Genomic DNA, 144,179 nt, shown 5'->3' on the forward strand with positions numbered 1-144,179 from the left:
GCATTAAAATTTAGTCTGTGCTGAAAAATATGGGAAGGAAATTAATGTATCATCAACCACTGTTTTCTGTATGTAAGGGTTGAACATCCCCAGAGAATTTCAACTTCCATGATGAGATTTTTTCCTCTTTTTTTACTCTCTAAAAAGCAACTCTTCCTTTTTTCCCTTGCCCAACTATGACAGAAACATTTAGCAAAAGTGGAGGATTTCTAGGTTTATTTAAAGGAATTAGGTTGTAAATTTATCTATCAATTTCAGCCAAATATGTGATTGGAAATCTACTACTTCCTAGGCCATTTATTACAGAAAATATAGAAATTTTACATCATAAATTCTTTTATTTAAATTTAGTTTCTTTTTTTTTTTTAAAGTAGCCTTTTTCTGTAAGATAAATCTCATTTTCTTAAGTGACAAAATAGAAAAAAATAACACTCCTTCTCTTGTTACTGTAAGTTAAATTTGTATTGGATGTAGTTGAACTTCTAAGAGGGAGGCTGTTCTCTTGATTAAGAGAGTCAATCAGTTTAACCAGGTTTTGAAAACCCGAAACAATTAATGGATCTTAATATTGATGGAGGGAAACATCTAGTCTGGCCTTGATCCATCACTGGAATAAAGAAGAAAAATGACTTGAATTGTCAGTGCATGTGAGCTGGGAACTACCTGAAGCCCTGAAATACTAGGTGATGTACTCCTCTTAACCTATTACCCCAAGAGTCTCAGGACCCTAGTTCTGGATAATGCACATTCTTGTTGCATCCACCAGTCTTCTGAAACAGATTCCTGCAACACACCCAGTTTTGGGACTGAAAAAATCAACATATCATTGTGAAAATGATATGAGACCTTACAGCACTATACCCAACATGTGAGTATTTCCTAGCTGTCTTTTCAGTAATTACGACCCAGTGTTTTGAAGAAGACAACTCTGGCTACTCCTTTTTGAAGAAAAACTGACATAAGGAGATAAATCCTATTTATAGTAGGTGTTCAATAAGGTTTGAAATAATTTTAGACTGTCAGCTCTCAGGTAGTTCTCATGTGCACTTATAATTTCTGAAGTTTCTGGTTTTAACATTGTCTTTCCTGAATTTTCTTGGTTTTGTTTTCCTGGCCTAGCACAGATAAAATGTTGAAATGAGAGAAGAAAAAGGAGACCTGCAGAGATTCTAGAATCCAGGTAAGCTTCCCTAGATATTTTAGTGAAATATCTAGGCTTTTATTCTTCTTTTGTGAACTTTTTGCTGCCTGCATCTGGAATAATTTTCCAGGAAAGAGATTTCCTTTTCCTACTCAGTTCTTTTTCTTCTAACATTTTTTTTTCTTTGTGCTATTTTGGAAAAGTAATAAGATGCAAGTAGGCTACTCTTATCTGAAGTGGCTTTATAAGTAGGACAAAGTCTGAACCTCTAAACACAAACTTGCACCAAAAAAAAAGTATAGAACCTCTTTTTTTTTTCTTTTTTTTTTTTGCAAAGTTTTACTGGTATTGGTTTTATGTAACACACAATGCATAGCTAAATTTAAAAAAAACTTCAAATAAAGGTAGCATTAATTCTTTTACACCTCACCTGATTTTAAAATAAACAATTGAGAAGTTTATTTTTTTTTTAATAGATGTTTCTTCTTTTTTTTTTTTTAATAGATGTTTCTTTCTGCAAAGGATTTTGCAGTGCACTTGGAAATATCATTGGAACAGACTTGATTACTATGACAGCTAAAGTGTCTTATTGAAAACTGACTGTCTTATGGTGTCATTTCTACTCTGCTTTTGTTCAGAAATAGCAGATGCACAGATCAGATGCACAGCTATAGAGGTACACAGGAGTGGAGACAGCAAATTTTAACTCCAGAGAAAGTTTGGGCTGTAGTTTCTAGATATAGTCAACCTTGTCAGATTGGGTGCCTTGCCCATCTTCCCTAGACAGCTTTTCCTGCTCAGTTTGATGTCTCGCTAGAGATATCAAGCCCTTCTGTAAGAGAGAAACCCTCTTATTTTCCTTATGCTTTCGTTGCAGCTCTAGGCTACAATAGAGTAGAGCTCTCGACTCCAGTTTGTCCCATTTTTTTCCACAACCTTGTGCTAGTGATTCACAACATCTTTGCTGTCAAAAAGCCACAGTTTAGTGGGAAAGCATGTGACGCAACAGGGTCAAAAGGAGGAGAGGTGATTTAAACAGAACACTATGACAGATCTCCATCTGTGCAGTTCAGCTGTCACATGAGGCCTCCTGGATGGGAACTTAAAGTGTGCTAATAGGCTGCAACATTTCCAAGGTGTATAAACAGCAAATGCTTCTTTTGATGTATGACTTACAGAATATTGTAACAGTCTTAAAAATTTCACAAAATGACAAACAAAGAGAAGTTTTATGTAAATTGTGGGGGCAAAGTTTTGAAGAGAAATGGATAGAATCTTAAAGGAAAAAAATTAGGTGCTAAATTTATCGTCCATTGAAGTGGCAGATGACTGGGAAAAAAAGGAAATCAAATCAGATATAGTCTCTTCTTGTTAAGTATCATCTAGAATTTCAGTTGATTGTCTTATTTTTCTCTTTTGCAATCTTGTCCTCAGGAACTTTGTACTTTGCTAAAGGAAGGCACATTTAAGCCTGTCAGGTTTCACATGAAGCCAAATGAAAATGGATCTACTAGAGGTATTTGCTACCTCAGGGCTTCAAAGTCAAGTAAAAGTTTTGTGTTTGGATATTTCTGGGTCCCGAGACGTTCTTAGGGAACTCTGGAACTGCTGTACAAACCCTGCCTAGCCCAAAGGACTATGATAAATTTTGTACCACTGGATATTAGGTCATTGTAAACTTTCCCTGGTGGGCATGAAACACAACTTTTTTACTGTAGGAACATAGTAAAAGAAAATTGCTTTATAAGAATTGTTTTTAAAAGTAAGTTGAACATTTCTCCAGCTAAACAAAAGCAGCTTTTGTATGGCTAGTGGTTTAGGCAGAGAAAGCTTGCATATATCCACAGCATACTGTCAAGAGAGCCAGTGAACTCTCTCATAGCTTCTGCCAGGCATCAAAACTGAAATTCTAATCTTTGAAGGGAGCTGAAAGATCATATTTGTCCATGCTCCTACATGAGGTTTTCATGAGGACTGCCAGAACAAATGGGGCTCACTAGAATGTGATACACACTCTTTTGCTTTTGAGGTATAATGATATATTAAAACTTCAGAGAGAAAAGTTCTCATTGTTTCAAAAGACACCTAAACAGTGCTTTATTTGTTTAACTTTCAAGAGACAAATTATATTGTATTATATTTGCTCAACCACAAGAACACTACTCAGAATTGCTTGAGAAATAGCATGTATAGTTCACTCTTAGAAGAAGGAAACTGAAGTTGATTTAGCAAGATTGGTGTCTGAATCTGAGATGTAAAGTTCCTCCTCATGAGGCACACGATCTACCTTGGATATGCATCACCAACAGTACAGCTGCAGGCAGAATGGGCTTCAAAAGGCAATAGGAAATGGTTCGTGTTTTTCTAGTGACATTTTTGACAGCTGTTAAGGCATCTAAACTGCATTTTTAGAAGAGATCACATATGTATTTAGATTTTATTTAGCTATTTTCTTTTGCAAGCAAGCAAGTATTGTATTGCCAGAGTTGCTTAAACGTTCCTTTTATGATAGAATAACTTATGAATATCTATGAGCCGGGCAAGATCTTACAAAGGCTTGCAACAGTTCTTAGCACTTATATCTCATGCTTACTAACAAGGGGTGACTGATATATTTTTCAGCACTGTTGAAACTTGGACAAAAATATGTTTTCATGCACTGCTACTGAAAAGCCCTGTAATGGCCACATCACAATGTGCCTGTAATGGCATGGTCATCAGAATGGTGTGACCCATGCTGTATAACTGTGGACAAGGAAATTGCTTATCTGAGGCAATGGGTTTTTGCCTCAGCCTATTCCAGAAGAAAGAGGGGAAAAAAATCCCTACATTCATGAAATTCATTCTGATATAGAAAGCAATATTTATAAGTGGATAACTAAATATTATATAAAAGCTCTGTACATGGGTATAGGTAATGATAGCAAGTTATCCTAATCAAAAGTTGGATAGACTGCAAGTTGTATAGTATAACACAAAATGCAGATCCAAAATTTTGGGCAGCCTGACAACACTTCTTTGCACTCTTCATGTTTCATAAAATTATTCAATCATACAGCAGTAACTTAGTGGGCTGAATTTGTTATGCATGGTTAAAATGTCTTCCCTCTCTAGTCCAAGAGAATGGTGTAACATTCTAATAATTGCATAAGCTTTAAAACAGATTAGTAATTTAAAAACGATTACTGTTAATGGGGTGCTACTCCATGAATAGTAATCAGCTCCTTTATTTTTTTCTTCAGAAAATTACATTAAAAGGAAGTGAAAGTTGTAAATAGCTATAAATTCTTTCTGACAGAAAGAGAGCTGAAAGACTGCTACATTTCCAACTATATTTATATATATTCAGAGAAAAATAGAGAAAAGTACACTGAAAGTGAAGTAAAATTCTTTGTATGACAAAGCAAACAGCAAAGAATAAAATTAGATTGTGCAATAAACCAGCAGAAAAATTACAATAAGGCCTGTGGATTCTTTCTGCAGAAAGACAGGTACAGGTAGCCCTTCTTGCTGATCCTAATCTTTGCCTCTCTCTCTCTCCCTGTCTTTTCACACTGAACTCTAGAAATTAGGAACTTTCTCCCACAGTAAGGGACAGCTGCTCTCTTAGCTTAGATACAGCCCTGAAGGAGTGCAGCGACCATTCAGTGCACAGCAACAAACGTTTCCAGTCTGCAGCACAGAAGGAAATTGTCACTAGCTTCCAGAAAAACATCACGATCTGTTTCTCTGCAGCATGACCTGGTTGCAATTGTGAAATGTGACCAATATGAAGAAATGCAGAGTTTATTTCTTCTCCAACTGAGCAAAGTGTGCAAAAATAGACTTGGCAGTAGAGTATGTCAAGAGATGTAGTATTACTTTATTTTGTATCCTTTCATGCCATATTTTTGATCAGCAATCTTCACTGCTTCTAGGATCTTTCTCCCAGCCAACTTTTCTATATTTTGTCTTTAACTGTCATTACCCCACTAAAGCTTTAGAAGCTTTTACAAAAGACGCTTGTGCAAGTTGCTGGTGCCTGTGCCAGCATGGAAGTCCTGTGCTGAAGTGGGTTGCCTGCCTGGATTACGCAGGATGATGCACAATTGCCCAAATGTTCTTCACCTTTCTTGAGAGAAGTAGGGCTTTATCAAAAGTAAAAGTAGGTTGTCAGTGGTGGATAAGCTGTGCTCTGAGCTGGCCTGAAGTTTTTCTGAGTCAAGCTATGTTCATGAAGCACTGTGTTCTCTTACACTTCGTCTGTCATTTAAAATCTTTGGAGAATTGAAAAATGATAGTATAAATAAAATTCCTGAACCTGGTTTCAGTGAAATACAATGGCCTATGAACTACATGTCAAATAAGATGGATTATTTTTTTTTTTCTGACCTTAAAAGTTGTGAAACTGTGGAGCAAATAACATATGCAGTCTGACATCGCTGTGTGCATCATGAGAACTGCTGGACCTGTGTTTCCCCATGTGGCACCCTTCATACTTTAGTCACTAAAACCAGTTATCTCAAATCTAACTTTTATTAAAAATTCGCTATATATATTTTTGAGCCTGAAACTTGTCTACCATACAGATAATGCAAAAAGAAGGCTTGCATCACTCTGCTTGAAATGCAGCTACTACATGGGTCAGGGAAATATATGTTTAAAACTTCTAATTAATTTTCTTCTTTTCTTCTTTTCAAATAGTCTCAGTTTCAAGACCTACAGCTAAAAGGATCACCACGACCCAAGTGTCTCAAATGTAATACTACTATGAAAACTATGTTTGCAAGTGTTCACAAGTAGACGCTTGCAGAAGTTCACAGTTTCTAAAGGCTTAAAATAGGTTGGGAATATTGGCTGGTTCCATGTGTTCTTCCCACACTAACCTATAGGCTTGTGTGAAGAATTTTTGCCAACTAGAAGAAATCTACTTTTGGGGCCTGGTAGACTCACTAGATTTTTAAAAAACTGCCTGAATTTCTGTTCCAGTTTGACTGAAATTGGAAACTATTTGCACTATTTCATGTGTTAAGTAACTATTTCAGTGATGCCTTATTCTGTCCCAGCTGTAGTTGGCTTCAACTAAATACGTCAAGATTGGAAGGTTGATCTAACAATTTAAAGCGGTTCACACTTTGATCTAGCACATATAATGCTCCTCTGTTGGTGTGACCTCCAGTTTATTCATTAACAAAGGTTAACAAAGCAAATTGTTAAAATAAGGGCAAGGATGTTTTGCTGGTTTGAAAGATCTACTTGACTCCAGTTTGTTGATTTCTTTTTTCCATTTGACATTTTGTATTTAATACTGCATCTTACTTTTGAATTTCCCTTCTAGTAAACATACTATTGATTAATGCTGAAACATTACCAGAAAAGCTTGCAGTAGAAGGGCTGTGCAATGCTTAAACACTGCATAAATATTCCTGACATGGGACCTACTTCTCTCCAGCATGTCTTCCACTGAAGATGCTGAGCAAGGGAAGCACTGGCTGGCTGTGATGATAATGTCAGAGGTGTATTGCTATGTCTGCTAACAATTATAATTATCTTTTTAAAGAATTGGGCCTGATACAACTTGGGATTTTTTTATAAGAAACTGCACAAGAGATATCAGTGTGATATTTTTCCAGTGTACAGAATTTATGGTTTTAATTCACCATGACTGTTAAAAGGATGATAATTGCTAAATGTCTTCTATTACTTCCTTCCTTTTCTCTTCTTAGCCTGCTTTGATTTAAAGACAGTCCCCATGATCCTTTGGCTTAAAATCATGTAAAGTATCATAAATGGGTAATCTGAATCAAATGGGTTTATTTTGCTCAAGATTGTTAATGTATTTGCTGGCACATTCAAGGATTAGCTAACCCCATTAAAAGAACTGACATACTTTTATAACATTTTGGTTGAAAATACATTTACCCAGTGCAAAGATCAGGAGACACAGGAAGCTATGGAAAGTACTAAATTAATACATCCATCTGGTCTGTAATTCCTGTGTGACCATTATTTTCAAGCCAATCTTGGACGTTTTGTCCTTTAATTTAAACAAAGTCAGTCTGAATCGGGAACACTAGCTGATGGACCTGTATAAGTCCTTGTAAGGGCAGCATGACTGAAATTAAAACATTTCTATGGATGTTTCTGTTCTTTTCAGCTCATTTCACAAAACCAGGAGCTGCTTCCAGAGAAAAATAATTAACACAGTGTAATTCAGAACCTAATGTGACTGCATAAATACTGTATTTCAAACCTCCAGATTTTGCGTTCTTGCCATCTGATGTCTGCAGAGTCTTAACCGATTGTCTTGAGTGGGAAGTGAGAAAACAACAGTTAAAATACTAATGGCCAATAATGCTTTTCAGCAATAAGGCCCTAGCCTGTGGTTTCATTTGTGAAAACAGCATAGTTGATAATAATCATATGAATTTTGGTAAAAAATCTAAGGTAGACAAAGTCCTCTATTGCTATTTCCTGTGAAAAACTCTACAGCTGTCTTACTCGTTCCTTACACTCTCTACTTCTGTCTTTTACTCTGTCTTAAACACTCTACTTCTATCATCTTTTATGGATAGGCTTAACCTATAAGTGATTTGTACAAGGGCGCAGTAAGGCATGAAGAAATAACATGGCAGGAATTGCACAGGTGAAGTCTCAGATTGAAGAGGGTGATCCCGTCCCTCTACTCTGCTCTCATGTACAAGTACGAATACTACTTGGAGTACTGTGTACAGTTCTGGTGTCCTCAACATAAAAAGGACATGGAGCTGTTGGAGCAAGCCCAGAGAAGGGCTACGAGGATGATAAGGGGGCTGGAGCACCTCCCATATGAAGACAGGCTGAGAAAATTGGGGCTGTTCAGCCTGGAGAAGAGAAGGCTGCGTGGAGACCTCACAGCAGCCTTCCAGTATCTGAAGGGGGCCTACAGGGATGCTGGAGAGGGGCTCATCATTAGGGATGGTAGCGATAGGACAAGGGGTAATGGGTTCAAACTCAAACGGGGAAAGTCCGGGTTAGATATAAGGAAGAAGTTCTTTACTGTGAGGGTGGTGAGGCACTGGAACAGGTTGCTCAAAGAAGTGGTAAATGCTCCATCCCTGGTAGTGCTCAAGGCCAGGCTGGACAGGGCTTTGAGCAACCTGGTTTAATGTGAGGAGTCTTATGATGATCTTAAGGTCCTTTTCTACCCTAACCATTCTGTGATTCTACCATTCTATGATTTCTGTCTTCTGCACAAGCAGTAGAAACCTCTGTAACAGCTACAGTAGTATCTGGCATCTATCACTTTTAAAGCTTTGACAAAAATCAAAAGGCCCTTTTTTAAAAATGAAAAGGTGGAAAGAGAGTTCAATATAAGGTCCTTGAACTATGTTTGAATGTATGTCAAGAGGAAGAATTACTGTGGTACGTAACATTACATAATCTACAGCTAAGATAAATTAGTGGTAGTCCAAGATTGCAAAATTACTGAAGAAGCAGCAGCAGTTTAACAAAAATTGCTTTACAGCAGCACATATTTAGTGCCTGTGAGTCTGGCTCAGATCCAAAATCAAGAGACTGCTCACTGGAAGGTTGAATTTAAATCACATTTTGGGGCAGTGTCTTATGAAAATTCCTCACTAGAAGGTGTTTGCACTTGTTTAAAGTACTAAGTTAAAGCAACATTTACTAGACCTTAATTTCTATCCATTCTGAATTACCCTTTCCATGCTATACATTTTGTAGGAGTAACGGTCTGACACAGCTTCTACTGTTTGATTACATGTGTAAGCAAAATTAGCAAAGAGAAAAAGAATGGATTATTACGAATGTGAGCTGGAGAGGCATGAAGTATCTCTGATATGTGCTGAGCACCCCAAAATAACCCTGAGTAGAAAAGCTGCTGAAGCTGAAGTGGTTTCAAGTGGCTGCGGTATCAAGCCTTCTTAAGCATGATTTAAACTACTCTCATGGGAAAACTTTAATTGTGCTGTTCAGGCAGTTTGCCCCATGACATCTATTAATATTGACAGAAGATATGCTCTTGCACGCCTAACGCTGAGCATATCCTATCACTCCTTACTACTACTAAGAACTGGTACCTATTGTTATGTTAACAAACAGTGGCTTCTGACACATTCTGTTAGTGGAAAAATTTGTGCTGCTACCACATTTGGAGAGTCATTGTAGTGTTTTTGCTGTAACAATAAGGCAGCAAAGTGCTGTTCAAATGATAGAGAACAACTGAATTCAGACTTCACTTGTCTTTATAAGGGCAAGTGGACAGACTTTAGCCATTAATACCAGGTAGTGGAACACTAGGACATTTCAGTGTAAGAGGTAAAAAAGCAGTGATTTCATTGGAAATGCAATAAGAATCATGAAAGATGTCTAATGCCTTCTGAAAATTATAATTATCATGTCCAAGCAGGAACTTACACAAGCTGTTCTGGAATGAGTCTTGGTTTTAGGAGTTCTGCAAGTAGTTGGTTGAAGAGCCAATTGCAAGATACTCTACGGAATCAATCACATTTTCAAGTGAGGGCTGGAAACATCAGTTCTTAACACAAAGTGGCAGCACTTTTTGGGGGGTTTTGGGTTTTTTTTCAAGGAAAAATGATTTTAAAGCTCTTAAAAAATTTCATTGAGGAAATTTCCAAATAGAAGTGAGTTTGGGAACTCAGCCCTGTGAAGCTGGACACCTGCCTGCCTTCAGAGAGAGGGGAAGGGAGGAGGAAGAAAGTGCACCTTGTCTCTTTAAAGAGGGAAGAATTATTGTCACCTTTATCTCAGTTTGGGGCCTTTAAAAATGAGTTGTAAAAATATGTGAAAATCTGTATTAATAAAAGATGTAAGACAAAACAAGTTAATCTGACTAGAATATAGAAAAAATAGTCTTTCTCTTTGGAAAGCTTTATTTGCCAGAGAAAGTAGCTCTTTGAGGATGCTACTTACATATTATAGCGTATGCTCCATACCTCTAAAAAGGGTGTCTATATCTGATCTAAGCTTTTATTTCATTATCTTTCTGGGTTAATTCAGATGAACCATACTTAACTCTGTATTTAGGTTATTTAATATAATGCAAGGCTGGTTGACTATGTGTGTGACACATAATCAGTTCCTAATAAACAGGCAGCCTGCTTTTACTGGAGAGATTCCCAGGATGCAGATCAGTGTCATGCATTTCACTGCCTCTAAAGTCTATTTAGGATGAAATAAAATTCATCCTTGCATAAAGGTCCTGCACAGATACTTTTGTGACAGCTATGTCTCTTTAGACCCCAGAGCAATAACAAAAATATAGGCAAACTAGCTATGCTTTTAACATCCTTCACCTTCTGTGCACCTGCTGTTCCAGGCTGAGTGTGTGGTTTTAATAAGTTGCTTGGAAAAGGAACTCCAGGGTGTGCATTCTTCTGGAGAAGAAAAAAATGTCTTAAAGTATACAGTGGATGGATTATAAGAAACAGTAATGAAGACTTTCAAACAGCTAAAACAATTGTGCCTCCCTGTTAAGTTTTCCTCAGAAATTTTCAGAACCTGTTCTTTGAGCTAAAGCAACTTTGAATCACTGTGGATGGTTGTCAGTGTATGAGAGAAATGACATGCAAGAAGGTATACACATTTTAAGAGAACGGTTGACATTCAGATTTCCTGTGCACAGTGTCTGGCTATAGAAGCCTTCTCACTCTTTATCAGTTTTTATGGAATATTCTTTATTTGAAAACAGTTTTTTAAAATGATAAATCAGTATGAAGGCCTTAGCCCTCAAGATTTCAAAGCTCCACTTTCTTCCTACCTTGTAACTGTGATGTGTGAATTCCATAATATCAAGTATCCCTGCTGTTGTAGCAATGTGTCTAATACTGCTAACGATTTAGACATGAGTATCTACTTTGCATATTTGGAAAATGACTTTGAAATGCCTCCAGCAAGTATTCAGAAACACTTGCTTCCTCTGAAAAAAATCCACATGTACTGACATTTTTCTGACTGACATTTTTCATTTTTGCTAGAAGACAAAGTTCTTTTTCTTTTTTTGTTTGCTTGCGTGTTGTAAGCTTTAAAATCTGTTTCTATAAAGAAGTCTGTCACTAAAATAGCCAAAGATTTTATGTCAAAAGTTTCAGAAATTAAATTGCTGTTGGGCATAGTCCATTAGAGAAAGTTTCCACTTAGACAGCTGAAGAAGATTTAGGATTTTTCCTTCTTGGTTTAATTCAGATACTAATAGTGGACCATAACGAATATTTCTATAATAAATACAACAAAAATATTGTATCTTCCACAAATTTGCCAAAGTACTTTAAAATCTGATTGTCCTCAGTTTTCTGGTGTGTTTGAAAAAAGAAGATGAGATTGTGTAAAAGCAGATGTTAGCCTTCTCTGTCTGTCTTCACCTAAAGTTTCTGGGGCTAACCTGGTCACTTTGTCCTTTTCCACTTTCATATTCCAGACATCATATATCCAGTCTATTCTGGATACTACCAGCCCTGCTGTTCTTTGGGAAAATCACTGCTGAAAAATCTTAAACCAACTTGCTGATGATCTCTTTGAAAATGCTGAAGCCAGCATGTAATATACCTTGTAATATGGCAAAAATCCTATTAAGAAAAAGGTGGAGAAAGTTGCAATGGTGGCTAAAAATGAAGAGGGTGACCTGAGTAGCTGTAGGATGCTTAGTTTGATATCAAGGTCAAGCAAAATAATTAGAAATGCTGCTGTGGGATGTGAAGATTATTAGCTGAAGAACGTAAGCACAATTAATGCCAGTCAACGTGCTTATTTCTTTTAATTGAAAACCACTCGTGTCAAATAAACCAGTCTATCAAATAATCATGAGTCCATAAGGAGACTGAGTAACCCCGTTAGTCTAAAAAAAGGTCTTGTTCTGTCTACTGTAATTACAAATAGGTGAATCTTCATTTCATGAAGTCATTAAAAAGTATTACACCTCAGCTTCACAGTGATCTATTACCCCATGTGGTGATTATCTTGCAGGTAGATGGTGTGTTAGTGTTGCAGCTAAAAAATGTCAATGTCACTTTCTGAATACCTTATTTGCAAAAATAAAGTTATCTCCTTGTCATCTCTTGCCAGCTAGCTTATGGGTACACAGAGATCTATGGCGCTTGTGTGGTCTCTTGATTTTGCACCCTCTCCAATTTCTCTGCTTCCATTACCAATATAATCATCTCTAACCATTGCTCCAAAACACTGATTTGAAGGTGATTTCCTTCCCTTCATCTGTGAGGTTGTGTTATTCCAGTAACACTGAAATGGAGATTTTGTAATTCTAAGCAAAGAATTGAGAGAATCCTGCAAGTAACTGCAAGTCAAGATGCATCTACCATTAGTGTCCAGAAGAGAGAGAGAAGGGAATATCCTGTTCATCCACATTTACTGATTTTTGGTTCACACTGTGGAATGATTTTGGAGTCTATAAGATAGATTACTTCCTGATGAAAAGAACCTGAAAGGATGCGCTTTTAGGACCACTTATATGCTTACTTGAACATACATACACACCTTAGGACTACTAATATGCATTCAGTCCAGAGTTACAGTTACAGCATGGCTGTCAGATTGTCAGCATCAGCTACTTTGCTCTGCAGGCCTACTGCACTGATGCAGTCTTCACCCCCAAATTTTCTCAAAATCATGTTTTATGTTATCAAAAATGAGTTCACACACAGATCATCATGGCTGCATTTTAATATCTTACCTCATTTTAGAGTGTAAGGTCTATGTGGTTGCTTCAATGCAACAAATTAATTTAGCTGATAAGGGAACTGGGTATGAAGTTATTGCATTATCTGGAAAGGAGAGTTAGATTAATAGTTTTGTTAATAAGAGAGACTGTACTGAGGATAACAAATTAACCAATAATAGTAAGGAAAGCTAGGTGACCTTGTTGGCAATTAAAGGCAAATATCAGAAAAATTAGATCTATGAACAGTTCATAGGATTATTTATGTATGCTTGTCTAAGAAGATGGTCTATCAATGAACAGGAGAAAAAAAGTCACATAAATCCTCTGAAATAATGGTGAGTGCATATCCCTGACTAGGTGTGACTCTGGTTGTCAGCCTGAGAGTATTTATTTCTTAGAAGGCAAACTTCACATAAGGGAATATGAGCATTAAAAGAAAATAATTGGTGCAACTGGTTTCTAGTTTTGAGTCAGGGTCTCATCTTGAATATCTCAGGAACGAGACATTCAATGAAGAAACAAAGTCGCTAGGGGATTTCTGGAGTAATTTTTTTCTTTTCCAGATGAATTTTGAAAATCTAATTTGAGGGATACTGGTACACTTTTTGAAAAGTGTTTAGTAATTTTTCTTCTTGTTCTGTACATTTTTGTGCTTATGCCAAGAAAAGTAGTATTTTGAATTGGAGATTTTGAACCGAGGAAGTTGGCACAGAGCCTTCAGTGATGAAGAGACTTGGCTCATTTTACTGAAGCAATATTTGCATCAGCTGTAGGCCTGGCCATTTATCTTTCCTATGAAATCCATAAGAACCTTCAGATTCTGGAGTGTTCATCTCTGCCTTGTCAAGATGCCAAGGAGTTTTCCTGGTTATCAAGAGCCCACTGCTTCCTGAACTTCTGACTATTAGCTCTCAAATCAGCTTGTGCAATTTGAGTGGAGATTTACCCTGAAACTCTTTGGAAACTCTGGAAAAAAATTATTGCTGTTGCAGTAATAATCTTTTAGGTATCTCATTCTTTTATAAATGCCTTTGTTGAATTAGATCATCAAGAGTTCAAGTCTAAGCTAGATTTAAATGAGAATGGTGTTTAAAAATATAGATTTGCAGTAATAGAAAAACACTGAAAGAAGATAAAAAACTAAGTCAACTATTAACATTATACTTACTAGAGAAGATTTCTTTTAGCTGCCTGAGCATCCTAGCTGTTTCTGAGGCTGCCTAATGGATACTACAATTTTTAAATCAGTTCCTGCCTACACCTCTACTAGTTATCTTTTTAGTGAGAGGAATACTGCTTTACCTAATAAAGCTCTTGGGGTCTATTGTGCAATATATATTTTCAGTTTTATCCTATAAAAATTCATAGTAATACATTCTAAACAGATTAAGAGTCTACAGAATTAATACAAGAATAATCAAAAGTTTTCCCTGAGTTCCACAAAGAATTTTATTCTCTCTAAAAAGCATGCAATATAATCATTTTCAGATTTCAAATGCTGCTAGTTACACAGGTGTTTAAAGGATTTCTGATCTGCATTACTACACTACTACAATAAGCTGTGTAATACAGATGACTACAGAAAACAGTGGCAGTGCCATTAAAGCATCTTCCTGCTATCTTCAGCCTTTATACTTCTATTTTTGTTTTTGGTTTATCATCTCCTCCTTTCCCAATCAGCATATAAAAATTCAAACATTTTAGCAAAAGCTATATGATTAGAAGAAAAGTAAGCTTAAAGCTCCATTAACTAAGGTACTACAAGTCCAAAAGCTTAATAAACAGGCTAGCTAAGCATAATAAATAGTCTAGCTAATTAAAGGATCTTCAGAGAAGATCTTAAGAGCAAGTTCTTGTAAGAATTCATACATTTAATTCTCCTCTTCCCAGAGGCTGAGTTTTGTGTTCAAGAATTTGACATTAAAAGTCTGTGTGTGTGACTCTCAGCACGTTTCCTCTTTGATTGTGTCCTATAGCATATTTTGTGTCCTTTGGGATACAACCTCATTTTCAGTCAAGTTAAAAAAACACAAAAATTTAAGCTTACGGCCTTCTTCAAGGTTACTTTTGTTCGTCTGGATGTTACATGTAGAGTTGGGTTAACCTTAGCCTCTGGAGATCGCATTTATCAAGGACAAAGTTACTATTGCCTATGGTAAAAATCATTCCTTCTTAATTGTCCAAGTGCCAACTGGAGCAGACAGGTATTGTATCATAGTAACTATTCCTCTCTTTGCATAATTTGCTCTTGTTTCTCTCTGTGCTATTCTTTACCTGACATCGTATATAGTGTAAGTAGGTATTCATTTACATAAATTGATTGTATCTACATAAAAAGAATGCCCTCCCAAAGCACCAGATGCCCTTGACAAATAAAATGCAAGCAAACAAAATGGGATTCTGTCATCCACCCAACAACATTACCATAGCAGCAACGGCATACAATAAAAATGTAATGATCATAACAAGTATTTTAAAGTACAACGCACACAGTATGGAAAAAGCCTATTAGTGCTGTATATATAATAAGTGATCATGCCATGATATTAGCTGAGCTGAAACACTCCCCTTTAGGGATATAAATTCCATAGCTGCCTAAGATAGACATGAGAAATACTCTGATAATTAGCTGATCTTTTTTTTCCACCAGAGAGGGGAAAGGGTGGTTGCAGCAGAGGTTTAAAGATTCCTTTTTCTTACCAGATGCTAAAAAATCGCTGAGTCTCTGTGCACTAACAGAGAATGTCATTGGCATTGGACCCTGGAAAAGTTCGACAGAACACACTAGAACACCAAAGAAAAAATTTAGTAATCATGTATTCTAATACCACTTGACTACGGCTGAATAGTCTATGTGTTTTTAGCAGTTGTGTCCTTCATCCTGCCAGATCAAATGTACCTGATATGTTACAAATATGTACCACTGATTTCAGGCAATTCTTTACCCTAAAATAGCAGTGAAGGACTTACGGAATAAGTTGGAGACAGTTACCAACTCTTCATGCATTTAATTTTCCTGGTGTCAAATCCAACGATTTAAAAGGCTCTCTGGAATACAGAAACGCCTCTGCTGGACCTTGAAGTGGTCAGATCATTAATTCTGCATCTCTCTTTGAGCCTTGACAGGTTTCACACCAGTTATAGAATGATGTATTTCACTGTAGTGGCAACTTGTTCTGGCCAGAATAGGCAAAGTTAAAACATGACTTTTTTGCATGTGGCATTACATGCCCTCGCAAAAAATTAAGCAAACCAGTCCTGGGGGTTCTGTTCCCACTAAGTAATAGTATCAGCAGCTCAGCTGTTGCATTTCAGGTTTAAAAGCAGTTTCTATATTTACCTTCCAGCTTCATGGAAGCAGCTCTTGCCAATACTTGTGCAGAAGCAGAACTTGGCAAAGAGGCAGCACAAGTTCGGACTGACATGTTGTCTGTATTACCAAGGAAGTCAGAGGTCTGCCAATGCAGGTTTCTGGGGTCTACTGAGTGATTAAGGCTCTGGGGTGCCCTCCATCCCATTCCTCAGCATGTCACCTTCAGTTGGTGCTCTGTGCTATTATGTAGCATGGCAGTGCTCTCGTCTGTCACAGATAAATTCTGGTGACCAGTCCAGTCTGGCTTATCTTCAGGATCTCCGAGGGGCTTAGCTCAAACCTGGTTTGGATACGCTGAAAGCTGTTGTATTTGACCTTTGACTTTTTGTATTCTGCTCATTAGGAGGCTCTTATTCTCTCTGCACTAACTTTACTTCCTACTCATGTGGTCAACACAATGAAATCCTCTAAATTTAGAAGTATGCATTTATTTTGCCACATAAAATAATAATGTTTAGAACTGCAGATTTTCGCCGTATAAAGGCAGCTCAGCAAACTTCTTCTTGGCTATTAGAAACTCTTGGCTTCTTTCCATGTTTAACATTATCGCTTGTCGTAAAAATGCTGCAAGTGAAAAGATGCCCTTCTGTAAGGTCCATGATGCAATTACCTTAGTGTATTTGGCACTGACATGCTCAAAAAGATTAGACACCTCTATTGGTATAGGATAGGGAATGGTGCTGCAGCTCATTCGTACTTAACGGTGTTGGTTTTGCAAGGCTATAGAGTATAAAACTTTACATCAACATGAACTGACATGATTCACAGCATACATCAGGAGCGGTTTTAGTGCACTGGCACAGTCACTTTGCAAAGCAGAGCTGTATGTTAGAGTCTGTTTCTTGCATCTGTTAGATCATATTTATTTAGAAATGGATTTTGAAAGAATATAGATCTCTGTCCTTATGACATCTGCTGAACCTCTTGGCTCTTTATCCTTGCCAGATCTGTCACTCCATGTAGCTTCTTCTAAAGGGTCAGCAGGATTTTTGTTCTCAATCGCATAAAGTGAATGTCAAGAACCTCATCACACTCTAACAAACACTGCATGTAATTCACAATACAGAGCTTAGGCACAAATTAGAAGTCTTTTTTTTTCAAAATCCAAATGCTGGTATACCAAAAAATTCATCAAAGTAGATGGAAAGAGCAAGATTTTTCTATTCCTCCCCCTCAATGTGCTGAGCAGTGCACCTTCTCCACGCTCAGGATGAGAACAGCTTGTTCCTGCTCCTCACAGCCCCAGGCCACAAACTGGCTCTCAGAAGATCTGTCTGGGGATTCAAAGAATGAGAGAAAAATGTCAAGCAGGTTCCCTCCTCTAGTTGCTGTCAGCAGATTAACACCAGGCTGCTGGCATTTGACCTGCCAATGTTCCCATCCTTTTATCTCAAAAGACACACTAGTTGGTTTAGGATGGGGAATACAGGTCAAACACAGTCAAGCTCAGATTGTGTATGGATTTTTTTTTTTCTTGTATCACAGTTTTACTCCACACTATCTTTAAGATTCCATTACACTGCCAGAAATTGTTCTGACACTGTGTGGTTTTTGACTATTCTGTCCAGTCTGAATTTAAAATGAGTGGTAGAATGGAGATTTCATTTGAGAGGAATCTAAATTCTTTAGGAGACTCCCCTTTCCACTGAAAATAAAAGCCCACTCCTCCATGATCTACTTGAAATTTGTTATTTTTGATAAAATAACACCCTTTCTGATCATCTTTGAGTAGAGAAAAAAGGAAGTATTTTACTTGATTATGTCTATCCACCACTGGCTAGAAAGTTAGAGCAACAATAATCTATTTTAATGTGTGCTAATCATGTTTGCATACAATCCAGTGAAATAGTGGCAGTGTATCCTACGAGTCAAAAGTTCATAGTTAAATTAACCATTCTTTGGGCATCACAGTGATATATCCATTAGGACTAAATATTGAGAAAAATACTGGGGTGTAATCTGAATCTTTAGTTAATTATAATGCAGTCAGAAGACTGCATTATTGTGGCTAAACATACTTTAGATTTAAAAATGTGCCTTCAATTTAAGTGAAGGAGGGTAGAATTTTCTGTAATTAGACAGTTCACACATTGAGTTAATAGAAGAGGAGGAGGCAATGTTTTTAAACTAATTTTCTAGGCAATGTCACAACTTTATCACAACAAAATTAGAAATAAGATTTATTTGCAAGATGGATGGAGGTTTATTTGATCATAAAAAAGTAAAAGGAACAGCACAGGATTTGTTTATTTCACTTATGTCAATGGCCATGGGAGGCTACCTTACCCATTTGTAATATCTTTCTAACTGTAATTACAGCTGTGGTTGTTCTTTGCTGAGTTACCTAGAAGCTCTTTGTTGCAAGACTTTCTTTAGCTTGGTTATCGAACTTCTGACACTACAGCTATGACAATTGCTCTTGATTGAGATGGATGTAGCTGAAGACTACTGTAAAGGATGTTAGTTGCCTGAGGTTCAAACAGGAAGCTAGACTGAAACACAAAAATCCAGAGGAATTTGGACTAGCAGATAAATCTTGCTGTGGAATAAAAGACAGAAAACTCTGTGAATTCTTTTGAAGATCATATTTTGGCAAAGGGACCTTCAAAAGAGTCTGAATATGAAAATCCCCACATTTTCTTCCCATCAGACATGACACTCATTAGGGATTACTGTCCTACATTAATCCAGGGTAGATTATATGATGTACAGTCCAGGCAAAGACAGCTATGATCAGATAATACTATAACACTGTGTTAATTAAAGATGGACTATGGTAGAATTCTTGAAGAAGGAAACACACTTGGATATCCATGTTACTGTTAAGTGAATTAGCTATGATTAACACTGTACAGGCAGTCTGAGAAAAAAGGCATGCTTATACTCTTTGGAAATATTTAAAGCAAAAAATTCAGTGTACAGTGTACAGTTGTTTCCAAGGAGATGAGGATGAATTAAACCTACCTTTAAAAAAAGAAAAATAAAATGCATCACTGACACATGGCATTGATGGAGACTAGTGAAAAGATGAAATGCAGTCTATTAGAAATAGGTTTTGAAAAAAAATATTGTTTTAAATAAGTACTTTTATCTATGGCTGGAAGAGATCTAAGTAAATGGGCAGTATGGGAGCAAGAGGAATGATAAGAAGATAAAAGGGTAGATGGGGTCTGAGTCATTTTATGAAACTGGTAAGAGACAGAAGTAGACATTCAGATGATTATGGTTGTGGAGCATCTATAAGGTGGGTTAGAATTACAAGCTTATGTGAGATGTGAAATTATTTTGCCTGCTGTATTCTAGAAAGATGAGAGAGAAGCAAGAAGGAAATTACATCCAGAAAGGAAGAATAGTGTGGTAGAGTTGAAGACAGTGAAATCAGGGGCTACTGATCCCATTGTTAAAACTGAGAAAAGTGAAATTACTAGGATTTAATGAATGAGAGGATTAAAAAATGGTCCCAAGAGCAATGAGCCAACAATATGATACTGCTGGAATTCATACTCTATTACAGTGTTTCCAAAAAAAGGATGAACAGTGCACCATGAAAAATGAGAGCTCAGACATGATGCAGGAGAAGTTGCTGGAACATAAGTCTGCAAAGCACCACCTCTTTGCTTCCACAGGCTTATGGCCAGTCCTGTAGATAGTAGCCTTATAACCAATGTTCTGCATGCCTGTTCACAAGACAAAATTGGAATGAGCTATAAAACTAGAAATGATCCTTGAAACAAGTGTGTAGAGGTCATGCTAAATTTAAAGCTTCCCTCCTTCTTCTCCAGTCAATTTAATCCTCTTTTCCACTTCATTCTACAAAAAAACCCAATGAACACCAAGACCTATTCTCCCCTCCCTCCCAAAAAATGAACAGAAAGCAAAATTCTAGTGCTAAATAAATTAAAACCACAAAGGAAGTCAGAAAATCTTGATCCAGATCATAAGTGAAAATATGAGAAACATACCTTTCCGCTCAAAATTTTGTCTGAGAATTACCTCACAATCAGATAAAGTTGACTGCATTTTAGAGCCATTAGACTCTTTTTTCTGTTTGTGGGAATTATTTGTTAAAAGAGTAAGCCAGCTTTATAAGCTACAATACTTTCACTGGTTGGAATTTCTAAATGACCCCTTGCTGCAGAACGTTAGGTGTCTTCCTGCGAATTAAGCTTTTGAAAAATCCAGTTTCAGTAAAAGATGGTAGGATATGAACACATTAGATTAGGATCTTTGCTCATTCCAGTCACTGACATATGCAATTTTAATAAAGCTATTGTCATGTAAACAGATGTCATAAGTGTGCAGATGTATTTGAAATCTGAGACCTTATCTGGTCAAAAAAATGCCAAAAATTCCTTGAGAAAAAGAAATCTAAAATATATTTGAAAAGTACACTATAAAAAATCCTCATGGTTGGGTTTTTTAAGCTATTATAAATGAATGTTTTAACTTGAGTTGAAATGATAAAAGTTTTTGCAATATTTTTTCTTATTGTCACACCACGTTATTCGTTCCCAAACCCTTTTTGTACTCTGAAATTATATACAGAATTTATAGGCACAAGGTCATGTGAAATAAAGACAGCAAAGAAACTCAAGTACCTGAAATATTTGTTCTGTTTACTTTATACTCTGCCTAGGATAAATCGCATATTTGATTCAGTGATCAAGCTTCCTTATCTTTACACTGTTACGGTTATGGGAAAAATGTATTTTTAATTCTGTGATTTTTTTTTTTTTCCAAAAGAACTAATTGAGCCAGGTCAGCTTTGGAGAGCTGATATACATAAACTATCTCACTGAGTTAGTTAATAGACAGACAGAAAACTAGACATGTTGTAGCTGTGCTTCCATTGTTTCTGAAAACAATATGAATAAATTTCAATTCATTTGTATTCATATACCCTAAATGCTGAAACGTGGAAGACAACGAGATATCCATAATCCACTCTGACTAATGGTCTGTCCAATTGCAACTCTCAGGAGCAGAGCATTTGCCTTGCTCTGCTCCGACTGGAAAAATTATGAATATTGCAAGAAAATGAAATGGGGAAAAAAGTAGGACAAAACTTAGAGATATTCCCATTGTGTGTTCTTAGCTCAGCTTCTGACTAATTCATTATTATGTTCAGTTTTACATTTGCTAAAAGAGATACCTCCACTGCTTGAAATCAATAACCACTTAAGAACCTTTTCCTACTGTGGTAGAATTCCAGGTATTTTCCACTCAAACTTGTGTCAAGCTTACTTTCTAAAATGTCTTTCATTTGTTTAAAAAAACTAGTGAGACAGCATTGGGGAAAAAAAACTATTTGCAGTATTTTTTTATCCTTTTAACGACATTTATTTGTTTCCCTAAGGCTGGAGACTAATCTGAAGAAACTAAGCATATATCCATATATCAGAGTCCTGTGCTATGGCTAGCATCCCTGGTGGCTTAAGTATCAGAAGCATTATAGCTATGTTACCTTAAAGTGAAACCTGGTGTAATTTGTCATATGTTAGTTCTCATATCTCTGCTAACTCATTCTGCAGTAATATATGTATCTTGAGATGGCACTGCACTGTGTAATAAATAGGCCAGGGTTGCAAGGGAGAGAGATCTACCTAAAATTCTATCTTTAATTATCAAAAGTGAACATGGAAAAAGGTTTTAGCACAGTATAACTGCTGGAATGTCAAGGGTGATTTTGTTCATGTTTAAGGCAAAATAGGTTCAGTCACTTTATAATGCTGAAAAAAGAAAATATGAAATAAAAATAATACAGAGAAATGTTAATCTCCTATTTGAATGCATTTTCGGAAAACCTTAACTTGAGCAAGTTCAGCTTGCAATGAAAAAGAAAAAAATCAAACCTGAGACAGGACAGCCTGCCTGCTAAGTCAACAGGTTTCCCTTTTCCTGTACCCATGGAATTGGTCAATTGTTTATTTCTTGATAACACTTTGAATGTTAATATATCAAATTCTAAATAAGGAAACAACAATTTCATAATTATTTCCACCTTTTATTTTCCCCTTTCTGTACCACACCTATGTATTTTAACAAGGTAATTTTGTGTAACTCTGCATGTCGCAGAATTTCTGAACAATTATTTCCCCAGAAGAAAGGAGACCCTTATTTTCTTGCCTTTTTTTTGATGCTTTGGCCTCCCTTTGATTCTGTATGCACCCAGAATACTATGCGGTAACAGCTCTGCAACCTTTCCTACTACATCCTGCAGCCGACTCTGGAGCATGAAGGTAACTGTGAGAATGACTGAATAAAACTATGAGTATCCTTTGGAAGGTGTCAGGATGCTGTGCTAAGGGATGCTGTGAAGGAGGTGAGTAGAAAGCAAGGAGAAGAAACATTACACTGGTACCAGAGACACAGAAGTCAAGTGGCCCCAGGGAAGCATTCTGTTCTACACTATAGGGATGTATGAAGCTGCAGACACGTTGCACTGTTCCAAAGATTTCCGCATCAGATATAGCTGATGTTCCAGGTTTCTAGTGTAGTTAAAAGCTGTTCCTGCTTACTTCACTAGTTCTGGCCCACGTACTGTTTGCAAGCTGCACCCTCTATAATGCCCTGTTATCAAAAACATACTGTGCTCAATAAACAGGTAAAACTTTTATTGGAAATAGTTGTCTAGGCTGATCCCAGGTCTCACTGCTATTATTGTTAATTCAGAGTGGAGCAGTAATAGCAATGATGGCCACTGTCCTTGAAACAGAAACCTGACAGTTTGATGATTTTGTCAAATTTACTTTTCCATGCCCATACAATAAACTGCAAAAGTGAGATTTGAGACCAGGTTCCTATGGTTTCCACATATAGTTTACACAGGGCTGTTTCTTTTCCCTCCTTATGGAAATGATTCTTCATAAAGCAACTGCAAACTGCTGCTAGCTCCGTGTAATAATGTGTGCAGCAGCAAACCATCAAATGCTTATATCAAAGGAGGTAATGAGAACAAGCTGAGTAATTGGCCTAGCCTGAGTAGAAAGGATCTAGCAAAATTTTGAAATGCCATTTCAATTTACTGTAACTCTATATCACGCTCACCAGCATTCCTTCTGCAATTGAATTTTATTCAGTGTAATTGCTAGGGGACATCCAGACTTACTAGTGAGGTAAGCACTTGTGACAGTGTTAGAGAATGTGGTAAAGGTAATGATCATCTATAAATGGAAATTTGGATATCAGTTGCAGTGATCGAAAGATGTGGGCATAAATAAGTTGCAGAACTAAAGGATTTTCTTTACTGAGGAAAGCATCTTTGGTTGTTTTAGGTTTTTCTGCTTAGCTTGATCAAAGAGTTTGGCTGCTATTTGACTGCATGGCTGCCATGTAAAAGCTAAACTAGAAGAATTTTTGAGATACAAATTAAAATCTACTTATTTCGTCATAAAACTAATGGTTGTATAGAGAAATCATATGTGGGCTTGGCAAAGGTTGTTCTTGAATTCAGCAGAAATTAGCTGTTTACTGAACCAATGAGTAAAATGTGTTTATTCTCTGTTATCACTTGTTAATATTCCATTATTATCTTACTAAATGGCATTTTAATAATCTTATATGTGGAATGCTAAATTCTCAAATTTGTTGCTGAAAAACAAAAACCCAAAGAAGTGCAGAAAAGAAAGGTCATGACAAGAGAAAAGACTAAAAGAAAGAAATCAAAAAGAAAGCAGAAAGGCAGTGATAACAGTCAAGAGACATAAGTAATAAGCAAATTTAATTTCAGAAAGAACAGTCGTATTGCTGAAATATTTCAATTAGGATTACATGAGTCTGATATCCAAGTAGCTTAAAGGAATAATCTGAAATTTAGAAGCTGTTGTTTAATATCTTTAACAATAAGATGTATTTCTCAGATGTTCAATATAAACTGCATTCCCCTGTCTGCTCGCATGAATATTGGAAGGTGCTGCACGTCTGTAATTCAAACCAGCTTTTTAATGCTGAATTTTCACTGGTAGAAAGGTCAGAGTGTAGGGGTGACACTTAAAACTTCAGTTTTTGAAGAGCTTCTAGTCTAGGGTCTTGAGGGTGGGTAAAGCCCAGACAGCTACTGAGTGATAGTCCCACCCTTTGCTGTTGCTCCTCTGCATGGCCCTGGGCAAGTTGCTTAGATCAAGAGACTCAAAGGCATCTATGGAGGTGCCTCATACCTGAATCTGGGTTTCTTCTGTGTATTCGAACACAGGGGTAAACAGGAATTCTCTACTTCACAGGCCTGTAGTAAGAACTAACAGCTAATAATGGCAGAGTGCTTAAAAATATCAAATACTTAAAGCTGATAACTTGTATGAGCTGATCAGTGGTTTATTCTTTCATGTTCAAGTTTACTGTCAGCTCACAGATTTGCGTACCTCTAGGCAAAATGGAAAACATCTGCCTCTCACACATCAGCAGTCACCCATAAAATGACAGTCAAAAGACATTTAGCTGCCTCCACTACCTTTGTCATGGCCAGCCATATGTGTTTTTATCTTGTGAGCTACATCCAGCTTTATGCTGGACTGCTTCAGAGCAATTTTTCCCCCATCCTTTCTGTGGATATATAAAGTATAGGAAAAGGTTCCTGCAGTGTTTTATAATTCATGTTCCCTGCAATGAAAGCAGCAGTAGGATTTTCTTAAAAGAAGAGGAAGATCTGAAACCCTATCTGTCCTTATGTATCATGAGTAAGGTTAGAAAAAACTGAAAACAGAAATAAAGAGGCAGAATGCTGGAGGGATTTAAGCTTTCACAGGTACAAGCTCAGAAAGAAATTCACAGACACCACTGGAAAGGGGACAAGAGTGGGACTAAAAGTCGTTAAGCTTCTTGATAGTTACCAGAGGGGAAAAAAGACATAGAAGAGAGAGGACATATTAAAGCAAGGCAATAATAGTGTTTTAAAGAAATTAATTAGAAAACTCAAAGCAACTTTGATGCTATTACAAAGAAGAAGAGAGAGGCCTGGGGCACAACATTCAGGTTTGATCTAAAATCCCTCTTCTCATGCTTGATTCCCAAATAGCTATTTGGGAAGTGAATTCATCATGTGCATCATTTCTATGTATATTTTTAAATCTAGACTATTGTTTGTAAACATTTTTGGAGACATCACACCTATGAAAGTTGGTTTGCTTCTTTACAGACAAAATTATATATGAAAGGGGAATTTCAAAGTTAAGTTGATAAATGTCATATACTAGTAATTTATTTTTCATAACAAAAACTGAAATAGTGATAGGGATGTTGAGAACTGCCAGCAACTATCCCAGAACAAATATTGTAAATACTGAAAAATTCGTATATAGTATAATTTAAACCAGACTAAAAAAAAAAAAGACCTAACAAAACCCAACCAAAACCAAATCAACAAAATCATCAAAAAACATCATCATCAAAAAACCTCTTTAGTATTTCAGCCAGAATTTTCCAAACCAGCTAAAACCTAAATTTGTAAAAGGACATGGACTTAGGCAGCATTTAACTGCAAAATGTCCCATTTCCTTATAACGCATGTAGGGAGAATTAAGCGTTTTAAAAGGAGATGTATGTAAACTAGCTCAAAATCTCCAATAGAAAATGCTGAGAAGCTATGTCCTTACGTGTGTTGGACCTAAATTGAATCCAGAGGTTGTGACTACTGCACTGAATCATATCTTTTCTTACAGAGAAAGAACATTTTCTTAATATCAAATTTCAAATCCCTAGTTTGTAGCAGAAATGTAAACCATTATCTTCCAGAGAACTGAGAGTCATTTCAGGTGATTCCAGATGCAGTCTAGAATGGTGGGATATTTTTTATCTAGAGTAAATACTTTGTTGAGGCAACGGGTAGCTGAATGCTAGCAATAAATTTTGCAGAGAAGAAAGGATAAAATTCCTTTTTTATGAAAAAAAATCTTGAGCCATTCCTCTGTTGTATATGGGCCAATGTATATGTATAAGGACCCTGGTGTAGGAACATTGTGGGTGGAAGAAGGTGATGTGAATTCAGGTAGCTGGAAGAAAAGTCTGTGGCATGTTATTGAACAGACAAATTAAAACATTAGAACTGAAAAGCAACAAGTAATGGATGAGCATTAAGTCTTCTTTCCCTAACATTACTCTGCATTAAGTGTTTGCTTATGGTTGGTTTTGGGGACAGAATACTGAACTAGATGAACCATTCAGTTAAACCAATAAAGCTACTATAGTTTTGAAAGATTTGAAAAAGAACAATATGAATATGTTGCATATATTTAGATGAATCAAACTCCAGGATGGCACCCTTGCAGAAAGATTCAGTGGCAGATGATAAGAGAATTTGTCCTGCCTAGAATCTGCTAAGAATCTTATGATGACCCATTTTTCCTTGTAGAACTCTCAAATAGGTTTTTTCTAGAAGAAATTAAGTAGAAATAGGACTAATATATTTGGGTTATCTGCTTCAGAACTTGAGAGATTCCTAAGTGCAAGCTTCATTTCAAAAGTGTATGGCTACTTCACCAGAAAATTACTTTAGCTACAGCAGGTGGCTCCTGACTGAGTTTACTTAATCCAGAGCCCTCTTCTATTTTTTAGGACTGGATAACTGGATCAAAGTTTTTTCTTGTTTTTCTTTTATTTCCAGGTTCTGGATGGATGGATGTCCCTCAGATCTCTCCTCTACTCCCAGGACCATTCCAGCTCTTGCTTAAACATGAATTTTTCTGAAGATCAAAGTGTAGAGACTTATTCAATATGCCTGTAGCAAACGACATATAGATTTCATTCTTCTTTAAAATATTCAGGCTTCTGCATCATTACTTAGCTTGTAATGTGAATGTATGTCTAATTAGGGAGAAGACTGTATATTTAGGTTCTTAAACAATGTGGGGTTTTTTAGAAAAGGTTTATTTTAGGGCAGAATTCTGATCACTTACTGCTACTGTTTATGAGATTTTAATTAGAATATTCATCCTGCTTGTCGTGCTAAGAACTTCAGGTGATAATTTACATTGGTCCTTCTATGTCCATTTATTTAGATTTTCCTCCTGAAGAAATCTGCAAGACGGGAAGCAATGTTTCTTCATGAAAGCAGAAAAGAGTGGATTAAGAAGTGAAATTTCATCTGCTGCAAAATGCCTCTACAATCTACCTTTGCCTTTCAGTGGTATAAAATATAATCCTTTATCCTTATTTCTTCATGAACTCCAGTTCTTTCTTTCTCTGTTCCAGTCAAGTTTCATTTGTAAAATTTGAGAAAGTACAGCATTCCACAAGATATTAAAAAAGGCTAGGATTTTTAATTATTGATCTTATTTGAACTAGTGTTTTATTATCGGGGGGGGGGGGGGAGAGGGGGTGGGGAATAGTGGTGTTCCAAATTGCCATAACAACAGGCTGCACTCCTTAAAACAAGATACGCTGTGTGTCAAAGAAAAACTGTTGCTATGGTAACCAGTTGCGTATTTAAAGTGCAGCAGCCTGGTTTAATCAGTCAAATTGCTCCTTTTCAAGAAATCAACTGTAAAGACATTCTTACAGCAGAAACAGTGAAAAGAGGAAAATGTAAATGTTTAAAAAAAAAAAAAAATCTCCCCTTGATGTTCTTCTCCTGACTGGCAGCTTTTGATTCAGAAAGGTCACTTATTCTACTTCTTTTTCGCAAGAGTGCAATTACTGGATCCAGTCTTTTATCTTAGGTTTCTCAGAAAATCCTCTCAGCTGTTCATGATATGCTTCCCCTAAGCAGGTTAATAAGATATTAGCATCTAAGCATGTAGTTGCAAGTTCATAAAACCACCACCAATAAGACATGATTATAACCTGTTTTGGAAGACTTTAAAAATGGCCAGTGAACTTAAATCAATCCCTTAAATCAGTACCTGTCATTTTTATGAATCTCATGATTAGACGGTCAAAGCTAAAAGCTGTTTCATCCACTTTTTTTTTTTTTTTATTTAAATAAAATGTTTATGCACTATTAGTTTATTTTTCTTTGGGACTTTTTTAACGGGTTTTATGTAAAAAAAACCCAACAGCGTTGCAGCATAGATATCTGTTGCATCATACTTAGTCGTATTGTGCTATGTCAGATTCCTATCCTTTTGGCCTGAAAGTCAATGAACAATCAAGAAAGTGATATTTCAGCCTCAGAAGAATGCAGAAAAGCAAAAAATGTAGCTTTTTAAAGGCTACACATGCAACCCGCAATCACTGTATGGTTCGTTCGAGATTCTAGTTGATATGACAGAAGGTGAATAGGGTACATTACCTGTACACTGCTACTGCACAAATCCTAGCTCACCTCCTAATGTCTCTAGGAAGTGTTATTAGCCTACCTTTCCTAACAAGGATTTTGAGTCAGAGACCCTGACTCAGTCTCAGTGGGATAGTTGCTTGTCCTATTTGTTTTTTAGCTTAGAGAACATAGTGGTTGCATAGGGAAAGAGACAGATTCTGCAGATTTGGAATGGTTTCCTTCTCATGAACTGCCAGTCAGTGCTGAAATAGGAATCGCAGCAAAACTTCAAATGAAAATGGCCTTTTTTAAGAACAATATTAACAATTTTATTAGACTAAATAGACTATCACAGATGTCTTATTGCTTTTTTGTGAAAAGTTAAAAAAACCCTATGAAATTTAAAGCAATGCATTCTTTTTGCATTCCCCACAGAGAAAACATATTCTGTTTCTATTATTTATTGTTCTGCCTCCCAGTTCTGTTAAGCCTTACCGAAAAAAAGAAGCAGGATTTCAGAGAGGCTTTGCCATTTCCTGATGCAGTATCTCCTTATAAGATAGTACATACCCTGGTGGAAAATGAGGAAATACTCAAAAAAATGCTGAAAAGTTACTAATTTCTAACACAGAACAAAACCAGAAAACTAATAAGATTACAGAAAAGGTTTGATTTTACTTTATGCTTGCATATCTTGTTGCTACTGTGTTATGATTATTTGAGGGTGACATAAAAGTTGAGACTTTCAGAAATTAAATATAGCTATCTGCTCTATTTTCTCAGTGGCTACCAAAACATTTTTTTTCCTGATCATGGTAATAAGCTTCCCTTTCTGCAGGTTTTATAGTGCTACTGAGACATTGTTTTGTAATTGATATATGAGGGAAACTGCTAATGCTGGCTAGCCAAAAATAAATTCAAAATATCAGAGTTAATCATCAGTTTATGATCAGTCCTAAGGTCATTGATTCAGGCTTTGAAGGTGATGGCATAACATGGTCTGGAATTCTTTTCCCCCAGCTGCAGAGACCATTCTTCTATTCACTCAATTGAGAGACTGTCAGCTTTAGAGTTTGAATGAATCTCATCAACATCTGCCACACCACAGCAGATGTCAGGACCTGTGTGTTGGTCCCCTTGTTGAAGGAGAAATTGGACAAAAAGTCAGACTTTTTTTGGTAATATAGCAATATGGCAATATAACTACAGCAGTCTGTAAACTGAAGTAGTCGTCATGGCATGAAAATAGCTGCTCTCAAGAATCCTGGTCCCAAATACTATTTCTCTACTGCAGGAAGCAGATGGTTTCTGAAGGATGACTTAGAGAATATTTTTATATTGCAACCAAGCTACGAGTACAGCTTATGAAGATGACGAGCGAATCTGCAGCAATAGGGAGCTCAGTGAGGTCTGTGGGAGGAATCCTTGGTCAAGATGCACACAGATATTATATCTGAAACTCTCTGTCACAGATAATCTGCCTGAAGCTGAATGTGACTCCATGCCGTACTTGTGTTATGCCTGAAAGAGAAATCTAACACTAGTTGGGAAGTGTTGGAATGAGTAGAGGCATCCTTTAGGTGTGGTGTAAATTCTGTCTCATGATGGAAAACAAACTTGCCTGCCGATTGCAGTAGCATTCCCAGAGGACAAAGACCAACACCAGCATTTCTTCAAACTGAATGCTGCTTGAGTGCAACCATTTTGAAACTATGAATAAAAGACAAAGCTCATCAGCATGCTGCCTAAAAGCATGGATGTGGAAAGCTATCTGGGAATAGCATCCAGCTACTGCAGCTGGCAAGAAGCCAAGCACATTGCCTAAGCTACCAAGGCTTGCTCCATGGTGAGCAGCTAAGAGGTGTCCACAGATTCATGGGAAGACACATGTCCTCAGGAAGGGTGGCCTCTAGATGGTCCCACTGTTACCGAGTGAATAAATGGTTAGCTGGGGGATGGTGTCAGTTAAGGAAGACATCCTTCTGTATTTACATATTGTAATAACATTGCTGTACTGGTGTGATCAGAAATACATATTCAGGCTTAAACTTTTATATTTTCCCAGATTTATATTTCAACAAAATGAGCTCTTACACAATAGGACCTTCGGTACCCCTGTTCTGTCTAAGTCTCAATCAGCAGCCGAGCTTTGAAAAATAACAAGAAGTCCAGCCTTGGTAACAGTTTCATTTGTGCTAAGGACAGAAGTGGCTGTAAGGAGCACTGTATTTCCTGATCTCTTTGGTTTCTTTTACTGACACCAGTTTGGTCTGCTTTTCCTAAGGTGACTGCTGTACTAGTGACTGGCTCACAACTAAGCCTGCTAGTTTCATCTGGGGCTTCTTCTCTGCTGGTTTACCAAACAGCAGCCAAACTTGGGCAGGTAGGACTTAATTCTGTTCTTGTCCTGGTCTTGTGTTCTTCCAGCTGCAACTTCTAGTCCAAAGAAAGTTTGGCCTGGGACTGGCTTTGTGGCATGCCACAAGAATGTTAAGGGGGCTGGAGCACCTCCAGTATGAACACAGGCTGAGAAAGTTGAGGCTGTTCAGCCTGGGGAAGAGCAAGCTGTGTGGAGACCTCATAGCAGCCTTCCAGTACCTGAAGGGGGCCTACAAGGATGTCAGAGAGGGGCTCTTCATCAGGCACTGTAGCAATAGGACAAGGGGGAATGGGTTCAAACTCAAACAGGGGAATTCCAGGTTAGATATAAGGAAGAAGTTCTTTACTGTGAGGGTGGTGAGGCACTGGAACAGGTTGCCCAGAGAAGTGGTAAATGCTCCATCCCTGGTAGTGTCCAAGGCCAGGTTGGACGGAGTCTTAGGCTACAGGGTCTAGTGGGAGGTGTCCCTGCCCATGGCACTAGGTGATCTTGAGGTTCTTTCCAACCCTAACCATTCTATGATAAGGTGCTTTCTGCTGTACTAACACATAGTTGGTAGCATTTTGTTGGATTTGCTTTATTATTTTTTTTTTTTAAATCTCTTTAACATCTGTAATGATATTTAAATCTCTAGCTATAATACAAAGCCATTTGTTTGGGATAAGCACAAGATTTCAATCTTTCACGCTAATCTGTTGCAGCATTTGCTCTTTCTAAATGTAGCTGTTACATGTACCCTCTTCACACCACACATAATTTGTCTTCTCACATGTACTAGTAGCAGCTAGGAATAAAAAGCGAAGTGTCAGTCTCAACATAAATGATTGATATGACTTGTACAGATTGCTACTGCATGGTACCCTTCTCATCACAAGCCTAAAGACATTACTACAGGTAAAGAATAATTCTGTGTAGCCCATGCACAAGGTTGATCTGCATAAAAGGAGGAGCTTGGGTGTTTGTGGTGGTGGGCCTAGCATAAATCAGCAGAAAAAATAAAATAGAAATCTACAGTGCACTCCCAAATTTACTACAAACACCTGGTGTCCTGAAGGCAGACAGTACCATTTGTTCTGAGTAAGACACTCTGCTAGCTAGATGTGTAAATGCCATTAAACCTGGCATGCAATGTTTAACATCACTACAATTTCAGAATACAGCTGCAGTACTTTTCCTCCTCCTCCTCTTTTGCTCTTTCTCTTGGCCATTAATTAAATACAGCATTCACAAGCATGGCCACTTTAGAAACGATTGTTCTTTATACATTACAAATCTCAAGCTGTGAACGCATGGCACCATTATATTAATTTCTAATCACCATTTCTAACAGGGAGCAGCTGAGCAGCATCTAGCCAGCAATAAATGTCTGTAGGAATTTAAATACTTCCGTCTATTAGCTTGGAAATGCAGAACCAAATAGAATCTTCTTGCTAGAATAGTGGATTTTATTTTTTAGAAAGTATATGAGTCACCATAAAGAACTAAAAAATTAGGCTATGCTTCTCCTGGAGACAGTAATTTATCATTTATACTTAAAAACAAATGCCTTGGATATTTGTGCAAATGCATGTAGGAAGTTCGTATGGTATAAAAAGATACATCTAAATGTGCCTGAAAAACATATAAAAGGTGGGAAACCCATTAGAAATATCTAACGTCTCCGTCAGAATGTGACTAGATTACAAATCCCAAAGAAAGAAAACATTTTACTTCTGTAAAAAGAAACTATATATGCAATATAGTTAGCATTTTATGTTGTATATTTTTATTCTCAAACGGAATCGCCTTGTTTGTGCTTTCTTTATTATTTTGCTTTCATTTGTGCTTGAAAGCACATAATTTATTTAGGAAAAAGCACACTCCTTTATGTCAGTAAATTCTGCTACAACCAGTCCTTGACCTAGATTCCCACAGTTCTCAGAAATTATGTTTCTGAAGTTGTTCAGACTCCATTTCGTAAGAGAGTGAACTCTTAGAATGTGGTATTTAGTCAAAACTCAGTATGTGAATCAAAATAGGACAAAACTCATATTGTTCTACACTCAAAAGCCATTTTTAGGCTGTTCAATAATAATTTCACAGCTGGCTTTAATAAAATGTGTGCTGGAAGGGAGCCAGGTTCATGCAATATTTAAATATCTGTTTAGCTGGAAAATAAAACATTTTTGCAAACTAATTTTCAAACTGGTAGTCATGAGGCAGACAGACCATGATTATTAGTGCAGCAGTACAGAGTTCTAAGAAATACATATCCGTTATTGTGAACATCAAAATAACATAATGAAGTTTGAGTATTAAGAAAACTCCAATAAATGGAACTGAAATCTCAGAGCTAATTTGTAGTTGTGGCTCTTTTTCAGAACTTAAGAAAATGTGATATTAAGGATACTTAAGGAAAAGAGGAAAATAGGAGTATTGTTTACCAACATCTAGTCTCAATAGTTATGGGGGGAAATTACTTAGAATAATATTCTAGTGCAAGGTAATAATTTCTGTTCTTTTCCCAGTATTATCACCAAATCGGGAATGAGAGAGGTGCATGCTCAGGCTCAGAGGTTAGGTGTGCATGAGGTTCCACGTCAGGACAAAATCTGTTCCAGCAGTCTGCATGAGCTAAGATCAAAAACTAGGGTGAGTAGGAAACATGACAGTCCAAGGGAAGGCCAGATGACATCAAAAATTGGATGCATTTCAGTGCATCTGTATCTGCTATGTCTAGAGGTACTATTTTAAGCTAGAGAAAGAAAGAGCTAAAAGTAAGAGCATGTGGAGCAAGGAACAAATTCAGGTCTGCAAATCAGGAGCTACTTTCTATATGGAAATGGCAGAAGACAAGCTGTCGATTCACAGAAAGGAGAAATAAGAAAGCAGAAATCTTGCTCTCAAAGTATTGAGAGACTGACATGAATCGAATTAGTTCTTTTAGTCTACAGACACCTATTCTTTCCTCAGCACCATGCCTAACAGGAGCAAGTGAAAGAGTAAAGCACTCATATGTACCTGTGTCATGGTTCAGGAGAACATGTGAATTCCATCATGTTTTTAGTTAGCGTAAAAATTTGAATACATGGGTGTCATTTTGTGGATAAGACTTAAGAAGCTGTATTGGCTCAGGGAAAAAGATATGAATATCTTCAGTTGTGATATTGGGATTTCTTAATTGAGAGAACAGTGTTACTAACACTTGCCATCTGAAGATCACATTAGATTGTTATTAGTGTTTTGAAAGTTCAGGAAGTAGCTGTAGCCAAATATAACTTGATTTTTATTTGCAATTGGTCTGACAGATGCAATGTTCACATAGAGGAAGATCCAACTGCAGAGAGTTTACTACCATGTGCAGCATCTACAGATGTATTGGGAACGACTGCTGGCGTAAACACAGATGCTATTTTGCAAAAGTTTCTAGTTAGCTGCTGAATAATTAGATGTTATTTTTTCACTGAAGAGCTGTACAAGGTTCTATCTACATTACTGTGAAAGGCATTAGAACAAACATGTAATGATGTAGGATTCTTTACTCTGAAATGTTTGCCCCCCCCCCCTTTTTGCCATAGTGCTCTCTGCAGTAAGCTATAATGTCTTCTGCGAGATGACATGCATACCAATAAAAAGGGATAACTGACTTCCTTTTATTTAAATGAAATTTCCTTGAAACATGGTTTTTTTGAACGTGATACATCACAGACACAGTAGCTTCTCACTAAGAATATTTTTTTAAGGATATTTTTTTTTTTCATCCTGAGCCTTCTGGTAGCTTTCAATGTTGGAGAAAATGGGGAAAAAGTGTGAGAGCAAAGAAACAAAAAAAAAGGGGGAGGGGGGGGCAAATCTAGTAATAATTCTTCATAGATATTTCAGTATACCTTTGATACTATGTTAAGAGGTATTGCCTTGCACTCTAATACAGCTCAAAAGCAAAAAGAAAAACCCCAATACTTGCCACAAAAATGATTTTTTATCTTCCACAGAGCTTTAGCGTTAAGTAAACTTTAAATAGCTGGCTTATTCATCTTTCTATGGAAAGTTAGAGGAACAGATTGCTATCAGGGAATTTAAAGAAATAATCATATTTGGAATCAAATTACAAGTATAACTACAAAGGAAATACAGAATATCTTCTCTGAAATCAGAATCAGTTTATGAACTTTGATAGGAGACTGAGCATGAATTTTGTTCAAACAGGCACCTTGCTCTTAATTATTGAGTGTAATATTTTCAAGATGAAGGATGAAATATCTATTAAAAAGTTCAACTTCGTTGATAGTCATTGTGAAGACAGTGTGACAGCCAAGAATGGTTTCAAAGGAAAATCTCATAGTGGAAACACATGGCAATTAAAAATCTACACTAACTGATTCTATGAACTACAATTGAATTTTTAATGCTTCAAAATCTGAAAAAGCTATCAACTGTTGTATTTTGTCTAGAAATTTGTTAGCAGCATTTAGTTTACAGCAACTTAGAGCCCAGTTCTGCCAATAAGAAACAGCAAATAAGACCTTAGTGGTCGAGGGGGAGCTGCATAATTTTGGTGACAGTATAGATGTACTGAATCCAGAAGAGTTAGGCCATGAGATATGCCTGTTGTGGTGGTTAGGAAAGCAATTTAAAAGCACAGTAACTTGATCTGAAACACACAGATAAAGATTATAACAGCTTGAAATTCTTGATTGATGCTACTTTGATATTTTCAATAATCATTTAATTATTTTCACATGCACTATTTTTCTAGCAGAGGATGAACATTTGTTAGAGTTGAGAAAATTATAATATATCTCCTAGAGGGATGGCAGGATATTTTTGTCTCAGGTACATGCACTTTCTTACTTACACAACTGATTAAATTTTGATAGATAAGCACCTTAGGAATAGTCAAACACTTAGTTACAAGTTTCCTTAGTTCCATGTTCTAGAAGAATACATGTTAACACAAGTGAGTTCTTTAGTATGGTTATCTAGAATTTTCATCCTATTTCAGATCACTGGTTTTGCCAGCATTATTTATCTTTCACCATTATTTATTCGTCTATGTCTAAACTTCTTAATTATGTTGATAATTTTATATAGTATTTTGAAAGGCACTGCGTGTTTTCTTGAAGTATTTCCCATTTTCCCCCAATGCTTTTAATCTCAGCCCATTTCAGCTGGCTGATATTTTACTGACCCAGACAAACAAAACCTAACAGAAAATTACATATCTTAATGTAATTTTTGTGAAGTCAATTGAGTCAAAGTATGGAAGAATTCTTACCCAGGGCTTAGTAAGACTAACTTTTCAGTGCTCTGAGTCAGGGTATGTTAAATAGCACTTCATAGTTTCTGTTTCAGTTGGACTTGGCAAGATAATTTCTCCTTTCATGCTCAGAAAAAGGATATTGTTCCATGTGTAATTAGATCTGTCTCACATTCATCCATGTCACCTCTGCATGTAGAGATACCAACTGTACTGCTTTAGAAGGGGTAAGTAGTAGCAGATGTAAGACTCAAAAAAGCTTATTGCAATTGTTTTAGAAAAGGACACATGAACTTAAGAATGATTAGTCTCCTTGACAATGTAATTAATCCTAGTACTGCTGTTCAGTCTTTCAAAGTAACTAGTTTATTACAACTTCCAATTTATCCAGTGTATACTCTTGCAAATGATTAAATTGTAACTGATTGGAGTTCTTAATTCAGAAGCTGATAATAAGTCATTCTAATGAGACTCCTATTTGTCACAGAACATGACTATAAATGGAAAAAGAAAGTTACCCCACATTTATATTTTGTTAAGTAGATATTGGGTTTTTAAGTATTCATCTGACATCATAGGCGTGGTTTATATGCAAAAGGACTAGGTGCTTTGCTCCTAGTTTTTATCTGCCTCTCTGTCATTCCTTCAAATGTCACACATAATATGGGAAGATTAAAAAGCTTTTCAGTGTTCAGATGCACTGCTATGTTTTGCGAATGCTCAATCCAGTTAGGGCGCTTGAGGTCCTTGTACACTAATGCCAGCTATTTGACCAACTACTAGTCAAAGAAATACAGGTCATCTGTTGTTGAATAAAGATCTGGTGATATCATTTGAAACACTGTTCTGGGTATGCACAGGTATTCTTTTCAAGATGGTACAAGCAGCTTAAATTTCTGTGGCCACTTTCACCTTGTAGCTACATTGTCTAGCCATATTTTAGTAAATTATCATGGTACTGCATGATTAGACCATTAAGCAATTTATAATCAATATATGGAAGCTGAAAAAGATAACAAAGAAAATCTAACTGAAGATACATAATGATAACACAGTTATTTGGTTCATAATCACGTGAAAAAATTAGTCATTAGTGTAACTTCTGAAACTGCAATTGTCAGAACTTTATCCCAAGGTAGTCCATACTTCTTTCTAAATTTCACAAATGCTATCAAGTGACTAGAGTACCTGTGCAAAGAGTATACATAGAAAGTAAAGTAACAACTATGTTTCTGTTCAGAAATGAGAAAATTAAGAAAACACCAAATAATCAAATTATCTAATGACATCATAAATGGCCAAGCAAAATTTTCACATGCCAATAGGGACATCTAGGCAAATGCATGTTATGAAGAGCTAATCCTGCATGTTATTTATGTGGTAGATTAAAATGATCACTTGAGAGCCATTATGGTCTATTATGTAAATAAGCATCTAGGGACTTTCAAAAATTTTTAATTATGATAGTGCAGTAGCTCTAAATTGATTTTCCATAAATGTTTTAAGAGGCATTTGTTAATAGCACCATTAAGGTAAATCTTTTAATGTCACTAACAGATTTTTAAACACACCGGAAGGATAATCTGTTATAAAATATTTCTCAATTTAGTTTTGAATTCTGATACAGCACATTCTTTAACTGGTTATTCAGTGGAAAAAAGGTGTCAGAACATCATTCTAATATCAAGATTGAACGACTGTTACAACATGAGCTTTAAATGTCCAGCAGTTGCCTTGTTTCCCTGTTTCTCTAGGGGAACATGGAAACATATTTAATTTGTTTTGTGTTGAAATCTCAGGTGGTTTACTGGGGGGAGATAGGGGGGGAAGAGGAGAGAAAGGGGGATGACACAGGGAAGGAAGAGACATCTTTTGAATTTCACCTATGTCATCTTCACCTCAGGATAGTCCCCTTCAGGAATAGAGGTCTGAACTGGGGCGTCTCCTTGGAAAAGACATTGCTATAAGACACAGCCTGATCTGTAATGACTTACGTAGACCAGCTGCCTTGGAAGGTGGCACACAATGATTTGATTTCTGATGCAGCCAGTGAATAAAAACTAGATTGGGCTTTCTAAATTTTCTCCAAGAAAAATGAGCAAGGATACGTCATTCACATGCTAACACTGGGTAGTTCTCATTGAGAGGAAGTTAAAGTGAGGCCTGAGGGCATGAGATGTGGCATTCTGCAATATGGAGTAAAGGATTCCTCACCACAATTACATAAATGCCTGAACTGTTCGAGTCCAGTCTGATCTTACATCTCATTCCATCAGTATAAAGTAAAACTAAAATATTGACCAACTTCTTTAAATATATTGTTTACTTACTTCTTTTATCTCTGAACTAATTTTAAGATGATAGCCCTTATACCTCTGGTGATCATTTATGCATTATGTGAGGGCCATGATACCAGTTTCAATGCAGTCAGGAGATTTTTCTATTTCTCCAAGATATGGAAGTGTTTAAGTAGGGAGGAAATAATATTTTATTAATATATAGTATTTATTTATTCTAGAACTTATAAATTTAGGGTGGATCTGTTATGAAGCAAGCATGACATGACAAGTTACTTAGAATTCATCTCTTCAGAAATGCGTCTGAGTTCCAAAAGTAGAGAAAGAATGAATACAGGCATCACAAGAAATCATTAAATGGAACAACATATAAAAGTTCACAAAAGTTGAATCTGATCACATCAGAGACACACTATGTAAAATCCTTTCTGTAGTGGAAGTTTATGTTTTGTCCAAAGCTAGTAGATGGTTATTATCATGTTTTATGTGCTTTACTCATCTTCAACCCTAACATTTAGGTTTGGATATTTTCTGAACAAGGTGGCTCTTTATGCCTTTCTGTCATTCTCTTAAATCTTAAAGTACTAGAAAATCATTCTCCCCTTGACCACTAAGGGCTTATTTGCAGCATAAACAGTAAATAACTTCTCTGTCCATCATTTTTTCATGCTCTCATGTGCAGACAGGAAGGAGACAGAAGACATAAAAGAGCCAGCAGCTGACAGTCAGACCTCAGAAATAAACACAGTAGTCTCTGAATTTTATATTTAGAGAAGAATTGGGAAAATAAATTTAAGAGGAAGGGAGCAAAGGATGCGCACAAGAATACCAAAAGAAGGCTGAGTCACCTGTCTATTAATGGATGCTGTAGAACAATGAAACAAGCTTTAACCTGTAAAATTGATGTTAACTTATATGACTGTAATTTTCATTGCATGGGATTTGCATGAAGGCTTGTATTCACTGAATTCACTGAAAGTTCTCCCATTGATTATATTTTCTGAAAATAAGCTCTGGTTCCACATCGCTAATTTTTCTCCACCCTTTTTTAAAGCTAGTTGACTAAAGAAACAAGACTTCAGCAATTGTTCTGCCATGTCTTCCTGAGAAATTTTTTTTTTTTGTCACCTTCACTGGAAGTTGTCAGGTGCAGTAGATGCTTTAAAGAAATTGTCTTCCTACAAAATTTGAGAAAGTAGACAGCAAAGCTGAGGAAGGAGGTCTGTATCATAGTAATGGGAAGCAACAGTGTGAGGTCACCTGTGGTTTCAGACAGTAGAAAATCCTCACTGGAAAGACCCATTGCTCATGGAACCACCTTTAAATTTTTGCGTTATATTTTTGTCAGCATATTCTTGCTTTTAGAAGCCATATCCTCCTGAAAAACAAACACTTCCAGTCGTATATCAATATAAAAGACAATTGATAATTTTGCAGAGGAGATGTTGAAAAAAATGCAAAATAAGTCATACAGGATACTGTGCCCTCCAACAGGGATCCTATGGTTTTGGGTAAGAGACACAGACACTATACAGCATATATATACTATAGTAATGAAGAGAGGACTTTTTTTTTTTAAGCAAATACCATGCCAAAATGATAACTCTTCATGTGTTTTATCTTAAATTGCTGTAATTTAATTACACATTGCCTAAAATGGAGAGCTTATCTGTCATTCATTTTTACAGCTTACACACTTTCTGAAAGTAAGCAGAAAAATTGCTAGAATTCTAATGACTGCTTTGCTACCATGTGTCATGAGAACTGTAAACTGTGCTACATATTGAATCTGCTCTTTGATATTACTTAACTAACACACTGGAGACCCTGTATTGTACTCACTTCTAATTTCTTCAATTAATATATAAGGCTGCCATTCACACTTAGGGTTTTCAGAACAAACAGCTTCCAGGAAATGCAACAGAAACTAGTCAACAAAAGCAGATGGGTATCCTGAGAATCTGGAGTGATGAAAATAATATAACAGAACACATTAGCAACGCATATAGATGGTTTATGCAGGTCTGTGATCTTATTAATGTTACTTTCATCTCCTCTCTGCTTTTCCCTCTTCTCTTTAAAATCACATTTGGTGTGGAATTGGTATGTTACACTACACCCCTCCCCACAGGACATGGAAAGTAAAGAAATCTCAAGTGCATAAAGAGCAGAGGTGGTTTAAAATATTGGAGCTAAATCTAAGCAAAAAGTCAGTAGCTGCAAAACCCAGCAAGCACATCCCTTCCAGCATCTGAAGAACAGAATGTAATATGCAAGACTTCTACATGAGGCGAAATTTAGAGATTCGAGAATCCAAGAGATACAATCACACCTGTGCTTGTGATACAAGTTTGACTGCTTATATCACTTGTATTCTCAAACCACGTGTATCACTGATTTGAGAATATAAGTGATAAAATCGAACCCTGTAATCTGTGAACACATAGATCACAGGGTGTAGCAAACAGCAGATTCCAACCATGTTTGACACAGGGCTCTCTCTTCCTCCTGCTCAGCTTTGAACAGAATAATTAAGTTCATTGAACCAGAGAGAATCCATAGTTTAGTGGTTAGGGCACTCGTCTGAGATCAGACTTCATTTCCAGTATTTGCTTCAGTCAATACTGAAGAAATTTATCTTGCTTATTCCTTGTGGCAGAGACTGGAAGGGGGCTTACCCCTTTGTCTCAGCTCTCTAGCCACAAGATCTTGTAACTCCATCTAGTTGGCTGTTGTCAGCCAGAGCCTGCACACTCTTCTGACAAACATCCCAAATGACTGTGCTAATCATAAAGTGAAGGGAGATTTCTCTTCAGAATATATTAAAACACCTGATCAAATAGGTTCGCTGTGGATACATTTAGTGAATCAGGTCTTGGAAGCCAAAAAAAGATACAGAACCGAGTTACTCAATCCAGCTAAAGGAAGCCAAAAAGCCTATCTATTTAGACTTGAACAATACTAGGCATGACCTGAAACAGAATTTAGGTATAAAACAAGCATTTCTGGTGAAAATATAGATTCCTAGAGTCCTAAAAACTATGAACAAAGAGAGATGAAAGAATTTCTGGTTTTGCGATTTCAATTTGGATGCCTACTTTCCATTTTACTTTCTTAAAATCCAAGAAAGTGAAAAAAAAAGAAAAAAATTAAATATTTGTCTCAGGAAAAAAAATACACACAAATTTCTGCATACTTAGAGTTCATCAGCGAATAAATTAAATATATTAAGCAAAATTAAACATTAAATATTTATAATTTTTTAGTGTATGAATGATTTAGCATAGCATATTGTAAATAGTAATTTTAATAAAAACATTATTTTAAATATAGTTTATTATTTTGGAAACAATGATTGTGTAATTCTTTTGGATGAAAATGTTTTTGACCAATTTGAAGTCCTGTTATTAATTTTTCCTACAGTAGGTTAGCACAGTATTCCATGTGTATCTATAATACGTAATCTCTCTCTACATATAATACATAACAATCTTAAAATAATGAAGAATCTGTAATTTTATTAAAAAACAAGGTAAACACACTAAAATTTATCTTCCTTTATATCAAGGAAGGATATTTGAGAAAGATAAAAGGAAGCAATTCTGCACTATGCTATCAAATTATTGCAGTACATGTAATATCTCATCTACTCTTTGTCAAATGAGATGAGCTTTTGTTCATTTTCATCATAACAAAACAACAAATATGTTTCAGTTAGTATTACTTAGGCATTTGTTTCAGCAGTCAATTACTGTGGAACGGGAGAGAGAAAATATTTCAAAACTAAAGTGCTACATACTGAAATCTGTGACAAAAAATGAGTAGTGCACTCAAAAGTGGTTTATTTCCATATTTATATTAAATTTAAACACAGAATTTGAAGTACTAATGTCTCTTAAATTTTTCTTCCTATGTCTGTGTGTATATGTTTTTATATCTTGAAAAATTGTTAAAGACAATAAGGAAATTAAATTTTCTTAGGAAACTGTATTAGGAGTAGCCTTCAAGGCAAATTTTGATACAAGGTCCTGCCTAGATAATTACTCATCTGATTTTCATGTTGACTCTCCTGCAGTGCTAGTATAGCTAAAATTCCCCTTCAGATCACTACAGTCTAAATGCACAACAATAGCAAGAACACTCAGACAAAAATCAGATACCAATGTTAGTCTTAATTTGACTTACTAAAACAGTTTGGTGGATTTCTTTTTGTAGTTCATTATTACAAGCTTACAACTATGTCAGAAGTGTTCAGAGAAAAACAAGGATGAGAAACGAATTGGGGTGCTTAAAAAAGCATATATGTGTTAATGTTTATCTTCCTATTTCTTTGGGGTTTCATTTCTGCTTAAGGTTGAAATAAAAATGAAACACATGGAAGAAGGGGAGTTGTACACCATATTGCACTTTTTCATCATAGTCAATAATCCATTGATTTTTTTCTTCTTTTATTTGCTCTTTTTCCTACTGTTGGATCCCTGCCAGTGAGCAACTCTTGCAAATGCCATTATCTGTTAATTTTGAAGTGATTATATTCATCCATTAATTATCTGCATGTTTACCCAAATGACAACAGTTACCCCTTCACCCTTCTATATTGTTTATCCCCGGTACAATTCCTGAGCAGTGTTCGTACAGCTAGCAATTTAGTATTGGACACTCTTCACCACTAGAAAGTAACTGCAGTTTCACTCCATTACTGCAGTCAGATCTAAGTTTTCACTTAGATATTCAGGCTCAGATTAATCCAAGAAAGCAGGAGACAAAGGATAAGGATCAGGGAGTTTCTACTCTCATGTCAGTCACTTTTGTTGAGCACAAGTCACTGAACAGAAAGGGATTCAAGATAGTACCAGTGAGGTGGAGCAATAGGAGTCTCCATGACCTGACTAACACCGTCAGTCTGACAAAGAAATTCTACCTTCTAGGCCTGTTCCGAGAACTGTTCCTATGTATTTTCCCATATCTCCCACAGCAAAATATATCAGTTGCCCTCATAATAGAGGCTAGAATAGATGAAAGCAGCAGAGAAACCCGATTTCAGGATTCTGATTAAATTTTGACAAAAGGCAGATGTTAATCTAGTCAGTTTGGTCAATACTAAGGTGCTGTAGTATATACTGAAAAGGAAAACTGTAGATTTGAGGTGCTTGAATTAAGAAATAAAGAATTTAGGAATTGAACTTATATTTTCCTTTTCAGTGGGAGAGAAGCATATGATAATTTTTTTTAATGAGGGTAGAAATAATATTTTATTATTGTTTTATCTGTTAATTCTTTATGCCTTTGTGTTGCTCTCCATGTTGAACAGGGAAATAGGGGAGATGAAAATATAGATTGGATGCTATAATCACTGAAGTCAACGATATAGCTCTCTGATCTGAAGGGTTCAAACTGAAATCCTATAAACCTCTGGGGTATCATCAATAAAGGTATAATTTCCCATTGATCTAAGAGGATCAGGATGTCTGACAAAAAAAATGGTATATAGCACAAATTTTTGTCAGTCTTGGATGCTCAGATAAAACCTTATGGAGAGAATTCTAGAAAATTGAGAAGGGGAGGGGAAGTTAGTTGCTCAACAAAGTATGAATAGATATGCAATATTCTAGAATATGGTGTTACTTGAGAAGACTTCATGAAATCTTCCTTTAGAAAGTGTTAGACATACTGAATACTACCCTGGTGTGAAGTGAGATTTTGAATTTGCAGAGGAATAAGTCATAGAAGAGGTACCTGCAGAATTAAAATATTAGAATACCAGCTTAGAAGGGACCTCAAGGATCATCTGGTCCAACCTTTCCTGGCAAAAATCATGGTCCAGACAAGATGTACCAGCACCCTGTTCAGATGAACCTTAAAAGTGTCCAGTGTGGGAAGTCCACCACTTCTCTGTGCCCAGTTGGAATCTTCCCAGAAGTAACTTGTGCCCATTACCCCTCTATTTTTTCTACATGTGACTCCTTGTAAAAAGGGAGTCTGTCTTCTTTGTAGCCATCCTTTAAACACTGGAATATGGTGATAAGTTCTCCCCTGAGCCCTCTTTTCTCTAGGGTGAACAAACCAAGCTCGCTCAGCCTTTCTTCATATGGCAGGCTTTCCAGTCGTTTGATCATCTTAGTGGCTCTTCTCTGGACTCTCTCAGCCTGTCCACATCTTTTTTGAATAAAAACTGAACAAAGTATTCTGGGTGTGGCCTGACAAGCATCAAGCAGAGTGAGATAAAAATTTCTTTGTCTCTGCTGGTGACACCCTTGTTGGTGTAACCCAGTATCCTGTTGGCTTCCTTTGACACAGCTGCACATTATTCATTCATATTGAGCTTGTTGTCCATCAGAACCCCTACCTCTCTTTCCACAGAGCTGCTCCCCAGCTAGGTAGATCCCAGCCTGTGCTGCACTCTTGGATTATTTTCCCACGTGCAAGACCATACACTTGTCCTTGTTGAACTTCATCAGGTTCTTGCTAGCCCACTCTTCCCGCCTATACAGGTATTCCTGCAGGGTGCCTCTCCCTTCCAAAGCATCCACTTCCCCACTCAATTTGGTATCATCAACAAACTTGGTCAGGGTACGCTTGATCTCATATTTCAGATCACTTTTGAAGACATGGAACAGTGATATTCCCAATATCATACATAGACACAAGTCTATGTATGAAATTTGCTTTTGCAAGAAGAGTGCACAACATTTGCTAAGCAGATTTCTTAATTCTAGTTAATATGAGGTGTAGGAAAGAATGCTAGAAACAAAACTAATGTTCTGTGATAGCATTTCCTACTTCCTTCTTTAATTTTTTTTTAATTTCCCAGTTTTTCCCTGTCGGCTAGTCACTGCTAAGCCCATTTCTCTCAGCTCTATTTCTCAGTTTAAATCTATTTTTAGCTTATTGATGAGTCACTGGTCAGTCTGTAGTTTAACACATCCTGGATGGTCTCACATGCTTTTTATATAAAGGGAGAGGAGGACTGTGCAATTGCATCGTGACTGTTCTGTTTCACTCTAAAAGGAAAATAAGGCGGTATTTATTTATAGCCTGAAATATTCTTGATTATTTTTTCCTATCAAAATTTCCATCAGGTTCTTTTGAGTGTATTTACCCAAGTCTGCTACTATGTTTTTCCTCACTCATAGCCTGTATAAATGCTGATGTTTATTTGGTTATGCTGTTTGTCAGTTCAGCAGCAGCTGAAATCATTAAATTCTCATATAATTAAAGTGGTGCCATTCAAACAGCTAGAGTTAAGGCTGTGTCAGCAGTTCCACTATAAATCCTTAATTTAAATGGTCTGCAATAACTCAACCATAAAATATGTTTTGAACTGAACCTTAGCTTGTAAGGTTTCAGGCCAGGGGCAACTTCTTTTTCAAACAAAAAGAAAAAAAGAAAAAAAAAAACCCACAAGGAAATAGCTCTCTAATTATTTCAAGAATGAATTTAGTATTTGTGAAAGGCAAAGTTTACTGCCCTAAGAAAAAAGCTATGGTAAAAGTCTGCTGTGACACAAGAAGTGCATTACAGGTTTCCTCTGTTTTGCATCAGTTTGACTTACAAGATTCTGTAATTTTTTTCCTGGATTTCTCAGCTGTACCAAAGCGCACAACCAAAGCAGAGCCTCAGTCACTGTATTCTGAGATAACTAGTTAATAATATCTTCCTAGAAATGTAGCCAGCATTCTTGATCCCAGGAGCACAGGCTGACTCCAAAAAAACCACAAAACCAAAACCAAACAAAAACCCCCCAACAACCAACCAACCCTTGCCACTCTAACAGCTCACAGAGTAATCTCTGCCAGGTGATATCTCACAAAGTCCCACTTAACATATGAAAAACAAATTCCTTGTAAAGCTCTGTTGATATTTAGAGAATATAATCCAACTTTAGTTTGACATGAACTATAGCTGGCACAGCTCAAAATCCATCTATTTTTATAGATGGATTTATTTATTTTTATTTATTTATTTTTTTTATATTTATTTATTTTTATTTATTACAAGTTTTAAAAATGGATTGAGGATTTTCCTGGTGAAGTGCTCTTGTCTATACATTTCAGCAAGTGTCAGCTAATTGTCTTGGAACTTTGAACAGAAAGTTTTGACCTTAAAACTACTGTCCCTGTTACAGTCACTAACAAAATTTCTGTTATCAATGCATCAGGATCTTAGTGTCTGCATCTGAGGATGAAATGAGAGACATTTAGTCTTTATTATTTATGGCAATATTGCCTAGAGAGACAGTGCAAAGGTAAAGACTCTGCTATACTTAGTCTTAATTATCAGATTATGACTGTTTTATACAAATCTGTTCTCACAGCAAATCTCACAAAGATGTGATTTTTTTCTACTCTCTTTCCCCTCAACTCGATTGAGCAGCCTTCAAAACTAGTCTTACCTCATTTAAGTTTGTTACACCATATTTTTCTTTTCTTCATTTTGGTTTTACATAGTGCACCTGGATATTAGCAGTATAAGAAGAATCCATCATTCTAAACAAAAAACCATTAATATCAATTAATAATATTTTTAAAGTCCTTTAAAAAAAGTATTCCATAAAATGTCTACTTTCTGAAATATAGCTGAGTAAGCTCTCATTCTTCCTGGAAAAATGTTGTGCCATAAAGGAGTCCTTGTAGCAGTAACTGTAATAAAATATAGAACCAAACCTCATTAAAATCTAAAACTCATGATATTCCCTTCGTGTGTGTGTGTACTGTGCTACCTGGAAAAACATCCAAAGCTGTTTTATTTCATTAAGGGCTTTTGGTGAGTAATTTTACACACACTTTCATATTAGCTTGACTGTGTTTTCAGTGAGTATTTTATCTCCATCTATATTATCTAGAAAGCAATACAATCATATTTGGGATGCCATACAAAATGAGGACTGTTAAGTGGTACCATCTATTAAATGTACAAGATAAATAAACTAACAGTTCAGTGGTTATTGATTTCTTCCTTACAGTGATCTGGTACTATAACATAAAAAGGTTTTGACATCCCTACCTAGGATGGACAAACCACCACAGAGGCACCACAGCCACACAGATGACAAGCAGTGTCACTCTGAGACCAAAGTCAGCTTAGTTATGCCCGTGGAGTGCACTGCTTGTGCACAGCACTGCTGTAGTGAGGCTTTCATCTTTAGGCTCAGTACAGCAATTCATCTCAGCGTCAGGTTGTGCTGTGCCTTCTGAAGAAAGTTTACAACTCTCTAAAATTCAAGTGCCTTACAGACATGCCCAAAGGAAAACATGGGTGACTGCAGTCTAGGAAAAACATCCAAGCTTTCCAGCTTTAAAATTCTGCTACCATTTTACAGTAAGTTGGCCAAGTAAATGATAAAATCAATATAAAAACTGCGGAAGTTCTAACTCATATTTTCCCAGTTTCAAAATTGGTCTTTTGAATGCTTTCCTATGTCAGCAGCTATGATAGTAAAAGATGTGCAACAGCGAAGTCACTCACAAGATTCTCGTCTTGCAGCAACTTTTACATTCTTAACAGCTTTTTGCAGTGATGTAGTTACTGGCAATTGGCTGATTGCAGTGACTGCATAGTTTTGGTGCTCAACCTAATGATATGAAAATAATCAATGGCAGCTTATCGACATGGACAGTGCCAGTTGTATTTGTTCTGCAGACCCTGGGATCATTGATTTTGATGAGGGATTCTAAACCATAAGAGAGTCACTCCTTCCTTTCACAGGGGGTGAAGAGAGCCATCACATTATGACATGGTGCATGAATAACTTGAACTTTAACATATTAACTGTTGTGACTCACTGCTTCAGGGAACTGTTGTCTTTATAAAATCACGATGAAAACCCGAGTATAATCAAGTTCCTATTTTTTCCTGCTGGCAAGTAAAAACAAGGGAAAAAGTGACAGCACTTGAAAACAAACCAAATATAATATTCAGCTCGGACAGCCTTTGCGCTTAACAATTAATCAGTCGTTTAACATCGGCTACCTGCATATATGTGCAGGGTTTCCCAATGGAAAGTGTTCCCAAAGACTTTGCAATGCCTCATGAGCAGTTTCTATCACACAGAACTCTTAAGGTTATTTTTGATGGTGTGATAACCTTGATTTCAGTATAAATAAGTGCAAACAAAACTAGTTCTGTGTATAATCACAAATATCTGGCCACTTGTATAATTTCTTCAGTTCTACCTCCACTCTTCTTCAGTACTCTATCAGGTTGAGACATTGGCATATACAATATGATCTCAGGATGTGAGATTTCTTCCCTACCCATGCATAGAACAAAATTATCCTGACCAAGGTGACATTAGGCAATTTGTGTAATTTGTGTGAATGCTTTTTAAGACACTGATTTAAAACCACAAAAGAAAACTTTTTAGTCTGATCCAACCCACATATTCTTCCCCACAACTGCCTTACTCTGTGTGAAAGGTTTTATTCGAATCCAAAATTGCTTCTCTCCCTCAGATTCTTATTTTCTACTTTCTACAAAAGAATCACTAGGGAGCCTCTTTTACTGCTGATTTGATGCGATAAGAGGAAGCTGAAAGTTATTGTGGCCTAGATGTGTGCCTATGCCTTAGAGACAGTCTCTATCATTAGCATCTGAGTCATTGTAAGTAATTACCCATTTCATCAGCACAGGTCTGTTTTGTTACCTTATGGAATTTTTCTAACCTTGTTTATATCAAGAGCTTTATCTGGTGGCTTTTCAGGTGTCCTTCAATTATTGACAAGATGTTATTTAAAACTTCTTACTTTCTGTCAGTTATTCACTTCTCACAAGAGCATTTATTTATTGCATGTTAGTCTTGTGGGGGCTTTTGATCAGTAGGAAGGTTAGTATAAACTGTTTCAAGTTAAGTCTTTTCCTCTACAGTCAATGGAAGCAGGCTTGACTTTATTTGCATAGTATGCCATGACTATTGTAAAATCTGACTTCAAAACCATGCTTGCAGGCAGAAATGCTTCAATATCGTTAGAGATTACCTGCATTCATTTTCCCCTAAATCCTACTATGCTCCACTTGTAAATTTAGATTATTGATACTTCCTAGAACCCAAGAAATGACCAAGAACTACAGAACTGTATTTCTCAGGACAACTAGAGATATTTTAGTTGCAGTAAAAATGAGAAATACATAGTCAGTAATGAGGTAATACTTGTCTTAACGCACCACCAGGAACTTAGCTAATGAAACTGTCTGTGCAGGCAAACCATGGAGGCTGCTAGCTCCTACTTGGTCCAGTTCTTTTTTGCCAACATAGGAAAGGGCAGGACCAATAATAGAACTTGAAGCATTGCTATTCAGGTCCTCATTGATATCTTGCTTCATAATTTCTGTGCCTCTGATAGTTTTGAAACAGTTCACCTGAAACCTGTATCCATATTTACCCTCACACTTTCCATAAGATTTTATAAAAAAAAAAAAAAAAAAAGAAAAAATGGTATCAGACCACAAGTAATAAGCAAGTCCGCTAATCTGCCAAAACCCATGTAGTCAAAATAGCTATTCCCCTGATTACATGCATAAACTAAAATAACTCTGTGGCTAAACCACTCACCTCAGTACTGGAACACCAACAACAGCTGTTGTTGGTCCCCAGGGACCAGATTCTTCTGTGTGGAGGTAGATCCTAAACCCACAATCTCCCACAGCCTGAGAGAACATCCTCACTGAAATCTTTCTACCTGTATTCAGACTGTTTCTCTGTCTGTGCTCTGAGAAATCCCTTAAAAAACAAAAAAAAAAACAAAAAAAAAAAAAAAAAAACCAAAAAAAAAAAAAGAGCAGTAAGAAAGGAGGGGGAGACCTTTGTATTGACTGCAAGAGGCCTGAAGTATGCCAGGTGAGGGCTATTGCCACATCCAGGGCTGAGGAAAAGCTAAACGCCTGAACCTGAGGGAGCTTCAGTGTTGGGGAAAACTGCCAACAAGCTGTTGGGGAAGGAATAGCAGGGGGTTTGGTTGCATAATGCACAGAGAATCTTTCTTTAGATAACAGTGTGAGAGATCTAAATAATGTGTGGCTAGAGATTAAATGGTAATCATTGTTATCAGGAAGTTTGGATCATTACCTAAGGAGCAATTTTCTTCCAAAGATACTGCTTTTGGGAATTAGAGCAGATTGTACACTGAAGAGCAGATGAACGGTATTAACAGGACCATCTACCCAAACAGTTTTTAAAAAATGAATTCTTCCACTTCTGTAGTATAATTAACATTATTTCATATAGTTTATGGCTTCCATCTGTCTAGGTAGTGTAAGTACACTGTACTGCTTAGCGTTCTTATTCAGAGAGTTTCACAAGGAATTTCAAAATAGGGAGAAATGAATGCTTTTCTGTTAAACGGTTTTAACCAACTGATATTTATGCTTTTATAGATCCCTCTTACTTAAGAGGAATTGACAAATTGAAACAGCCTATTAAATATAAATATTCCTTAAATGGTACTAGAGAGATACTCATGCAGTAGCAGATTTCAGAGCTTTGGTGGTACACAATCTTGTCTTGAAGATGGCATAGAACTGAGTTTGCAACCCCCTGTAGCAGGTTGTTTTGATACTTGCTTATATATACTTCAGGCTTATTTCCAGGCTGGATTTCTCTCTTTTTTTTTTTTTTTTTTTCCTGTAGCCATTGAGCCTTGTTAAGTCTTTCCTACAATCTCTTTTTCGTGTGCAAATAACTACATACTGTGATTAAGTCACGTTTCAGCCTCTTAAATAAACAGAATAGTTAAGCCTGATCAGCCTGACATCACAAGTTTGTTTTATAATCACTTAATAATTACAGGCTTCTCTTCTGCATTTTCTTAGTATTTACTCGTTTTCGTGGGGCCATTCCAGAAATGCATTCTAGCATTGATTTTACTAGTACTATGTATAGAGGCACAAATGCTTTCCTACTTTCATCTGACACCACTCCTTTTCTTAACACTGTAAAGAATTTACTTGCCTATTTAGCAAGACATTGCAAGAAGAGTTCACACTGAGATAGCTAACTATACAATGGCTTGGAATTCATTTGTGAAGGACTGTTTTTTAAGACATTCATTCTATAAAGATAGCTGAGTTGGGTTTTTTTTTAGATATATTATATTGCATTTAATTGTACAGGCATATATCTGACTGGACCATGGTACTCAAACAGCACTGGACCCTTCTGCTTCTTTTCTTATTTTCCAGGATTCACGCACAAAATTTGACATCAATGTATTAATACAATTTTTTAAATCACTGTTAAAAACAAAGAATATCACTGACAGAAGAACCAGTAGACAATGGACCCTCTAGTAATTTTATGACACCTGCCTGTTAGAAAACATTTATTTTGCAGCAGTTTTTTAAATCCAAATATTTATTGAAGAAAATCACGAAATTTAAACTAGTGTTACTTTCTTATATATTCTGGAGGAGACTTTTTGTAAAACTGAAAATATCCAAGGAGGTAACATGCCTTGAAATTTACTAAAATCCTCATTTTGCTGGTATTTCCCATTACATTAAATGATGTTTCAAATACATTTTTTTCAGAAAGTGCCTTTCATATTCCAAATGACATTTATTCTTGCTGGAAGCAAGAATACTACCTCTCTGGTATTTTACACATGCACAACATGGAAAGAGAAATACTGCAGCACTCTGTGAGATTGAAGCAGTACTAAGAGATTATCATACATACTACACTGAAAATAGGATCAAAGTTATAAATGCTGATTCAGTTATCAGGGCACTGTGGGTTTGTTCTTATTTATAAAATGACAGAGCAAATCACAAAGGCCCATAGCAATTATTAAGGGTGATGAGGTGAATTTAAATGTCCTGAAAGTGGGCCATGCACTGCTGTAATACCCAGGGAGTATATCAGCAAGGGGATTATGACTGAGTTACAACTCTTTGACTGGTTCTACTTGCCCAAACATGGAGCATTCTGTTTTGATCTCTATCTACAGAAGGGTATCTTTAGCTCTACAGGAACTTGATTGTGCGGGGTTCTGTTTTAGTTGTCAGTAGTAATGGAAAAGGACCAGGAAAAAATAGGTATTCCTGGTAACTTTGCTGAAGTTTTTGCTTCAATTTGTGCTAAACCAGTGATAAAAAGTTTAACTGGGACCACATCCCAGATAAAAGATGGCACTAAGACTAAGTAATGGCACGTAGAGTAAGTAATGTGGGGAATAAGGGACCCTGTCCAGGGTTTCTGATCCTCTCAGATCATAACAATGCACAGTGTAAGCACAGAACTGGAGAAACAACTGACCCCTACGGAGTCCGACCAAATGGATTCGTATGAAAGAATATTTGAGTACCATCTGGAAAAGTCTGAGCATGATTGTGCAGGTCTAGGGACAAAATAAAACTTCAGAGAAGGACAGCAGTGTAGGCAATGGTCTTCCAGCTTGCAGAACGAAGAAATTATTTCCTCTCTGAATTTAATTCCCTAACCATTCCACTCTGCTTACATGACAGTATATATTATTTAATTTTTTAGGAAGAATACATACAAACTGAACTTCATTTAGAAGTAACTTTCGAATGTCATGTCCTTAATTAGCACTTCATCCTTTTTTTGCTGCCACCTCATTTTTTAAATAAGGTTGTTTTGCATTGCTGTGAGCTACTGAGAGACTCTGATGGCTCACTATTTCATTTACCTGAGGTGCCTGTTTGCTGCCATGAAGATTAATGTTGTTGACTTGTATGACCCCCACTTTTAGAATCTTTCCTCAAACTGACCTTCCCAACTTCTGTCCTCTGTATTTTACTGCTGCCGGCATCAGACAAATATCCCTTCTTATTCCCCTGGCAAGTGCCATTCACTCTGTCCCACTCCACCTGTATATCCTCCATCAAAGATATACAAAAAACAACACAAACCACACCCAATTTCATACACCTTTGTAAGGGGTTTGCTGTGCAAAGACTTTAAAAACCTTAGAAGTATCTAAGTATGAATTAAACATTATAAATCTTGTCTGTCCTATGCTTTGACCCAGTTGGATGCATCATTGCAGGTCACTCCAGGTGCTTGAATAATTCCATTCAGTAACTCAAGTTATGATAAAACTGTATTTCTGAGGTATTGCCAAAGGTCAAGACACCTTGAGGGACATTCTGTTTTGCAGTTAGAATAACTCCCAATAGAAAAATCTTCTTATTTTTTTATAGTTAAACTTGTAATTGTAAAACTTGAATATTTGGCTAACAACCTAGTATCTACGGGCACCTTATTAAAAAGAAAATCAAGATTTTTTTGTTCCTGTCCCCATTTCTCTCTCTCTCCCCCCCCCCCTCCCCCCACATGTCTGATTGTTCATTTCATTCAGGCTTGGGTGCTGTTTTTTCCTGTGTTGTGTTATTACAAGGCAATCACCCTATTTTCCTTGACCACATACAGACTCTCAACAACGCTGTCTTTCAGAGAAGGGTATTTCTAAAGGGTCGCTTCAGCTGGAATACAAATAAATAAATAAATAAACCCTAAAAATTTAATTAAAGTCTTAACTAGCTTAAGCCCTGGCAAGCAGGCAGAGTGCAGTTAACATTTTCCATTAAATTTGAAGTACTTGACATAAGGTGGAGAGTTTGAGAACTACAGGATAGGCACATGTTTTATTCAGAAACCAATGAGAGTTTACTGCTGTGCCAAGTAGCTGTCAGAAAGTTGGCATAAGATGTCCCCTGTGATCCATTCTGGGATATCCAAATGAATTAAAACACAAGAACAGATATTTTTGGGTTTTTTAATGCTGCTTCAACAAGTACAAGAGAATGCTGAAAAAGTAGAGGCCTGCTAAGGGTAGAGTCCTCCTTCCATGTTATCCAAAGATCGGAGCTTTTGGTTTAGTGTTAATTTTTGGATATTAAAATCAACCTTCATTTACTATTTCAGTTCACTTTCTAGAGGTTAGGCCTTGCTCAGGATTCAGTACAGTATGTAATACAAAGCTTTCTACAGGGGCATGATACAAAATACAGAAACTCCATAATTTGTGCCAATCATTTCAGTTTACTCATTCTATTTTTTGCCTGTTTATATTCCTAATTTCATTTCATTGAAACAAAGTGTTGCCTTCCAGCTCTTCAGCTTATTACCCAACATTTTACAGTTTTCATAGCTCCAGGACCGAAGGAACACTCTCAGTGTGTAAACTGAAGTATAGTCAGTGTGTATACCCAAGTGACATGGAACAAAATCCACATCAAAGTGAACTGTGGAGGCCTGGTAAGGCAAACATCTCTTGTCCTAATGTATTCAAGCTAGAAACAGGTGTAATTTAGGTGACTTTGCCTCTGAAAATGGGAAAAAATTTTCAATACTTAGTATGGTGTGAAGAGCAATCTAGCGAAAATAAACCACAGCTTGGCCATTGCCCCTCAGATCTATGCAGGGGAGAATATGAACTAAACTTAAGAGCTCCAGTGCCCTTATCACATCCAAGGCTGGGGACCAGAGTGTGCTTTGCACTCAATCTTTGTTTTCATGGAAATTAGGAGTAAAAAATAGTGATATTTGTATTTTATATCCAATACAAGGTCAGGGCCTGTCCATGATTTGTGCCTTCCAGTCTACAGGCAATGTTTGATGCATCAGACCTCTGCTTCTGGTTTCACCAGTACTACTGTCTTCATAGACTCTACTTACAAGTCTACGTTCTCTGCCACTATGGTTTCTTCTTCAAGAACCCAAGTTTGATAATTCTGAGATTCTTTAAGAGTACAGATCTGCTAAACCAATGAAGCATTTCTGCTGGTAAGTCTCAAATAAGAAAACCAGTCTTACACAGGAATTGTGATATCTTGTACAGTCTTACCGTGACATTGGCTGAGGTATTGCAAAACACAGCCCTAAAAAGACAGCTTTAATTAGGAAAAAAAGCCCCAAGTCATAGCACATAAAGTTAAATATTTAATTTTATGATTGCAGAACAGACTTATAGTGGAAGGCAGAGGGAACAAATTTTTGCATGTCAATTGAACAACCAAAAAGTAGTGTACAGTAACCATTCATCTTATTCTGGATGGACACTTACTGGGTGACAAGAGAAGGTAGAGGTGGTAAGACTGGAATATGGAAAGCCCTGTTCCAGTTTTTCTGTGTTTTGTCACTCTACAAATGTTTCAAGCACTCTTTTACAATAAAAATATTTGTGACCTCTGTTTTGACAGTGGTTGTGTAGAAAGGAAGGCAGATGTGGTACAGGCAAATTTAAAATTCAGTAAGAGATATAGGGAATTGTCTGTGTGTTCTGTCTTCCCTTCTGCAGTAACATTTGCAGTATAGGTTAAAATTTCTTATGATTCTACTGTACTTATAAAGAACTTTACCCATGCACTGCCTGAAAGTTCACTATAAACACTAGTTATTTGAAATGTTTTGCAAGTTTTCACCGTTCTTGAGTAAACAAGTACTGTTTATCTTTCCTGATTGGATTATGATTCCTAAACTGGAACTTCTTTCCTATCATGGGAAAACACATGTAGAAGAAAAAAGAATGGGAGCAACAGAGGCAGAGCAGAAAAAAACCCAACACCCAGTTTTAAAACTACTTTTACAAAGTGATTTTTTTGTGGATTCTTCTGAGATGAAAGAATAGTTTTCTAGAATATGGCCCATAGGGAATTTAAAAATTAAATCAGAAATGAGCATCTTTTGCTTCCAATTAGTATTCTTCATGATTTATTTATAGTGACCATAATTACATTCAGAACCTGACCTTCAATCTGCTTATTCTCAAATTTGCATTACAAAAGTGATACTCTAAAAACTGTATTCAGAAATGAGCATTTCTTTCTGAATATGTTCCCTTGATTTAAATGCTTGAATTCCATGAATTGAGGATACAGGAGAGTCACACTTAGACAGCTACATACTAAAAAAAATAAATCAATCTGCAGCAAATTAGCACAAGTATGAAAGTTATATTGTACTGTATAAAGGCAAATCCTTCTGTTTCTAAGGTTGGTGAAAGCTGGACGCCTTTGAACGTGCTCTATATACCTAAAAATGATGGTAAACATCTATTGAAATTTTTGAAAAGCCCACCTTCTGTTAAACTACCATGAATAAAAAACCCAAAACGCATAGTTAAATGCTCTCCTGAGTTCGAGCACTAGAAGAGTGGCTTGAGGCATTTTTTGCTCTCAAAGTATTGAGACCCATCACATTCCATTGAAATTCATTTGAAGTTTAGCTTAAAAATAAATAAATCTTTTTTTATTGTGAGGACATTCACAGGTTGCCCAGACGGAGGAGATATGCAAAATCTAGTGGGCTCCAGCTGACCCTGGTCTGAGCAGGTGGCTGAACTAGATGGTCTCCAGAAGTCCCTTCCAAACTCAACCGTTCCATGATACTTGTAGGAAAAGAGCATCAAAGGGGCTAGACTAAATCTTCTCTGAGAAAGGTAAAAGCCACCCAAAAGACTCTGACTTTCAAATTACTGCTGGAAAAGACTCAGCTGGCTTTGAGAGAAATGTCTGCAGATGCTTTAACTTGTAATAGCTTGCCTCAGCTTGAGAGAATAGGCAACTGGAAACCCAGGAGTACTATTGCTATGGTACAGTACTTCAGGAAGCATTTGCTAACAAAAAAGGCATCTCTATTTGCTCTTTTTTGGCCAACCACACTCACACTCTGTTTTAATAAATATAGAAACATTAACAGAAATAACTGCTCTACTGACTAGATAATGATAATAAATGGGCAATTGGAGTTGAGTTTAGGAATTGAAATTTAGCTCAATAGAACAGCACAAGGTACATGCATAGGAAATAGTTCTGACTAATTTCTGTTGGAAAAGGTGACAGAAGTATTTACAAGGGCGTGAGAGATCATGTAGTTTAATCAGTTTATAATCAGAGTGTATGCTGTCGATTAGAAGTGTCATTTGATAGGTTTTTAAGTACTGCTAATTAGCAGAAGGGTAAATTAAGTGCAGCTGTTGATGAACCAGCCAGAATCCTTGAAAGTTATGACTTTTGCTGTACCTTAATGCTATTGCAAGAAACGCAAAAGGTGTTTCATCCCTTGATTTTTATCATAAACATGATCTTCATGCTTATAGCTCTGTTGAGACAGGACTACGAGTAAAATTTTCTGCTACAGCTGTATGTAAATATTTTAAGTCTTGTTCTCATTGAAATCAATTAATGCAGTATGAAACTTATAGAAAAGAAATGTATTCCTATTTGAGTTTAATGGAAATAAAGAAACATCCTAAGTGTGCTAGGGTAAATATATGAGTTACAACACCTCTATAAAATAAATCACACGAACATATTTCTAAAATCTGAGGGCGATATTAGTGACTTTTTTTTTTTTCCCATCTGTATTCGTAGATGTTTGCATGAACTTTCAATGACATTTTATAGGAGGATGCAGTTTCTTCTTTAGTTTAAGGTACTCAAGAGAGCCATGTGTAGTCTACTTAAAAACCCATTAGCTAGCTGCATCAAAAATCTCAGTATTTCTTTTGGCTTTGACATTGACAAAATAATAAAATGTTATTATATGGGTGGGTAATTAGATTGCATGTTTATACAAGCATTATCCTGAGAAACAATATTAAAAGCACATTAAAGTTGCAGAGTCAAGAATTCACAATGCGGGAAACACCAGAATGTTACCCTTACAATCTTAATTTGATATTTTGTGCATGTTGTACAGTGTGCCGTGCCATGTCTTGTTGACTACGCGTTGTTCAAACACTCTCTGAAGGGAGAATTGGAAGTTTATTCAGGTTCTCTTCTGTATTACCATAGTACCAGTGTGCTTCACATGAGAAAGTGGTTAATTCACCATGGCACCTTGCGTATGAGGACAAGGATTATATTAATTATATTATACAGGTACAAGCCCTAAGGCATAGAGGCTGCATCTATCTGCACACGTGGTGCAGAAGGTGCCTGAAGCTTGTCTGGAAGACAAATCTGCTAACTCCAGATCTGCTAACATGCTGAAAACTGTATGAGTAGAGGCCAACCTGTATGAGTGACTGAGAATACTCAGAGAAAACATTTCAGATCCATCTTGTGCTTTAACGGGCAGATGCTCTCCAGTGTTTACCAGAAGATTGGACTAGTAATGATACTTTTTGCCTGGTCTGGTTACTCAGATGTGTTTTGTTTACCGCAAAGGTGATGTCAGGTTGCCTTTATAAAGGATCCCCGTGCTGCTCGCTACAAGGGTAAAAGGAGTTTCTGCAGGGTGGGGGGTGTAAGAGCAAAAGGTGGTTGTATGCTTGTACACATTTATGTATGTATACTTTTATGTATGCATGTAATGCTTTTACATGTTTCAATCTCTTTGAGCCTTACAACACTGCATAATATAATGTCTTACTTTTTCAAAAATAACCTGCTGAACCAGTGTCATATAGGAATCCTGTGATAGAAACAAAGGTAGGATCCAGTTCCCCAGAGAACGTTTGCTGTCTTATGTATGAGACCATCTTATATATTCCTTCTTTATTACTTCCTGCTTTCCAAAATGTGCAATAAGTCCTATAAGCAGGCTCCTTAGCACATACCTCTGAATCGTCCTTAGAGCAGGTCTACTTTCTGCCCTGATTAAGATGTGTCATGGATAAAAATAATCCTGCAATTAATGATTTTTGCATTGCTTAAACAGCTAAATAAGGATTGCATGAACCACCCTACTTCTGAGCCCTTGACATTTATTTTAGCACAACAGGCGTGGACAGATTATTTTCTAGGAAGTGGGGTTGAGGCTGGGCTGTCCTTTTATCCCAGCCTTGCCTCCCTGCAACCTTGAACATCCTCTGGTGATACTTGATCCATAAACACAAGGCAAGAGGTGCTGTGGGGAATTCTGGTATTTGAACTGACAGAACATTGCTGGTGAACAAGTGTTTTGCCTATGGACTTGACAAGTGTTTAGTGATGCCAAAGAAATGGTGAGGTTCAGGAGTCTTGGATTTAGCTCTAAATTCTGGAGTCAAAAATGCACTACAGTTGCCAACTCGTCTATCACTTGTCCTTGTAAACTGGTCTCTTGGCTCAGTGTCTTACACCAGCCCACAATTACACCAGCCCACAATTCCATCAAGCACCTTTTTCCTGGCACACTACCATGGTCAATCTCCTAACTCTAAACATTTCAACCTCAATTCTCTGCAGATCCTATTTAAGGTCTTCTCTGATGCTCCACATCTCTTTGCTCCAGTCTTCTTATGCCTCTTCCCGACATACTACAGTATATGGTGCCTATCATCCTTCAGCCCTTTCCTATTTTTGTCACAGAGCATCCTCGGTGTAAATTTTTTCCTTTCATCAAAATGGAAACATTCCTTCCACCAAAATCATGTCAAAGAGAAGACTGTCTGGAGTTTTGGCAATGAACAAATTTTTAAGTTTACTTAATTATCCCCCTTGTACCCATCTCATGAACAGCTTTATTTTAGTGGTGCCCAGTGACAGGACAAGAACCAATAAACTAAAGCACAAGAAGTTTCACCTCAACATGAGGAAGAACTTCTTTATGCTGAACGTGCAGAGCACTCAACAGGCTGTCCAGGGAGGTTGTGTCTCTCTGGAGACATTCAAAACCCATCTGGGCACGTTCCTGTGTAACCTGCTCTAGGTGGCCCTGCCTTGGCACAGGTGGTTGGACTAGATGATCTCCAGGGTGCCTTCCAACCCTAATGATTCTGAGATTATTTTTGCTGAAATACTTAAAAAGCACGTGTCCGAGACACACAGCAGGCAAAGTCGAGTTCAAAATTGTTTGAGCTTATCACAGAAGACCAAATTTTCAAATATTTGTACTTTTGAAGTGGTATTGTGGAGGAATTCACAGTAAATGACTGTAACAAAAATATCTTGGAAATTACTCAACACAAAGGTAATCGCTTCTTAATTCCATGTCTTTTTTGAAGGATTCTGACAACAGTTTTCCAATGACTTATGAAGTTATGACAGCAATTAACTTGCTTTATATAGCAGTAATTATACAGAAATAACTACTCTAAATAAACAGGGTTACCAGGTATTTTACAAATCATATGTTGTATCTTACCTTTTTATTAGTATTTCAAGAGAGTTGCATTTCACTCCCTCAACTTTCTTTTTGCTCACCTGGGACAGATTTCCGTGTGCTCATAGAACCAAAGTAGTATAGGGACAACTGATACAGAAGATAATAAGTGAGAGGGTGCAGGGCACCATCATTTTGTGGCAGGGAGCTGGCTTTTTGTTAAACATTATAACCTACATGTTTTCATACTGCTCTATGATGGGCTGACAGCCATTTTTTGATACCGTCATACCCATGTGTTCTCAGGTAGACCTGTGACTGGCTGCCTGCTTCCTTTGGTCCAGAAAGTGCTTGAATATAAAAATACATTCTTTTATATGTGATTTATACACTATAACTAATCTTTTTGATGTGGCTTTTGTTTTTTTAAGGGTGGGAGTTTGGTTCTTTCGAGACAAAAATAGCTTCTTGTATTCAAGTCAGTGGTATATTTTCTTAAACAGAACTGTTCCAAACAACTGAAGGATGCACACTATTTCAGTCTGCTCCCTTGAGTGATTGTCTGCTTTCTTAACACTTAGCAATGCCAAAATGCTTCCAGTGCATACTTTCTGCATCTTGTCCATTTAAGACAATGAGTTAATGTCTTTCAATTAAAAAGTTTATTTAACCATAATTAAAACAACATAATACTTGTTAGTGTGCTTAAATTCTGAATTACCTAGATTGTGTTTCAGTTGATTGAAATTCTTGAATGGTGGCTTTAAGTACTTGCGTACAGCACTTTATAAGGAGTCCGTTCTGCCTATAAGGACATGCAAAGAGCTTTCTGTTGCAGAAGTGATCAGCATGACAGGCAAAGTTAAATTCATCATACTCACAAAATTTGTCTTGAAATCAGATACTCTTTAGCATTTTTCAAAAGCTGAAAACTATAGCTAAAACCAGGCAAGAAAGAATAGTCACTACTTTCCAGGTGCTGAGCTTGGTTGAACAAACCAATCAAGCTTATTGTTACAGCTGGTGAATATCATTGTACATATAAAAAAAATTATGTGAATGGATAATTCTGCTGAGATAATATCTCTAGTAGGAAGATGAAATTCAAAGTAGTATATACTACTGTGGAAATACATTTTAGAGAGACTTTTATGTGTGCTAATGCTTCTCATGGTCTCTTAGAATCATACTCCAATCAGTGCACTATAGAAGGGCAGATGCTTCTTGTTTTCATTTACTGCAATTATTCTAGTTTGCATAAATTATTTAATTGGGCAAGAGAGAAGGATGGAGATTGACGTTATAACTCTAACTTAGTTATTGCGATACACATGTAAGTGAATGTCACGCAAGTTCCTGGTGTAATTCAGATGTATTTATGTAAATTGTAACATTTTCAATTAAAAAGTTTATTTATTATTTAGGAAAGATGGAGCATAACCAAGCTTAGATTTTCTGTGCCCCAAATTTTAGCATTCTTATTCCAAATAAGGCAGGAAAATGACTGACCCCTGCTTGCATATCTAGGGAAACTTTTGTTTGGCATAATCTCTGATGGTCTCGTATCACAAACAAAGGGGTAAGATCCATACTAGAAGGTACAGAACTGTGTTTGATTGATTCCTTTATGATAAGATTGAAATGTATAGCTCACATTTTAAGAAAATGCCTAAATCATCAGGCTATGCTTAAACCAGAGAGAACATACAAGACATGTCTCATTGTTCAAGAGAGAGTTCCAGTCTGTATTCAACAATTGGTTCTGGTTGAGGAAATACCTGCATTCTGATTCCTGCTTAAGTAACTTTTTTTCTTTTCAAACTATGGGTTATTTTTTTTTCCCAGTTCAGTCAAGAAATTAATATATAGGATTGTCATGGGAGTGTGGAACCTATTTACCAATATAGTATCCTCTCATTGCTAGCATAGATGCTTGGCAAAATTTTATACCTGATTATACTAAAATAAATCTGTTTATTTGACTGACATGACACCCACATAATGCAACAGATACTTTGCCACAGTATATTTAACTACGGGTCCTGTTTGAACTTGGCCTTGATTTGCTTGAGCCAATAACTTCTATTGATTCAGAAAATACTTATTGTTTGCTCTTTTATTTCATAGGTTTAGGGTCAGAGAGTATATTTCCTGACTTTTCTGCTCTTTATCCTGTTCAAGAACAGATACTGCCTACATATTGCAGTTCAGATTTGTAGTCCAAATTATTGAAGCTATTCCAAGTTAGAAAGAATCTGGGAATCACTGGGAAAATGAAGTTTTTCAGTAGGAAATGTCTTTCTACAAATAAGCAGTGGGCTACTCTACAGTGAATCCGAAAGTACTAAGAACAAAAAAAAAAAAAAGGACCCCAAACCACGACCAACATGATAAATACTGGGAGTGATAATAAACTGAGAACTGTAAAGGAGTCCTTGATTTAGGTATATCTATAAGCCCCCATTTGTTTTGGTGTTATTGCAGGTGTTCTACTAGACATAGAGGATTTAAAATTAGATGGAAATTAAATAAGTCAGCTGCTGTAATTCAGACTGCCCCTTAAGAAAAAGGCTGGGAGCAATAGCTGGAGTGTTTCACATGTGCTTCAGGGTGTCTGTTTATGTGTGTGCCTACATAACATCAATTTCACCAAAAGATATGCCATTCTTCTTTGGATACTATAAACATCACCCAGTTCTGCTTGTAAGCAACGAAATAAATGAAGTATATAATTCACAGTCATTGTTACTTCAAGTTCATCTTAAATAGGTGAATGACCTTAATGTGCACATTATTGCTTTACATCTTAATGCATACCTAGTAGCATTTTAACAGATGCTTTAGATCTCTTTGGAAACCAAAGAAATAGGAGAACTATCTGTAGGAAAAGAAAACTTCACAGAGTGATGCTGTTGCTATCCACCCAAACACAAACTATTGCTATCAGAAGTGGTTTTCCCTGCAACGGACATTAGCATAATGTTTATGGGCAGTGAGATTGTTTAAGAGCACTAAAATCATGAAGTACTGTATGTGCTCTTTAACTAGGAATGTAATATACTCCATCTGGAGTGACTCATTTTGCAGTCTTCTGTGGAGCTTGAATTTCCTACTTCCCTCCTGCAATAAAGAGAACTGAAGCTTTTTTTATGACTTCATTTAGTTAGATCCTAGTTAGGGGAGTAGTTTGTAGAATTTGTACATAGACTGTAAGCTGAGTTTCCTGAAGGAAAAACCCATGGTTCTCATTTCCAAAGTAATAATGAAAAGTGTACCAGTGCTAGTAGAAATCTGTAGGTTTAATTCTCTCTGTATTGGCATGGAAGCATTGGAACACTTCAAATGTAAATCAGTTCATGTTGCAATATATTCATTCCTCTCAGTTGTGTTTTAGAAGATAAACAGGGATGTCTGAGACTAGCTCTGAATACAAAATGTCTTCATTTAGATTTTGGAAAAAAATTGTAAATATACAATTGTCTTTTGTTGAGGCTGTGTGTAAGTATGAGAACTAACTGAAATGGAGGATCGTAGTTATCAGATGATTAAACAGTCTTTGCTTCTGGTTTTTACAAGGATGGATTTATTGTTTTATTCTTCTTTCTAAGTCACCACTGAAATCCCCTTTCTCTGCATGTAATGAAATACATATTTGATAGCAGCACATGCCAAAGAGCAGAATCTGTCAGAAAAACGGTTGTTTGATTTTTGTGGAGAAAGTAGATTTCTATTAAGAGTCACCAGGTGATGCTGGGGGTGTAAGCAATGAAGCCTCCTCAGAAGTTTCCAGTATTGCCTTTAAGGGATAGCATGAAATAAACCGGTGATCTTGCTGTTCCTGGACTGCTGAGCAGAACTCAGCATATTCGAAGCCTGGTGGGCAATTAAATTATATACATGTATAACTGGTATATATACATATATAATACATACAAGTATATACTTATATATAAGTATATACTTACATACTTATATTCTAAAAGATTAGTGTCACTTTTCTTTTGTCGGTGTATTTGACATGTTAGTCCATTTCCCTTTGCAGGGGCTCCATTTACTCAGTTTTAATAAACAAATTTTCTGAATTTGGTAGTTTTTCTGCTACTGTTCTTCAAACAATGCAAATAACCTTATGTAAAAGTTTCCTTATGTAAACTTTTTCCACAAAACACATTTCTCTAGAGCCTAATTCCATCTCATTGAAATCAATGACTCATATTGGTTAATGCATAGTTTCTTTACATTCTGACTTCTTTCTGTTGGCAAGCGTGTAGAGGAATGTGTATTTACATCACCTAACTTAAAGCACTTCACTGAGGGACCCGCAGCCTTCAGGTGTAACACTAGTGAAAGAGAGATGCCTCTCCAAAGACAGATTCAGAGAGGGATGTATTTCAAGCTAACTCTGATGCCAGCTGGAAGTTTTGTTCACTGACTAAGTAGGAGAAATCCAAAACAGACTTTCAGTTTTATATATTTTTTTAATTTGAAATTGTTCCTTTTATCAATACCTCAAATCAATTCCGACACAAGCTGGAACAGGTAGTTAAGGCCTTGAAAATACCTCAATAGAACAGAAACAGATGACATACCCTTGTTTTTTGTCTCCCTATCCTGGACTGCATGTAGTCAGAATGGCACATAAGCAATTCTGTCCTTCTGGATGTTCAGCTCAACAGTGATCAATTCCTACAGGTCTACCTCTTTTCTTGAGTTAGCTCCCAAAGGAAATGGGAGTACAGAGAGGAAGTCCTGTGCTTCATACTGCCTCACTTCTACTAGTTAGTTCTTTAGTAATCCTCCCTTCTACAAAACTAACAGCAGACTACTTCTGTCTATTTTGTGATACAGTCAGTAAGATTATACTTTCTGGTACCTGATGACTTTAACTGTTGATTAAATATCTTGAATGGTCCCTGTTAACAATCACATCTGCTTTGACATTCTTCACTTAATGCAAAACATTAATGTACCTGTAATGACAGGGAGTAGAGATAGATAGAGAAATAAGTCCTTTATCTTACCCTATTCTGTATGCCCTGGTATAAATTTATGGAACTAAGCTGATTTTCATCCTAACTGAGAATCTGGATCAAAATGTGCATATATGCAGATATTTCTTTTTTATTTGCCTTCTTTGAATACAGTATGACTCTTCCTTCTAGTATCAACTCTCTCTTCTCATTTGAATATTTTAATCAGCTGAAGAAAATGGTCAGGGAAGGGAAGTAGCATAAGAAAATATTTACAACCTCTAGTCCTGCCAGCACTGATCTAGAAGTTAGGGAATATGGAAGTTCACTGGAGAATTCACTAAGACCATAGTTCACTGGCATGAATTATGGATTACATTGGCATTTTCAGTTCAGAAGATTTTGAGAGTGTTTCAGGAAGGAGAAAGCTTTTCCTCAGCTTCAGGTAACAGTCAAAAACAGTTGCTCATTCCTCACGTAGGGATAAAGTGAGGTATCAGAGTCTGATAGTGTCCTTCCCAGTTTGCTAGTAGGTGATCACAGGCAGACACAACCTTGTCCTCCCTTTTCAAGGGAGAGATAAGATGAAACAGTTCACTGGAGAGGCAGGGAAAGCAAGAGGAAAGAAGAGTGAAATTAAAAGATCCAATATTCCTCCACAAGTCAAAAAAACAGTCCACATATAGAAACCTTTCTGAACTATAAGGAAAATAACAAGTAGCATTATCAGCATAAGGCTAGACCTGGTTATCATATGAATTTTTGGTTTCAAAGTAATCTTCCACAGGTGTACAAAACGTCACTGCACTTGTCCTGCAGTGAAACTCAACCTTATAGAGAATGTCAGGAAAGCAGGTCTTATCATCATTTATGTCCTTTAGCTGACCCTTTGCACAACAAGGATTCATACTGAAAGAAATGGCTTTTGCTGTGTTTCTAGGTCAGTTTACATAATGTATAAAGCTTCTGTTGAAGAGTATTCATGCATTTCTGCAGCTTTTTGTTTTTACCACTGATTTGTGGCTTTTTTTGTGGTCTTTGAAGATTCTGAGATCTTCAAAACAGGATTTTGGGTCACAGGGTAAAAACAGTAATAGCAGGACACATGTGATAAAGATGGGGCAATGATTGTTCAATTAACAGATCAATAAGTCGCCTCTCACACAAACGGTTGTCAATGATAAATGCCCAAAGGTTGGTTAAACTACATTTTCAAATTCTTCAGTGTAAAAATCAATGTCCAGAACACACAGTGCTAAGCAGATAAAACAGCCTCTCAAATCTGTACCATGACAATAATACAAGCCCAGCAATCATAAAAAATATATCTTGATCCCATTTGTAGCTCTCATATGTTGCTGTGGGCCATTCCTGCTTATCCATCCACATGAACTGCAGAACACTGACTCTGCTGAATAAACAGCAGCTATCTGGATGAAGAAACAAAATCGTGTTTCAAATTTCTGATTTTCTTTCATGCTGCCAGTGCAGTGACTGCTGAAAAGGCAAAGGAAATTAGGTTGAGTGTTCAGTCGGGAGTGAGCAAGTCCTGCAGTTGTGTTATTTAAATGCAAAGTATGTTGATGGGAGCCTAGCGTGAATGCAGTGAGGAAGGAGAAGGCTGCAGAGCACCTCCTGTCACTGCAGTCTGTTTAAAAATGTGCTTATAAAGATGATGGCAAAACTTTGTTTCCCAACTTAGTTTGCTCCTGTTAATAATACACAGTGATGCAACCATGGATGATTATTGTTTCCAGAATTTGCTATACATTTAATAAATATGCATACAAGTAGACTGTGAAAGGTTTGCCTTTATAGTGCTAGGTGAATGATCTATGACAATCATCTTTTCAAATTTATACTGCAATACAAAAAAACACCTTCTCCCTCTATGACCAGAAATTTAAGGATAGGCAAGCTTATTTTAATTAAATTTGCATTTATGTGTTTCTGTCCTTTTATTAATTTGGAATCACATTTTACAAGCTATGTGATACTGTAAGGGTTAGGGGATGTTTTACTGTCCTAAGCAAATGCTGACTATACTTAAAAGCTACACATACACATAGAATTTCCAAAAACTTGTTTCAGCAGTAAAAACAGTCACTGGCAGCCGCTTCTTAGCACCACAACAAATGCATCACGTGGGCAGTTTTCTGATGAAAGGTCCTACATGCATCACTTTTTTCTCAGTCAACAAAGCTTTTGAGAAGATGAGAAAATCCCTGCATTCGAAGAAGCATCATTTTCATCAGATAATTCCTTCAAGAAGAGAGGTGCATGGATTTTTCATAACTATATTAGAGATAGCAGCCATCCTGTCTTCAAGACTACACTGAGCGGATCTCGCCTGCAATTCTTCTGTCCTAATGATATGTGAAAAGATAAAACAGAAGGATAAAAACCATCCAGTCCTGTCTTTCTCTCTTAAAAAACAATTTTCACTGTCATTTCTATTGTTGGGATTTTTTCTTCTGACTAAAGTTAAACTTTACTTTCTGCTGTAGCATTGAAGTGTTACAAAATGGTCTAGGGCACTTCAGTACTATTTTGTTCATGTGAATAATGAATTTGCATATGATTCAGGAGTACATGGATTAAGATCTAGAAAGCATCTGAGAGCTGAAACAGATGGGAAAAATACAATATACAGAAAAACAAATACAGATTACATTTAAGGTTTTATTCAGTATATAAATAAGAAAGTTTTCAAAAAGCAGACAATGCTTACCAAGATATAATTGGGATTGTGAATAATAGGTATTAAGCCATTTTGCATTGTGATTATCACTGTCTCGGACATGAAAAATTTAATAAGATTGCAGCTTGTATACTTTGCAATTAGAAGAAAATTCCAAGTTCACTTCATTCCTTCATCAGTCTCTTTTGATGTGGTACAACATGATTTTCTTTTTGATCTTCAAAAAAGGGGGAAAAAGGCTTTATGTAACAGACTTGAGAAACAGGGCATCTAAATGAACATACTGTGGCCATTTACCACTCTAATATATGCAGCAGTCTCTCATTACTGTTATACTGTAACTAGACAAAGAAAAAGAGACATAAATAAAAACCAAAACACTTCAGAAAGGTTTTCTTAATTTCTTCTTAATGCAAAAGGCATTAGTCTACCCATCCTCTTTCAGCTCAATCTATTCAAATAAATATATTTATCTTTCCATTGAATTAAAAATTTTATTCATTCTTAACAAAAATGCACCTCTCCTTGCACTGGTGGTATGCCAAATGGCTCTAGGAAAAGGTTGCTACCAGGGATTCTTCATCCTGACAGCAGATTCATGTAGGTAACCCAATGGAAGGCTCTTTTCACAGATTGCCAGTTCTTCCTTCTATGGGAAACCACCATAATTCCCATTTTTAGAAAGGCCAAACTTATCAGAAAGTTCAAATCAAAGCTTAAGAACTGAACTTAAGTGTTTATTTATTAAGAGTGTACTCTACAGTTGATGAACTATATTTAATTAAGCTTTAAATATATATATATTAGCCTGTACTTTTAAAGCATATAAAAGGACTATATATACTTTATAGAGTATATAAAGGACTATAGCAGAAATATATTCTTGAATTTGCTTCAAGTAGAAGCATAACAAATGTTTTGAAGTGTTTTACTTGTTCCCTATCTGCCCTAATAAATGTACAGCTTTCCGAGCTTCTACCAATCTTCAGTTATTTTGGATCTGGATATAGGCAGAAGACTGAAAAGAAGGCAGGAGAGTGAGTGAAGCTGATCAAACTTTCCAGACTGTTATTACATAGCTTTTTAGTCCTACTAATGATACGGATTCTTTTACATGTGTAGTAAGTTTTTTCTTCTGTGCATTGGAAATGCATTTCTTAAGACTTATATGTGTCTACTGGACATGAAAGAAACCTCAGAATGAGACAGTAACAATTTAACTTAAATAAACTGATGTTCCTGGTTGTAAGAGAATTGTATTCCAAGCTCTGCTGCTTGGAAAATTACAACTATATGATTACTTTCAAATAGAATACTGTAGTGAAATCGACATATTCAACTTCTCTTGCATATCTTAGTCCTTAGAACAAACGAAGAAGTAGTATTAAGCTTTTTTTTAGTATAGTTTGACAACTCTAATGATTTAAACTGTCAGTTCAGCTGTGGTTTTAAAGAATTAATCAGCATTTCTCATAAAGTTTCTCTCTGACACTTTTATTTGATAAAAACATGCATTTGTCCAAACAATTTCTTTTCTCTCTCCACATCAGAAAAGTTGGATTTAGCACATTTATCCTGGCATTGCTGCTGAGCTGAAACAATGCACCCACATTAGAAACAGAGTTGGCATTTGTAAGAGGGGAGATTATATCTAGTACTAGAGTAAACTTCTCAGAAACTTCAGGAGTAGTCAGATTCTTATTTGAATAACCTAAAAAACCCCAGCATTCATATGTTTTTCTGCTAATGATTATGTTACTTATGGTTAATGTTTCTTACAATTAGTGATAATATTCCACTATAATTCATAGGACAAGACTATAAGAATGCTTCCTAATACGATTCTTTTTCTCTATTGTTAATTTGACGATTTAAAATATTTGTTGAATCACATGGATCTTTTTGCAGTGGCTTAATTGCTTTCTATTTATAATGGGGGGGCATTTGCAGATTTTTTTTTCTCACTGACTAAATCTTCTGACTTTTCCGAAGAACTATTTAAATAGCAACTTTAGTACATTATTCTATCATTGAAATAAAGTTGTACAAGGAACAGCTGAGTCATGTTACAAAACAGAAGAGATTGTCTAAAACACACAAAAAGTGACATCCCTGATTTCAAACTGTTGAAGGGAATGCTCTTAAATCACTGCAGTTTTGTCCCAGCTACTACAGGGCTATTTAAAACCAGAGCAGCCAAACTGAAGAGATCTTTTATTACCCTACACCTCTGACAAAAATCTCTCAGCACTTCTGCTGACAGCTTTAGACTCAGGCAGAGAAGAGCATCAGACATAGCACAAGGAGCAAGTTTCTGTGGTTAATAAGCAATTATTTCATAGTATTAGGACATCACACAGACTATTAACTAACTGAACTTCAGATAAGATGATGCTAGACCATTTTCCTGAGTCTCATGATTCCTTCCCACTCAGCCCTCCCATCCCATGCTAAGCATATCGAGAAAGAAAATAAAAGCTCAACTATACGGTTAGTCTATGGTCTTCTTAACTAATTACAGAAGAAATGAAAAATGGCTAGCTGGAATACAGCATCTATACATATGGGTGTCTTTTGCAGCTTTCAGCCCTGATTCATTTCTGCTACCTTATAAAAGTATCTGCATTATCTCTTAAAGCCTGGGATATGTCTCGATTACTTCATTATAACTAAAATATTCTAGCTGACATCATTTGGCTGTTTGGTATACCCTGCTAAATGCATAGAGAAAAGAGTTGTCAGCAAGGTGCTATAAGCATAGCCAGCATCTTGGCAGTGCTCTCACATTTCCCTCCTGGTTGGTCCTGAGGAATATTTGCATTTCTTATCTAATGGCTGTGAAAGAATTCCAGCAGTCAAGGAAAAGATGTTTTAAATGCAAGCCAGCATTTGATTGATGGTAAATAGGCATCACTTGAAGGTAAAAAGTAAAATCCAATTGGGAAAATGCCTTTTTTTATTTTTTTTTCCCCCAAAATTATAACTTTTAGATTTCTAAAATAAGATCAGCAAAAATGCAAACTAGTAGTTAGGGTGACCTTTGGAAAAACATTAAACTAGTTTCTGTGTTGAAATGAGAAAAAAATCAACCCAAAGTATATCTATCTGGAGGGCTGAACTTGTTTGATGTACCTTTTAGGTAGAAGAAATGGAAATTAAGCCAATTTTTTAAACCTGGTATATGGTCTGTAAGATAATTTCAAACAAATAGGCAACTGGATTCATCAGCAGTTTAACTTCTTTGTATTTTCTATAACTGCATTTAGTTTTGAAATGTTATATAGAGAATGGATAACCTCTGTGTGGTATATCAAACATGCAAATTGACAAGGCAGAGAAGTTCCTCTTATGTTTAATGTTAACCATGAGCCTAAGCTCTTAATTGGATCAAAGCTGCTATACATAATTTTTCTCCTACAACATTTAGCCTTAGTGACCCAGCGTGAGCTCTAGGAGTCAAGCTGGCTCCTTTCTATATTGTTCATCCTAACCATTACTAGAAGACAAATTAGAGCATCAGTGACAGTTGTGCAACAACCTCCTTGTTATCCAGACTTGCTTTGACAGCACATCTAAGTGTTTAGGTGTATTAAAAAAAACCCTCTTGAAGATGCACAGGAAGGAATAAAATCTAGTTCAGTCTTCTAACTGTGATGCTGTTGCAGGGCAAATACGAGCACAAAGCATCAAACAGCTATTTTTATTTCCAGACTCAGCAAATTCAGAATATGCATAGAGACAGGTTTGGTTTTTTTTTTTAAAAAGATCCAGTTTTTACCAAAGCATCTTTTCAGAACAGGACATTTCTTTAAAATTTCTTCTAATATTGCTTTGAGGAATTTCTGCCCTTTCTGCTTGAATTCAGAGTTACTGACAAACATGTCCAAGTTGTTGCATCGTCAAATGGAGCCATTTTAAGAGCTGTCAGCTCTAAACCCTATCTCTGGCTACATGGCCTGTCTGATCTCTCTGACTGTCAATCAAGCTGGGAAGAAGCTAAACCTACCAGGATGGAGACTGAGAAGATACGCATTACAGTGACTACAGGGCCAGTGCACAATTGTCATAGATGTCAATTAAGCTGAGCAGTCCGAGCTTCTCCATCTGAGGAGGATGAGGAAGTATCTGAAGGCTATGGAAGTGTCTTGGTGTAGCAGCGTGCAGTGGGGGCTCCCTTTGGAGGCAGGCAGCACTGGGGGCAGCCAGGGGCAGCCCCAGCCCAGGGGGCATCATGCAAGTCTGTGGAGAAGAGGCAGGTCTGAGGTCAAGATGGAAGTCAACCCACTGGTCAGGATCAGGCCCAGTGAGGATAACCAGGGTCATACAGAGCTCACTGATCAACGGACGGTTTCATGGGGATAAGATCAAGCTAGGACACCAGCTGGTAGAGCTGGAGACTGTCATCCTATGGTATCGTTGGGGACAACTGCATTAAGTAGACTGGGCATATATAAACAGGTATCATTTTATGTCACTGAAATGATTCCTGGAGAGAAGATGTTAGAGACTACAATGTAATCTGTTTATAGTACCCACAGGGATCTTTGGATACTGGCTAAAAATCATAACTGATCTGTATATTTAATTTTTTGCCTTCCTATATGCTTCAACTACGTAAAATATCTCTATTAATAGCAAGCACATGATATACAAAACCTAACTATTTCTGTTAGATCATATCTGTTAAGTAAAATTATTTATAACTAACTAGTAATAATAACAAAACTTTCATGTGTTAATGCAGTGGTTATACTGGATTCGTAGAGAAAGAAACCAAGAACCTAAAATGACATTTTGAAAATGCAGTCATGTATAAAATCAACATTTTAAGTGAAGAAACTTCCATTCAGCTAAACTCTTTTCATGTAATAAAACAACCTTATTATGCAATTCTTTTCCATGTGTTTGCTTTTGTGGTCCTTTTTACTTCTGGAGTAGTGTTCACATCCTTACACTTAACGGTACATGAATGCATTTTAATGGAGACGGAATCGTACAGTGGTTTATCTCTGTGTTTTGTCCATTGTTAGTATCAGCAGATGCAGGTCAACTTTTGGTAGACACTTAAAAATTAAGGTGGAGCCACATGGATTTTTTTTTTTTTTTTTTCTTAAAGGAGATATAATGGCTACACATATTTGAAATTATGTTTACAGGACTTATATGTTTTTAGCTTTCCAGTTTCTGAAATCTAAGCCATCTTTATTTTTGGAGCTTTAAATACCTTTGAGTATGTTGCTAGTTCCTTTTGCTCTTTATTTTTGTAATTTGTTCAGAATTTTTACAATAAATGTTTATACCCTTTTCATCATGAATTCATATGCAGCCAAGTAGGCATGATGGTACTGAATATTCCTGTTAAGAAGTTTTACCTGTATTCTGAAAACATCTGGTTTTTAATGCATTTGGTGGAAGTGAACATCTGCCACACATACTGCTCTTCCTGTCAGGAATAAGAGGGAAGTAACAACAAATGACAATGTGCTGCACCACAACAAGGAGCAGAGGCACTATGCGTAAGAGCAGTATCGTATAGAATATAGTCAGCCCTTCAGGGTTTTCTGCAGTCTCTGCAATGATCTTACGTAGCTATTCCTATATTCAAATGGTCTAGACTATTTAAGCTTCTTGAGTTGTACTGAAAAATCTGTCATGTCAACGTTTTTGTGTGACTAGAAACTATGCCCTTCTCACATGTAAAAACTGAAAAAAAAAGAGAAAAGTTATGCGAATAAGCCTTAAAAGTGCAAAATTGACCTTTTAAAGCACTAATTTGGTAGACTAATACTTCAGCAACATGTTTTATGTTTTTCAAAGAGTTAATATGTGTTCAGCTGTCACCATGATAGATTGTCACAAACTCTTTTTTGTACAGGTGGCAGAAAGAAAGCTTTCGACAGTGGTCTAGGCACAAAATGTGCTTTACAGAACTTTTCATCCATCCATGAATTGGGTAAAAGAAAAAAAACGAAGTGGGTGGGAGATTGCATGACTAAGGACATATGACAGGCACTTTTGATTCATAATTGCTGGATAGCTGTTTTCTCTGTCCTACACTAACAACTTCTGAGTAAAATATTTTTCCTGGCTACAGAGACAGACCACATTTTGCAGATCCACGTTGCAGTACATCTGCCCTGGATCATCAATTTTATGCTTGGAAATGAGAGAGATGAAGTAAATTAGAGATTAAAGGGGTTTTATTACTGGTACCTGTCAATCTGATGTTATTCCTGAAGTTGTGCTGTGTCCTCCCTAGAGTGTTTTCTGAGGAATGACAGCAAGGTATCCAGTAATCGAGCTTTCTGACAGATCAAGGAAAGAGGGTGATGTAAATTCTGAAACACAGTGCTTTCAGACTTGAAATTCAGAATATCTAACCAATGTGTTTTGAGGTGGTTTACTAACTGCTTTTAGCAGTGAGCATGACTAACTCCTAGTAAGCACATAAACCAGCCTATTTTCAAAGAGGTAGCAACAGAGGTGTTCACTGTCCCTGTTATTTGGATCACTGGAAAATAGAATCACAAAATAGTTAGGGTTGGAAAGGATCTAAAGATCATCTAGTTCCCCCTAAACAATTCTGTTATACATAGTAATTTTTAGTGTAGTCTGAAATTTTTCTTTTTCTGTGCTGTTTATACTTGTTTTGTACCATTCAGTGTTCTATTTCTTTGCAGAGACATAAAGTGTGTATTTAAAGATGTTTTCCTTTAAAGCATAAATGTAAATACATATTGACCATCTCTTTCAGCTATGTGTATGAGATTCCATGTCCTGTCTCGCGTGTGATAAAATAACAGTCCTGCTCAGAGCAGTACAAAAAAAATACTAAATCCTTTCCCCTTCCTTTTGCTGAAAGCAAAAGAAAAAGGCTGTATCATACTGAAAAATGAAGCTATTTTTATTTTAACAAAGTTTGAGCTAATTTAAGAATGCCTATTTTGTGCATGAGTAAAATCTTTGGTGAGGAATAATACCAAGTGTATTCTGATGCAAATGAGTTACGATTTGACTAAGAGCTTGAACTCCTCCCACTGCCAATGGGCCTTGGAACCACCTGCATGTACAGCAAATTTCTCCTGAGTTTATTAAGTGTTTTGCTTTTGAACTGTGCACTGTCTGCATGTGCTGGTTGGGTACTGTACTTCATGTAGGACTGTCAAGCACTCCAAATGTCTTCCAACCAGGCACAATGGCTTTATGGTTGATTTAGGAAAGCAATCTTGTTTAAAAGGGCATCATTAGAAAAAGATCATCCTGCTTTTCTGGGAATCTATCAGCACGCTTTTTTGGCTTAGGAATGTGCTGAAGACTGAGGAATAAGAGATCCTGAGATCTACCTTGACTGGCACTGATAATTATTACTTACCCAGGGTGATGACTATAGTAGTACCAGATCACTTAGGAGGTTGACAGGGAAATAGCATGAATGATCTTATCGATTAAGGCATCAGAATCATGGAGAGATGGTGTGCTTTATACTGGAAATTTGTAGCCAAAGGTGGAATAAAATTCCACCACCACTTCTAAATTCCAGGCTACTTCCCCTTAATGCATTTCCCCTTTCAAGTATTTATTTGCCGTATTTTTAAGTAACTGTTTTAGAGAGAAGAAGGATCACAGTGTAACTCATTCTGGGAGGGTCTGCAGTCTGGTGGATTCTACAGAAATTCAGACATTTAGGCAAGTGGACTTTGGTCTTCTGTTGATGCTTGTCTGTCATGCAGCTTTGGTCTTGTTATGTCTTCGTAGTTAGTTTGCAGCAAGATGTCCAGGAGGCACCATAATTTGTCTGCATTATAAAGAACACTGACCTGAGGATAGAGCTTTAAGTTTTTCTGTCTCAATTTTCAAATGGTTCCTCAGGTAGGTTTGTGTTGTGTTATCATAAAGTATTTTCATTTCATTTAATACATTTTCTCCTCACATTCTATATGCTAAGGAGGTATTTGCTTCCCTCTAATATAGTACTTTCAAGTGAAGTAAAAACAAACACTTTTGTATGGAGTCCTGCAAAATGCACAAGATCTTAAGGGTGCACCTCAATCAGATGTTTGTGCCACACAACTGAGCGTGAATGAATAAACAGCCAGGAGCAGACATTTTCATTTCTTCATAAATTGGCAATTTCATGTTTGAATTTAAAAATCAGACTGAGAACCTGCAGTGGGAGAACAATGGGATTTCATTAGTATATACATCTCTCCTGCAGCCTCACTGGAAGACTGCACTGTGGAGCCAGTCAAAAAGAAACAGGTAAATTATTTTTACCTAGATTTTCATATGAGAAATTTACCCTTGAATGTATTGCTCTCACCTGTGGTGATGTGCTCTTTGTACCAACATAATTGTCTGCTCTAGTTTCTGTCAACTTCAGCTCTGTATCAATCTTATCCTTTTGATCTTTGTTTCTGTTCTGTGCCTTTATTCCACTTTCTTCCTGTCCTTCTTTTCAGATCATTTCCCTAACAACCTACTACACCCAAATAATGCAATGGCATTACTCACTGGGCTTGGATGTTCTTCCATTCCTTCTTTTCAAGTGAGATTTAGTTTGAGAATAAGATGCCTGGCTTTCAGCATCTGTGGATGAGGTAGATGGTTAAATTCTTCATTGCAATGTCAAGCATATTTTGCACTCAGTGGATGATCACAAACATAACATTTGCACATTAGAATAAATAACCAGTAGGATGTGATAAACCCTGAAGAATCAAATACTGTTCCTTTTTGAAAGATTAGGATGTTTGTGCTGGGATTTCAATCATATTCTCATATAACAAGAGTAGCAGAAACATACTGAATTGGACAGAAATTCCCCAAATTACTTCAGTTAGCCAAGCATCCAGTAATGTGTTCCTTTTGGTCTCATAGTCACATCTTTTTCAAACACCTTTAATTTCAACTGCCCTGTTGAAGATTCGTCATTTTTTCCTATTAATTTCTATGAATAGTTATCTAGGCTGTAACTTTTTTTGTTCAGTACCACAGAAGTATCTACTAATGAGCTTTTACTAACTCTCTAGTTATAAAACTAACAAGCAATTTGAATTAAGATGTTGCCATATATATATTTTTAGGAGTACATTTCTACCATTAGTTTGACAATGATATTAACACATTTTCACTTAGATGTAGTAAATGCTTTTTAAAAATACTCTATTATTAGGAATGACCAAAACTGTATATAGAACGGGCTAATTAGTGGAAGAACAAACCCCTGTGAAAGTAGAGCTATATTTATTCCGCTAAAACCCCTACCATCACATAACATTATCTTGACACGCAATCCATAAAACACAAAAAATTTTGACTGTCACAACTTAGTACACATTCTTACTTCTCATTCCATTAAGTACAGTAGTAGCATAGAGATGGTAACAATTCACAGTTGCTACATCAGCCTGGTAGGAAACTGAGAAAGCAGCCCTTTCAGAGAGCCACAGCTCCTGAACCATTTTAGCTACTTTGTCAAGTAGCTATTTCAAATTCAGTTTTACTGCACTAGGTCATGGGTTTTTTTAAATAATGTACAATTGGAAGAGTCATATGTAATTCTTCTTGTTATGGAATTAAAAGGGTGGTTTTCTCCCCTGGATCTCTTTAAACAGAGAATTTTAAAACTATAGAAAAATAGAACTGTAAATAGATTTCAGGGAATGAAATACTAAAACATCACTAAGCAATAGCTAGACTGCTAATCATACATTGGAGACAGCATGAGTAAAAGAGTTTCTGTTGACATGTATTTAACATTAAATAAGAATTAGTGATGGGTAAATAGATAAAATACTTTACCCTCATGAACCACTACAAATTTTAGCAATATGCTCAGAGGTCATTGGGTAACTCAATCAGTCAGGTAATGATGTTGTTCTTGTTATATGGTAAAGAAGAGAATCGTTGAAGCATTGTAATTTTTATTTTAGTGTAACAGTGAAAGACAAAATGTGAATGGAGAGGAATTAGTTTCCTGTGAACTTTCTTAACCTAAATTAAACATTGATCTCTGAACATCAAGCAGAGCTGTATTAATGCAAAGGAAATCATTCTGGTGGCAGAAAGCTAACAAGCAGCCTCCTGTACCATACATCTATTTGCTAGTACTCTCATCCTGCTACCACTGAAAAATACGACCAAAATAAAAAAATATTGTGAACTTACAGTGATCCCTATTGATTGTTTTACTTCTTGATGTGCTTAATAGCCAACATATATCACAGAACCAATTAATCAGATTTACTGGACATTCAGAATTGACCAATACATTCAACTAATCTTTGGTTTGTATGCATTAGAACTGACAGTATAACTCCTTTTTTTGCAAAGATTTTTTTTTCCTCTGGAATTTTGCAATTGCCCATAAATTTTGTCACAGAAAGAATAAAGGGAAAAGCTCCCCAGAGCCAAATTTTTTCCCATAATCCATAGTAAGATAGTATTTTTCTACTACCAAGTCTTACCCTTATTTTGTGTTATTTTCAGTACCTTCAGGTAGCTGTGCCTTTAATTAATTCGGTTTAATATTATCAGCACATAGACTTTCTATTCTGTTACTGTAATTGATTCTGAAGTTTGCAAATAGATTGTAAGGCAGGTTTTCTGATGATGTGTCTACAGTGTTATAATCAACTCTTTTATTAACTTCTACGTGCTTTCCTAGAGAAAGAAAGAAGTCATGGCCATGATATCATTTGATTTATATTAGTTTGGATATATCTTTGATTAGCTAATTCATCTGACTGTTGGTAACAATTCACCTAGCAGCCTAGTTTTCCTTGAAGGAGATGGAGACAAGTCATGCTTTTCAAACTTTTTAACTTTGTCTCCAGATAAAATTAAATTCCTTTAATGAATTTGTTGTTTTCTTCTGTCTCTTCATATGTTTCAATGTTTCAATGTTTCATATGTTTCTTTTCTTGTTAAAATACAGTCAACATCTAACTTCTGTTAGCTCTGGGAAGTTCTGCTTGTAATTTGTTGTTACAGTGATAAAAATCTCTGTAGATCCTAGATGAAAGAGGATGTATTAAAATGATGAGGCAGGGCATAGAAGGCTGACTATAAATGATTTTTTCAATCAAGCATCTCTTTAATGTTTAGAAATATGGGATCTCAAAGGAAGGAAGGCATGGGAGAACTGACAAACAGGTGTATATTGCCAGAAGTTGTGATTCATAAGAAGGTTCACATTCAGCTTTTGGTCAATGAGTGTCTCAATTTTTTTCCTCCATTTCTCAGGATTACTTTAGATCACCTTCTGAAGAACAGCCTCGTGATACGAAGAACAAGCATTACATACTGAACAGGGAAGAAGAAAACCATAACTGTCAACTACAGATATAAATTTGGTGAATGATTGTATCATTCATATTATGATCAAATGATATTGAATGACAGCATTTCTTCACAGATATGTAACTTTCTTTTCAAGGCTGTACTGATGTGCAAATTTAATTCATCTTTTTTTATGTAAGACTTGGAATAATGGCCTATAACTAGTTCTCAAAGCAGAGGATAGAGTTAGATTTCCCCATGTCAGGTTAGTGTCCTCAGTGTTGAACTATAGAATCATGATCCCTCTTTCTTCCTTCTCTGGTCCAGAGAAAAAAGATCATAACTGATTTTATTTCATTTAGGCAGTGCTATCCATGTCTACAAAGAAGTGGTAAATAATCTTCATTTGTAGCTAGCTGGAGCTTTAGGACCTTGCAGATTCCAGATTATATCGGTTTGAACCAATTTAGTTAAAGAATTCGGCTCAGCTACATGCTGAGGAAGGTTGTCTAACCAGCAGCTCCTATGGACAAGATGATGTTGTTCCCAGGGTGGCTGATGTAAAAACAACCATATATTGCCATGTTTCTTGGTGTATTTATTAAAAGAGAACTGGTGGTCCTCCTAAAACTTGAATTACAGACCTTAACATTAATCCTAACTAATAAATGTTAATTAAGCATTGAACTGCTCCTTCCTGAAAAGGTAGAATCAGCTTGGGGAATGCACAGAAGCAAATACCTGTGCAGCAGAGGAAATTACCTGATGAAAATATAGCATTTCTTAAATTCCAATGAACTCTTCTGTTACATGCATAATTTCTTATGCTGATCAAAGCTTGAAATTCCAATGATTACTGTGGCAGTGAAGGACATACTTTAAATGATTTATTTCAGTCAAAACTTCAGTAGTTTGGAACAATCTAAGGAATACACTTGTTAAAGAAACAGTAGTGTCAGAAAAAACACCATTTCCATTCCTAACTGTCCATCAAGCTTCAGCTATACCAGATTTCAAACTGATTACCTGGTAACAACCAGGTAAACTATTTGGAAAAAGGAGAAAAAAGGTATTTCAGCTAAAAGTGTTTCACTTTATATGTTGAATGTTATGTATAACATTATACGATAGTTTCATGGGTGTTTATGTGGCCCGCAGAGGCATATCAACAAGATGCTCTCTACTTTTTTACTATTCTTCACTGTCATGCCAATCTAACAGGCAAATGGCCTTGCTGAAGAAAATTCTGGTAATAGAAATAATCTTCCTTTCTAAGCTCCCTTGGTGTAGTTTATTTTTTTTTTAGCTAGATATACCACCTACGTAAATATCACCTTAGGCCATGCACAGGACCAGAATGGCTGTATGAGAAGGTAATCAATCTTATGGCACTTAAACAGCTCAAGTTTTGACAAGACAGTATTACCCAACATTTTGTTGCCAAAAGGTCCATGCCTGGGTACATGACCTATAGCACAGACCTGTTGCTGCAGAACAAGACAGGAGAGGCTGCTGGGACAAACACTGTACTCCAAAGTGGTCGAGTCCTTCCAGTTCTAGCCCATCAGGACCTTTCCCTTTCCTCAGCTGTCCAACATGTGGCCTATGCTGAGACTCTTAGCCATACACAGATTTTGGTGGCTACAGAAAGGATGGATGATTATGGGGTGGCCAATTATAAGATTCCTGTTGCAATACAGTATAGGTAGGAAGAATGGCAGCTGTAGTCTAACCACTTTGTCAAAACCTAAAGCAATTCAATTTTCTCATTGTATTGCTCTCCCTGTCTTACAGCATCTCTGTATGGCAGACCGCAATGTGGAGCTATTGATAGATTCTTGCTAGCTTTAGTCCAGGCAGCAGGCAAAACACAGACAACCAAATGCAGCTGCAGACCCCTTTATCTGAATCTTGAAAGTTTAGCACTTACTTGGGTAACTATGCTACATTGGGAGCTATGCTGTGGTCCTACCCTTAAAAGAAGGCTAAGAAAAGTTATCATTTGTATGTGGTCTACAGTGGAGAGAATATTTCTATTCCACAAAACCAGCTTCAGACTTTTGGGTGTCAAAAAGTTTGAATAATTCTTTTGCATGTGTATTGAAGAGATGGAACCTACAACAGATTAATTGAGGGTCTCATGAAGGAAAAGGCTGTCAAACAAAACAGTGCAGAATAATAGCCGCATATTGTGACTGAGGTGTTTTGTCTCACTTGCACTGATTTTACTTTAAAAAAGAGATTATAGGAGCTCAAGTTCTTGACGAGTAATCGATTGTTTATTTCATGTTTGTGGTTAGTAAGTACAACATAATCCTTGGTGAGGATGAGATTCTTCATTTTGCATGCTTAACTAAGATTGATTTGATGATGACGCAGGAAAATGTCAGCATATGCAGTTCCATCTGGGTATTTCACTCTGATTCTCGTATGTGGGTATGTGGTAACTATATTTACTTTAGAAGTGATGCAAGTGGTAAATTGTACTGTTGAAAAGACCACATGCATGAACAGAATATTTATTGTCTCCTGGGATCTTTGTAGGTCAGAAAAAATCATTCCGTTCCTATCACTGAAAAATAGATACACTGCAGGTAGCTTAAAAATTAGTAAAGCAGTGCACAGTTTAGGGCAACAAAGGCGGCAGAGAGATAAGACCTGAAGAATGAAAAGTAGACTTCTGTCACTGATTGTTGCCTTCTTCAGAAAAATGGGATACCTTTCAGCTGTAAGTCTACTTCACTGCTTAACACATTATTTTGCTGAACACAGAAATTACAGAAGAGCAAGCCAGTTCTGTCAAGTTCTTCATCATTTGAAAGGGAAATACAAGTAGTTTTGTCTGCAAGTATCTGTGTCCTAGTAGTTACAGAGGTTTTTATGAAAGTGTAAGACTGATAAAGGGCTGATCTTTACTGTTTTTTCTCACTTACCTGACAAAGTTGAGAAGACTTTGGTTGCCAGGGTCTTGTCTTCAGTGCATGTAATTACAAGTTGGTGACCTTAGATCATCAGTAGAGGCAGCAGAGAGGTCATCTCTGGTCAATGTAGTGTCACTGCCATAACACTAAAAATGTGCCCAAGTGCCCTTTCCTTATATTGGACTCAATTTTGTTGCTTAAGATGTGCCTTCACCCATTCTGATCCTTTCTTTCCTCTCCTGATGTTACTTAGCCAGGAAGAGATGAGGCAAATGAAACAAATTGTTGCAACACTTACGGGAATCTAAACCTTTTCAGAGTACAAAATCACATCTAATCCTGTATGCGCTGGCTGAGAAAACAGTACTACATCGTAAGAATTAGGTGCATTGATAATGTTTTCAGCTCTAAGACACATTAATGCCTTAGGGTCTATGTTCAAACAATGTTATAGCTGGGTCTTGACTGAGAAGGACATTGTCAATAGGACATGTCCACCTGACATTTAAGCAGTTTCTAGCTATTTTGTTAGGTGACTAGATTTATGAAATTTGCATATTATTCTTATGGTACAGACCTGTGTTCACAGGAGAAAACCAGAAGATCACGTGCTTGTTTTCAGAAGTGATTCTTCCTTATTCATGCTGAAAGGTGACTGTCTTGACATTCCTGAGTACTAGCATGAGGAGCGTAGGCATATTTTACAGTGCTTTGGCAGGAGACAGATGGAGGCAGGATTTTGAATCTCAAGTTGCTAGACATATCCCCCAGGCAGCTTCCAAACTACTGTAATGTTCTTCAATGTCAGTACTTGCATTCTGACCTTTGTTGGTAAATATGAGTGGCAGATATGTCCATCCTGTGACCCTACAATGACCCTACACCTGAAGAAGCTAAAACTTTCCTCACAAAGGAGGAATAGCCTTTATCTTGAACCAGTATTGACTGAATCTGTGTTAAGATCCCAGAAAATAAAATAGGGCACTGTAGGTCTAAAGGCAGTATTATATGTCACTTGTTATAATGAAATAACTACTTTAGTAATTCAGCTATTGAACAGCAACTTAGAAGAGAAGGAAGATCAATAAGAAAACCATTAAAATTACCAAGCCTTGCCAAAAATGTAATATCTATCACAGCTGACCTGACCAATGCAGAATGTTTCCTTCTTACTTTCCTTCTTACTTCTTTCCTTCTTACTAAGATCGATACTTGCGTTATCTTCTAAATGCAATTTAACAATATTAAAACAGAATATCCTTTGGGCATGAACTTTTGCAGAGCACTAGTAGAAAAAAAGCCTGCATAATATCTATCTAAAATAATAAGGAACAAAGTCTTAGTGACTCTCTTGAAGGCAAATAATACATTTACACTGAATCACGTCTTACATCTTCTCACACTGAGTATCAGTGAAATTAAGGTAAACTTAAAAAAAAAAAAAAAAGGACCCTAAAAGGAGCCTAACAGCACAAAACACAACACACAAGTTTCATTTTAAAGCATTGTTGCAGTTCTTTAACAAGAATCATAATTTCACAATTTAATGTTATATTAGAAAAGTGCCAGATTTAGATCTCAAAGGTAGAGAACTGATTCAGTGAAGCACATTTCCTTTTGCCATCTGCATTGATACAATTAATGCCTCCACCTCAGAGGACGTGGCAAGGAGTTATCTTTCATCTCTTAAATAGTTCAAGCTGGTTTATGAAGCCATATCAATGTTCAGATTGCATAAACGCAATTCTACTTGTCCACATATTGAGATTGATTTAAAAAAAAAGTAAAAAAAATGAGGATTTTAAAGATATCTTGACTGTTTCTCATTGGTATTAGTACCTACCTGTACAATTTTTAGTGGCTGATTTACATCCTTGTATAATTATTTTTATCAAGAATGTGATTTTTATTGGTATAATTTGACAATAACCGCGAACAGCTGTTAATTCCTACTAGAAACAGAATTAGGTGGTAACAAGGCTTATTCTCCTTGCATTAACTATAGGTATAAGTACTGATTTCAGTGCTATGGAGGACTGTTTGTTAGAATATGCATTCAACCTGAATGTTCTTCTTTCTTTCCTTATCAAGCAATACTTAAAATAATGACCTTGGTAATCCAGCATTCCCTGAGCTTGGGAAGGCAAGAATAGTGATTCAAATGGCAAAGTATGATGAAGTAGCTAAGGTATTAAGTGGTGATGACATTTTGGCAGCTAAGAAGTTCATGATCAAATTGCCTGATGCATTGTTAAAGATTGTCAGTGTTTAGTGTGTGTGTGTAGGGGGGGGTCAGTCTAAAACCTACTTACGGCCTTTCAATGTCATTATTTCAGGATGTGCCCTTTCTTGCTTTCATTTCTTTCTTTTTTTCTGCTACAGAGAATGAGGAAGGAAGCATGGAGTTGAATAGTAGAGGTCTTCAGCTCTGAATTCAGTATTCTGGGAATTGTGGTCATCTTCGAGAAAATTCATATGTAAGGACTGACAGGAGAAAGTAAAGTTCCTTATACTAAATTGTTTCTTGATCACTGATTATTGACAACAGCAATATCCTTGGGGTGTGAACGCTGGCATTCTTCCAGGAGCCCTTAAGCGCTGACTTCTACAGCATTTGCAGAAAGGCCTTAAACATTTCTTCCCTTTGCTCTATGCCTCAGATTTCCTGACTGTTGTTACAAAGATTTCCTTTCTTTGTAACTGCTTCATCAAAGTTTTTTGTTAGAGACAAAATACACGGAAATTATGAAGGGAGGGAAAAGCATCCCCCCCACACCTCCTTTCTTTCCTAGAAAAAAACAGAAATCTGATGTGAAACTAACATAGCCTTGCAGCTAGGTTAATTTATTAAAAGTAAACTGAATTACATCATGAGTTAGAAAAAAGTTTGAGACGTATGTAGCTTTTTGTTATGTATAATTAGACAAATTTAGGTAAAACACAGAAAGGCATACTTATATTTATGATATAAATGTAGATCCTTTGCTTTCTGGTAATGAAAAATATAGATTATATTAGAGATGAAAATATTCTGCATATGAAATATGTATGTATATTGATTAACAGATAGCATTTATCTAATTTTAAGAGAAAATATGATGGCTGGGAATGTAGTATCAGAATTGTTGAGTTGTAAACAAAAAGACTTTTTTTTGTAGGTCTCAGAATTAAAATGTAAATTGACGCCAGGCACCTAACAATGCAGGTTTGAAATTTAAAATGTTAGAAAGCTGGAAAATGAACAAGATATATGTTGGCATAGTGAATTTAAGAACTGAACTTTAATTTGGTGAAATGAACACAAGAACTGTAACTTCCTGCAATTGCAAGTTTATGAGATGAAGCAACTTCATTTCCTGTCCTCATCATTTACACAAAAGATATTGAAAGACCGAAAATCAGCATATATAAAGCTATTATTTAATTTATTTTTTTATTATTTTAAAAAATACTTATGAATTAAAGGAGAAATTAAGAAGAATAAACTTTCACCTTTCTTAATGGTCATATTGGCTGATTACAGAAAACTGCTGTAAAAGCAGGTAGAGGTATTTTAGGCATAGCCTGTTGAAGAATCCATGGATTGAGTAAGGAGGCTTAGAAAGAATCTGGCAGTTGATGGGTCATCAGGATGTACATACAGAATTGATAGGATCCCTTCTGTTCCACTTGCCAGTGAGAAGGGAGCGTCTGCTGCAATATATCTCAGAGATGACAAACTGTGAACGACAGCATCTTGATTGGCAGCCAGAAGGGCCAGACTGCAGCACATTTCTCAGTCAGATGAAAACAACCACCCTTCAATTTCTTGGAATTGCCTATATCCCCAGTGTTTCTTAACACACTTCTTATTTAATATTTTAAGCCAAAAATGATGAAAGGTAAAGCATGGAGACTCAAGACGACTCAGGAAAACAGAGGGTTTGCCATAGGGCTTGGCTGTGCTCTGGAGGATGGCTTCCACAGATGCCAGGAGGGCGTAAAGAGGCTGTGGTGGTTCTGCTGGGAGCAACTGCACTAGAAAACCCCGGCACTGCTAAGATGCACATGGTGTCTGCAGCATAATTGGGCTTCACATTTAGCTGGGTATAGGAGTCTCTCTGCCTGAAAGAGAAAGAGCATGCTCAAATGTTCAGTGAAGGATAGAGGGCAGGGTTTAGGGGTGAAACAGTGTTTTCTCCCCAGTTCATTTTCCCTTAGTTTGTTGACCTTCCCTCAGTCCATACTTACTAAGGATTTAGTAATGTTACAGCTTCAGCTGGGAGCACTCAAGATGTCTGGAGCAGGAGGGACAGGAACTATAGTATGAAAAAAATAATTCACAAATAAATCTCTCTCTCTCATGTGCAGAGAACCAGAATTCAGCAATATCAGGAAAATACTGAGAGAAAATGCAGTGATTCCACTGTAATAGAATTCACTTTCGTCCCTATAAACAAACATTAAATATATGCTTATGACAATGAAATGACAGAATAAAGTCAACCTCTATAAAAGAGAAATGTGCTTCAGCTACAAGCAAAACTGAAAGAGAACTTTAATCAGTATAATCACAAGGAATTTGAAGAGGATAATTATAAAGAATCAGCAAGATGTCAGGGCTCATCCTTATGTTTTTGATGCTTCAGATTAGGTATGAAGCAGAAGACAGCACAATAAAACAAAACAGTATCTTAGGGGCTGTTCCTAATACAGTATATTTATATCGTAGCGTTAGACAGCATTTAGTTCTTCATGCTTATGGGCTCAAAAGAACCCCTTATTTCTCTAACAGGATTTAGATGTTTTAGACATAATGCAAACTAAACCCATAGCTGGGCATCCGAGAAAGGAATAACCTGCTTTTGAGACATACAAAATTCCTTTTATTTTAAAAAGAAGTGAAGGTTTCTTAATAAATCTGAAATTAGTCATTTATATTTAGTATTTAAGTGTGGATTATACTGTACCAAGTCACCTACAGCTAATTTCATGACCATTTTCTGCCCCCATTGATGTAAAATTATGTTAAATCAATAGAGTCACACTAGGGTAAGCGATGTCCGTATTAGGATTGATTCAGGCTTCAGTGTTATAGGGAAAATTAACTGCGGTGTTTAATAATCAATTTGGGACAGAGTCAAAGTTACACTTTGCTTGGTATCAGGTTTTACTGCATCTGCTTTACATAACCTATGGCTCTGCATTGCGTAATGGTGCCTTCTGCATTGCTTCCCTTGAGTAGCAGCAAAACCTGGACACAGACAGAAGGCCTGGCAACAGCTGTTGCACCACTTGCATATGCATTTTATTCCATAATGGGTTTCCTTGGTGTTCACCACTGCGGTGTCTGAACATAGTACATCACATGAAGGAAATAGTTCTCACATGCAAGGTAAGAAAATAGTAACTCAACCTGCGAAGCAAGGCACTGGAGGACTGCCAGAAGGGCTGTTTCCTGCTCTGGGCTGTGCACAGCCTGACAGTATATCCCACCCCCTAGTAAAGCCAGTGCACTTTACTAGTGCGGGAGAAGTGAAGGATTATTGGCAGAACTTCCCAGATTTAATTGCTGTTGGCATCAAGTACATTGCTGGAAGACGCTGTGATTTTGCAGCTCAGGAGAGGTCTGAGAAGAGGAAGCACTCAAAATTAATGTGACTTTTTGCTGAGTGAGGTGTCACTAACCTGAGCAAGAGTGACAGGATTTGATCCTTGAAGACAGCCCAACCCAATTTTATGAAAATGTGTGTAGGAGTTGTCTGGAAGAATATAAAATATTTTGGTGAAGTGTGGTCATTTGTAGTTTGGGATTTAGCCAATTGTGGAATAAAGATGTTTAAAGGTAAATGAATGTTAATAATTTTGGGCAAGTACTTCAATACTTGTTCTAATGAGCCCCAGGTAAGATATTACTCAATAGATTTTTTAAAAATCATTTGCTTTGATTAAAAAATGCCCTCTAAATTGTGTTGTGTCTATTTGCAAGGCTGTTTAGCTTCTCTAAAAGGCATTTTTAAAACACAACTGGGTTACAAGTCATAGGAAACTCATACAGATACAAGCAGGGTTTATGAACTTTATATGAGATTTGGTCACACATTCAAAACCCTTCCATCAACTACCAACTACCCCTGCAACACAGACTCCACTGATACCTCTGTTCCTGATGTGCTCTTGAAGCCCCTTTGCCTGGACACCGGAAGGCATTTCAGGTTTGATGTGGTTGCAAATCTTTCTCTTGTCCTCCCACAGTGCAGAAAAGAAGCCAGGGTTCATGGGGCGAGACACTCAGCCCAATGGCAGCCTACAGTTTTCTTCTGGGTCCTGCTTACAGACTTCACTCCGAAACACAGTTTTAGTATTTAAGAATGAAGAGCAACTGGGTGAAATGAATGATCAAGCCTAGCTACTGGAACCCATCTCTCCTTTTCTTTCAAATGAATAGCCAACCAACAGCCTGGCACATTTTTTCTGTTTAAAGAAACCTTATTTTTTTGAAGCATAAGGTTTCAACAAGAGAGGAAAGACTCTTGAACCTCAGAGCAGCCTTTGGCCAAGGCATAAGACTGCTTTACAAGCAGACAGGTGTGCACTTAAATCCTCTTGGTAACTGAATCTGGACATCCTGGTTCACAGAAGCATAGAATGGCTTGGGTTGGAAAGGACCTCAAAGATCATCTACTTCCAATGCCCCTGCCATGGGCAGGGACACCTTCCGCTAGACCAGGTTGCTGAAATAACAGGTTCTGGATTTAAAGTTTCTGGATTTAAAGCTGTGCCCTAGCAACTGATTTTTTTTATATAAATATTGTTTGCTTCTCCATTGGGCACTAGAAAAAGAAAATTACCTCTTGCTCTTCCATTTTCTTTAAGTAAAAAGTGGCTGCTATATTCATGACATCAAGCTGTGACTTTCTTGTCTTCAGAGTAACGGAGGGGGTTACAGTCAGCAAAGCACTTTAGCCCAAAAATGAGCTTGGATTTGTTAAACATATATTTCATTATTTCCCTTGTTAATGGAGCACTGGCATCAGTGGATTCCTTTCTAACTCATCCAATTTATCATCTATACAGAGTTCATAATTTTTATCTGACAGCTCAGAGTTGCAGAAAAACCAATATGGACTGGTGTCAACCCTGGTTCATTTCCACAGCTTATAAATATCATAGAATCATAGAACAGTTTGGGTTGGAAAGGACCTTCAAAGGTCATCTAGTCCAGACCCCCTGCATGTAAACCATACATCTACTCACCAAATTATTCAGGAATTCAATATGAAAAAGATCATAAAATAAAAAGAAGTAAAATTCAAGTTTCCAGAAAGCAGAATTTTCTGTTTCAAGTATTAAAGAAACTAAGTGATGTCTCAGTGTCCTGGGTTCAGCTACAGCAGTCATTTTTCTCCTTCTTAGTAGCTGGTGCAGTGCTGTGTCTTTGACTTCCAGCCTGGGAACAATGCTGATAACACCGATGTTTTTAGTCGTTGCTAAGTAATGTTTACTCTGACCAAGGACTTTCTCAGTCTCATGCCCTGCCAGGGAGGAGGGGAAGCCGGGAGGAAGCAGAGACAGGACACCTGACCCAAACTGGCCAAAGGGATATTCCATACCATGGCACTTCATGCCCAGTATATAAACTGGGAGGAGTTACCCAGATCGCTGCTCAGGTCGGGCTGGCTGTCGGTCGTCAGGTGGTGAGCAATTGTATCCTCTCCCCTTGTTATTTCCCTTATCATAATTATTATTGGTGGCAGGAGCAGAAGCTTTGTATTATACTTTAGTTGCGGGACTGCTCTTATCTCAACCCATGGGAGTTACATTCTTTTGATTCTCCTCCCCATCCCTCCAGGAGAGGGGGAGGGAAGAAGAGGGGAAGTGAGCAAGCGGCTGCGTGGTTCTGAGTTACCAGCTAGGCTTAAACCACGACACTCAAATAATTGATAAACCCTTTTGTGCCTCCATCTGTCTGTGCTGAACATTTTCCTACTGCACCTTTACTAGTGGTTCCTCCAGTTAATTGAAGAAAATATCCAGAAAAGGACTAAAGTCACTATTTTTACAAGTATTTATCCTGAATTTTCTGTTTTTTGTTTTCAATTGGTGCTTTTATACTCTCCATTAATAAGCTAAATAAAGCATTTCCTTCCAGAAGCAGAGCTTCAATATTTCTTCTGCAAACCCATCTCTTTCTTTCTTGGAGGAACTTCTGAGCTATGATAATTCTTCTGAACTTCTCTCTAAGTATTTTTTGGGATAACTTACCTGAGCAGAAAAACACAGTCCTTTATATCATTTTTACTGACAGAAGAATTACAAATTAAATCTTTTTAGAAAGACTCTGGTCTGTGTAACACAGTCCTAGTTAGCTCTACTACATAACTCTGCAAATCACTTTTTCCCAATTATTTGCAGTTTACCAAGTGATTTTTTCAACAGAAACGCCATATTCTTCAGCTGAGTAGATAACTAAAAACCTTACCCTTCTAGGTCTGCATACACAATGTGTAAAATCAGATGGAGAGACTGACAGCTTAGCTGTACAGTGCATACAGTGCTGAGAGAAACCCACATCACTCCACTATTGACCTGCTCTTCTAGTGAGAGGAAAAAATGTTTAGTGATGCTAGCTTCTATTGCTTGTGCATTTAATTTGGAGCTGGAGACCAAAGATGTTTGTGTCTGAGCCTATAGCCTCCCTTAATATTAAAAAGAGGATTTCTCGAAAGCACTCAGTTTGGCTGAATTGTCCTTCCCATGGTGGGACCCTAGGGAGATCCAAGCTTGGTAACCATCAAAGCCCAAATCTTCAAAGCCTATCTGGATTCCTAGTAACAGTCCAGAAATATAATTTGCCATTATAGACTTGACTTAATCTTTAAATTTACCTCGATATTTCTATCACTGAAAACATTGAGTAATTCCTCTTTCCCTTGAAATATAATGAAAATCAACATAATCAAAAGCACCAGAAAATGAACTATTAATAAGCATCATGACGTGGTATTTCAGAAACTTTTTTGTGTAGATTATATGCTCTTCTTAATATGTATCTTCATATCTTACTATCTGAGGCAAAGTGATCATGCCACAAGCCCATGAAGCAGAATGCCTGAGGCAATCTTCACCCATAACTGATATTTTGACTTGAAAAAGAATTTGTTTGGACTAGGATTTCTGTGGTGTTATTGTAACTCAATATTAAAAGCACTATATTAGTAATCTGCAAACAGGTGCATAGTATAAGTACCAGGTATAAGAAAGAAAAAATATCTCAACTAGAAGAAAACATATACATAAAAGACAACAGCATGGAAAAGCATGCTAACAAAATATCTTAAAAAAAGGCACAGCCGAATGTAGTAATATCACAACTAGCTCAGGAGAGATTGGCACAAATTCATTTTAATTTGTAGCACCTTCTGGCTCATCAGCTTGCCTGGGTTCATTGGCCCTGCACTGAACCAGGGCTCCATATGATCCATTTTAATTCAGGACACCACAGGCAAGATTGCATATATGTCGAAGGATTATCACAGCTGGCAGACAGTGATAAATATTGAATTTAAAAAGCTTTCTAATATTGCAGACAGTCTTACATTGTGCTTATTTGGCTTGCATTACTGTGCTCCCATACAACGAGTGGCAGCAAAATTAATCATCAGCATCACAGGGTAATTTATTATGACAGAGAGCCATGTGTGCTCGTTAAAGACAGCTTCTCTTTTAGCCCTTTGTATTATGTTCCTCCCTTTGTGATTCTTGTTGAGGAACTGGATTAACATCACTCTGAAGTATTTCCAGGACTATCTGAAGATGAGGGCTTATGGGTGGTGGTTTAAAGAGTTTTAGACCATCTATCCTGCTTAGCTTGCAGACAATGAAGGAGGCAGAAGTTGTACACTATCATGCAAAATGAGGATTAAAAGACCCCAAACACTTGTGATCTAGGCTGTGCTATTTGTTAGTGCAGGTTCTGCTACTGCCAAGTAGGCAGCCTGTGGTGACTCCTTCAAGTTCAAGAGAGACCAGACCACCACGATTGCCCTGCCAACCCCACCTGCCAGAGAGGAGGTCAGTTTAGCAGATGTGTGGATTATGTGCAATGAATATGCAGTTTCCCACATCATTAGCCTACTGATCAGCCACTGCAATGACCAAAGCCATTGATCAGATGGCTTTTTCGTCCTCTGTGAGCAAGTTTTGTGACAGGCTTTTCTTGCTGGCATTGCATTACTGTGGTTTCAGGCTAATGCAAAGATTATAGCTTGTGCTTTTTTCCTTATAACCGTTATGGCATAGTTGGGCTTATGCACTTATCCCCTTCAGCCATCTGATTGCTGACCTCATTTGCTAATTAGGCTAAATGTATGGTGGGCATAAACTGTAGCAATTGAGCACTCACCTCAAGCGTTGCAGTATTAACAGACAAAAGAAAACATTTATGACACTTCATCCTTCTACATAAAAGTAATTTTTTGCAAACGTTTTTGGCTTTAAAGTTTGAACGCCTTAAAAAAAGAATGCTTATGCAATGATAAAGACCAGATCTGTGATGCAGTTGCGTAATATAGGTAGGCAATAGTATAGAATATTTCTAGCAATTTATTTTCTAGGTTCAACAAAATGCAAAGCTGTATCACAGAGTGCACTGTTTATTTAGTTTACTTGTATTCAGTAGCAACTTTTCTCTAAAGAACTTAAAAGAACAGCCTAAAAGCTTGAATGAGCCAGTAATAAAGGGGTGGTAGAGAACATAAGGGGGTTTACTTCTGATTTCATACTTGAAATTTCTGGAAAGCACTAGAATATTGTTGAAAATATCTCGTAATTTATATTCACTTTCTAAGAAATTCTCATATTTACAACCTGTGAATAAACATGTTTAAGGAAAAGCTTCAACAAATATACTTACAGTTGAGACACTTTAAATATGTACAGTTCTGTAAGAATTCATTTTTTAAACAATATTCTTATTATTATAAAAGTCCACCAAAGGAGGAGAACATTTCAAAATAGCAGACTTTACAAAACCATTTTTGCACTCTGACTGCTTGTGCTTTGTGTGACAAGTGACAGGTCTCCATTGGCCTTTCTCATGCACATCTCATTATTTGTTCCTTTGCCACTAGCCCACGTCCTCACAGCTTATTTTAGCATTTAAAATGCCTGGCAGAGGAGCTTCACACATGATAAACATCAAAAAAACCCCTCACATCAAGCTGACAGACCAGTTGTTAATCTGCCCTTTCAAAAATACAGCTTCCACTATTCTGAGACCTACAATGACTAATACCTAACCCTTTTCCAGGAATAGGATCAGCAGAATATAATACATCATGTTCTGCTGGGCCACCTGGGTAAGCCTCCTCCTACGAGACCCCCCTCCTCTTGCCTGCCTGTCCTTTGGATATTGAAATTCAGCAAAATGCATTTCCAGGCAATTTGGAGAGCTCAAAGCAGTATTGTTCGTCCTTTTCCTCAGCTGAATGGTTTCCCTGTTGCCTGGAGGGAACACTGATAGCTTTTAACCCTTTTAGATCCTTCATGACTACTGAAGGTGAGGAGAAAAAGAAAAGAAGTTTACCTGAGAAAAAAAGTTACAAAGTGCTTTACAGATTAACAAACATTTCTCCCCCCCGCCCCGCCCTGTTTTCCAGCGTATCAGAACTACATTTTCTGTCTTGTTACTGTTATCTTACTAATAAACTATACTGGTTTTGTTTTGTAAGACAGAATTCCCTTAGACCTCCATTGCATTACGTGTGCATACATGCACATATACTAATACACACCAAAGTCTACTACTGAATTTTCTGTTGAGAGCCGGATCAGCTGATAAGCATTAGAGCCACCACTGTCTGAGGTTATTGTCCTAAAATGTGGTGTGTTGGCCCTGACTGGACATCAGGTGCCCACCAAAGCTGCTCTATAACTCCCTTTCTCAGCTGGACAGGGGAGAGAAAATATACCAAAAGGCTCGTGGGTTGAGATAAGGGCAGGGAGAGATCACTCACCAATTACTGTCATAGGCAAAATGAACTTGACTTAAGGAAATTAGTTTAGTTTATTACCAACCAAATCAGAGTAGGGTAATGAGAAATAAAACCAGATCTTAAAAAACCTTCCCCCACCCCTCCCTTCTTCCTGGGCTCAACTTCACTCACGATTTTCTCTACCTCATCCCACTAGCAGTAAAGGGGGACAGGGAATGGGGGTTGTAGTCAGTTCATCACATGTTGTCTCTGCCGCTCCTCACACTCTTCCCCTGCTCCAGCGTGGGAACCCTCCTACAGGAGACAGTTCTTCACAGACTGCTCCAATGTGGGTCACTTCCACAGGCTGCAATCCTTCAGGCACAGACTGCTCCAAAACCTTGCCATGCAAATCCAGTAAGAGGTTCTACATGTTTTTGCATCAGAAAATTTATTGTTTAAAAGGATAAATTAGAATATTACTATTTTTGTGATTTTTATATCACTATTGCATATATTTTCAGTTTCTTTGTCTGATGGTTAACCTTCTTATGTAAAATAGGTTAGCTTATGTTAATCCTCTAACCTCCAGATTCTTGCCATAAATTACATCTGCTTTAAGGTAATGCCATATTTTTAGGAAAGAATCTCATGATTCAAAACATTCTTCAGATAATTTTGACTGCCAACACCAGTGTATTATGTATTCTAGGACACAAATAACAGATACACAAACATATGGAAATCACATAGTACTTCATTTCTCATACCAAATTGTAATAAGACATTGTCACAAAGAGTAATAAGAAGCAATTCAATTAGCCAGGAGAAACTGTTACTGGAAAACAAGTATTTAGGTCTAAAAAAACTTCATGTGTGTATTTTCCTGCTTCACTCTGGTTCTTTGGTTTGTGCTGCATGCAACTGGGGTACATCTACAACTTCAGGGTCATAGAATAAATATATCAACTTTATGCTCTTTCAACAGCTGAAAAAAATTGATTATTCTGATTGATTATCTAAAAATAAAAATTTAGCAAAGTGTACCTTGGCAGCAAGTAGAACATCTATGTTTGCGGATGTGTAAGTGGAAGGGCAAAAGGGAGAGTCTCACTAACATCTTTCCTCTTGCTTGTGCTGTAGCTCCTCAGCATGCTGTTGACTAATGACAGAAGAAATGAGTAATGGGATAGGAAGGAGGTATTTGGCCATGGTAATGATAAAAGATGGAAACACCAGTGAACGCAGAGACAAAGCAATAGACTTTGATCTGTGCTGGCTGGAAAATAAAGTCACAATGTTTTATTATTTTTTTTAAAGGGGGATCCAGGCCAGAACCTTCACAGGGGTGTCCTGTGCTCCCAATCCTTAATTTCTTTTTTAAATTTATTTTTAACAGCTGGCCACACTGCACTTGAAAAGCTTCGCTATCAAAACTATACATCTTTACAAAATAGGTTCTTGGTGCAGGAGGACTAAGTGAAGGAATACACTTCAAATTTTTAGACAGTGTTTTCATAAAAGCGTCAAGCAGCCACTTTGGCTGGCAAGTAAGAACAACACTGACAGGACAATCATAGAATAATTTGGGTTGGAAAAGAACTTAAGATCATCTAGTTCCAACCCCCCTGCCATGGGCAGGGACACCACATATAACAATCACTAATATATAAGTGCTACCTGGTACACGACCTATTATACATCACTAATTTTAGTGATCACTAGTTTTAGATTAATGCCTACACTTCACTTTCCAGAGGCACAAAAGAGATACAAAGAGATACTGGCAGCACCTACCCTCATACTCTGAAGAATGTGATTGTTAATAGAGAATTACCGACCAGAAGTTATCACTCCTTTTCTTCTTCCTGCTTTTTTAACACCTTCCAGCAGCTTTTCTGCCAAAGAGCATATCTAAACTAATTAATATTCTATAGTCTATAGTCCACAGTATCTAGAAGAAAAAGCCCATTAGCATGCTACCTTTACTGCCACAACTTCTTCACTCCTGGGAATTTAAACCTGGCACAAGTAGGGAAAAAGTTCTTTTAGCTTGGGAAAATAGGTTTATTATCCCTTTGTGATAATTGAAATATGCTCCTGAAAATGCACTCAGAACATCCACATAGATTTCTTAACTTTTTAACGCATGGCTTTGAAATTAATGAGAAAGGCCCTTACACTGCAAGGTGCTCTGTAAAACGTGTGCTGATAGTTAATGACATAAGGGAACAAGCTTCATCTCTGATAGTAAAGGAGTTGTTCCTTTTGCTTGTCTTTAGCATTCAAGTTTTAACGGTGTAATAAATGGTGTTGGCTGAAAAAAGATGTTTCAGCTGAGCTGTTGGGAAAATGTCAGCAAAATTGGTACACCTGACAGTTTCACCAGCAGCATCTGAAAAGGGTTATTGGTGTGAAAAGTTTGGCTTTCTTCGGCCTGATGTGTTAGGTTTGTTAAACTTCACTTTCCAGGGTCAACACAGATTGGGTTTTTTTAGTACCTAAATGTGTGTCTACTTTCTGGCAGTCCCCTCTACCTTCAGAGGTGGCAGAATGATCTGAATTCAGCCCGTAAGTGAGGCATGCTTTTGAGGAATGGAGCAAAGAACACTCTGCTGTCTTGGAAACACTGCTCTCTGGCATACAATTTAGCTTTTTCCATATGAAGGTTATAAGAAAAATAAGGTCTAAGGATCAAGCTGGCTAATACTCGGACTCATCCTGTGACCCCTCTTACAGGGCAATCAGTGACTCCAGGGTATGCAGCCACTGTTAGAGCTGGCCACCAAGATAAAGGAATGGATGAAAAATGCTTTCTGGCCTAATATCAAGGATCTTGCTCCTTCCTGTTTTGTGTGGAGTCAACTATTTAATGATATTTGTGTAGCAACTGCAACCTATCTCCCCCTCAGTCTCAATGAAGAATTAAAAAAATCCTTCCCACTGTATGTATTTGGAAACAAAATTGACCTCAGAATTTTTATATTGAGGATTTTATTGTGGAAAAACCCTAGAAACTCATGGTTGTCAGTCTACTCTTACACTGAGTGCTTGCTGCCATCTCAGCTTCTAATCTCCAGGCAATGGATTATTAAGTATTGGAGCTGAAGTCATATATAAAGATATATAATTAATGAAGTTCTTCATCATTCTTCAAGATTGATGATGCTATTCAGCCATGTAATATTATGTTCTTTATGGCTCACCATGCTTTCTTTGATGGCTATAGCTGTAGGTAACAAAATATTAAAGAAGAAATTGATATTCATTTGTTTTGCATAACTACTGAACACAGTTTTTCTTCATGAATATGCTGTGCTTCACTTCTTAGTTCAATCTCTGTTTAAATAAAAACTTAAACAGGAAACTTACATGAGTTAACATAAATTGTTCATAGTGATTTTAGATTTAACTTGGTAGGCTGCTTTACAAACCCTGAACTTGATTGAAAGACCTATATAGCAGTTGAGATTTCCAACAGGTTCTTTGTAATGCATAACCTGCCTCGATTACTTTAGCCATTAAAGACTATCAGTTTTGGGAGGTCAGATTAAAGATTACTTGTGAAAAGGAAATAGACATTTTAACAATATATCTATTTGCACACTGACTTAATTTCTTAACCATATAGCTGAATATTTCCTCTTTGTCAATGCTTTTAATAGAAATCTTCCCTTCAGTGTTTTAAAGGTCTCTTCAAAAATATTCACCAATTCCTTTGTATATTCATCAAATGCTTTTGAAAGCATTATTTTTTGCTCCTGCAACACCAAGGTGGCACAGCAGGAGAGTTTAGACACAAAGTAGATCATGCAGCTTAATGACTTTCTGGAGGCTTAACATGCCAGTGACCTGGACCTGCCTGGTCAGTAAAGCTCCCAGAGCATTTTCTGTAAAAGAATAAGAACTTGCTCTGGATCTTTTTTTCTGGTCTGTGAATAGCATATTGTGCATTAACTGTCTTTTCTTATTCAGCTCTGAGATAGGTGTCACAATAGTGTTATAAATTATTCGCAAATAGGTAGCAACTATTTAGACATACAATCACATAATGATAATTTTTACCACTTTTACCAAAAACTTTGGAGGTGCATAACATGAAAAACACCAGAAATTCTTTAGAATGGCAAAATACACAGATATAAACTAATCAAGTTTTCTGTAAATTAGAGCTAGATGACTTTTGCGAGGAAAAAAGCTCATATAGAATAAGGCTAATAGGAGTTGTTCAACTTTGCAATATATTTTTTTTAGTTCTATGGTGTATCTGAACACTTCCAACTCTAAAAAACCCAAGTGTGGATAATCACATTTGAAAATTTATCATTTGCATATTAATCCTTTAAATGTTTGAAACTTTTATATACGGACAGAAGTTCATTGAAGCAGTCAGTGATTTCCAATCTTGCATCAAGATCTGCTAACTGTGAGGTACACGCTACTGAATTCTGCAATTGTGTTGGAAACACAACTTAACTAAGATGTAGGATTTCTTACTGATCTGAAAAGATTTGGAATTTTTATTCATAGTGGTATAATCTTAACCAGTGATTTTTACAGATAAAATTCATGTGCTCAGTGAACTATCTACTATACAGGCCATCCAAGCACCTGAATGCTCCATTTCCCTGGTAACTGTATGCCCCACTTGCTGCCATTGAATCTTCCAGAGGAACCATATTACGCTGTTGCATCAGCCAAATATAATGTAATGCACTTGAAAACCCATGGGACTTATTGATTAAAACAAAACAGGGAGATATCATTTGGGGCTGTTTAACTTAGAATGCGAACTTAGGAATGTCTTGAAGCCACAGCTGCATCTAATAGTTATAGACATCAGCATCTCCAGACAGTGAATGATTCATTAAAAATAAATTAGTCTTATTTATACCAATAAGTTTTATGCAAACATATTTGAGTATAGTTCAGGGCTGAATTGTTAGAAGTTGAAGCGGTTCTGGAAAATGGTCACAGTCATCTCTCCTAGATTCACAGACAGAGGACATGAATTTGGATCTGCCTCCAAACCTGCTAACTGGTGCTTCCAATTACAACACTGCCCAATCTTGTTTTACTTTCTCTATGCCTGTGCCTAGGCAGATTTATGACACAAATGAGTAAGATCACAATGTGAAAACTGGTTACAAAACGAAAATGCTGAACAAGATGCACAAATCCTTTGCTTGGAAAATGGCAATCAGCCTGTTAAACTAGCTTTACTTCTAATTGGTTTTGTCTGTGACATCATTTACTTATAAGAACAGTTGGAAGCAATCACATGCAGAGAAGGATATTTTCTGCTGCTTCTTAAAACTCTGAATCAGCCTGCATTTAAGCTAGAGGGAAAAATTGGTTTCAGTGAAACTAGAGCTGAGTCTTTAATTGTCTTAGTTGTGTGGAGCTAATGGATTTGTACTTCCTTGAGGAACCTGTGAATTTCCTTGTAGGAAAACACTGACGTCAGTTATTCATCCACTGCCTATTAGGTCAGTTATACCTATGTGTCCTCTTTTGTCAGTGTTAGAAAATGCGATGCAAAAGGAAGGAATGAAGGCAGTGATCCTAAGGAGGAGGCTAGTTTCCAAATCTGACTAAACACAACTCAATCATTGTTACAGATGATACCAAACTCACTAATTCCAGTGGAAGTTGGAAAAGGATTTATTCCTTGAAGAATAGGAGATTATAACTGTAAGCAATGAGTTTTATTTTCTATAACCATGTGTGTATTCATTGTCTTTTTCATACAGCTTTTATTACTCCAGTCACCTGGCCTTAAAACAACAAATACTACAATACATTTTTCACTTGGAGTTGCATACTGAGTCACCTCAAGTTGCCCTCACTAGTCATCCAGCCCCTTTGTGGTTCAACAAGCAAAGGTAATTTCTGTTGGCATGCTACCTCTCTAATCACTAAAGCAGAATGAAACCTTTTATTAAAAAGATATTTTTTTAATACTTATACTTTACTGATATTTATAAGTATATACTTATATTTATAAGTATATACTTATACTTTACTTATACTTGTGTTTATACTTTAATACTTATTTTTAATGTCTGTTATTTAAAAAATAAAGTAAAAATCATCTCTTGTTAAGAAATTGGGGATTACTCTTGCAGAATGCTTTTGCTTTAAGTGTTCCTCAAGGACAAGACTGGGTATTTAGGTACAATAACATTGTTAAAAACACCTGGGAGAATGTGTATGTTGAAGTCTGTCTATAGTGCTCAAAATTACAGTTTTTATAATTTGGATAGAAGAACAGCTTGCCCATTTTAGAATGAAATTAAAACAGTTAAGAAAGGACAATCATTTAAGCAGGAAAAGGAAGTGATTTCAAATTCTAATCTGTATGAATTAGCAAATCAAGTACTTTAGGAAAACATTTCAAAGGCATAGTCAACATAATCAAATGTTTATTTAATAGCATAGTGAATTATCCCTGAAATCAAAAGCAGGTGATCCTAGTCTCTGTCTGCAGCTATTAGAAGTATCAGCATTAGCAACACCTAATATTAAGAGCCAGAACCAGTTACATAGGGTCACCTAGATGTGTGCCACTTTCTCCTATTAAAAGCGTAGTGTTGTGTAGGCAGAATATATATAATTCACTGGGCAGATGCAGAGGAAGAACAGAGCAGCACCAGCTCACTTGCTAATGGCTAGCACACTCTCCTGAAAGGAAGGCAGGAAGAAAGACAATAAAATTTGGAGATAAGGGATGGGTAGTGGAGGTAAAACTGTTCAACTGCGTAATAAAACTAAACCTAGCAATCCAGGGCTAAGCGCCTTTATAAGATATGTTGTAAATGCAGAAGTAAGGGCTGTCACTTCTATAGCGAGAAAAACAGTCTTGGTAAGCTCATGATCAGAGAGGCTGCGTACTCAGGAACATACCTATACTTTGAAACCTGAATGTACTTAGTGAGGGCAGCATTCCAGTGCCAACACACCCCATGCCTTGCATTTCCTATAAGGTAGCTTTAGATAACCCATTCCTCTTTCTTCTGTGGAAAGCTTACCTTTCTAGCACTGGGTTCCCACTCTATACCAGGTATCCTGAGTACCTTTTGTGTCCAAGTCCTTTACAGGATGAAATGGTAAGTACTCTTAATTTTTTTCTCAACATTTCATAGCTGCCTTTCTAAAAAAAAATGTAACCTTTATTCCTTCTATTCGGAATTCTGTTCTGTCACTTCCAGTGTCAAGCGCCAGTAATACCAAAGTCACTCCTAATTGTATTTGAAAGCAGGCAGTGAAACTCCTGTCGAGTGCATGTCTGCAAGTAACCCTTGCTGACATGCAAGGGTTGTGAACCCTTGTTATCGTGATCCCCTGTTTTCAAAGTATTACCATGTGGCCTTGATGTCACATCCATAGAAAGGGCAGTACAGCCATAGAGTCTGAGGCAATTCCACTCTAAGATTGTTGACAAGAACTCTCTGTGCTGCCGAATAACAAGTGTACTTCTATGACTTGGGCCATAGTATATGCATTCATGTACATATGGGAATATTTCAGTATCTACAGACCTGCTCTTTAAAAACTAACATACTGTAAGGCCTTATCAAGGGAGTTAGGATTAAACAACAGAATGAAACTGTCCAAACTCTCACCAGCAGAAGGGGTTTGGTGCAAAGTAGCAGATCCTCTGCCAGGACAGACTTGGCTTTTCGCACCTCCCAGGATCTGCACTAGTGAGCACTTAGATGTTTTGTTTTAGGTAGAGCATGTCTAGTTCCTATAAAGCAGGGCAAAACACCAAAGACATTTTACTGGAAAATATTTTTTCTTGTATTTATCATACAAATTGAATTCATAGAGCAATGATAAAATGGCTGAAGTGTCATCTTGCTATTCTCAAATGAAATGTCATTCATTATGTCAGGAGATTACATATAACACTTGGGAAAAAAGGGGGGGATTAAAAATAAGATCAATCTGTAAAAGCAGGACTCGCTACTTGGAAAACATAGATATTACATATGTATGTCTATTTGTTACTGTTCAGAGTTTAAGTAGGCACTTGATCTTTCAAGCGAAGTAGTTCTTGGATCTCTCATCTCTTTCCTATATGTATGAGTTAAGTTTCTTCAGCTTCAAAACCTATTAAATTGTTCAGCCATGTCCAATGTTTTAATTAAAATGTGCATGGCATCCTTTTTCAGCACTGCAATTTATTTCCTACTGACAGAAATTAATTTAAAATAATCTCTACAAAGAAAGATAGCAAAATCTGCTAAACAATACATTAAGCAATCTCACACACCCAGAGTAAATCCCCCCTTTTACAAATTTGAGGAGACCTTTTACTTTTCACTGTCATTTGCTTTTTCAAGAAAGCCTAAAACTAGCTGTCTCAGGATTGAATGTAAATCTGAATCCAGACATTCATCATATCATCATCTGAACACAAAATGTGCAGGTCTGAGAAACATACTGTGGGTAGAGAGTGGAGGACAGGTACAAGAGAAGTACAAAGATAAATAACACCTGCAGAGAAACACAGAGAAAAAAACCAGTTGTGCTGCTGCAATATAACAAATATTTTCTCCAACAAATGCTTACATGCAACTTTCTTTGTAGCAAGAATTTGCACCAAAAATCCCGCCTGCTCTTATATTATTCCAAATATATTCTTATAGATTCTTATAAGTTCTATTCTGATAGATTTGGAATTAGAACATAGCGTGGAAATAAAACTACCAGCTAGACCAGTTGTATACTAAATTGTGTATTATAGCCAATACCAGTTGCGTACTAAATTGTGTATATAGCCAATGTGCCAAATAAGAGACAATTGACGCAAACTGGAATGGCAGAGAGCGTAGAGGAAAATGTATTTTCATAAACCATTGGTTGAATCATTTAAAATTATTTATGTATGCCAAAAATAGTTTCAAACTAATCTATAAACAGAAAAGCAGGCTAAATATGTCAGTTAAAATGTTTAATGGAAGTAATTTAACTGCAATGTCCTTCATAACGTAATCAGTGGCTGGAGCTGGGGTCAGAGACACACATTTAGCCATTCTCTGCTAGCAGTAGTTTTGAAGGCCAGGTTGGATGGGGCTTTGAGCAACCTGGTCTACTGGAAGGTGTCTCTGCTCATGGCAGGGTAGTTGGAACTGGATGAGCTTTAAGGTCCCTTTCAACCCATTTCAACCATTCTATGATTCACTGCATTCAGACCAGCAAGTGTCCATTCTCTACATTTGCTGTGTTCCCAATTGCTTCAAATGCATCTTGCGCTTTATTCATTATGTACTGAAAATCAGCCAAATATTCATCAGCTGAAGCAGATATAAATGTAAAGTAATTCTACTGAAGCTTTTAAGAATACTATGGTCTTGACATTGTAAAGAAAACTGAAATTTAAGCCTGCATCTATAAAAAATTGACTATTCCCTTGAAGACTTTTCTTCACTAGAAGGAGTGATTGCTGGTCAAACCTAATCTTAACACAATCTTCTTCCTAAAGTAAGCAAGTAAATCTGTCCACTCAAATCCAACTTTGCCTACTCCTGAAACATGTTCAGTTGTAATCAAACAAGAGATGTTACACTGAATTTCCACTTGGAAAATGATTCAATTTAGACAGTGTCTTAGATAGTATGCCCCAAAGATAACCTGACTAGCTATCTTCAATAAAGCAACAAGCCCTAGTATTTCATCAGATATTATATAGCCCCAAAAAAATTTTGTGAAACTTTTATGAGATGTCAGTGCAAGTTTGAGCAAAATTTGCAGGCAATCACTGAGCTTTAAGACCTATATCTATCTTCTGCCTAACTTTTTATTTTTCCAAGAATACTTTTTATTACTTTTTTTATTACAACAGGCTAAATCCAATTCACAACTGTAGTATCTTTGGGCTTCCCTCAATACTGATTTAGTGTGTAGCGGTTATGTTTCACTTCCTTAATATTAAGATATCAAAGGACTGGAATTCTATTTGCTTGATTTCTGTTTAATTTTCTTCACTAATCAAATTGTTTTTTTTGCAATCCAGAGAGAGTTTAAAGGTATGCAAGATAAGCTAGCAAATAAAAGGTCTTTTACTAGGACTAGAGAGGCATACCTTGACTTACATTTAACTGGCACTTCAAAACCTGAAAAAAAAATAGATTATTTCACGAGGTATTCTGCAAGGTTCACAACAACTGAACACAAACTGAACCACACTAAATTAGCCACTTAAAATGGCTAGTCTGGGTTCACCTAATAATTCTTTAAAAAATCTAATTCAAAAATAGCTGAATAGCTGAAACCTCTCTAGGTGTTGCTGATGAATAACGCACTGTTGCCCCTGTCGGGAAGTTCGCTTTAAGACTTTCATATGCTATCAGCCACACTCTTTTTTGGATGTATTTTGTATGGGTTTTTCCTGCGTTGCAGCAAAATGAGAGAAAAGGCCTTTGATTTCTCACCACAGGACTCGCTGAGCAGTCCAGCTTAGGAAAAAACCCTTTATTACACACCCTCTTTGCCGCACTTGGCCTCTTCACTGCGGCTCAGACAGATTAAAAATTAAGTGCAGCCATTCAGATGCTAGTAGCAGCTTACCTTCCCACCACATCCTGAGTCACACACACCATATGTTTCATGCCTCTTGTTATTATTTATGTATTTGCACCTGTGCGCTTACAGGTCAAACAGCTATGTTTTGGTAAAAGTGTTGGGCAGTAATGGTTTGAAATAGTCCACTGAAATACCGAGCTGCCATCACTGCGACTGCCTGCTTTTATTCATGCCCACCAGAAACACCTTCCTTAGGACGTCTTAACCATGTCTCTCAACTTTAAACTTCTAATTTCTTTCTTCTGGTAACTTGCCTTAGATGAAAATTCTTGTCAAAACAGATACTCCAATATATCTGATGGATCTGCTCAGCTGCAGATGACCCACAGTTCTCAACAGTCCTTCTGTTAAAGGATTGAGTTGACCTGGACAGTGATTTTAGAGCAAAGATCTCTCGCCTTTTATTGTCTCCTTACCCTTTGCTTTCCTTAAGGGTCCTCTTTCCTATCCAAAAACAACAACAAAAAAATATTTTCAGAGAAAATTAGTTGTTGAGAAAGACAGAGAATTGGCAGCTGCAGAGCTTCAGAGCTCTCTGCAGAATCCAGCTGCGCAAGCAGCCGCACTGCAGGCATCACCTTTCACACCTCATACTGTGTATCTGATCTTCCAAACTGGAGGATCTGTGTCTAAATGGGAAGAGCTGGAGAAATGTGGCTCATTTTTTCATTCACGTTTAATCCTTTAGCTTCAAATGTTGTCCAATATGAACGTGTAATGCTATGCACGTCTGTTCTCTAGAAACTGTGAAGGCATGACACTTTGCAAGCCACTAACAACACAAGTGACTTTTGTTTATTAAACTGAATTTCTGTCAAATTCATGCCTGTGATCCGAAGGATAAAATTTTAACATTGTCAATGCTTTTAGAGTCCTTGGCATTATATTTTATGTATATATACTGTACATCACAGGTAAATGTGTCTGTGCCAGTTTTTCCCTAGAGATCGGAAGAAAGATTCCTGAAAACTGTTGGCTTAAAAACAAAGAAAATACTGCAGCTGAAGCAACTCTGCAACACTAACTTCTCCTTCAGGGATGCCTCCGTCATGTGCTTCCTCAGGTCAATAATAAAGAGTTAACTAATACAGTCAAACATTTTAGACAAACAAATTAGTTTGTTTTCTTATGAAGAACAGGGCTTTGTTTTTAAAGGAATATGAAATTATTTGTCTTTTTTTTGAACTTTCACAAGAGCAAGCAGGTTTTTTTAAACATGCTTCTCAAGTACTGTACTTTAGGAAGTCTCGTTCCTATGGGAAAGCCTTTTTGCATAGCATCAAAGTGAAACAGAATATGAAATGCCTCATCTAGTAGCATTAGCTAAGGAAAGTGCAGTAGAAAACAACAGTTCAAACATTGCTGAGCATATTATATTTGATGTGGTAAAGAGGAATGATTAGCCATATTTCTCATTAGGTTTTTTCCTACATTAGAAATGACATTTCTCATATCAATGTTGGTTTTTTTCCAGGTAAATCCTGAATGATATTTATTGCTAGCATTATTTATAGCATGTTTCTTCTGGTTTATATAAATAAGAATTACCTAAGAAAAATCAGTAAAGTGAGCATGATAAAATGAAAGCTTGATTTTTTCAAAGACACTACCAGACAAAAGTGATAGGTTGTTCATAAGAAATGTTATACAGAAATTACCTATGCATCTGTGCTTTTGCTCTTCAATCATCTTAAGCATGTCTATTCTGCTCTTCCCTGCCCCTCTTTTTAATTGTTTATATACATATATATTTATACATTTCACTCCCAGAATTTAGCATTAAGACAAATCCCAAGTCACAACTTACCTTGGCTTCTCCATGAAATTTATTTTATTGTCCAATGCATAAATAATTTACCACATCAATATTTTCCTGTTAGTAATAAAATGTGTATTCATCACTCCATCTCTCTTACGGTGGTAAAATTTCTCATAGGAATCTACATCCACTGAGAAAAATGTAAATCCAATATGACCATGTTTCATTAAAGAGTTTGGAGCTTCCTGGTAGTCCCTGAAGTCTGTTTTTCAACTGAGCACTGCTAAAACTGCATTAAGTTACAACATTAGTCTTCCCTGTCTATAATTTCTACATATATTAAAGGATTTATATATTCAAAACACAATATGCTTCCTTAGGAAAAATGCAAAAAAAGACAAGGCAAATGAGAAAGAAGCATCATCTTAAATGATATGACTGATTTTTTTTTGAAGACTTTTGGTATCTGCAATGTCTAAAAATATATAACCTTACAATAATAATCCTTAAAGGAATCCCATATCTCTTTAAAGGCAGAATTATATGTCTGTTGACTGTTACATGTTTGTTTACCTTACAAGAGAGCTGACATTAACTGAAGTATCTGAAGAGCATTTCTGTTCTTAGTTATGCTTTTCTTAAAAACTAATCCTGCACATGACCTGGAATATTGTGATTAGCTTCAGAGAATACAAGATTAAGCCATTAAATGTTACTGTATTTTATTTTCAGCATCCCATTTCCTTTAATCCTGTGATACTGAGGCTATTCCTAGATACAGGATGATTAAATGGCCACAGGATGTTTTAAAACATTTATTAGTGTCTATTCTAAGCACATATTTTTCATTAATTCAATACCTAAAAATTCTGGCCTATATTCTTATAGAAATTGTAGGATATTAATCTAACAATGTGTTGCTGAAACTGGACTGTCCATGCACAATAGAAGATTGGCACCTAGAGAAGGTTTACATTATGTTCACATCCAACAGATAAGACCATCAGCCATCTGAATCACACCAAAATACAGGTTATACATTGCCAGACTCTCAACAACCATCTTCCCCTTATGCACTTAAGTTCATAAGTACATTATCTTTCATCTTGTCATACTATTTTATTTCCCACCACCTAAGCTCACTTCCCTCATGGGTGAGCTGACTAATACGTATTTCCCCTGTTTTCAAGTCATTGACTGGACTTCAATCCCAAGTCTGTTCTTGCTGTCTCATATCTGGAGAAGGTTTTGTGTGGATGAGTTTGTTTGATAAACATGGTACTGCTATGCACAGTCCTTGTCTCACATGCCATTAGCTTACAATACTTGTGTTGGTTTAGAACTTCATTTTGCTTCAAATATAATTTCCACACCTCTGCTAGCAGTCTAGTAATTTCTTTACCTGCTGTACAGAAGCGTTGACCCACCTGATACATTTGTTGTTCAGCAGCGTTCACTTTAAGAAATTTAATAGAGACATCCACTAGAAATTTTGAGCAGGACTTTCCTGGCAGGTTTACACTACAATAATATAAAGGAGTACATAAATTATCCATCCAGCTGTAAGTGATTTTGCTTAGAGCTGATTAGCCAAGACTAAAATTTACAGGAAGTAACATTCATACTGTCTGAGTTAGTAAAGACATTTAGGTAAAATTCAAAGTCACCACAAAGGGGATACTTTCTTGTTGCTACTATAGCTAGCTAATAAACAAGAATATTATGTCTACTAAAAAAGAAAACTGATTGCACAACAGAAAACTCCTCCCAGTCACCTCTGTCTATCCACATATTTCTATTGTCAGTCAGGACTTATATCTGGGGCAGATGTTTTTTAGGTTTTTGTTATATGTTTATCTTAGTACTAGCACAAGATAGCTAGTTAATAGTAAGAAGGACTGACAAACTATTTTAATCTGAAACATAACGATATTTAGATTAAGAATTTATCATATTTCTGAGTCAAAATCTAGAACTTTTTCTATATAAAAAAGGTTTCATATGCTAAAACAGAAGATTTTTTTTTTTTTTTTAACTGGATGTATCAGCTGTTTGTCACGTTTTTATTAGTGTTCAGAAACCTGTGCGTTTTTATTAGAGTTCAGTGGCAGAAACCTGTTCAGCCGTCATATCTGATAGCCAAGGAATTCATTTAATACTCTTTTGTTCTAGGATTCAGTTATTTTGTTGCCTTTAGCTAAAGACAAACTATTTTACTTCAAAGACCTTGATATTTGATAGGTACTAGGTGATTTTGGCTAATGCCATCAGTAGTTTTCAGCCTTGGAGATACTTTTGGCTTTGCGGAATATGAAATAAAGTATCCAGGGAAGGGATGACTGTGTTGATAGCTATAATTATGAGACTGACCTCATGCAGGCTTCATTATTAGACATTTCCCAGACCCAGGCGGAAAAGTAATAGATGAGCTGTTCACAGAGCAAAAATGCTTCATCAGCATCCATCAGCTAAAATGTAGGAAGATAAAGATTGGCCACCTTCCAACCAAATAGTTCCAACTTCAGACTGCTGTTGCTCAAAACGTATATTTAATTGATCCGAATTAATGAAAAGCACAGTATATAGAGTTGAACACTATATGGGAAAAATGTACTAACCACTCTAAAAATCAAACTTGATCTTTGAGCCCAAATCTATGAGAACTTTTTTAGATACTCTGGTGAACTGTTTCTTATCAGCTGCTGATGAAACTGAAATAATTCATGCAGTGGTTTTCAGCTGAATTTTTTGGAGTATGGATCTGCTTGAGGTTAGCTTCTATATGGCATAGTAGAGATGGGAACTACCCTCAAGTCTTGATTGCCGAGGTGCGGATCTGTCAGGACCTCAGGGAACTACACTACTGAAATTGTAGGTGTTTGCTGAAGCACTCACCCCACACTTAGGCACATATTCCTTTCTGGAATCCAAAGCCTCCTGATAAACACCCAGACATCATCTATAACATATAGACCAACTAAGAATGAGGTTTATGAAACCAGCAGAAAGCTATGCCAATAGCAAATGTGAAAAGGAAACTAAGCAGGTATTTTAAACTACTTTTTTTCCCTTGGGACTTGAACATGACTTTACACTTCATCTGTACCCAGCTGGAATATGATTACCATTTCAGCAGACAAGACTGCACAATTTAGAGATCTTCACCACGCTTCTGAATTGCTGCCTGGTTGGGTCAGAGAACCGGGGAGGTTTAACCAGTCTTCTAGCAGAATTCACATTTTCGCCCTCATTTTTCTGTTACACCCACAGTAGCTTAGAAATAGTGGAGAATTTGCCTGGTTTTGGTTAAGATGTTATTTGTTACCCATAAAGAAGCAGTGCTCTTTCTTGAAGTTCTGGCTAATTTTAAGTCATGATCTATGTAAGTTTCTTAACATTTTTGAAAAACTGCCATTCTGCATAAAAGTCTGATGAATGAATTTGAGGAGCTCTATTCCTTGGGCACATATAGTAAGCTATGTCTATATTTCTTGAAATATGCTTCAATATTTTTCAGTACAAAGCAGTGCACAACATACAAAGCTTATCACTATTTTCATGATTTATTTGAAGCAGAATGCCTCTTGTGCAGTGTAGGGAGCTAAATTGTGCATATCCAGCCTTCCATCCTTTTAAATATCAAAAATACTGCACACAATTACTCTCAATTCTATTAACCTTACAAATACGAATTAACCAGTGGATGGCTACAGATGGCTATTTTGGCATAAAATTGAAATTTTATAATTTTATTTTACAATAATATAAATGGGTAATTCTAGACAATGTAACACATAAGCAAAATATGATGAAAAATATTACTTATGGTCTTTACGAAATGTTTCTCTCCACCTGCACCTCCCAAATGTCTCAAAGCTGACATTTCATTCATCAGTGCTTGCAACAGTGCACGACATATGATAAAATGTGTTAAGTAAAACCATTTTCCAGTGTAAGCTGTAGTTCCAGTTTGTCCTTTGATGTCTCCAAAGTTATTCTCTGCTTGATCTCAGCCCAAAGGTGACTTTCTCACAAGAAGATTAGAAGAAATTCTGCTTCATATTTGCCTGTAACTGCTTTAAGGAGAAAAATCCATCCACCCCTACCTAAAGCTTTATGATTTCTGTATAATCATAGAATGGTTAGGATTGAAAAGGATGTTAAGATCATCTAGTTCCAACCCCTTGCCATGGGCAGAGACATTTCACAGTAGACCATGTCGCCCAAGGCTCTGTCCAGCCTGGCCTTGAACACTGCCAGGGATGGAGCATTTACCACTTATCTGGGCAAGCTGTTCCAGTGCCTCACCACCCTCACAGTAAAGAACTTCTTCCTTATTTCTAACCTGAACTTCCCCTGTTTAAGTTTGAACCCATTACCTCTTGTCCTATCACTACAGTCCCCGATGAAAAGTCCCTCTCCAGCAACCTTATGGGCCCTTATTTTGTTCAAATTAATCTTTTAAAAGGCTTAAAATTCAAGATTTTGTAATTTGAAACCACCGAGGGGAAAAATAAATCAAGTCTTGAGAACAATTTCATGGCCTGATCTGCAAGCATGTGAGGTTGGTTATGATTCACTGGCAGGACTAGAGAACATTTTCTGCTTCCCTGGCTATCCCTCCTGTCCAGAGCACACACACAGAGGACTTCTTTTAATCATCTTAGACACAGCCATAAGGAGCTTCTAACTACTGGGATGGAATGAGCCAGCAACTATATGAGACGTGCCTTTCTGTCTTCCTAGGCTTCCTCCTAATATTCCATACTTGGGAAAGCAGGGGCAGGCTGTGCTCATGAGGCATGCGTGAGCTAGGGCAGAAGGGACATAAGGCTTTCATACCCATGAGTGATTCCTCTAACTGAAAAATAGAATCTCTTCTGACTTTGCTCATATGATGTTCTCAGAATGTGAGTAATGCTATAGATGCCAACAATAGGGCTTAGATTATCGGTCATACTAATTTACTGACTAATTGATAGGGTCTTTGTCTTCAGCCTTTGGAAGAGTTTGAATGTGTTCTGTCCTGGGTTGCAAGTTTAGAATCATAGAATCATTTAAGTTGGAAAAGACCTTTAAGATCATCAAGTCCAACTATTAACCTAGCACTGCTAAGTCCACTACTAAACCATGTCCCTAAGTGCCATATCAACACATCTTTTAGGTAACCTCCAGGGATGGTGACTCTTCCACTTCCCAAGGCAGCCTGTTCCAATGCTTGACAATCCTGTCAGTGAAGAAATTTTTCCTAATACCCAGTTGAAACCTCGCCTTGGCACAACTTGAGACCATTTACTCTCATCCCATCACTTGGTACTTGGGAAGAGAGACTGACCTCCACCTCACTACAACCTCCTTTCAGATAGATGTAGGGAACAATAAGGTCCCCCCTAAGCCTTCTCTTCTCCAGACTAAACAATATCAGTTCTCTCAGCCACTCCTCATAAGACTTGTGCGGTAGACCCTTCACCAGCTTCATTGCTGTTCTTTGGACATGCTCCAGTACCTCAGTGTCTTTCTTGTAGTGAGGGGTCCAGAACTGAACACAGTGTTCAAGGTGCAGCCTCACCAGTGCCAAGGACAGGGGCATGATCACTTCCCTGGCTCTGCTGGCCACATTATTTCTGATACAGCCAAGATGCTGTTGGCCTTCTTGGCCAGCTGGGCAAAAGCTGGCTCATGTTCAAGCTGGCTGTCAAGGTCTTTTTCTAGGTGGAGAGAATTTCTAAGTGGAGAGAAAGACTAGATGCAGCTGGTAAAGTTGCTGTTATACTTATTTTAACATTATTTTGTAGAACTACCCTGGCAATTTGAAAAGGATAGGAGGCTCATTTACATCAGATTATCAGAACCTGTGAAGTTCTTTATCTTCTTTGGAAGTGATGTATTCCACATGTATTTTTATAGTTGCTATTTTAGCATCATATACAGTCACCATATAAGATTTCCACAAAAAAAAAAAAAAACAAACCAAAACAAAAAACAAAAAACAAACAACAAACAAAACAAAAAAAAACCCCAAAAAAACCCAGAAAACCCAACCAACACCATGAAAAACTGGAAATTAATGCCTTGAAAAGAAAGAATTTGATGATATTTTTGACCTTGCTCAAGAGAGGTCACTCAAGTGCTTGGATGGTATGTAGAGTCTTGTATTTGATGGTAATGTTAGTGATGCCTGCACACCGCAATACCTCCACACTATTCTTTATACAGCCCTGTTTCAAAGAAAAAAACTCCCCATCTTCCAGTACAAATCCAATTTATCAAGGTTAGCTTTGGAGATAGAGCAGTGTGTATGCAACTGCAGTATGTGTCAGCTACAATATTGCTCTGCTGAAGGGCATTAGCTTTGCAACAGCTTCGCAACCTAGTCGGCTAGCACAGTGCTGTTTCACTAATCTAAGTTATTGCGAGCCAACACAATCATGCATTATGACATTTGTGCTCTGGGTTTGGAAGAGGGAATAGTGAGATTTCTGTTTAAACTTCTCTGATCAGAAGTCTGTCCTCCACTAATAATTTTTTAATATATTAACCAATTTCACCCAAAAGGATAGTGGTCTCAGCAGATTCTGTTTCCTGATCTACTGAGAGACAGGAAAGAAAAAAGAAAGTCCTTTTCATTCTAATACCAGCCGTCTGATTAAAAGTCTCATGCCTACCCACTGTGAATAATTCTAACCCAATCTGAGCACAGCACAGGGAAAGATAAATAAGGAATAGGAAAGGAAGAAAAGAATCCTGGGAAGAAAAGGTTACAAAAGGCATCAGAAGGTGACCTGAGATTATGTTTATTTTTGAAATAGGAGGAAAGTGACAAGTTACAAATCTGCTGGAAACACAGCTCCATTAGTTCCCCCACTCATGAAACAGCTTGTATTCCATAAAAATATTCTCATCACAATTAAGAATTAGATTTCAATTAACTATTGGAAAAATGCCCTTTCATGCAATGTAGCCATGTGAAGATAATTTTATTGAGACTGATTAGCTTGTGGTGGAAATGCAAGGAAATTTAATACTGAGATTTATTTTTGCAGCTGCAATAATATATGTATTTTTTGTATGTTCATGATAACCTTTTTATTCTATTAGTATCTTCTCCTGTGAAGATGGATGCCAAGAGTCAGAATGACTAATTCAGCCTCTTATTCATTGCAAATGAGAATTGCAGTCAGCATGTGCTGTAACCTTGTTGTGACAAGGATTGTCACTCAGAGATGCACAGATCCTTCTGGATACAGTGCTTCAAAGTCTGATGAAATAAATGAAAGGCTTTCAAAGGCTTTGACTCAAGCTGGTTTTATCAGTGCTATAGCCTTAAGGATAAAGATATTTTCTGCTATTTGTTTTTAATATTAAGGTTGTGGAAATAGAACATGCAGACAATTTAATAAGAATATGCTTTTAATACCAGTAATGCAGATCTTTCTCAAAATGGTGGGAGAAGTTAAACGTAGAGTGGAAAGACTAAAATACTTAATGATTTCCCATGCATTATGGACTAAATGTTATACTGAGCTGGTAGGATATGAAAATCTGCAGTTTTTTCAGGGAAGTAAGAAAATTAAAATAGAAAAAAAAACCCCAAACTGCTTTGTTTTAATTGCTCATATTTGGAATTAATTTCCCCATCATATCTGTCTATGTCTGCACTATGTATCCGCACAATTTCTGTACAGAAAATAAAAATTAAGTATACTTATATCTGCAAAACTAGTTGTCTTTTTTTGTGTTAATTGTATTGAATGCTTCTTGGAAAGTATATCCTTGTGCTTACCTAATATATCTGTATACTTTCCACAACATGCACTGCCAATACTCTTTACTCAATGCCATCATCAAGTGTTTTCTGCTCTGGATAAACAGCTAGTCAGGCGGCAGCTTAAAAAAACCAAACAGTGAAGAAACAAATGAACCAGCATTCCCCTGGCAGGTTCAGTACCAGATTCCTACTTTTAAAAAGTTCATTTTTGAAGTAAAGAAGGATTTTTGGGTAGTCTGCATAATTGCAGTCTATTCATAGCTTGACTTTTCACTCTTACACATGTGCTGTAAAGAGCTTCCATCACTTCTTATGTCACTCCATTCGACTCCGTTGTTTTCTCTATGATTGAGTAGACATGAACCGTATAGCAGCTTAATGTTGAATAAGAAGAAATACAATTTTGAGGCATATTTCTTTATTTCCTTTCATCTTTTCTAGACACAAGTATCAAAGTGAGTGAAAGGACATTCAAAACCCACCTGGGTTAGTAGTATCTCATTCTGCTAAGACTGTTTAAGTCCTAAAGATATGCTGCTGCAGGTCCAGTGCTGAGGTATGCTGCTGAGTTGTTCCTAACTTCATTTGAAGTTTCATATCATGACATTTGAAGATTTATAATTCTATTTCCCGTGTAATTTTTTTTTTTTTTTTTTTTTTTTTTTTGAGGCAGAAGAGGGATCTGGTTATTTGTATTTTTTCTGTATAAGATCCAGCTGCACAACAGATGAAACCTGCAAATGATGGAAAGTTGTAGCTCTCTTGTGGTCAACGAAACTCAGCAACCAAGAAACCAAAAAAATTCTCTAGCAGTGCAAAAGCTGTAACATCCTTTTCATTTGCAGATCTTTGTGAGGAAAGACCTGCATCCCATTTACCTATGCCTTTGGTGAGCACAGAGAAGGCATCTGTGACTTCATTTCTCATGCCTGATATGTAACACTCAGACAGGATTCAAAGTTTTGAAGGTTTAACTGATCTTCTGTCTGGGACACTTAAAATCTTCTTGTTCTTGTTCCCTGTTCTTTGAAGCTTCTCCATAGTTCCATGGGGTAGATTTATTCCTTGAAGATCAGCAGCAATAACATTTCCAGTAATATAAAAACTCAAAACACTTTCACAGATGTCATCAGACATCATTACCTCTCTTTTACATATTGTAAAATTCTGGTGTAGATATTAATCACTTGCCTATAAAAAAAATTACCATTAAAAAATTCAGAGGCTGACTTGAAATAAAGTCTGACTCTTCTCATTTCCAGGCATCTGCCCTTGGCAGGGAACAGTTATTTACATGAAATCAGGTTTGGGGCTTTTTTAAATGCTAACCTGAACAGTTGCATGGGTATGATATGATGGTAAATTCTGTGTATCATACAAAGAATCTAATTACAGTAAAATTTATCTTTATTCATGGAAACAGTTATTAATTTTGAATCAGCCATGCATTATACATGGATTGTATAATAGATTAATTTCCAATAGATGAGAGATATTTAATGGAGCTCTTTCACATGAAATGTAGCTTTGGGAAGTCTGATGAACAATTGCAGTAGATTCCATGGGAATTTTGAGATGGAGAAAGAGAACAGGAGGAACAGATGCGGCATGTAGCTTCAAAAAGATATTGAAATCAAATATGATTCTCATTGTGCAACAATGAGAGGCTCATCACAGAAGGGAAAAAAAAAAGCTTTTTCTGACAGGCAATATACGTAAGTCTCAAATATGCACATTAGTACAGGAAAGTGCTGGATATTGCCTCTGATATTTGACCCACAGATTCTATGACATGCTTTATTTAAAGGAAAGTGAGAACTGAGATTTTTTTAAGTCAGCTAACAGCATATCTAAAAAGTATAATGTTATGCTTCATCCCTTTTTTTCTGTTTGATAATGTAGACATTTAGAAAAATAAAGCATTTTATATATCTGAAGTTATTCCTTCCTCATTTCCTTCCTATGGGCAGAAAGCAGCTGTCTTCTGCAAGCTACAGTCACTCTTTAGTTTCTGACTTCAGCATCCAAATAATAGTAGAAGACCAGAAAAGGTCAAGTTCCAAGTCATGGGACTTCATAGACCATTGCAACATTTTGATTTTATTACTGTGTTTCAGACATATGCTTGATCTTCAACTGATCTCAAATGAATCTCAAAGTCTGATAGCAATAACCTTCAACTTTAGTGTGGACTAATGGACTACTTCCTTCTGTTAGGCTGCTGTTTTAAAATTTGACACCACTTCTGGCAGAAAAGTACACAGGCTGCTAATGATGACACAAGTTGTAGGTCTAGACTAGCGTCAGTCTGATAGGAAAATAAGAGTAATAAAACTTTGACTTTCCATTTCTGAACATTTGATTCTTACAAAGACAATAAAATAAAAATCTGGTGATATAAACTGTTATTTCTTTCGGTCCTTATCAAAACAAATGAGGCTTAATGAAAGCCTTTATCTTCTTTGAGATCTGCTTTAAACAGAGGACTATATACATTAGTGACAGTGTTTTTCATTTTGTTTGGTTAAGGGAAATAAGAAATGTTCAGACATTAAACATATTTTCAAGTTTGTAAATTTTATGTGGTGCACTGGCAATAGTTTAAAATAAGTCTTATTTTTATGAGTATGACTTGCTGCTGTGTGGAGAGTGAAATTGTTACTGGAACAGAATAAACACTGCATGAATCTTTAAATACAATTTCAAACATACTGTGGTGAGGTAAATAAATTTCATAATTACCGTGAAAGATTAACCATAAAATCTTGCTAGGGTACCATTATATATTGTTACAGAAAACAACATAGTCAAGTGCAGTTATTAGGGGGCTTTATGGGAATTCTCAAGGTTCCATCACCACTTGCATTCTGAGCAATAGACGGAAAATGGAAAATAGATGGAAAATAGATGGAAATAATTTTACATTAGGACAACAAGATGGTCTCCAAGAACCACGTAAATACAAACGCTTCCTGAGTTACAGATTGTACTGGGACACAGGCACAGATACAGATCTCTCAATGGAAAGCAGCTGTAAAACAAGAAACTGACTCAGCAAAGTCAGAATGAAGAAATATGCATCATCGCATAGTCCAATGTTTGCTTCACTATGGTGGCAGCTGAGGGATGCCTTTAACGGTGCAACATTTCTCCATGAGTTAAAAGGGGCAAAAGCAAAAAGCAGAGATTAGATTAAAAGTTAATGTGAGAAGGCAAGTGCAAAAGTCAAAGCTAAATACTGAGCTCCACCAAATGTAAGTGAATGTAAGTATGTAAGCCTGGTCTGTTTTTCATCATGGGAAGCCACCTTCTTGTCTGGCAACGTGACACCTCACACCCCACGGACCCACCCAACTGCTGTAAAACAATCCAGCTGCATTAAGTCTCAGGACTTAGAGGTCGTTCTGCACAAGGACTCTCTGATTCTCGTATGCAGTCTGTCTAATGCTCGCTCCTATCACAAGTGAGTGACTTATCACCATGGTCACTCCTAGACCAGATACTTAGGTCTTCTGGTAGAAGGCCCCTCAGTGGCCTCCAATCCTTCAGCTTCGAACAACTACAGATATTTTCGCAATAACCAAATCAACTAAAGGAAGATGCATCTTTGAATTTCACTGTTGGAGGAAGAAACTAAGTCGAAGTTTGGTGCTATGAAGCATACAATGCTATGGCATTTGTACAACCCAAGATATGTAAAAGATGAGCAAGAGTGATTCCATCCATTTTTGAAGGGGCACACAGATCCTCACTGTAAATGAGAACTAGGGGGAACTGCAGCCAGGTCAGACTGCATGATAGAACAGATGAGCAGTATGGGATGACAGGAGTGAGCATCAATCCCATGGCTGCTGCATAGCCATACAGCAGCTGCTTGGCTCCCTGTATGTGGCACATTTCATTTGCAGGAGGGAGAGAGAAGCTTCAGTTCTGTGCTAAGAACATGTGGGGAGTCGGTGGAAGGCAAGGCTGAGAGAGATGGTGACTAAAACCCCTGTAAATTTGTGCCTAATTATTAAAAAGAAAAGAAAATTAAAGAGAGAAAGAGAGTGGGGGGTAAGGAAGGAAGGAAGAAAGGAAGCAAGGTTTGCCACTCTAGGTACTTGCAAAGTGTAGACGTAGATTCTCATGTGGGCTTTGAAATTGGTAGGTTGATTGATTTGAGAATTGATTTGTGCCAAGATTTCTTTCAGGTAGCTCCTGTGTGCAGTTTTTTGGCATTCTCCTTTGAGGCATGTAATTCCCACATTGACTTAATGGTGACTTATTAGCCCCCTTAAAGGAGAAAGACACTTGTCTAAAATATGATTCTGTTTTTCAATTCTGTATTAGCTCTCTAAAAACCCAGCAGCCTATGCCCTACTTTCAAATAAAGGAATAAACTCTGGCATCTCTCTGCATCAGTTTGCGAATTAGCTGTAAGCACAATTTCTTCCAAAAATTGTTATAAATGTCAAATGCTGTTGTGGTACTTGTATATCAGAAAGAATTATATGAACCTCTATATTCTGTAATGTAATGTTACTGAAACACTTTAATGAGCATCTGAGCTTAATCTCTGTATGCTGTTTATTATCATTTTAATTTTACTACTTTCAAGCTCATTAGGTAATAACAATTATAAATTAGATAAGGGAAGGCTGTTATGACTCATTGACTCAACTTGCAGAGAAGCATATAGCTGGCTCTGAATTTCAAGAGATTTGAAGATTGAGCTCTGTAACATAAACATAAGGAGAGATCTTGAGAGGACATGCAAAGCATCTTGGAAACATAAATATAAAGCAAAGACTCCTGAGATTTGCAGACAGTATGACATCAGGAGCCCTCATAACAGTTGCTCTCCTCACCACACTCCAAACACCAGTGGTGTTTTGACATCCCACACCCGCCATCATGAAGACATGTGATGGGCCCATAATGGACTCCGAAAACAATAGTGACATGAAAAGTAAGGAAATTGTAACACAAAAATTACTTCTGGCATCACCTTTGTAGTCAAAACTGTAACAGGGTGACACAAAAAGGGTCCTTTGATGGCAGCACAGAACAGGAAAAAATATGGTCAGTTTCCAAGGCTACTAATGACACTATTATCCTAGAGGAGAGGCTATAGATCCCAGTGGCCTCTGAAAGGTGCCCAAGTAAGTCAAAATGAGTGGAGATGTGACTATGAGAGAGCAAAGATGTTGCTACAGGTGCCACAGAATCAGCGAGTAGAAACAAATATTCTCCTTGTAGCTATCCTCTTTCCCAGTGACACAAAGACTTGACATGGCTACACGCATGGGGCAGAAAACGTCATCATAAGTGTTTTCAGAACATCCTCCCCTGTGCACACGCACATTCCCGCACCCTCACATGCAAAACACTGCCCTTACTTTTTGTTTTGACTCCTCAAATTCCCCTTCCCATGCTGTTACACAAGAAGCAATTGGGATAGTACAAGGAGTAATATTCAACTGGAATGGAAACTCTCAGCCAGCTGCAGCCCAAAAATTCACTGAAGGGTTCTCTCTCTTGCAATTGCTCCCATTAGACCATTTTATTCTTTTTATGCCCATAGAACTACAAAAAGGAACAGCATTATCATTTCTCCTGACATAATCCCATTGCAAATACTGATGGAAAGTAATACAGTAGAAAGATTATTCCATTGACAATAAATACATAAATATTACCATAAAAGATTGCCTCTTCATTTTGTAATGCTGCTAAATAATAATGCCTTGCCATGAAGACAAAGGAGGAGTATGATAACTAACTTTAGGTATCTAAAGGACAACTGAAAGGAAAAAGAGAGTAATTAATCTATTGTCTATCTCCATAGAGGGTAGGAGAAGAAATAATGGGTTTAAAACTGTGGCAAGGGACACTTAGATCAGACATTTAGGAAAAACTCCAAAGGCAAATGTAGAATAACATGAGAACAGAGAGCCTGGGGATATTGTAGAGTTGCTGTCACTTGGGGTTTTTAAGACACAAACATCTGTCAGGAATGACACAGGGTATAGCTGCTCCTGCTCTGGGGCATGGGGTTGGACCAGAGGGCTTCCTGGAAGTCCAGTCAGGATGCTGTATTCAGCCATGCCTGAATGGAGGGGTAAATGTGATGGGTTGAAAATCTGTTTCAAGGTATCTGAACAGAGGTTGGATAAAGTCTGGATTTGTTATTTTAGTTTGGACTGTGACCTTCAAATTGCAAACCAAAATGAACAGGCAAATATAATGTCTCCTGTCTTCTACAAACAGGCTTTATCCCATTAAATTCAGTACATCTTTTGCCAGATTGTGATTTTAATACAGGTTTTTGACACCTGAAGGAATGAAATAAAACTTTAAAATGTGAAATGTGTGTGCTATACACTAAGTGAATTCCTAACTTAAAAAGCATTTTGCAGTCATAAAGGATGAAATGTGACATTTTCTTTGCTTTATGCTCATAGAAGGCAGTAGGGAGTGTAGATAGTTCAAAAGCTTTTATAAGTATTTCACCAGTAGACTGCTGACCTGGTAGTTAGTGTAGGTGGTTCACTGACTCATTTGAAATTACCTGACCACCTTATTCTTCAGATTTGCAGATGAAAGTGTTTCATTAACACCTGAATTGTTCCTTAGTGATGCATTAATCCAAGCACTTCCATGTAATGGTTGCAGCTACCCTTTCAGCAAGCTGGATATTTACAGAAATAGGTTACATAAATGCAAGTTTTCTCTAGATTTTTTTTTTCATTCTCTAAATGTAATATTTTAAAAATAAAAATATACAGACTCTTGTTACTGCATTAGATATGGAAAAAATCAAAGTAATGAATTTAAGTCACCCTTAAATTAGTTGGATATCATATAATCGGTCATAGCACAAGGTGTATCTAAATGGAACATCTGTGATACACACATACATACATACACGCATATATATATATACATACTTATCTTTGGTATAGACACAATAAGCTGTATTTTTGGCTTCACTATGCTATAGCACATAAGATGACCTAGAAAACTTGTCCAGAGACTTTTTTACACTCTGTTAGCTATGCTTTCACTCTAGTTACATTCTGTCCAGTCACCTTCTTTTAAGCCTTCCGGGTTTTTTTTATCCCTTTGCACAGGGTTAGATGGTCGGGTTAAGAAGACAGATGTGGCATAAGCACACTGTACTTTAGTAATAAAACTGTTCAGTGTGTGATGCCACAGGCAGCTTGCATGTGACACCCAGAGCAGACTCAGGGTGGCTGTAAACTGCTGTGAAGGCTGAAACAGCCCCTGGCTGCTCTGTGGAAGTTCGAGATCACCTGTTCTCCACCAAAAAAGGACTCACCTTTTTGAGCAAAGATATCTATGTTTGGAATATCAAAATACTTTTAGAGAGGAGTTAAACTGTTTAGTTTTGAAGAGTATTTTAGCTTTTTTTATTATTATTATTATTTTGAAAAGCACATCATAGCATTGGGAAAAGAGCAAGTATGCTTCTTTCTCATAGAATTTTGATACTTTAGATTTTGAATATGATTTTGAATGTGCCTTTTAAGATAATTTTCTGTATTATATATTTGCTGTCAAGACATGCTGTCAGAGCACTGTCCCTTGGTTTGCTGGGGGGAGTGTCATGCCCACAGAGATGACACAAGACAGCATCTTGATCAAGAACAGAAGACTAGGCCCACAGCAGTAGAAAAACAACTTGGAGAATTTCTAACCACAGTGATGCAGTCTTGCTTTTGCCAAGAAAGTAATGCTGAGATTAATGAAGATTATTCAATTACATTGATTTCATCTGGGACTCAGGTCCTATTTTCCTCCATGAAAAGGAGTGAAAAAAAAAAACCCAACAAATTAAGCAATAGCAAGAAAGAAGAAAGAGGAAAAAAGAGGGGGGAAACCAAAAAAAAAAAAAAAAAAAAGAAAAAAAGGAGGGTCAAGAAAAAGAAAAAAAAAAAGGAAAGAAGATAATGAGAGAAAATAAAGGAGAAATGGGGACAGAAAGGGAGAAAGGGAGGTAAAGAGGGGGGAAGGAAGGTTGGAATGGACGAGAGGATGGAGGGGAGGAAGAAGAGAGGGAGAAGCAGAGAGAGAGAAGGAGGAGGAGGAGAGGAGATAGAAAGACAAATAACAGGGAGACTGGAAGGTGGGAAGGGGTGAAAGAGAAGAAAGAGTGGGACTGAAAGGTCCCTAAAGAAGAGGGACAGGGAAAGGAGGAAAGAGAAATGGAAGGATCTCATTTCCAGATTTTCCTTTCTGAGAAACAGAAAAGCTTTTCTGTGGCTTATGTAAGTCAGGATACCCTGAAGCAAAACATAAACTTATAGTTGTATGCATTTAGAGTATCTGTGGACTTTTATATGGGAGCAAGGACAAGCATCATACTGTCTTTGAAAACTACCCCTGAAAATACCAAATGTTTGCTTATTTTGCAGCCAAAAGTTGTGGAAACCAAATTCCATCTCTGCTACATGGAAATCTTTAGATGCATGAAAAAAACCAGTTCCTTGGGTGGTAAATGAGATTATTGGCAATCACTTCAGAAGAGGTCTGCTCAGTGATAATAGCTGAGTACAAGCTATTAATATGGAGTAATCATTACTTTTTAGGAAGCCATGCCAGAAAAAAAATTTCTGCCATGACAATATGTAATTTATTTCCACTCTTTAACCCACATTAGATCCCTCTTAAAATGAACAGCTACACCCTGGCTCAAAAGCATTTACAATCATCCTGCATCATTGCAGGAGAGAATGAGCCTAAGCAAGAGGCTTCTGCAGAATTAATAAATTCTGAGGCATGGAAAAAAAAAGAGAATTCAGATTTAATGGTTTTAGATTTGTTCAGGGCTGGGAGTTTATCAGTGCTATTTACCACTTCCTTTGCATCAGCTTTGACAAAATTATTCCTACCAGCCAGCACCTCTATATCATTTGAGTGTCTCCCAGGCATGCTTTTACTGCAGGCTGATATATTACAGCGACATCTCAGTTTTCTTATTTTGCTAGAAGTCTACCTCAGCAAATATTTGTTGTGCATAGAGTATATTGTGCTTAGTCAGGTTCTAATACTCAGGTCAATTCCATTATGCTCACAAATCTCAGAAATACTTCAGGAAACTACTAAAGCACTCAAACTTTATGAAATTCTATAGCTGTTTAGACAGATGCTCATAAAATGTCCAAAGAACAGCTTCTGTCCTGCAAGTAATGCATAATGGTGAAATCATTGTTTTCTCCATTTTATATAAACCAAAATATTATCACTATATGAAATACTATTTCTGCATGCACAGTTTGCATTTTGATGTGTCTATATTTCAACAAGGGTATGCTTTCAGATAATTAAAAAAGGAATATTTTACATGTTTTACAATTCATATTATTTTTATGGTGTATAAATAACAGACCTCTTAATGTTACACAGTTGTTAATTAGATCTACAATGTAGCCTTGGCTTGGAAAGCAGATAATATACTTACTGCTCACTTCAGCATTGCCCATGCTCCCTGAAGCAAATTTTTTCAAGAATGAGGTTGGCTGTTTTCAAAGTAGCAATTGTACAATTCATTGTCTTTTCAGAATAATTTTAAAAAATGTTATTGTATAAAAATAAAGGACCGATGCTCACATAAGGATTTGACAACTGAAACAGGTATCACCCTTTCAGGAGCTACAGGTCGGTCATTTATTTATCTATTTTTAAATCTGAAATTAGTAAATGGCATGTTTTGATGTCAAGGTGGTCTATTTAACAGATATAACCCACTTACTGCATAGGTTATTTTGCTTTTCATGCTCATTTCCACACATTTAAAGACTTGTTACTATTAGATAAATATTAATTTACCTGTAGAAAATGAAGGAATGTGTTTTGTTGGTTTTTTTTTTTTTTTTTAATTTAGAAGAGCAACGTTTATTTAAACATGCAGAGTTTTGTCTCTTCCATTAGCTGCCTATTAGGGATATATATCAGTAATTTAGCACCACTATTCAGCTGTTTTTTCCAAGTAAAAGGTCTGTCAATTCAACATGAACATAGCACATAAATTGCTTGCTGTGGGATTCAGAAGAATCCCTTCCATTTTTACACCTTCTCTCCAAAATATCCTCAATGGTTGATCTTGTGGGGGACAAGCGGACCCGGTGATATAACCCCCTGCAGGATGCGCGTTGCTTCAAACCTTGATAAATGCTGAAATTAGTGGAAAACAGACTGAGCAGATTGGTGGAGCTTTGCTGAGCAAAGGGAGACAAGATCTACAAACAGATATTAGATATAGCTATTGGATCAACCTAGTCAGAAAATAAGGTGAGGAACCTATTAAAATTTCTTCAAATGGTAAAACAGGTCCAGCTGAGTACATGACGTGATGTGAACATGAAACAGGGATCAGTCTGCCTATACATAGAGGTTCTTTTTGATCTGTAGCTGTGTGCTGAGTGTGAAGGCTGTTTCCCTGCAGGCAATGGAAGAGAAGTAGGCAGTAGGAGAGATGGTAGGGATGCTCTCCCTGCAGATCTCTCTGTGTACTAGCCCAGCAGGAGTAATCTCTGATACAATGTTTGGAAGAGCTGATGTGCCCAAAGCAGAGCAACCTAAAATAAGAGAAAGATGATGTTGGCAAATACAGTTTATTTTATGCAGTATCCCTTGCTTCTGTTCAGTACAAACATTTATCATCCTTTCAGTTTATATTATAATTAAGCAAGATTCACAGAAAGTGGATACCTGTGATGGTGAGACTGTTAATATTATATTTACTGCTGCTTGAATTTTTTGTTCAATAGTTCTCAACCTCAATAATGGAAATAAAAGGTAATGTCAATAACAATCTATAAATTACATTAAATTTTTATGTATAGCTCTTTTCTTAAACAATGGCAAGCACGTTTTATGCAGCACAACAGGTATTTGATAAACAGAAGTGTTAGTTACTTAATGGGAATTCTTTATCTTACACGAATTACTTCTCTGAATACAATTCTAATTATTTATTTGAGGAATAAAATATTCATATATTATTCTAGGAATAAAATATGGCTTTTGATACATACTGACCCCTAAGCAGTGAAAGAAAATCACTTTCATGTTTGTGAAGCATCATATCCTACATGCTTGCTGGTTTTTTATTTGTCCTTAGACACCACTACAGCCGCTGTTAGAGACAAGACACTACACCAGGTGTGCATGTGGTCTGGTTCAGTACTGACATATGTTCTTATGCCATTTAAATATTCCTAACCTTGAACATCTAACATGTGAAAAAGCACAGGAAAATTTTTGAAGGAATGTAAACAAATTTCCCTTTGCATTTTAACCTTCCTAATCAACATATTTTTATTCTTCTTTCTAAAATGTGAATACTACCAAGGATGACCTACTTTTGTGATTCTCCCTGCATATTTTACATCTGCCAACTATAATTCTTATATCCTAATGGTACACAGGAAAAACATTTTTCATGTAATTATTTTTCATTAAGACAAGTTATTTGTTCCTAAATTAATAATTGTATTTGCTACTCAATACAATGGTTATTACTCTTTCAAACTGCTTATACATTATCGTAGTTCCACAGACTTCATTAGACATGGTGGAAATGAGAAGAGACTAAGGCCCTAAGTTTCGATTTTATCTCCAGCATTACACATAGCTTTAGATTATTTTATACAGCATGTGGGTAGGTTTTGTGCTACTTTAAACAATAGCCAATCATAACCTTGTTCCTTAAAAATAATATGTTGCACATTCTCACAGCTCTAAGACAGACAATTCTAAATTTCTCCTGAGGTGCTTGTATAGGTCCAAGTGTCGAAATATCAGCTACTGTCAAGTAGTATTAGCATAAAAATTGAACATTTCCAATGCAAACTACTTTTGGACAGATGATTAGTGGGCAAGGCAAAGGCAATTTTCTCTTTAGCAAGGGAAATTGTCATCGAAGATATTTCATCTCCCACACATTTTGGTTGATAACTTTTTACAATTATACAGTGACACACAACCAATAACTACTTTTTAGCAGCCTGGAAATTCTATTGCAAATATAGAAGTTCACACTTTAAAAAACAACTCTCCTACCCCAACACAGCCAATCAATACCCTGTTTAGAATGAAACTCCATTTTTAAACTTTCAGGAAGCAAACTCCTTTGTCTGCTAACTTTTCTTCTTCTACTTACTTGTGCCTGTTTTTAGGACGTTGAGGACCTTTGCTGTTGCACAGCTCCATCTACTCTAAGACACTCTGCTTGTCTTAGTGTGCTCTCTGTAGTGACCACCAGCATTACTCCTTTAAGAGTTTATGTCCTACTTTTTCATTTAGAAGACAAGGAAAATTATAACAGAGTTGAGAAAGGATGGACAGGATGCAAGATCTCACCTTGCTGTCCATGAGGTGTTTGGTTAGGCTTGCAGAACATACCCTGTGTCATTCCTGTTGCTGTGGCCTGGCAAAACATAGACATTGGTTTGGCATATATTATTGTATTACTGTTCTTTAGTCTATATGCACCTAGTTTCCATGAATATTTAGTGGTTGTTCTGGTATTCTGGGAGTCCTCCTGTCTGTCCCTGAGATTTCTAAAACATCCAGGTTCTCTGCCTCAAACATCTCCTTACTGTGCTGGATATGGGACTCTGAAGTGATCATACTCTTATGCCAAGAACAAACAGTTCTTCATAAAACTCCAAAACTGATTATAAAATCAGTTGTTGACTCATCCTTCTTTTGCTTTTATGAAACTATGTTTGCTCAAAAATCACATTGCAGCAAGCATGAAATATTTATCTAGTCCTTTACTGTAGTTGGTTTCATCTGTGTAGATGCAAGGCTTCTGAGCAGGATAACATCTTCTCTGGAAGGGATCTTATAGACAGATGATCCTGACCATGAGCTTGACAGCGTGAGGAAAATTGTCATCAGGAGATGAGGGCAAGCCTGGCTGCCTGCGGGGCTGGTGTAGTTGATGTTAGTGATTTCTGCAGGCATGCAAGCCAGCAAGCACCTATAATAGTGCCAGCGCCCCCTAGCCCCTCCCCTACCCTCCTGTCAATCCTTCTGGACACAAGCCTTAAGGAGCACAAATAAAGTTCTGACTTTACACCTTGGGTACTCCCCTCACCCTAAATCCATATTCCCTCTCCGGTCAGCAGAGGTCGGACCCTCTTGTGTGCTCTTTCAGGAATGGCTGGGCCAGATATATCTGTCCTGATGGTTTCCTGGTCACTTGTGTAGGCAGTGACAGGGCACAAGGAAGCCTGTCTTTCATGGGTACTCATGTTTAGTATTTTGTTGTGTATCTTTCACGAGGATACCCAAGGTGAAGCTGCCTGAGGCTGTTCCTGAGGACACTGTCAGTAATGCTTGTTACTGAGACCAATAGCAGGCAGGCACGGTAAGGCTGAATATGAAAGCAAAGCTCTTGCTTCAGCAAACTGTTGAAGGATCACAGATATATAGATTTGAGTCTTATATATTCAATAAAGACTCTCCAACAGCAGTGAAATAAGAAGTTGTAGTACTGAAAAAAAATTATGTTGGAGCATCTTGGTCTAAAGCAGGAGGAGATTATTTACTTTAGCACCTTACCTTCTTTACCTTAGTGCCAAAATCCAAAAGAACAAAAGACAGTGTAAAGAGATTTATAAAAGTAACAGCTTGAGACTCTATTCACCTTTTCTTGTTAATAATGTCTAAAAGACTGACATCTTATTTATTTCACATACATATTTTTGGAGGCTCTTCCTTGACTGCTGCCAGAATTTTCACTGCAACTTGGCTTGGAAAATGGAGTAACTGCTTTGCCAGCATGTAGTCATAAATAATGTCTACATGGTGGTGTTAGAACCCAGCAGATATTATTATTGATTACATGATTGCCTTGTAAGAATTCCAAATTGAGACAATCACAATTCCTTCATTACGATGAGGTTACTCAAAGTTGTCATTGCAATTACTTTCTATTTAAAATTCAATATTAAAAGGGGAGCTACAAATTTCTCTGGTACATTTAAGTCATCATTTAACTTTTTATTGCAGTGCACCAATATTTTAATAATAACAATAAAATGAATAGTTATTTCTTTAACATAAACAATATTTAACAATACAGAATTATTAGAGAAAATTGATATAGCAATCATACTTTCCTAAAGCAAAGTAAACAGAGGCAAGATGTCACTGACAACAGTGGCTGTCTCCTCTTTAGTTAATCTTGCCAAAGATTGTCCAAGATTAAAATAGTTTTTTAGAGCCTGAGAAGATGTACTTTGGCTCTTCAAGCATGCTTGGGGTGTTGTTCATCTCCTGGGTAGGCTTTAGCTTATTTCAACTAGTGTTGAATTCGTATCCATGTCATGATTTGCAAATTTGATTCTAAAGACTGAAAAGATACTGCAAAAAGTGGCAAAGGGTGGTAGAAAGATAAGGGAGAAAAATATTGCAATGGGAATGCACATACTGTAACTAATTGGTCTCTTGTGAACTCTCTAAGGAGTCCTTGTAATTACACTGGAGATGAATCTTTGTATCTGCCTGAAGGGCTTTTCAAGCTTCCCATGCAGGGTGTTGTCATGTGTTCTCTTTGCACAAAACGTGACTTGGCATTACCATCCACATAAGCATGTGATATACAGTGAATCCTAAATATTCTGAAATTACAAAGAAATTGGGGCAAATTCAGCAAGGCTGATATATGCAAAAGCTTAGTTTAAGAGTACCGATCCAACTGGTAGGTATTAGCGAATAACTAGGTAATGTAAATTAGATTATATACACTATGTATTATCATATAACTTTAGAGATAAAGTGGGGAAGTGTTTTTGGAAGAGCTTATTCGGCTTTTCTTGGAAGCCTGTATGAAACGGCAGCACAACTATGTTGTGCCAAGAAAGAATTAGGTGTAATTTAAAAAGAAAAATGAACAGATACATCAGTTTTATTTTTCCCTCAGCTTTGATTACTCTCTTGGGTAGTGTGTTTCACTTTTCCTGTTCCGCATGGAATTGCAAACAGCAGAGGTCAGGATTTAAATTTGCCTAAATATTTTTAGAATGCTTTTCTAATAGAAAAAAGAATACACTTACTTATAAACGATATCTGTTGGTCAGGTCTCCTGTTTGTTCTGTCTTGTACCTTACACAGACAATCTGCAATTTTAATAAAAAATAAAATGATGATTTGCTCTTTAAATAGATTTTATCTTTTAAGGAAAAAAGAAAGGTAGTGAGAGGTAATCAGATAGTAAAAAATGCAGTAGCAGCATATTCGAAAAGCATGCCAAAATATGTTAATGCAGTCTTTCCAACATGTAAATATGCATGGAATATCTACTGATTTATAAATGAAACTATCAAAAATATGGTGTAGTGCTCACTAGCAGTAGTTCCATCTCATCTAGTAAGGGGATAAATATGGTCATTAGCAATTAAGTACAACTCCCTCAACATAATAACAAAACCCTGTTTGAAGGTATTGGCCAAGTGAAATGAAAGACAAAAGCCAAAGTATTCTCTGTTATGACTCAATATGCATCAGAATTGATATATTTCTGAAAAACTATTTCCTTTCACCCACCACCCTCCCAGCTGCTTAGGGAAATATATCACCTGAACAGCACAATGTCAGCATTATTGCAACACAGACTTCAGAGACGATACCAAAGAAGAAAGAAATATCCCCCAATGTCTGCAAGAAAATATGAAAATGTATAGAAAGAGCCTAATAATGCATGCTTTTCCATCATGCCAAAAAGAAAGTAAAGTAAGAAAATCATGCAAGTTTTAGCATGTGCATGTTGGATATAGATGTGTAACCTCTGCCGATTACTTCCATGTCATGAAAGGGAATTTTCACCATTGTCAAAAAACAATCATGGTCTTTCCATCATCTTTGAAACATCCCATTTTCATTCTCTTCCTTTCTGTACTCATCCTTCTCTGCTTTTCATTTCTCAGAAGAAAGAGCTGGGAAATAAATAATGTATGAGAAAGAAAAAAAAAATAAAAGATTTTATCTGTAACGAACAATAGTTTAATTCATGAAGCAGCCTCTAAAATGCCCAAGTCTTGCGTTGGTGGTGAGGGTAAAATCTTATGAGGCTTAGGCATGGAGCCAAAGACTACAGAAGTGAGCCATCAATAAAAGAAGGTTTTGACACCAGACCCTTGCTGGGCTTGCTTTTCTCTTTTGGGAAAACTTCCCCTTTCTTTCCATTAGCCTGACTCTCCCTGTATCTCCAGCCCCTATAATCTCTGCACCAGTTTTCCCCTCTGTGTGCTTTTAGGCTTCCACATGGAGGATATCCTCTTGACACTACACTCACTATGCCACCCTGACAAATATCAGCCATGTAAGGAAGGCTGGTTCCTATTCTTTTGTTGGTCACGTACATATAAGCAAGGAACAAATGGATGCAAAAGATGTGTTCAGTGGACACGTATTAAATGGCCAACATTCTGCAATATTTCCTGTAGATTTCTTTGCTCCTTAACATCAGTATTGTTGTATCAAATATTAACCCTAAGCGGTTACCTTCCCCTGCAGCAACTAAACCCCTTCCTCAGTGGGAAGTGACCCTCTGCACATCTGACCCATCTGGCGAGGCTGTGCTGGCACCACGTGCTCGCCGGCAACCCCAGCTTTCCTCTCCTTCCCCAGCAACAGCTCTCTATTTATACAAACCAAAGGGGAATGGTGTCAAGAATCAATTAGTAGGGAACTTCTGAATGCAGAAAGTTACTTGTTGCCTAGCAGCAGCCCAGCAAGCCAGGCTTGACTTTGATTTATTTAACCCCAAACTAACCAGGACTGCCAGATTACTTTTCCTTATCACCTTACAATGCTGTTTCAGTCAATCTGGAGAGATGAAATACCTGAAGTCTTCCCTGCTGCTTTCAGAAAGGCCCTTGTCTCCTTTCTGTTGACCAAAGTATGCACTGGACTGAATTTGTGGTGCTTGGTTTCAAAGAAAGCCCACAGGAGGCTCTCCAGGTCACTGTGCCTCTTTCTTGGAAATAAGGAGCAGGAACGAAACTCTCCTGACTTCCAGAGCCAGGCACTGGCCAGCCTGAAATAGCTCATGGCCATGGGTCGGGAAGAACACGGCTGCAGGAGGACAGGCAGAGTCCCACCAAGGATCAGGAAACATTGAGTTATACCTCTGCTGGAAAATTGTGTCTCAGTCTCTGTTCTTCTTCTTTAATAATTAATTCAGCAGAGAGGATAAGGCTGTTCATTTGCATAAGCAAATTTTTCAGTCACAGCAATCAGCCTATTAATAGAAACCCATCTATTTGTCTATCAACTTACATAAACCACTGTGTTGTCTTATAAGCCATGATATTTTGAAGGTTAGTAGCCCATAAACAACACATATAGAGGCAGACAAATAGCTTGATCCTTTAGTTTGGAATACACTAAACCAGATTTTATAAATAATATAAACCATGGAGATTAAGCCTGTGCTTTAATTTTCAGCGCTACACAAGAGTTTCCAAGAAGACACAGTGTATGTTCACAACAGCATCAATATCAAATGGGAAAGAAGTGAGAAGGAAATTTTTATATAGCACTATACTATGGTCATATGGTAAGATCAGTGCTGTTTAATCAAATTGCTAGGCTGCCACACTAAAACATTTTACTAACCAATGCAATGGATTCATGCCAAAAAGATCAGGTATACCACTTACGTTCACAAGCTGTCTGAAAATAAGCAACTTATATTTAATGCCCTGTCATCTTCACCCATGTTAGGACTTCAAACAGAAATGTTTCCATCATGGCTTCATTTTCTATTAGATTTTTTAATAGTCAACTGTTCTACCAGAACACCCATGCTTATTACTTGCCGAAAGATGATTTGCGACAGGGAAAAAAGTCTGAGCAGTATCTGTTCAAATGTTTGAAGCAATTTCAACACTATACAGATCACATTTTTTCTCATTGTAAGATTGGTTACTACCTTTCACCAGATGACACCAGTGTCTCTTTCTTCATTTTCACTTCTAACAGCACTATTTAGATGCATCTCTGTGTATAATAAATAAATCTGGTCCTAATAATGAAGAGTGTGTGATTCAAATAAATAGCAGGTTAAACTGGAGAGATGCCCCTCTGCATAGGGAAGCACTTCCAAAAGCTATTCTGCCTCTCCACAGAAGAGCAAGCCAGAGGAAGCCAGCCTCTTTTCTCATTCCCACACATCACAACCTATCTCCTCCTCCCTCAAAAGCCCAGGGCCAAGGGTTTACTTGGAGCTTTGCTATGTTCAGCCTGGCTTAAGCACAAGGTGATAGGCAACAGTAAAACTAACAGGAGATATATATGAAGAGGCCAAAGCCTGAGAGTTGAAGTCTGAAATGTGTCAGGAACACAGCCCTGCCTGAGGGGATATTTTAGGGGAAATAAACACAATGCAAAAGCAGTTGAAAAAAATTACTACTGAATATGCCTTGAAGGCCTCTAATGCGAATTTAAATTAATAAAGTCTGAAAAGCCTTAATGTAAAAAGCTTGATAAGATGACTGCCACTATTTAAGACTATTTCTTCAGAAGAGCAAAATCAATTCACTATTCCATGACAGCAGGCTGAAGTCACATAGAAGTAACAGAACGTAAGAAATTCAAAGGAAATGGGCACAGTCTATTGGGTCCAGGCATCAGAAGACTTATTTAAATGCTTGGGCACAGAAGCTTCAAATGGCCTTTTAAAATTTGTATTATCACATTTATCAGTTCAATTTCCCACCAATGTATATAATAACTTTCAGCATTATGACAGAGAACATCGATGCTGTTGTTTTTTGCTTTCGGTAATAAGGAATGACACTCTGCAGCCAGAATGAATTTTCTTGAGTTAAAATGATGGCACAATTCAGATACAGCAGAGTCTGGTGGTTAGTGAAAAAAGGATTAAATATAAGGCAGCAAGACAATTGAACTTGTAATATGCATAATTCATTGCTATACTAATTGGAATGACAAAACAAAAAGGTTTAACAATCCAGGAATGTATTGATTATACACATCTCTGCCTGCCCTTTAACACCTTCAGAGGACAACTGTCTTGAATTGTGATAGTACATTGCTCATGTAGGGACTCTGCACAACTGAGTACTACTGCAACTTGAGCAGCACTGTGTGCGCATCCAGCAGCACACTGCTGCACCAGCAGAAACCCAAGTATTGTCAGGCTTCAGGTTTCACTGGGGAACTTCTGAAAACCCGCCATAATTTAATAGGAGCCCTCCCTGGTTTACTTCCCCAGGTGCAGAATGGGAACAGTAGCTAATAGTAGTTTCACAGGAATGTTATTTACATTAGCAATGGAGAAGTTTTCAGATATTAATGTAGTGAAACCACAGAAATAGCTAAGAGAAATCTATTTCTGTTCCGCCTTTTTAAACAACTTGCTGAATAAGCCACCCAGAATTTTTCCCCACCCCAGCAGTGATTCTCTTATCCTCTATCCATATATTTCCCTAGATTTGTTTTGCATAATTTTCCTCACAGATTCATTTTCTGCTTTTGAGGCACCCTCTGTACTTCAGGGACATTTTGAAACTGCAACCCCAAAGAAACATTTTTAATAAGATATACTTACTTTTTAACGTAAGAAAGAAAATCAGTTCCATATCTTGCTAGGTTCCTAACTAGGTTGTATATTGGGCTTCAAAATATATCATTCAATAAGTTTATTCTTGATCACAGTGAAATGCATGTAGTTTTAGTCTATTATGGGAGTGAATTAATTTGCTTTTCAGGAGTTATTGGTTTGAGTAGCAACTATTAAAGCAATAAAATCTGTACTGCCACTCTATGAATGTTGCATAAGTTAGATACTTTATTTCAATCTTTCCTAGTGTGGTAGCAGTGTTACTCAACTATTATAGGTAATTAAAAAAAAAAAAAAAAAAGAGCATAATAAGCCAATTTTTCAAATTAAATTGCCAGAAAAGATAAGAGTAACAAGCCAGCAAAAAACTTACTTGTTGACATTCATTTTCATGTCTTTGCAAAATCTTTCGTACAGATTTGTATCTACAGCACACAATTCTGCTTCATCAATACCTTTTTAATCTGAACGTGTGGAATTACACCCACTCTTTCTGAGTCATCTTTAAGCGGTATTAATTTCAGCTAACTTGAGGAGGACGTGCTTACTAATGAAGCCCAAAATGCTGGCACTAAGTAATAAGTTAGCAAGTAACTTCATTCATTTCAAAAGCCCTGGGTTCCTAGTGGCATTTCCTGCATATTCAGTTAGTAACAAAATCTTCAATTAGCACTAGAGGGCATTGGAAAAGAAAATAGAGAGTTAGTGTGCACTGAGATGCAAATGCTTTCAGCATTGAAAAGGAACAATTTCATGCCAGCCTGCACCAACAACAAGCTTTTTTTTTTTCTCTTTTTCACTGTTAGATATTTACATTTTCAGTGAAGGCCTGAAATATTAGCAACAAGGTTACATTATTTATTTTCACTAATGGGTCTACCTGTAGCGCTGATCATCTCATTGGTAAAAAGAACAGTCATATTTTACCTTTACATGTCATTTTTCTTCCCCAAAATGCTTCTGAACCTGTATGCATTTTAGATCTGGAGTCAAACAGGACTTTCCTTTTTAAAAAAAATTGAAGCTTCTGATGAAATCAATGATCCGTGTATTAGTTTTTCCTCCAGTAAAAACTGCAAAATATAGTCCATGAAGGAAGAGAAGAATACAATAAAGTTTACAGAAGCAACATCAGCTGGGAATGCTCAGTAAAGAAGCTCCCATGTTACATTAGCTTAAACATATAATTGTCCTAATTGACCTACTAAGGTTCAGACGAACATCATGAGATTTCTGGTTAACAGGTTAAAGTTTGGAGGAGTTGCCAGAGCAGCCTTGAATATAGTACCTGGCAACCACACAGGGTCATGACCTGAGGGTGTGCAGAGGCTAAAGGCAGGTTTTTTGAAGGGCTGAGCTGTATGTGTATTTCTTCATTTTGTAACCAGAAAGCTGGGGCATTGATACTGAAACACTCGGTCCTGCAGGACAAATAGAGGCTATGCTTCTACTGACTTTAATGGCCATTGAGAGTCTTCAGCACTTTACAGGAGTGACCCACAAATTGGACAGATGGCAGAAAAATGTAATAAATGCATCAAAGTAGAAAAAACAAATGGGAAAATAGCTTGAATAGGTTATGATCAATGCGGATTTTAACATATGCACAATGTTGACAAACTCGGATGAGTGTCTTTTTTCTTATTTGTACTATTCATACAGCAGTTTCATACTATTGTATCCCTCTTGACATGTACAGCAAGAAACTGAAATAAAAAATGTGGTAAAAACAGTGCCAAGCCTCAAGCTAAGTTCTAAGTTCTAAAATTTATCTTTATATTCCCCTGAGGCAGTGTCTACAGCCACCTCTTCACATTTTTTAACCATGACACGGGCCTTTGTAAGGGTCTTCAGGAAACCAAAATTATAATCCTAAAAGTGATGTTTCTCTTTATATACTGGGTAGTTGAAATGCTTTTAAAGTAAAATTGTAGTTGTTTAAAGTCAAATGAGAATGTTTTTGAGAATTCTGAGTTAATTTTATTTAGTTTTGATTTGGAGTCTTATCTGGCTGATTCAGTGATATGAATGAAATTTTATTTCAGAGCCACATCTGAACTAAAAAGGTTTCCAGGAGAATTAGTGACTCACAGGATGCATCTACAATAAATTGTTTGGTTTCATACCCAAGATAAAGCTTTAAAAAAAGAATTTCCATTTGGTCATGATGTATCCTGGTAGTAGCTTACAGTGTGTAAGTGGAAAGAAAGTTATCCTTTAGAGGATTAATGAATCATATGGTAATAATGCATAACAGTACTTAAGTAGTAATAACATTTCCAAACCACTCACATATTTTTTACTTTCCATCATAACACTTCTATGAGCAAATGTGGGTCAAATACCACTTCTATCTTACAGGATGGAAGACCAAGAGAGAAAGACTCCTGTGGTTTGTCAGGCAGTAAAACTGCAGTTAAAACTCAGGGGTTTCACACATTCTAGCCATATCTGCTTGCACTGTGCCTGGAAAGGTAAATTCCTTCTAACCACTAGTCTACTTCTAGGGGGGTTTTTTAAAATACAACAGCAATTTCGATTGGATATAAACCTATGCTTTTGTCAGTGCCTAGCTAGCTGAATCTACATGAGGTGCAGTAAACTTTTAGTTTAACAAGATATGACCTTTGATATTAAGAGCATATGGAGTCCTCTTCCTATTTGTGTTCTTAAATGGTAAGCTCATCAGAAATAGACCTTAAAGTAAATTCTCTGAGGTTTCTCTTAAATGCACAAAGTTGGTACTTGATTGATCCCTTAGGGGGTACTTTTCCTGGCACACAAAAGTGACCCTTGAGATAAGCAGAACCCAGATCTCTCTCCTGAGTTCAGATGTGGAGCACAGGAACTTTGAAGAAGGAATAGTTCTATTGTATGGACTGGAAAGCGCTTACATAGATACCACAACCATACAAATACAAATAATAATAATATTGTTAACATGCGTCATGATCTTGAAAAAGCTTATTAACCTCAAAGATCTGAACTGGGCAGAAGTCCTCCTTCTCTGTGCAATCTTCTGTATATCTTGAATTCTCCTGCTCCCACCTGCTGACAACTTTTACAGGTGCTGGAAGGCAAAGGCATCTTCCCCTTCTTAGAGCAACTTATTAGTTAGTTCTTCTTTCCTCCTAGGCCCATTTTCTACCCTTTTCTTCTTCTGAGACAGTCATACATCTACACTACGTTGCTGGAGACAGCACTAGAGTGACAGTGCCTGCATGCCCAAAGTGCCTTGGCCATGGAGAGCACTGAGAATGCTGGGAAGGAAGAGCAGTAAGAACATCTATCCTATTTGAGCTTTCTTAGAGCAGAGGAGTGTCAGTGAGACATCAACTCAAAAGGTTTCACATGTGAACACAGCAACAGGTAAAAACATCCCACAGATAATGGCTTTCTGCCTTAAGTAGATCAGTATGTGTGTTATTGTAAATAGTGTGCTCTACTGCCTAATCCTCTGGTTCAGCTTTTCCACTGATTCTGGGGTTTCCACAAGACTAAAACCTGCTTAGCAGATTAGTATTAAAACTTGAGATCTTACCATCCAATCAAAATGTGTTTGCGTGACCAGCAATTACATTCAGGAGAACCCATACTTTTGCCTCAGCAACCACTGCAAGCAGAGATAACTCGTAACCTACGGCACATCCTGAAGCTACTGTTGCTCAGCATGTTATTAGGGACATGAATATTGCTCAGAACCAGATGGATGGCCAAGAAAAACTGGACAAAACTGACTTTTGCTACAAATGGGCACGTATCCTGGCTCGATCTTCCTCCTCACACTCATCATACTGGTATGTTCAGCCCTGGTCTTACATAAAGCCCTCACTCCTAATGTCTGCAGGACATCCCTATGCAGGTAGTTTATGGGTGATCCCGTAAACCTTAAAGGAAGAGTCTGGAGAGCATGGAGGCCACCAGAGATCTGATCAGTGGTTCACCGTTCACTCCCCCTCATCCACCCCATCCTTGTGCTACAAGGCCCAGAGGAGCAATGCTGTGAGGCACACAGGTCCCTCAAACCCAGGCCATGTGATGTGGTCGCAGGCTGTGTACACACACATTCTTCAGTTAGCCCCTGGGAGGAAGCGCTGGAAGGACCTTTTTGAGGTAGCACTAATAGCCCTGATAGCCCATGGGGAAGGAATTGAGTTGTTAACATCTGTGGGAGGAGGAATATGGGGGTATAATGAGTTTGATTATACAGCTGCTTGATGGGCAGATGCCAAAGGGCCCTCAAAGGGCCTATCCCTCAGCAAAGGCCACTTCGCCTCCATTAAAGCATCCTTGCAGAGCAAACTGAGTGGAAAGAATTTCTTCTAAGAGAGCATCTTTCAAAAACCTCAAGCCAAATAGGCAGCATAGAAAAATAATCTCTGAACAGTTTATTTTGCTGATCTTCCTCTGAGGATACCTCTGCTCATTTTTACCTCCATGGAAAAAATATCTTTGTATATTATATGAGGTAGGTATAAACTCACATATATTATTTACATAAACCCTCTTTACTGAAATCTCTGGTTTATGCAGCTCTTCTGTTTCTCTAGCTTTTTCCTTGGTTTTCTTATTTGTTTTTTGGTTTTGTTTTGCCTTTAGAAGGAAAAGCAATACTGTGTTTTCTGGATTTTAATCTGTATAAGATTTGCACATGGTATTTTGCTATGTTAGAGAAAGCAGGTAATTTAGCAATTTAGAGTTTAAGTAAATGAATCAATGCAAATGCAAATTTTCAACAGATCCAAACCTTTTTAGTGTTAGCCTGTCTCTGAGGGAAACTTGTGCAATAGGTTGTACTATTAAACTGAACAATGCACCTGTGATAAGGAACAAATATAGTATTTACGCTTTTGACATCAGTGGGCATTTTGTCTCATTGTATAAATTGCCTCATTAGAGAAATTCTAAATGTATTACCTTTTCTTTGCACATTAGTATGTTTTTTTAGTACAATAGTTGACTGGTTATCATTTTCTAAAGGATGGGAGATTACTGGTATTTTTCAGGTTTTGAAAATTTGCATCTTATTATTTTACCCTTATTTAAACTCTTCCTACATTTATTATTTAATCTATTTTTCTTCCCTTCAAATGTGTTTTAACCTTGCATTCTTTCACATGTGTCTCCTTTAAGATGTTTTGAGTAACTGTTTCAATAGGAACCTTCAGACAGCATGACAGGTTGCTGAATGAAAAGTGGCTAAAGAAATATGCTTGAATGTAGTCTTTTCTTTTTTCCATGGGCTAAAGAAATCTGCAGATTAGGGAAGGACAGAAATACCTCACATGACTACATATTCATTTGTATAGGTCAGCTTCTAGTGAAAGGATCTTCAAAAAGAATACTAGAGGGCACTATTGATAAGAGAGAAAATTAGATAACCAAGATAGTGCATCACCATAAATAATATTTGGTTTTAAGCTGCTTAGCTGTAAATAAACAGACATGATCTTGCAACCTCTGTCATCTTCATCACAGAATTATAAATAACTGCTAGATCACAACATCCCAGAACAGGAGAAGATTTTTTGTTCAGAATTTGTGAGTTGTCAGACTTATTAACAATCATACCTGTGCATGTATTTTTTTCTTCAGGCCCACAAACATATCATTGTCCTAATAAAAATTCAGTGACATTCGATTTAAAAGTGGATGTTAAAAAATAAACCCTTCAGTAAACATTAAAGTGTGAAACATCCTTCCAACAGAGGCAAAAAGCATAAATTGGTTTAATCTGATGCAAGTTGGCTTTGCAATGGTGTGAGTAGGCAGGCTGAATTGTGGGCTTGGTACCAAAGAATGGGTTAAATAGTCATGTTACAGACTTCTATCTTCAGTGTTTGAGAGAAATGGAGATATTTTAAATCATGTTTGACCCCCATTTTAACCTCAGCCTTCCTAGGGGTAACAATTAAGACAAGATCAATCTTAGCATATTATGACTGACTCCAGTTGGCTAGAGGAAAAAAGCACCATATTGTTGGGATGCCTCAGTCATAGAGCAACTGAAAGCTATGCTTCAAGATAAAACACAAACAGCTTTTCCTAGGCCTCTAATTCCATCTCTAAAATGTTAATTTACAGTAATTTTTCTTACTATAGGGCTATAATGGTGTCTGTAACAATGGCTTCATGCTTCAGTGAATACCAGCTTTGTCTTGTTCCATATTCAAACTCTCTGGATGATAAGTTTTATTATGCACATTGACAGAAGTCAATGTCTGTTTGTTATTTCAGTTTTATATGTTACCAAGCCTGAACACAGTGAAATTAAGTTGTTAGCTCTATTATGATGCAGTTTGGATTTGAAGAAGAAAAGAAAGGAAAGTAAAATGGGCCAAAAAACCCACAACAAAAATGTACAGCAACAAGCATTAGGATACTGACTGTAGCTCGAAGAATGAATAAATTTGCAAAACGATGGAAGAGGGAGGAAGTTTTATAAGGACCTTGAATTTAGAAGAAAACATTTGCAGGAGAAGGAATGAAATGTTCTGAAGAGCTTCTAGAACAAAATAAAGAGAGAGACTGAGTGCAAAGTCTTGTCAGATTCAGAGACGTATTCTAACAAATATTCATATTGAATGCCCTACAAAAGAGCTCATGGAGAATTTCAGTCAGAACAGTTGGGGTGAGCCAGGCATGAGTAGTATGTGGAAGGACAGATGGCACCTGCAAAATGCTGTAGAAGAAGAAAATGTACAGCAGAGGTGGCATGCATCATTGTAATCCCAGCAAAGTAGCTCTTTCTTTCCAAAATAAAAGAGATCTTTCACTGTGAAAAATTTAAAGGATGCCGAAGGCAATCAGGTGAGGATCTATTGCAGCTGAATAGTACTAAATTATATGAGATATACCTTAATAGGAAAAGACTGAACAAGAAAATGTCATTATTATGACTTGTCCTGGGTTCAGCTATAGCAGTCATTTTTCTCCTGCTTAGTAGCTGGTGCAGTGCTGTGTTTTTTAACTTTCAGCCTGGGAACAACGCTGATAACACCGATGTTTTTAGTTGTTGCTAAGTAATGTTTATTCCAACCAAGGACTTTCTCAGTCTCATGCTTTGCCAGGGAGGAGGGGAAGCCGGGAGGAAGCAGAGACAGGACACCTGACCCAAACTAGCCAAAGGGGTATTCCATACCACAGCACGTCATGCCCAGTATATAAACCGGGGGGAGTTACCCGGAAGGCCCAGATCACTGCTCGGGTCGGGCTGGGTATCGGTCGGCGGGTGGTGAGCAATTGTATCCTCTCCCCTTGTTATTTCACTAATCGTTATTATCATTGGTGGCAGCAGTAGTGGTTTTGTGTTATACCTTAGTTGCGGGACTGCTCTTATCTCAACCCGTGGGAGTTGCATTCTTCCCATTCTCCTCCCCATCCCTCCGGGAGCGGGGGGAGGAAGAAGGGGGGGGGGGGGAGTGAGCGAGCGGCTGTGTGGTTCTGAGTTACCGGCTGGGCTCAAACCACGACAGTTCTTTTTGGCGCCCAACGTGGGGCACGAAAGGTTGAGATAACGACAGATCTGACCAGAGTGTGTTTAATCATATTTGTGATAAGCATTCATTGTTACTACTCGTCACAATGGTGATTATTTGGCTCTCAGACGTGTTGCGCTTGATCTCAGAGTTTCAGCATGTTGTACCTTACTTACAGCCACTATTTGCTGTTTTAGCGTTTATCGGCTGGGGGGCCTGGGCTAAGGTTCTTGTTTCACTGTACTTCATGGTAATGACTTGTAATACAATAGACTCATTGATCATGAAACTGGTCTGGTTTGTGCTTCCAGCGTGGCCATCACCACTATACATTGGGAGGTATATAATGAAATATTTTAGCAATTGCATATCTTTTTTTTTCTCCTCGGGGGGTAAACTTACGAAGGAAGCATTCTCTTTCACCCCCCGTTCCCCCACCAGCCTATTTGCAACAGCAATTGAGAGTTCTGAAGGTTTTAGATGGCCTTTGAGTACCCTTGAAACCTGCCTGCTGATTATGCTGGGGATCAGCATGTTGGCAAACATACGGAGTGTGTTTTACCCACGGCCATCCCATCGTAGGAACATCCTATTTCGTTTAATGTCAAAAATTCAGCAGTATCAGGTTCGAATCTGGTCTAGGGTTAGACGACGATATAGGAGGACCACCAGGAGATTTTCCCTGAGGCTGGACAGTTATGAGTGGCAGGGTGTGTGGGATAGTATGGGCAAGTACCTAGGCCAGTGGGCCCCTCCAGTGCTTTGGAACTTCACCACTGAACAAGTGCAACATCCGGAAAAACTAGTAAAACACTTAAACGAGGTGTGCTGTCGTCCTGGTTATACCAGAGAGGGACAAATTTTGGCAACGTGCTGGGGCTTGGCCTATGCCTACAGAGCCCTGCTCAACACTATCCAGCACCTTCAAAGGGAAAAAAATGTCTCTGGATCTGATGGCAAAGCAACAGACAACGCAGCTATGCCAACTACAAGCACAGCAGCTACTCAGACCCTGACCACAACAGTCAACACAGCTACTCCAAGTACAGCAGCTACATCAACCCCAGTGACAAGCACAACAGCTACTCAAACCCTGACCACAACAGACAACGCAACTACTCCAACTTCAAATACAGCAGTTATACCAACCCCAGTGACAAGCACAACAGCTACTCAAACCCCGACAGCAACAGACAATGTGGCTACTCCAAGCACCACAGCCACACCAACCCCAGTGACAAGCACAGTAGCTACTCAAACCCCGACAGCAACAGACAATATAGCTACTCCAAGCACCACAGCTACACCAACCCCAGTGACATGCACAGTAGCTATTCAAACCCCGACAGCAACAGACAATATGGCTACTCCAAGCACTGCAGCTACACCAACCCCAGTGACAAGCACAGTAGCTACTCAAACCCCGACAGCAACAGATAATGCAGCTGTTGGTGTTACTCAACTCCCAAGCACAACAGCTGCACCAACCCCAGCAATAGACATTGCAACCACTCCAATCCTAGTGGCAGACACTGCAGCCACTCCAACCACAGTGACAAACACTGCAGCTAAACCAAATGTCCAGTTTGTGACAATGTCTGTTGCCCCTGTAAGCAAAAGCAAACGAAAGGCACAAAGAGCAACCCGTGAAGCGAAGAAAGATGAAGACCCAGTGCCATTACTATATGCAACAGCACCTGAACAAGAGTTACTACTACGTGGGTCAGAGGAAGAGGAAGAAGAAGAAGAGGTCACTTCTCGACCCCGGACCTCAACCGAACTACGGAATATGCGAAAAGATTTCACCCGTCTTCCAGGGGAGCACATTGTCACCTGGTTGCTCCGGTGCTGGGACAATGGGGCCGACGGTCATGAACTAGAAGGTAGGGAAGCCAAGCAGCTGGGATCACTTGCTAAGGAAGGAGGAATTGACAAAGCGATTGCAAGAGAGAAGCGAGCCCTCAGTCTTTGGAGGCGGCTCCTGGCAGCTGTGAAGGAAAGGTTTCCCTACAAAGACGATATTACGAATCGCTCAGCCAACTGGACCACGATAGAGAAAGGCATCCAGTCCCTGAGGGAATCAGCCATTATAGAGATGATCTATCGTAGGCCGGATTCCAGGAACACATCCGTAGACCCAGATGAAGTCGAATGTACACGACCCATGTGGCGGAAACTTACACGGAGTGCGCCATCATCATATGCCCACACATTGGCATCAATGACCTGGAATGACGGAGTATCACCAACAGTGGATTTCCTGATTCGTCAACTCCGAGAGTTCGAAGACAATCTCACCCCTTCCATCATTTCAGCTGTGGAAAAACTGTCCCAGGAGTTCAAACAATTGAGAGACGATTTATCCGATCTATCCAGCTCTCCACGCGTACCAACCCATGTCTCAGCTATCAACAGAAGGCGCCCTACTGCTCGAGAAAGAAAATATAGGAGGTACACGCCACGGGCCACCCTATGGTTTTACCTGCGGGATCATGGAGAAGACATGAGAAAGTGGGATGGAAAACCTACTTCAGCTCTGGAGCAACGGGTGCGTGAACTGAAGAGGAGAACAATGGTCAAGGATGATCCTCCCAGGAAAGCTGCTGCTCCAGTCTCTGGCGAGCAGTTTCCCAGATGGAGCGAAAGAGCTGATTTTACTCCAGCTCCTGTGATAAGGAATACTAATCCCTTTCTACAAGACAGAAGTGGAGAATTTTGTGACCACTATTAGAGGGGCCCTGCCTCCAGCCAGGTGGAGGAGAGGGATAATCGGGTTTACTGGACTGTGTGGATCAGATGGCCTGGCACATCAGTCCCACAGAAGTATAAGGCTCTAGTAGATACCGGTGCACAGTGTACTCTGATGCCATCAAGGTATC

Source organism: Strigops habroptila, chromosome 7 (assembly GCF_004027225.2).
Source record: "Strigops habroptila isolate Jane chromosome 7, bStrHab1.2.pri, whole genome shotgun sequence".
In the NCBI taxonomy this organism is placed as follows: Eukaryota; Metazoa; Chordata; class Aves; order Psittaciformes; family Psittacidae; genus Strigops; species Strigops habroptila.